The 144,179-nt window shown below is 40.5% G+C and overlaps 2 protein-coding genes across 6 annotated transcripts in view; one reads left to right on the forward strand and one right to left on the reverse strand.

Moving 5' to 3' along the window:
- The first annotated feature begins 13,013 nt into the window (after positions 1-13,013).
- Positions 13,014-115,431, forward strand: RBM33 (RNA binding motif protein 33). 5 transcript variants are annotated; one of them, XM_053967297.1, is made up of 19 exons: positions 13,014-13,102; positions 24,500-24,578; positions 29,591-29,639; positions 31,484-31,560; positions 34,076-34,376; positions 35,464-35,574; positions 42,210-42,381; positions 47,222-47,427; positions 49,227-49,530; positions 54,728-54,786; positions 70,684-70,843; positions 71,752-72,083; positions 72,558-72,800; positions 73,599-73,886; positions 81,247-81,882; positions 95,478-95,681; positions 97,081-97,269; positions 108,347-108,435; positions 108,634-115,431. In XM_053967297.1, the coding sequence occupies exons 1-19, from the start codon at positions 13,075-13,077 to the stop codon at positions 108,680-108,682; spliced, it is 3,576 nt and encodes a 1,191-aa protein (XP_053823272.1). In that variant the 5' UTR covers positions 13,014-13,074; the 3' UTR covers positions 108,683-115,431. The 5 variants fall into 5 exon arrangements, with proteins under 5 accessions (XP_053823272.1, XP_053823279.1, XP_053823287.1 ...); XM_053967304.1 differs by having other exon boundaries at positions 95,481-95,681; XM_053967312.1 differs by having other exon boundaries at positions 49,374-49,530.
- Positions 115,432-140,215: 24,784 nt separating this feature from the next.
- The window catches only part of SHH (sonic hedgehog signaling molecule), a 10,023-nt gene continuing 6,059 nt past the window's right edge, over positions 140,216-144,179 (reverse strand). The window contains exon 3 of the mRNA XM_053967338.1: positions 140,216-140,980. Within this exon, the coding sequence (XP_053823313.1) occupies positions 140,274-140,980 (707 nt within the window). The 3' untranslated portion in view covers positions 140,216-140,273. The remainder of the gene's footprint in view (positions 140,981-144,179) is intronic.

Consider the following 144,179-nt stretch of genomic DNA (forward strand, 5'->3'; position numbering starts at 1 on the left):
AGCCTTTGTGTTCAGCCAAGACTACTTGGGAAATGATTAGTATTACTGCAGTTGTACTGAGTAGACAGGGTTATTAATTAAGACATACTGGTTTGCTCTGGCGCACTCTATCCTCAGCAGAAGATCTGTCAAGTTATTGTGGTTTGTACAAAAGTTTTTTCCACATTTCTCATTTATTTTAGAAAACATTTCTCATGTTTTCTAAAATAAAAACAACTCGATGTCTTCATGCTTTCAAATTTCTCAGGGCTCTATTCACTGAAAGCAATGTCAAAAATCCTACCCATCACAATCCTAATAGACTCAATTTAAAAATATATTTGCTACAATTTAAAAGTATATTTCTGTTCTCTCAGTAAATAACCCCATCATTTGTTTTATGGGCCTTTGAGTCTGGGAACAACTGCCAGCAGTCTGTGTTCTGTGGAACAACAATCTTCTGGAGATTTGTGTTTGATTCGCCACAGAAATGAAATCTAACCTCCTAAGGGGGGAACAATGACCCAATAGTCCTGTATGAGGCTGAGAATTAGGGCAGAGGAATTCAGTTTTGCCATAACATCAAATTTCTTGTGTGATCTTGGACAACATCCTTGTGAAGGTCCATGCTGCTCTGCCTGGGAAGCAGCGTGACTGTGATGAATTGGTGTATCTGGAGCTGCACGTCACTGCTCTATTCCTGCCTCCTGAGCCAGGTCCAAACAAGCCATGCTGGTATCCCTGCACTGGTCTGCATTGTACCCCTGGGAGTATCTGTGGTCACAGACCCAAGAAGTCTAGAAAATAAGCTTTGATTCCTGTCACATTAGCCTTCAGCAATTTCTGACGTAGCTCATATGTCTCTATAGACCCTTAATTCTCCTGTGGCATTTTATTCTTAATTTTAAAATGGTAATAATAGTGGTGAGTGGTGAGGAGAGCCTGGCCACCCTCTTCTGGGGGTAACAAGAGTTCAGTGAGCTGGACCATTCATCCTGGGGATCAGAGGGTGACCTCTGATGTCGTCTCTTTACTGACACAGGTGTAGCCATTCTCTTAATAGAAGGACTAATTTGCTTTTTAAATAATGGTCCTGTGGCGAGTAGTGTGACCTGAGATTGTGCTGACTGAATAAATGGCCTGTGAATATGTCATAATAACACAGTATTGATGTCTAACAGAAGGAAATCTGTATTTTCTCTAAACCAAACTGCAAAGAAATATAAGCAAATTTGACCCGGACTTCAATAAAAGGCAATGCACATTATATTTCTTCTGTTTCTTGAGCTAATTTTGCTAGTAGCTGCTCAAAGTAGAACTGCATACTGATTCCTAATCTTCCTCAAGTTCTGACCAAGTGATGCTCTTATGAGATCTTTGTGTTTCTTTCTCCTGTTCAGATTAGGATTTGCCTTCTCCTAGCTTTTGTGAGTGTCCTTACCTCAAAGAACTCACAGACTAAACACACAAAGCAATAAAAACAATATCTTGAAAATATAATGAGGACAGTAATGAGGATCATAAAGGAACAGAGGGGCAACTTTGGGAAGTGAAATGGCCACTGTCACAGCACACCAACTCCACAGAAAGCAAGTTGCACGGTTTATGTCCTATGGTAGGCACAGCCACCTGAGCATTGCATGAAGGTGCTCTGAGATAAGCACAGCAACTCTTTACCCCTGACACACTCAACACACAGTCCAAAGTTGCAGACTGCACTGGTACCAGCCTCTATTTGCAACTCCTGTTAAAACTGGCCTTTCTTAAAAAGTATTCCACCTGGAAATTTCAGAGATAATACTTTGTCTGAAAAAAATCATCAAATGCCTTTTGGAGATGGGTTTTTCATTCTTCCCTCAAAGTTAAGAAGAATATTTCAGTCTCAATGAAAATTTCAAAAGGTTTAATTGATATTCTTATCTTTTTTTCTGACAAGTAGACACTACTTGATTCAGTCCAAATCCCTGTGTCCAGCAAAGCCTGAATTATCATTAGCAACCTGATATGACTATCTATTGTTTAAGTTCTGACGTGCTTAGCTGGATATACATTTTCTTCTTTTTACAGCTTTTCTAGTTCCTCACCTTTTTTATTTTCAACTCTCCTTACTCCACAAGTCCTTCAACTCCTTTTCCTTCATTCAGGTTCTCTGTAAGAGACTTCTCATGGCCTGCACTAGGAGGACATACACAAAAGTGATACACTTTCAGCTTCTCTGAGTCTGCTTCTGAGCCTGGAAGTTCCCTCTGCAATCCAGGTCATCCCTCAATGTGAAAGCTTTAGCCTAGATTGATGCTGTCAAATACTCCATGGAAAATCCTATGACTATTCCAATTAAGATGGGTAGTCTTCATACACCATCTAGCAGATGGAGCAAGACTTGATCTTTGAATTTACCAAAAGGCCCTTGGCAAACATTAGGGGATTGTCTGTGCTGAGGTAAACACTTCTACTTCAGTGGATTTGAGGTCAAGCTGTCAAAGCAAAGCAACCATGTGGAGCCCACTACAGAGCTTCCTACAGTGAGCAGTTTGCTGGTTTCTTCAGGAGTCTACCTGATGAGATGTTGGTGTAAAGATTTGTGCACACACACACACACACACACACACACACACAAACACACACACAGTGCTTTGAAATAATGAAAGCATTTTAAATTCCTTTGGATGGTAATATTATGAAGAGTACACAACATACATGTGGAGGATGGGAAGGGAATAAAAGCAGAGGAAGGTGTCATGTCTTGAGGAAGGTCATGGAATAGGTTGGTAGCAAGACTCAGAACACAAAGCAGGTGTTCTGGCTGGGGTTTTTGTTACAAGAAAAGACTGCTTCCTTTCTGATAGGGATTCCTCATCTTAGCATAATGCTGCAATAACTGCTGCAGGGATCCCACAAACACAAGCAGCAGCCAACTACCTTTTCCAGAACATAAACTCTAAGAAATCTTGGTAGGTATCAAATGATCTCTTCTCCAGAATTCAACACCAGCATATGGTTGTGACACATGTAACATCATGGCATTGTATCAGCAATACCTGGCAATGCCCTTTGAAAAAAAAAATCTCTTGCATTTGATGGCACATTCAGATGCACACAACTTAAAAACAGTAATAACAAAGGCAACAGCTATAGAGTCACCCCTGGTGGACTGGCCATTTCTACCAGAACTGTTTTACCTGTAGGCAATGTTTTTCCTTCAGTTCTTGTTTAAAGATTAAAGGACTTTTTCTTCCTTATTTTCTCACATGATACAAGGTATTCTAATTACTTTTAGATGATGATTGTAATGTTAACAATATATAATTTACAAAATTTATGTTCATATTGACGCCAAAATAAAACCTGAGTTTGCACCACAGTACTGTGGTTTTATTATACTGTAAGTACAGTTTCAAACATAATAGGATTTATTCATAGCATATTTACTCTGCTGAAGTGAGCATAAATATGTAAATATCTAAGACTTAAACTGGGAATTGCCTACTGCTGCTTTCAAGTCATGCAGCACTCTCTGCACTCTAAAAATACAGGCTGACAGCAGAAATGGCAGAACTGTACTTCCAAGGAAAGTATTAGAGATGGATCAACCTTGCATATCATTACCTTACCCCTGACTTCTAACACAGAATGACAGTGGACACACAGTTGTAGCTTTCACACTACTTTAATGGAACAACTACAGAGAGAGAGAGAGCACACATTGCTGACTGGGGCAGCTCCTGCTGGAGTGTGATTTCAAGGAAGAAATATCCCTTTTTATAAGATACCATTCAAATGTACTAAGCAAAATAATTTTCATTTTTAAATACATGTAAGTGAAGGGCTGTTGAATTTGTTCCCACGTTGTCAGGGAAGAAGAGAACAACAGAAATGCCCGTGGGCAACACTCAGACAAAATCTTTTTCTGAGTGAAATAAACATGAAGTGTGTGGTGGGAAAGTTATTCTGCTGAAGCCAGTGGATGAATCTTCATTGGCTTCTCTGGAGTATGAGGCAGCAAAAACCTGTTTAAAAGACTTGCAGGCATGAGAGGTTACACCAATGTGAAGAAACTCCATATGGGGTATATTAAAGTGAAGGGACCCTACTTATAGCTTTCTCAGAAGCAGAAAGCTCAATCAGTTCTCAAAGTTGCAAATAAATAAGTAAAAAGACACAGTAAAATTGCTCATGGGGCAATTACTGGGGGATAGTTGGTGCAATAGAGAATAATACCAGCTTTGCAGCTGGAATTTCAGATCTAAGTAAATACCTGAGTGATCGTCTTTAGCTGTGTACATATTTTAATTCACACCTTTCCACTCACTTATTGCCTCTGTGCCAGATAGTTTTTAAGAATGGTAATCAATTGCCCATAAAAGGTGTCATATTGTCAACAATGGAAATGAAATCCCCTGGTTCCTGAACAAACAGGCTCTAAGCAGCACTGCAAACTTCTGCTCACCGCTGAGGCAATTTGCCTCTCGTGTAACCTGGAGGGTATCTCTCATTATAATTGCTACTCGGTCCTGGCTTGAATTGCTCCAAGCTCTTCTAATACAATCTGATCCCTTCAGACTCTGCTTTACTGCCCTTGCTCAAGCATGAAGAATTCAAGCTGGAACAGGTGCAGAGCAGGATGATTAACAATCTGGGGAACAGGGGGTCTTTCACAAGCAGAGCTGCCAACGCTATCAATTTATGTGGTAGACAACTGCTTTGGGCAGTAACCTACTGAATTTCCAGTATGTGGCAGCTTAGGTTCTTGGATGCCTGGAAATTCAGGAGAATTTCACAGAGCGTACACAAAGCAACTTGAGGTGGAACGAACAGTGAGTCTGATACGTCCCTGGTCCCAGAAGGGGCACAGAGTCAATTGGTGGTTGTCACTTCTGGACCAGCAAGGACAGAATGGCCCAAGGAGGGTACTGTGGTAAAGGCTGACTGATGTCTGGGCTTACATGAGGATGGGAATAAAAAACACTGGGAAGGAAGAAATGTCACTACGCTAAAAGATAGCATCAGCAGGGAAGAAAAAACAAGTATGGACTGGCCAGGGATCCAGTCATACTGTAAACTGGAAGATGCCAGGTAATTATGAGTGTACGGATGTTGCACAACAGCCTTCCTCCAAGGGAGGGGGAGGCAATAGCCCAGCTACTCCCAAAAAGAGCTTGAGCCTTTATGAAACGATTCTATTAAAAAGTGCCTGTAACATTAGGGATTAAATCAGCTAAATCCAAAGATCCTGTCCTGTTTTCAACCATGCAGTAGCCCTTATGTGTGCCTTTCTCATAAAAAACATATGCTCCTCTCTCCTTTCTCTGGAATTTACTCTGTTTTTCTCTACTGAGCATTAGCAGTAGTACTATTTTGTGTTTTCCAGGGTGTTAATCTCATTCTAAGTGCCAGTTCTTTGCATTAGCTTTAATTTCTTTATATGTTTTCTGCTTACATATCCTTACATCACATAGGTAAAGGACTAGGCATCATTTAGCTTAGCTGACAACACAGTCATTAGAAGAACTGTCTTTAAATTATTTTTCCTCCATTTTTGTGTATTGTGAAATCCCATTTTTTCCTAAACTTCACAACATAATCACAATTACAACTCTCTGAAATTGTCAATGAATTAATCTTTTTTATGGCCATGGGATCATGAAGTCACTGGAAAAATCAGAGGCTAAATTTCTACTTCATCTGAGAGCTGGTATATTGTGAATAAAAATGACATAAATCCTATTAATTTCACACAGTGAAGGTGACTGGTAACATTCCTCCCTACTACAACCTCCCTCACAAAAATCCATCTGAATCTTTAATACTAAGTCATGAAGAAAAAACAACCTAGAACTTAAAAAAATAAGGTCTTTCAATTAAAGATTTAAAAGCAGAAGGCACCTTATGTACCTTTTTCTTATCTTTCAGATAAAGACCTCTTGGGTAAGCTTGGTAAATCCTTATCTGCTAGATAAAGGGCCGCTATGATGGGCCTTATCGCTTAATTAAATCCCAGTACTATGTACAATGAAGTCAATAATTTGTTATACAAGATAGCACTTCAACCTGTGCATTGGATAATGCATCTCTATAGGTTCCCTGTACCTCAGCCCACTGTAAGGGCTCATGTTCCATAACGTGTTCCTGGGCTGCCAGGAATTCATTACAAAAAAAGGTACTCAGCTTAACGTGTATAGGCTGTGCTAAATAAATCTGTTGGATCAACTAGATAATTAAAGTTCCCAAATCAAACTGATTTGATACGTAAGCCCTAATTCTATCATTCTTCCTTGTAAGGAATTTAGCTGAATGTAAAAAAAATGTGGATTTTGGACCAAATAAAATACTGGTTCTGCTAATGACTGTATTGGAAAAATAGTATAACCAAAGTTAATGTTAGAAGGTGTTGCAAAACCTGTGGATCAAATGTAGCTACTGAAAAAAACACATGATAAGGTCAAAATCCTGAGCATCCTTGTGTTCATTAAGGCTCACATCACTTGTTACATTTGAATCCACACATATCAGGATGAAAAGAGAAACTGATCAATAACAGCTATAGCAACCATCACCACATATCATACTGCCAAGGTCTTCCTGAATGTAAACCCAGGTCAAATGATTGTTTTCTACACAAACATACTTGCATAAAGCAGTCTATTAGTCATAATGCTTCATTTCACTAATTGGCTTATTAGTAATGTGCTATAGTGATCTGTTCCTGAGTCTGTTTGGCAACAACACTTTTGTACATATGGAAAACCCATAAAATCAGGTGCATTGTATCTCCGAGTCTTTGAAGCTACCCATTATAGCCTAAACCCATTACCCATTAGGCCCAGCAAACACAGAAATGGCTTGGCTCTGTAGCAATGCACTGAAGCTCTCCAAGCCAGGAGTCCTTCTCTGGTAAATGTGGAAAACGTTGGACTTGAGATCCACTGCGGCACTAATCTTGCTCAGTATTATAAAAATAGAGACTCTGGCTGGGATTTATTTCCCTTCACTTTGACCAAGAGAGGTCTCCCACAGCTAAGAGGCACCATTCAGCCCATCTAATGTAACTCAGTGAAGGAGGTTACACAACGAGCTTATCTCTGACCTTTATACAACCAGAGGCACAGAACATTTATCCTGCCCTTAGAAAGAAGCCCTGAGGAGCATCTGATCATGGAGCGGTATCAGTGATACAAAGTAAGATGTCTGCCCATGAAGGATGGGACATTAAAATTGTCAGGTGCTCAGTAAGGTCCAGATGAGGATGTGGTTCATGCTGAAGATGCTGAGAGCTTTGGAGTGCGTTATCTTTACTAATTTATGCCAATGATGTGCTCAGACCTGCACTCTCAACGTTAAACAGAGACAGGTCCTAGCCACTGGGATAAACCATAAACCGACTCTAGATTATGCAACTCCAAATCACCCCCCATTAGGATTATTCTGTAAATTTAGCATCTCCACACATTTACAGGGTTCCTTGCTATCACATTCTGCTTTCATAAAGCTGAGCGTGCAAAAACTGCTTCCAGGAACCGCTGGTATTGACGCCAGGCTAAATATGCTCTAAGTTGCTGGAGCTGTGTGCAGGAGTTCCTGGATTTCACAGCTGGCTACTTCTAGCAAATTGTACTCCTTTCTGTGCATAGTCCCAGAGGATTTACCCATAAATGCATAGACCTAGTTCTTGCATGTCTGGCAAACTCTTCTTGTATGCTTGCCAAGTTTTAAAGGGCAAGGAATCAACAGCTGATAATTTATGCCAGGAACCTACAATGATCCAAACTCACCCCTCGTGTAATTCTGGTAAAGACAGCAGAGTTCCAGGGGAGAAGTTGTTGGCTTAGCAAAGCAAATTTTCACTGACATTTGAGGAATACACAGTATCAATTAAAGCAGAGCTAATTATTGCTGCTATTATTTGCATTGCAGTAGTTCCCAGAGGCTTTTAACGGGATTATAGCCTTCTGGCACGAGGAGTTCTTAGGAACATGAGCTCGTATCTGGAAGTTCATACACAAGTGCTGACATTTGGTACCTGTGCACAATGTTCAGTGGGGCTCCACAGAGCACCGTGCTTTGCTCACAGGTATGGGTCACAGGAATCTGAGCCACAGGAGTTCCTTGTGATGCCCTGAGGTTTGCCTAGAGCCATCACATGTCCTTCTGCTCTTTTACAGCCTGGCCTGTGTCCAGAGAAAGCAAGCTCTTCCCAAAGCTCTGCATTTGGGCAAGGCCAACAGTGCTGTACATTGGCTCCTTGTCAGGAAATCTTGGGAAACACTCCTTTATTTATTTTGATATGTTTATCATGGGGTACCACTCCCTTTACCTAAGAATGAGGGATCTTAGACATTATCCACTACATTGAGTCATTCTTGAAAGGAAGAGCTGCCTTACATTTGTCAACTTCACTCTGATTCATGTGCTCTCCTTGACACCAGATGGGATCCTGGTGAAATGAAGCAAAGTTTAGTAGGATTTCCAGCATCCAGACTGAAAAAAAATTAGAAATAAAACACTATGAAACATTTAACACTTGGATTTCCTTGGTGTTTCTTGATTTCTTTTCATTAGATTCCTAAAATATATTGCAAACACTGGGGTCCAGAGCACTACCCAGGCTTCTGAGTGCTGCTCTCTATTCAGAACCCAAAGCACAGCCCAAACCTCCCTGCAGCCAGTTGGAGCTGTTAAAAATGCATATATTTTACATGACAACAAGGTATGTGTTCTGTTGAGATTTTGATCTTTGGTGGTTGACCAGCTTTCTAGGGACTCCACACGTGACACAACAATAACACACTTGAGATGTTGCTTGCTCAGGCCATTTCTCAGCTCACAAGCTCTCCTGTCCTCCACCCTTGCAGCTGCTTAAGGGGTCCTAGGGTCACATTGCTCTGAAGAAATTACAGTTGAAATAAGATGCATCAAGTGGATTGCAGACTACAAGGCAGATAAGCTGCAACAAGGGGATAACTATGCAACAAGAATGCAGAAGGAAACAGAAAGAAAAATTACAGTGAAACCAAAATTGGATACACATGAACGCTGCCCACAGCCCTGAAACTATACTTAGTCATGGGACTGTAACACACTCAGAAATGTTTCTGTTCAAGGTTTATCACCAGTGTTTTTCATATACTTTGTTATAAACCTCACACTGCTCTCTTTCCTTCAGTACATTTATTAGTTTTTAAGACTTTGAAATTTCCTAATCTGCCTCTGCCCTTCCAGGGGATTGGCTCAAAGGGAAAGCACCTTTCATCTGTGTCTCTCTTTCAAGAGGTACTGCTGCCTCCTATGATTGCTGGCACTGCCAACAGGTCATAGATCAGGCCCAGTGACACCTACAAAAGAGCAAATTTGTTTTTGCACCTCTCATTTGTACACTTTAAATCCAGAATTTCCTGTCAGGTGTGACAGGACATTTGCTGCATCACAGGATGTTGCTGAAATAACCCAGGAACTGTTAAGTGTCTGGTTTGGAGGACTTCACCCAAAGACAGGTTTAACTTTGGATGGAAGATGTCAGGTGTCACTGAGAGGTTCAGCACAAGGAGGTTATGAGCCAAACCCAGACTGGATCGCCCATCTGGGCCAGCCTGCCATGCTGTGAAAACTCAGTCTGGTTTAGCCAGACTAGAAAGCAAGCTCACAAAGAGGTAACTGTGGTTCAAAAGTAAGTAAAAAGTATATTTCGTCTATGGAATTAGGAAGCAACACTGTTCTAAACACCCTTATATTAATTCCAAGTGTTTAGTAGAATTAAACTTGGAAGGTTGCTGTACTGGATTTCTGACTGACTTTAACCATTCTAGAGTGCAAAAATAAATAATGATTTAAGTATAAAAAAGATTTTTAAAAAGATTATGTCTGCTCCAGAAATAAGTTACAAATTATTTTGAAAAGAAAATGTTAACATCCAAACCCACTGGAAATAAAACTGATAATGACTATTACTGTAGAAATAGGTTAATGTAGAGAAGTGAGGACACAACAATTTTTACTGAAAGGTTTAAAAGAAGAAATCTGAGGCAGGAAATGCAGCATGTGAATCAGGGTGAAGTTGACAACCTGCTCCAGTAATGCAGTGAATGCACAACCAGGATTATTGGATCTTGAGTTCTTTCTCTGTCGTATCCTTAATCCCTTTGCAGGACAATCTGTTGCATTCCTGACTGCAACAAGATTTGCTTGGAAGATACACAGGCAAATATGTTATTCATGCAGAACTTCTAGAAGTATTTTTTTAAACTGATGATGATTAGTTCACCTAAAATATTTTTAACTCATGGGTTCCAGAAGCTCTATGTTAACTTACCGAGAAGACAGGAGGACATTTGCATTTTATAGCATGGCGTAGGTAGTACAGAGTAAAAGTTGGAGCTTTTTATACAAAATGCAGAGCATGTATAGCTCCTGGAATTTGAAAATTCATAGGAAGTTCTGAGTGAAGGTGAGTAGAGTCACCATACCTGTCTCTGTCATTATTATTTAGGTCCCTGTTTCACACCTGCTGAAGTTTGGACACCTGGGAATGGCCACTTTTTTTGTACCAGAGCTGTGCAAAGTGGCTAAAGTGTTTGTATATTAACAAAATAATAGTTAAGTGTCCTGTTATTCCTCTTTAACATTGAACTGGTCTGTGAAGAAGATGGTAAATTGGTTTCTGTTTGGACTCTCAGTCAAAAAAATTGCTATTAAAATGAGCAAAAATATAGAGCATAAATTATCCATAAAATGCACTCCTCTACATATCTGAATTCCACAAAGCTGACCGTTGTGAACACTGTTTATATTTTAAAATTTCCCAGCATCAAACAAAAGGGATACAGAGAATTTTGACAAGAGAGTTGTGATTTGTAAAAGGCTGCAGCTGAGCCTGGCTGAGTCTTGCCCCACACAGCCTTTAAAGGGTCCAGGAAACTCCTTCCCTTGCCAGGAAACCTTTTTGTATTGCAAACCAGCTTCAGGAAAGAAAGATCAATACCAAGAAGCAATTGGTGAACTCCTGGCCCCCCACTGCAATCCTCATGGGTTTTTACCATTGGTGGTAGTTGCATTCACTTATCACCCCCATGTCAGGCAATCAGAGCTGGACTGATGGACTAGACATTAAATTGTCAGCAAGCATCACCTACCGATGGCCTGTTTCCCACATTAAAGGCAGAATTTGGCTGTGAGTTTGTAGGAATACATAAAGAATAAACCTCTGGCTGAATGGTTGTGAAGAAAACCTGAAAAATGAGATCAAATGCAATGTAGAGACAAATCTGCAGGGAGCACAGAACAAAGTGACATGAGAACTTCCCTATTCTCATAGCGAGGGTTTAATCAGATAACGCTGATAATTTAAATACTAACATTGTTAATTATTTCCATGAGGACTTGTCCACCTGGGAAAGTTTTGCCGTTTACTTGAACTAGTCTTGTTATAGTAGGCTCCATTAAATTGTTTTAGGTCAGATTTGGTTTCCTTACAAGTAGCATAACCTAGAAGTTTGTTTTATATCATGGCATAATTTTATATTGCATTTAACTTGGCCTGTGCAAAAGTCTGGATTTCCCTGTTAAAACTTGGAGAAGTCAGGAAGGAAGGTTGGAAGGGAAACTTTTTGGTAATTACTTTTCTGATCAGTGATCCAAACTGATATACTCAGCAGTCACACTGTGTCCTTTTAAAATGAGAGGGGAGCAAGTAGCCAAGCAGCCAGGAGGGCAGTGCTTGGAGTGCCAGCAGGAAGGGATTCGCAGCCTGCAGTGAACTAAACTGAGCGTGTTGTAACTCTGAACCTGTAAAGGGAGAACTCGGGTGAGGTTTGAGTGGGGAAGCAAGAACCACATGATCTGAACTTCTTCACTTCAATTAATACATGGGTTAACTTCCCTGCATGCTCAAGCCTTGAAAGATGGGGACCACAGATCTCCCTAACACACCCTGACCCATCCCCTTCACGGTGTATTTAATTAATTAACTCGTGAGCATTTTTGTCACCCAACAGGCAGCTGAACTCGGTGGTCCAAGCCGGACCTGTGACTCCTGGAGCCTCAATACAGCCCATGTGTGCAGCTCTGGGACCTCCATTCAGGAAGGACATGGGACCCGCTGGAGCCGCAGAAAGGAAACGGAGCTGGTGCAGGGTCTGGAGCACGGGACTGACGAGGAGCAGCTGAGGGAGCTGGGGGTGTTCAGCCTGGAGAAAAGGAGACTCAGGGTGACCTTATCACTCTTCACAACCACCTGAAAGGAGTGGTCAACGGAGAGTCGATCTCATTTCTAAAGCAATCTGCGATAGGCCAAGAGGAAATAGTCTTGAGGTGCACCAGGGGAGGTTTAGGTTGGACAAAATGAACGATTAGAGATTGGAATGGGCTGCCCAGGGTGGTGGAGGAGTCACGGCTCCTGGAAGCGTTTAAAGAAAGACTGGACGCAGCACTCAGTGCCGCGGTGCAATTGGTATGCTGGTGTTCCGTCACGGGTTGGCCTCGATGATCTCAGGGGTCTTTCCCAAGCCAACTGAGACCGGGATTCACTGTGAGCCGCGCATTTCAGCGGTGCTACGAGGAGTCACCCACGTCCGCAAGAGACATGTACAGACCCCCATGAGGGAGCCCCTCCCTTCCACTCCCCCTGTTTGTCGAGGCCAGGGGAACCTGCACCAGCTCGGCCGCCCCGCACGCAGCTGGCACAGCGAGCGCTGCCCGTGCCCCGCCCCGGCCGCCATTCCGCCCTCACGCCGCCCCCGCGCACGCGCCCCGCCCGCCCCGCCGCCGCGCACGCGCGCCGCCCTCCCGCCCCGCGCACGCGCGGGGGGCGCCGGAGTGACCAACCAGCGGCGCGCGCCGCCCGCCCGCCCCCGCGGCGGAGGAGGGACCGAGGTCCGCCGCCGTCCCAGGATGCAGCGCGGCGGCGACAGCGGTGGCGGCCGCCATGTTGTGCTAGTTTGTTGTTCTCCGGCGGCGGGAGCGGGGCCCGCCGGGCGCTGAATCCGAGCCCTTCCCGGCCCGTTGCCCGCGTCCTTCGCCGCGGCACCGGCACCCGCCGCTCCGGCGGGCGGCACCGCGGCGCTGCCGCGACCCGCCGCCGCAGCCGCCTGGGCCGGGCGAAGAGCCATGGCTGCCGCGCTGGGAGGAGGCGCAGGTGGGTGCTCGGGGGCCGCGCCCGGGGGAGCGGGGCCGGCTCGGGCGGCGCGCCCGGCGGGGTGCGGGCACCGCGGGCTCCTGCGGGGCCTGCCCGGGGCGGAGGCGCCTCCGCTGCCGCGGGCCGGGCCGGGGGCGGCGCGTCCCGCGAGGTCGGGGCTCTGGGGCGCGGATCGGGGGCAGCAGGAGCTGCCCCGGCGCCGCAGATTCCCGGGAGCGCCGCTCCGGTCCTGGGCGTCGGCGTCGTGCGGCGATGGGAGCTGCTGTGGCCGCTCGGCGGGGCAGGGCCCGGAGGGACAGCGGCCTCGCCGCGGGTGCGGGGCCTTCGGGGAACGTGAGTGGGTTTTATTGAAAGATATTCACAGAATCACAGGATCAGTTAGGTTGGAAAACATCTCTGAGACTATCCAGTCCAGCCTATGACCAATACCACCGTATCAACTAAACCATGGTACGAAGTGCCACGTCCAGCCTTTCTTTAAACACCTCTAGGGATGGCAGGTATTTTTTCACACAGTTTTTACAGGTACAGGTGTGTGGCTTGAGTAACACGTCTTTAATCTGCGGTGTAGTTATAATTTATTTCATAGACTATGCAGAAGTGGAATATCTCACTTGAGGAGTGTAAAATGAAGTCAGTGTTTGACTCCAAGACTCTCAGGTGTTTGTTCCACTGTGCGTGACTACAGACACCTCTACGCGCAGCATTTTAATAGACAGCCATGTGGTTCTGATTAAACAAACCTTAAAATGAGAATATTTAGTTGGGTGATTAAAAGAAAGTCTTTCAGGGGTTTTCCGGAGTCTTCGGGAGAGATACAGTTAACAGGATTTGTGTGTTTCTGTGCTTGGTTTCATCAGGAGTAGCAGTTTTTGATAAAGACTGAGCGGAGTGGTCAGTTGACCCACTTGTCCTTGTCTGTACAAAAGTTTTTGGTGATTTAGTCTCTGTAAGTTGTTGTCGAGGAGGAGAGGGGTGATTGGTTCAGTGCTCACTCAGCTGAGGGGTCTGACTGTGCTCCATGTTGGTTTGATGGGTAACAAGGCACATAAACATAATTACGTTTTTATGGGAAGTCTTGCCATACATAAAGGTAAATGTTACGAAGAAATTCCCAAATTTAGGACTTGAGTTTGGGAATAAGGCTAGGAAGGACAGCACTACTAGTAAAACAGCAAATAGTTTAATACCTTGAGCATTGTTACAGCAGTGTTAAATATACTGCAATATTGGAGTTACTTTGAAAAATCTTTGTGTTAATTTCTGTGGTTCAGATCTGTGGTTCCACTTGTGATGTGGAAGTAAGGTTGCCATTCATGTACTAAGTGGAAGTTTTTGTGGTATTATGAGGATGGAGTAATTTAAAGAAAGCTTCACTTTTGAAGCATTTTGATTCTCATATTTTAACCTGCTTCAAGTTGAATGAACGTGCTTTCATGTACAAGGGCATGTGCTGCAGCACATAACCTTCAACAAAGTGGTGAAACTGCTGTTTCAAGGCTGATTTTTGTTGCTGTTCTGTAGTTCCATTTGTGTCCAAGGGTGAATTGGGACCCCTTTGTTTTAAGTGGGCACAAGCAGTTGTTTGTTCAGTGTTCACACTGTGCTCATCAATAAATGGTGGCCACTTAAATCTGATCCCTCCCCCATATAGACAATGTTTGTTTAGTCTTGGTGCAACACTTGCTGAATGGAGGAACCCACAGGTCACACACTTATGTCCACGTGACTGCTCAGGGAACATTCCTGGTTGAGGATGTTCAATACACTTTTAAAACCCAGTCAAAAAAACCTAGAACTTACAGAAATGGAATATGCAACTGTTTTTGGAAAGGGACTGCTATCTAAAGTCAGTAGTGATAGCATGCGAAAGGAGCTCTGAACAAAGTGGCTTTGATTATTTAAAGTTTTAACTGTAGAAACTGATGTTTTGGATTTAGTTTTTGAATTTTTGGGGTGAGTAAAAGACTTTAAAATATGGACATAACAGCACCCCACTGTTTTCTAAAAAAAAAAAAAAAAGCTAATGATTGGTAAAATAGTACAAAATAGGTATTAGGAATATAAATTAGTGTTAGTTTGATGACGTAGCATAACAGCTGATAAAATTAAATAGTTTTGGCTTTGAGGATGCAGATTAAAGTTTAAGTCCTCTGTAAGTGTATGTTACAGAACTGAGAATGAAATGTGGAATGTCTGCATTGGCTGAACATTTAAATGTATTTGATGGAAGGAAGGTGATGTGTCTGTTGGACAGCATGTGTGCACTCATCAGTCATTTATAATCTTTAAAGCTTTGGGGGAATACAGGTGTGATTCTTTAGAATAAAGCATTCACATGTACTTTTGTGACCAGATGTTGATGCAGCAAAGCTTTCTAAGGATGAAGGTTAAGGCTCTTTTGGTGTTGGGTTTCACAAACTAGAAAGTTTTGAAGTGATGGTCTGTGAGGTCTCTGGAAATAATTCACAATTGCGTAATAGTTTGCAAATTCTTTAGCTAATCAGCCTGATTCAACATGCTTGAAGTTCTAGAATGGCTGCATGTTGAAACATGAAAAGTCGAGGTGAGTGTGCTAGTGATGAGGGACCTTGAGGGCTCATAGTTGTTCACTGATAAGGCAGTGGTTCTCAAACTTCATTCCAATTTTGCATACAAAAACAGAACCAGAGGAAATACTGAATATTGAGTAACATAATGTTAAAGCATGAGTACAAAGAGGATGGAGGCTTTCTCTTCACAAGGATCCATGCAGAACAGGCAAGGGACAATGGCTACAGATTGCACCAGGAGAGGTTTCACTTGCTACAAGAATTACTCTTTTAACAGGGAGAATAATCAGTCACTGGAAAAATTGCCTCAGGGACATGATGGAACCTTTGTTACTGGAGACTTTCAGGATGTGTTTGGACAGGGTGCATGATAAAATATCTCATCTAGGCTCCCTTTTTCATGGGAAGCCAGGTGGTGTTGGAGGGTCCCTTCAAACCTGGACTGTTACATGATTTAATGATCATATAAGGTAACAACCATTTTGTATAGATGCTGAAATTTTTTCTTGATATTTACTGCAGTCACTGTGCAGCTAGATATTAGTCTCATTTAGGGAGAGATGGTTACAGGTTAAACAACAAACCATGTTCAAAACAAAGCAAGGAGAATATTTTCATTGTCTGCCATACTGCAGTAAGGGCAAATTATTGTAAATTTTCTTTTCAGATTAGTTTACTTCTGATGAACATCAGTGGCCTAGAAGACTTTGGGTGGAGATGTCCTGGGGTTGTGAGGCATGACATGGGATGGAGTGGGGGAGGAGTTGGAGAGGCTCCCATTGACAGATATGTCCCTTCCTGCTGGAAGTCCTGCACTGAGAGTAGCAGAATGGGTGTTTCTTTACCTCTGAGGCTGTCAGCAGCTTCATTTCATTTGAGCATGTATGAGGTTTGCTGTTGCATTCTCAGCAATGTCAGGGCTTTAAAAGCCTCTTGTGAAGCAGATGACAAAAAGTGGAGCAAAGCTGATCCTGCTAGCGCAGCATGTGTGGTGCATTCTGTGTGGTGTGGATCACTGTCCAAGGATGCAGTAGAAATTGTCCAGTGTGACAAATTCAGTTGAACTTGTTGTGCTTTGGGCTATTCAGCAGTGGCCTCCAGGGACCAGAAAATAGATTCTGCATTTGTGTCTAGGTGATGCACACATGAAAACTTCTCCAAGTCTTAGGTGATCTATGAAGTTTACAGTTCATGAAATAATATGCTCAGGGGTGTACCAAGAACTAGTGCCCTTGTGTTGTACTTAGTATTGTACTAAGAACTAGTGCCAAAAAACAATGGTACTGCATTGTGCTTGAGGTAGGGAGATGTCCTTTAAACACAGCAATTTTTAATCTCTCTGCTTTTTTGACATGGTTTCACTCTTCTGAATGTCTTCTCTTTTCGGGTCATCTGAAATAAACATAGCCTTGGTATCAGTTGTTTTTACAAAAGCCAGGCCAAACTATTTTATATCAAATACTAAACCTCAGATTTTTAGATCCCATAGAGTTTGTTGTCAGAATAATTTAAGGTGATGGTTGTCACAGACTTGACCAAAAAACCTCCAAGTAAGTTTTGTGATTCATCCTGTGTTATGTTGTGCTGTGATGCAGCCTCAGTTTTAAGTATAACTTTTGGTTGCTGTGAAAGATGCTGGAGAATTTCTGGAGAGTTGCAGTTTCTCATCAGTGTCCAAATCCATTTGGGAACCAAGCTCATGTGGATTTCATGTAAACTCTTGGCCTTCCTTCTCTGTTCAGCATTTGTAAAACAAGGACTGTGGCACTTCCATTTTCCAAAGCAGATATATTTTCTAGTTCAGCCAGACTTTGGATGTCAATACTTTTTGCTTGAAAGTAGTTTGGGTTTTTTTTGTGACTTGGTGGGTTTGGGTTTATATGTAGTTTATTAATTAAAAAAGAAAAGGAAGAAGAGGCCCTGTTTATTTCAAGCATTGATTAGAAAATTTCAGTTCCAGACAGCATATCATAATTAGTTCTGATCTTGCATACTGCTAGTGACTTGCTTTGCATACAAACGCTAAAAAAAAAGTTGGTTATAAGAAGATAAAAATACTTTCTTTCCTGTAAAACTTACTCTTTTTTTTTTTTTTTTTCTTTATTTCTTTGAGGAAGCTAAACTTCATCTATAGGAATAATTTGGAAACAAAACATGAAATACACTAATTGAGGAATGTGTTAGGCAATTGTTAGCTTGTTATACTTAGTCACCAAGTACTCAAGGCTTCTATGAGTAATTGTTTACCAATATCAAGGCTGCCTGGTATCTGTTCCTGAACAGATAAACTAAACTGTTTGTGTGGTGTATTTGTGCATAATGTGTTAGTAAGACCGAACGTGATTTCTGTGATGGTATAGAAAGGTTGATTTTTTTTTTTTTTCTTTTTTTGTAATAAGTGGGACTAGATTTGTAGTGGGCTTCATGAAGTGTTTGGTTTGTGGCACAGACTTGGATTCAGAAATTCCTGTTGACCTCATGGGTTTTTTTCTGCTGGATGCTGTCAGGATTTGTTACCAGAAGTTTTTGTTAAACTGAGTACAGTTACATTGCCAGCCTGTGCTACAGGCACAGACATTGCTCATGAAACCTGTTATTTTGTGTTGCATAGCAAGAGATACCAAAATTCAGTTCACTGTTCAGCTGTTTCTACATGGTGTACTCAGGTGCTGAAAATCAAGTTTTTACAATTCCTGTGTGTTGTGCAACCTTTAACAATGAAATATGAAGAAAAATATTTTGTAGAAATATGCTATTACATAAAGACAATCTGCTAAAAAGTTTTTAATCTGGAGTCTTGCTCTTGAAATGCTGCCAAGTTGTCATGTTTAGTGTTTTGAATAGGATAGAGCAAGATGGGCTTGTTATGTTCAGTATTATTTGAAGAACAGAGAAATGGTGTTTTTTCATGTGGTAAATGACCTTTCCGCCTCTAATTTTCTGTTATTTTCTTTTTTTTTTTCTTTTTTTTTTTTTCCTTTTACTAGCTCCCTTACCTATCACAGAATGCTACTGGGTTTATTTTTATTTTGCTCGACAGCAGTGAGTTTTAGTGACTTCATTGAAAGACCTGTTGGGTAAAGAGTACATAGGACTTTTTTATCCATTGACCTATAGGATCATTGTGGCATCTCCATGATAAGGAGAAGTCTTCAGTGTCATTTCAGTGCCTAAAGCTACAATAATAAGCTTTGTGTTCATGAAGGTGTGATGCTGAAGCAAACCAGAACACAGAATTTTGAAGTGTTCAGGTTTATGAGACAGCACCTGGTTAGTGTTCCAGAAAGCTTTCAGGTGTAGGTCTGGGAGGACTAAAAATGCAGTTGTCAAATGTTTTCCTTACTCCAGAAGTCTTGGCCATGGCACTGCAGTAAAATACTCCGTCGTAGCAACAGTTGCTATGTGTGACTACCTTTTTAGGCTGTTAGTACCATTTTAAGATGTTAAGAGCTCTGCAGTGTTCTGCTGATTCACTTCCTACGCTTGTAAGACTTAACTGTGCAGCTTAAGACTTCCATTTTACACAAAAAAATTAGTGAGGATTTTATTGGAGGGGTATCCACAGAGTTAGAAACTGCCATTAGCACAGCCAGAGAATAAATGAGGGTTGCATTTTGTGGATTTCTGGTGTGGATGATCTGTTCTCATAGAACAGGAAAAAATATATTTGGCCATATATCATAGAACCAGAACATAAGCTGTATGGAACGATTTGCATCACTGCTGGTGCAGCACCAGGGTAAATATCATAAATATCAATAAAATAGGAACCTTTCAGTGTGAGGCCCAAGTATGTTTGTGTTTACTTCATAGCTGGCCAGAGCCTTGCATGGCAGGTTGGTCTGCCAAATCAGCCAGCATTAGTCCTTCTCTGCAGCATCCTGAAACTTCCTTGCCCCTTGGATCACGGTGATTTTCTTAGAACTGCAGTAGGAAGAGCCAAGTGATGGATTGGTTTGGGTTTTCCCTCTATAACCAGCCTCTTCTGCTTCCTTATTCAATTAATGCTTTTTTTTGGTGTTTGATAGGTCTCCTTTGGTTTGCTGTGGATTTATTTTGTTTTCCTTACTAGTTTTGCCTGGAAATTAGAGGGGTCTTAATGTGTTTAGAGATCACCTATCAGCATGTTCCAGTTGGTACCCAGCTGATGCACAAACATGGTCTTGGTGAGCTTTGCCATGGGCACCTGGAATTGGGAGGAAGAGCTGTGGCCAGCGCCTGGTGGGTCTTAGCACCATTTGCTGTGTACGGCTGCACCGAGACTGCTGGAAGAGATACAGAACTTCTTCCCTGCCATAGACATTTTAATGCTTTAAAAGCTGATGTTCATGGATTTCTACCATCCATTTTTTTTCCTACTATCTTCCACACAGTAATACTGAGAATTATTGAAAAAAAAAAAACCAAAACAACTGGCTGTTGCTCTCAGTGGTTGTGAACTCTGCTGGTGCTGAGTGGTTTTATTTCTGTACAAGTTAATGTTTTACAGGCATTTAACCACCTGTGACACAAACATTGACTTACAGGTTTCTCAAGGAGAAGCAGCTATAAATGTTACATTGATTATTATTTACTGGTATTTTATGATGTTATTGCCTAGACAGGTCGAAGAAAAATAAGAGTCTGTGTGGTTTCAGAAATGGAGAGAAAATGATGCCTCGTGAGGACTGTTAGGTATCACATCACATTGCAGGTGCAAGGCCTGAGTTCATTTCAGAGCTGCTGTGTCACTAATAAAGCTGGCACAGAATGCTGTTTGTAGGTGTGTGACCGTTGTGACCTCCTTTTCTAAAGGAAAACTACAACCTACTCTGGGCTCTGACAGTCCTTAATGTCAAAATGGCATAATTTGTAATGCTCATTGTCAGTGTCAGCTGAAACAGAACAAATAAGCATAAAAAAGAAAAGCTGTCTCCTTCTGTTCCAAAGATCTTTATATTATGTGTGTTGAGATGGAGAGAGAAGAGATGAGAACAGGGAGCTGAAGGGGAAGTGTGGAGCACTTCTTGCAAGGTGTGGTCACTACAGGCAAATGGACCAGTCATTTTTGAGGATTTTGTGTGCATCCTGCTAGAGGGCACTTGGGCAAAGAGCTTTGCTGGATGTGATTCAGCTCTGAATTTTGGTAGAAGTTGCTCATAAATAAGAAATAAGATGTGAGAAATTTGGAGGGGTTGGAAGAGCTGGAGCGTGGGGGTTTCATGATGTTGGCTGAGTGGTGAGAGTTCAGGTCCACACTTGTCAGGTTCAGAAACTTGCCAGGAACTTGGACTGTCCTTTGCTATAATTCCTTCACGAGCAGCAGTAATAGGTTAAAACATTTTTATGGCTGTGAAACTTGAAACACCTGGGTTGGAAAAGTCAACCCTGAGTTGTATCAAAAAGTGCTTCACTGTGCTGTGGAGAGAAGGGTTTGGTGTGTAATTTTGTGTTGTCTAGATTTAAACCTGGCTGATGTGAAGGTCCATCTCTGGAAGGATTGTGTGCTAAGAGCTCAGATCTTCAAGTGCTCTTGGTTTATAATGCAGCTCTAGTGCTACAGGGGTGCCTGGCATGAAAAAATATATCTTGCAAGCAGGCATAGCTTAAAAAGAATTTACTGTTTTCCTGATGGTGGTCATTGTGGTCATTGTCTTGAGCTGTGTTAGGCAATATGTGGACACTTGTTATTTGGGTTGTTGCCAAACCAATTATTTTACCTTAAAAAATTATCTTTGGTGGTGGTTACATCAAGTCAGTGGATTACTGTAATCCAGCTGTAAGAATAGTGTCAGTGTAGGATATTTGTGCCCTTAAAATGTCAGTGCACTAAGACAGGCACTGCAGCATGGTTTTGAGTGACCACAGAGAGAGCAATGTGGCTTTTTTTTTTCCCCAGAGACCACAGAATTAGTTAATTTAGTGTTCAAGAGAAAGATGGGAAATACTTGTGTATTTGTTTGGTTTTCCTCTGTGAGTAAAATAGGAATTGGAATAGGAGGTTGCAATACATAGATGTTTGAGCAGAGAAATGTTAAACAACTGTTTTCAATGGTTTTAGCTTATGTAAATCAGTTAAATATAAAAGATTAATTAAAATATAGACATACCTGTTGATAGTAAAGGAGAAAGCCTCATCAAGGAGAATTATTTCTAGCTACTGTTTCAAAATAAGAGTTGCCACACTTGCATCATAATTCATACCGAGCGAGCACTCTTTCTTTCATAGCTATTTATGATTTAAATTTCTGGTTTCAATGTTCTTAATATAGTGATGTTGCAAGATCTGGATTTTCTCTTTTTAATGTTTTTACATTCTTTTAAACTTCCATCAGTCACTAACACTGATATTTTGATAAAATGAAGTGAGAAGTGACTAGGTTTGTCATTGCATATGGGAAATATTCACTTAAGGATACTGGGCTGAGTGTAAAGAGCTGAAGACAGATTTGGTTTTGGAGGTTTATTAAAGAAACCAACCAAACAAAACCCCCAGTTGAATAAAACAGTTGTTCCTTGACAGTGTACTTGGTCAAGGAGTTGAATGCAAATAGACTCAGGGGAGTGAGTGGATTTATGGCATGTCAGTGATCCCAATTCAGAGTGTCAGACTGCAAGGGTTGGATTGCTTGACCTCCTGTATTTTGCAGGTCATTAAACTGCAGCAGCTTTCCCTCTGTGTTGAGCATAACTTTTGTCTACTTGTTGAATTCTTACCAAAATTGTTAAAATGTGTGAAAAGAGAGTGAATCCAGGTGTACATTCTCTGTTGGGCTGTAGTGAGAGAAGGGGAGAGTGGAAGTTGAGTGTATATGAGGGTATGTGCTTCCAGTTTCCATGTGACAAAACATGATGTCTGAACAGAGCAAATGACCTTTGCATATTCTCACAGAAATGGAAGTTTTTATATTTTTAAGTAGCAAAATTGTCATTTGCAAACTAAGCTATGCAAGAGGAAGTGGTGGGCTAAATTAGGGTATTTGTTGAGAGAAATGTGGAGCAGCAGTTGTTTCTTGGAAGGCAAGGGCATGTTTAGGTACAGAGTGTAATCTTCAGTGACTTCTGGTGGTTTTACTGCCCCAGTTGAGATGACTGATGGTTTTTCCACCTGACTTCTGTGTTGTGTTGCTGCTGCTGACCTGCCCTGTGCTGTCCGGACGCTGACTCCTATTTTCCAAGTGCCTTTGCAGGCTCAGTGTTATTGGATGAGTTTGTGGCCTCCAAGACAAGCAAAGATTGGCAGATGATGCCGAATCACCTCCACTGCACCTCAGTTTCATGCATTTCTGGGGAGCTGCTGTTCCTGGAATGACCTTCACTGGCACATTTTGCCAGTGATTTAGCTCGTGCTCTGTTTCCCTCTGGTGATCCTTGTTGCAACAGTGAGAAAAGGCAAAGCTGTGTGCATTCTGGGTTTTTTTATTGTTGAAGCATGGAGATGTCACTTGATAGTGACTGACCATGAGCCAGAAGTGTGCCCAGGTGGCCAAGAAGGCCATTTTGGTTTTATGTGTGTGGCCAGCAAGGCAAAAGCTGTGATCTTCCCTTTTTGCTTGATACTGGTGAGGACACACCTCAAATCCAGTGTTCGGTTTTGGGCCTCTCACTACAAGAAAGACACTGAGGTGCTGGAGTGTGTCCAGAGAAAGGCAGGGAAGTTGGTGCAGGGTCTGGAGAACAGGTCTGGCAAGGAGCAGCTGAGGGAGCTGGGGGTCAGCCTGGAGAAAAGGAGGCTCAGGAGGACCTTATCTCTCTGAGAGGACCACCTAAGAGGAGACTGTAGCTAGGTGGGTCTGTCTCTTCCCTCAGGTAACAAGGGACAGGGTGAGAGGAAATTGCCTCAGGTTATGCCAAGGGAGGTTTAGATTACATATTTGAAAGGATTATAAAGCTTTGGAACAGGCTGCTTCCTAGGGAAGTGAAGTCATCATTCCTGAAAGGTTCAAAAAACACGTGGATATGGCACTGAGGACATGGTTTAATGGTGAACATGGTGGTGGAGCTGGTTGATGGTTGAACTTGGCAATCTTACAGGTCTTTTCAAATCTTAATGATTCTATAATTCTATGCTGGTATTCATCTATTTTCTTCATGTTAATTGAAAAGTAGAAAAAGGTATTTTTGCATCTTCTAAACAACATGCACACCCCACACCCACCAAGAAAATCCCATCTGTGTGGTTGCTGTGGCAAACTCTCATTTTGAATCAAAGGTTTAAAGAAATTGAAGGAGTTAAGAGTTTAGCTAGATTTAGTTAGGAGGATAAAAACAATTTATAATGATCAAGAGTATACCAAGAAGAGTAGAAATAATGTGAAATAGTTAATTATTAGCAGATAGAGTAGTTAAGACTAAGATATAAATCACTTACTTGTTTTACTGTGTTTGAAGAAGCAGGAAAAATACTTGGAGCTATTGTGAAAATGAAGAAACTGTGACCTGCACCTGGGCCCTGAAACTTGAGCTGTGGCCAAGGGGTCCAAAGCCTGCCAACAAGGCAGAAGTGGAAGGTCACTGTGATCTCAGAAGACCACAGACCCATTTCAAAGCCCACTGACTTAATTCAGTCAAGAGACTGCGCAGGCGTAAAAAGAACTTTGGACTCATTTTAATACATTTTAATACAAAGTGGGGGTATGCATTTATATAGGTGTATTGGGTAATTATATGAATATGTAAGACTTTTGTGAATAAATGGAGAGCCAGAGCTCTGTGAATTTTGCACATCTTTGGGAGGATACTCCCAAAGTGTACCCGGTGCTGTCAATGAACACATCATTTTGTAACTTTTAGCTAGTTGGAGACTTCTGTTCTGTGCTTCAATTTCAGTAAGAATTATTTAACGTAGTCACGTTTTTTTTTACAGATGATGACTTTGATCAGTTTGATAAGCCTGGTGCAGAAAGGTCTTGGAGAAGAAGAGCTGGAGATGAAGACTGGGACAGGTAGGTAGAATATTTTCATGTTCAGTTTCTGTATAGTGAATTGCATTGTTCTGTTTTCCCATTCTGGTATTTTGTACTGTAACATTTAGAGCAGTGCACATTTAGATTCTAATGAAGATGTTTGTTGTTTTGTATGTGTCAGCCAGTGCTAGATTGTGCCAAACATGTACTTGCCTTGAGAAATATAGAGCATTGTGAAGAGATGCCATTTAAAATTGGATAAATACAAAGTATTTGTGGTGTGTAATTTTGCAATTAATGTTTTGGCTTTGCTTTTAAATATTTAGTAGACCTAAGTGGTTTAAATAGAATTTGCTAGTATTTGAATTTGCTAGTACTTGAATTTGCTCAACTTAATTTTTAATTTTTTTCCTTGATGTTTAAATTCCTATACTCAAAGTTCTACTTCAGTTTTAAGTGGGGGAAGAGGAGGAGAGCTTAGGCATGGGCTTCTTCAACATGACTGTTCTAAAGATAGAGAAGTGTGTGTGCTCTGGGTTATTCTAGGGGAGAATGTGTGTTCTTTTATGAGACAGGAATCAAGCTGCCAGCTACACTGGTCTACTCTTTTTGGGAGAAAACATTTCACTTATTTCTGTTATTTTTCTATGATTCCGTTGTAGTAATAGACTTGTTCAGACTTTTCCAGTGGTTTTCACTCTAAAAGGGAGGAAAAAAAAAATTCCAAGTAGATTTCTGTCCTCTCTAATAATCACTCAAGTGATTGTAGTAAACACATTTTACTGTAAGTAGTTTTCCACTGAGCTGAGCCCTTGGAGTAAATCAACTGCTCTAAATTTATTGCCATTCCAGAGGCATGAGTTTCATCTGCCTTGGTTTTCTGCTAGGTTGTGTGGGCAGTTTTCATTGCTGCAGCAGGCGAGTGTGTGAGTGAAGAATTTGGGCAGTAGCTCTGGTACATCCAGGGTGTTCTGCTGTTTGCTGATGAGCAGTGTCTGCTCTCTGTCAGGCCAGTTCAGCTGTTAGAGGGTTGGATGCTGAGGTGCACCAAGGAGCTGCTCTGGTCTGAGAGTGTAATTAAAATAATTTGCTCAGGTTGGGTCTCTCCTGTGCTGCCTCCCATCCCCAGGATTGGCTATTCAGAAACCTTAAAATCAGTGTCCCACGCAAAATGTTTTGTATTAGAATATTTTCTGATCTTTTGGCCTTTGTTGCATAAATGGGTGGGCTCTTAGCTGTTGACTGGTCACATTTGGGTGTAGCTGCCCTACTCTTCACTTGATAAGGTTTGAAAGAGTCAAATAGCTGTTGCATCAAAAGTTGGAAGCTTTTACCCAGAGGTAAACTGCTTGTGCAAAGCTGGTTTTAATAGGGCTTGACAGTAGTTTTAGAGTATTTTCACAAAGCTGAGACTTTGAAGTATACAAGGACTTAGTTTTAGAAAAAAACCTTTTAATTTATGTGTTTATTATTAGCTGTATTTAGTTAAAGAGAGATGATAAAAAATTCAGTAGTGAAATTGTGAGGGAGGTGTTTTTAGGTGCAGAGCAGAAGATTCTAGAGTTTTATCTTGCTGATCATTTCAGAAGTTTTATTTTACAACTGTATCTAATAAAATACTATTTGCATGTGTTGGAATATTTTTTTGGTTAATATTATTCTCTTCAAATTGCAAAGCTCTCTTTGTAAATGTTGAGTTCTGTGGGTGTCTTGGCAATTACAAATGCTGTACTGGATATGTTGCCTAATGCAATTGCTTGGGGGTTTTACCTACTGGCCTAATTCCGTGTAGGACATAGTTTCTCAAAGATGGAAAAAAGGCTGGATGAACACAGTAATCTTGGTGTTTTAATCCTTCATGTGTTGTTTTCAGCTGAAGCATCATTTGGGAGGGGGAGATGAAGGAGTTCTGATAGTCACACATCCTCATCAGCCATCAGCTCCTACTGTGTTATTTGACTGAGTCTCATCCCCCAGTCATTTAAATAATTAAAATAAATTATAAAATTTTGAATATAGAAGTAATATATTTATTGGTAGTATGTTTATTTTATATATAGTGTTGCATTTTCAGATCTATCCTTTCTCAAACCCTGGAGGGTGTTAACTGAGAGCTGGAAGGCCCCAGTTATTTGGGAGTACAAATGTAGCATTGTTCTTGGAGAATTTTCCCCATTTTTTCCAAGTTCTTTTCCTGAAATACTTGTGTCCTTGCTACTGCTCATGTTTAATGAGGCATGCTTATGAAATTGGAGGCTTAAAAGGGCCAGTCTGATGTCTTTATCTCGTTAATTTGTACATTTATCTCATTAAGTAGCCCAAGGCTTGAGTTTGGGAAAAACCTGTGTTTCTGGTGCTCTCCTTCAAGATGACAGGGCAGATTAAGTAGCTGATTTTTGTTGAAATTCACTTATTCAGACCCTTCTTTGAGATTACTGATTTTTCTATGCTGACTGAAAAATTTCCATTTTTTATTGTCTGCTTTTTTTTTTTTTTTGTTATTTCTTTCCTACTTGAATAGGCTAAATTTATTCAGTGAGGAAAATCTGTGGGTATCGGGAGTTGAGGAAAGGGAGGAAAATCTGTCTCTTTCTTGTGAGAACAGCAAACCCAAAATTATCTTTACCAAAAATTTCCTAGTATTGTGGTTTTGGAAGGACTTTCGGGTCTTGATGATAGCAAGGGTGAGATGCTTTTGGAACTATCATTGGTGTGTACTTTTATTCCAGTTTATTTTATGTGGATTTGTGTGATATCAAATGGCAATAATTCATTTTTGTCTATTTCTCTCTGCTAGCCTGAGATCTGTTAGTGTCTGGAGGTTTTCTGTGTGTTTTCTTGGTGGTTCTTTTCTTTGTTTGCTTTGTTCTTTAATAGTCAGATTTAGTCCTTTTGGTCCCTCTTTTTTTTTTTTTTTTTCTAGACAGCTTCAGATTTGGCTACTTAGAAAGGAGCTTGAGATAGTTCCACTTTACTGTGCAGTTTTTCACTTTAACTTTGTTTACTCAAAAAGTTACTCATGGTCATTCTTCTTCTAATTTATCAATGAAAATACTGAATGACATTCAGTATTTTAATAGGTTTTGAAGGGCACCCCGTGAATGTTTTGCTTCTCATACAAACTTCATCTGTATCCTGGTGTTAATTTTTTTGACTGTCAAGCAATAGGACAGAGTTTCTGAAAATCTAGACTATGTTTGCAGTTAATTCTAGAGATCAAATGTTGTTTTTTTCTAAATAGTCACATCAAGGATGCTTTTTAGTAATGTAAATAGGCCTAGGTATGTTTAGATAATTAATTAAATCTTTCACTTCCTTTTGCATTCCTTTCCCTAATCTAAATTTTTTGCTACCTGAACTTGGTTTTTATCTTTGAATGCTGCTGTAACATATTCTCTTGCCATCTCTTGGAATTTCTCTAGTGCAGTTTTATTAAAAGCTGTCAATTGTGGGCCATAGTGCTGGAAATATTTTCAAACATTTTGGTGCATTTGTCAGACTACTGGCAGTTGAAAAGATTAGTGATTTTTTTTTTTTTTAAGAGACAAAATTGAAGTAGGAAATTCTTCTGCAACCATTTCTGTTACATAGAGGTTCCTATCTCTGAAAGAAAAGGCTGAAATTCTAGTCAGTTTGCTCTTTGGAATGTGTGATATGTCTTATCTCCCAGTTCTTGTTTAATATTACATTGAGCACAAAACAGTTGCTATTTGTTAATGTTCAGCCATTCCTGGAACTATTTGTGATCAGTAACAGTGGATAAATTCTGTATACTGATGATAATGTCCTACTTAGGGCTTATTTGGTGTATCATTTGTTCTTTCCTAGACCACAAGATTTTTACAACTCTCACTACCCCTTCCCTCCTGTGTTATCTGTACAGTAATTGGCTCTGAAAGAGATTGATCCAGCTGCAAAACTAACTGATTTACGTTTTGGGATTATCTCCCCATTTTCAAGTATTTGCCACGTAGTCCTAAGGAACTGTTACACAAATTCCTTTTCAGTTCATATAGGCCACTCTCACTTGGGATGATTTGATTTTTATGTGCTACCTAAGGCCATGGTGATTTTTGTGTCTCTTTGGTTTTTTAAGATGTGCAGGTAGAAATAGTGTTCTCTTAAAGTGCAGCTCATATTTCAAATCACTGGCTTCTCATTTTAGTATTGATACTCATATTCTAATAGATGTTTTTGTTAGTAACAAGTGATTATTATTGAAGGAGAATCTGGTCATCCATGTCACTAGATAGTTCTTTCACTGAAGGAGGAATGAAATTAAGCAGTTTTTCTGAAGTTTAGCTCACCTTGAATGTAGTTCCTTGCACTGAATTGTATTTATGGGGCAGTTGCACTGTGATGGCAGAAGTGCTGTAAGCCAATATTTCTGTGCTTCCTGAATTCTTGTGCGTGCACAAATATAAAACTGATGAAACATGCATTTAATTTTGTCACCCTACAAATGTGTGTTTGACCTTATCCTCAACTTGAGGAGGAGGGAATAAAGTATTTATGAAAGATCAAGGCCTAAGCCTGGCCTTTAGGACAGATCCAGGCTCCCAAGCCAGCTGGCTTCCCAGCCTCCCAGCTCCTTGCTGAGGTGCAGCTCGGGCCACATGGGGACCTGTACACTGAGTCTTGCCCACAGGACATTCCTGTCTCACGTCCTCCCTGGGGAGCTGGAAATCAGCAATTTGGAGTTTGGACAATGTGTCCAAGTGGCCTTGGAGTGAAGGATCTAGAATGGCTGTGTTTTGTCTGGCTGTGCCTGTGCTTGGATAGGTTCCTCTGCTGTGTTTAGTTGAGGAGATATGGAAGGGAGAGCATATGGAAATTAAATGACTGTGCAATAGCAGACTTATTTAATATGTATGATTTGTTGTTTCACTGAAAAGTAAAATCTTTTATTCCCTGAATGCTTTGCTATAATAGGCTTTGTGCTGGCTTGGCAACAGTTCTCCTTGAGGCAGTTTTTTAAGGTATATGCCCTGTAAGGTTTGTGGGTTTGTTTTGTTAAGTTCAGCTTTTTAAAATTTATTACTGTTTTACAGTGAACTTGATGATGACTTGCTTGGAGAGGATTTGCTAACTGGAAAAAAGGTAAGAGATGTGCATTAGGTGAATTGTTGCAGATATTAAATGTGAATGTTGTTCAGCTTAAGACAGTTCAGGTGTTTGGTTTTACCTCATGTATTTTACAGTCACCTCCCCAAAGCCTGACAGCCACAGGTACCTGAGGTCTACCTTACTGCCAGAGCATTCTGCACCCAGGGCTTTGTTTCCTTTTGTGAAATACCTCCAAGTGTGGCTTTTTAAAATAAAACTTAGAGAAATTTTTTTTTTTGACCCAGTTAGGTCTCCTGAATGCTAATTAGCATGATTGAAAATGTAATCCAAGTGCCAGTTTCCTGGCTATTAAAAATCACTTGTTAAAATACCAGCAGTATTTACCAGAGAGGAAATAAAAAAGCAGTCATTGTTGTCTTTGAATGTTCACACTCATTGTGAACTTTCCTGCTACCTTGCTGTCTGATGAGTATGCAGAGGATTTCCCCTTTAAAGTGAGGGGAAACATATGGCAACAGCTAAAACTGGGGAACATAAACAAGTTTTCTCCATGTCTGCTATAGACTCTTTCTGCTGGTACCTATTTCCAGAATTGAACTCAGTGAAAAGAGCTGAATGTATCTTTGGATTTGCCAGATATCAGTAAGAGAAGACTGGACTTCTGTTTGAGAAATCAAATTGACTGGTCATCTCTTGCTATATTTTATCTTCTAAATGAACTAATTTTGAAAGTAGTTTTTGAAGTTCCAGTTGGAGATGCATAGGTTAAGAAACTCAGCTCTATCAATAGTTGTTTTATTTGTTATAGTTTTTTATAATCATCCTATAAGTGTTGGAAGTTAGCTTCTTGAAATTACAGTATCTGTAAGCATTTCCTATTAAAGATAGGAAGTTCCTTATTCTCATGTGCTGGTTTAAAGAGAATAAAATTCCAGGAGGATAATGATTGCCAATGCTTGTTACACAGTTACCAAAACCAGAAGCAGTTAACATTGAATAGAGGTGATAAAGCTATTTACCTATCTTTAGAAATGATATATGTGAATACTAACCAATACTTGATTCTCCAGTGTATTATGGTTATTTGTGCTTTTTCTATTATTGTTTTTGATTTGCCATGTTACAGGGCAGTATCTGTGGGTATGGACTCATGTGATGGTGTAATAATGGATTTCTCAGAAAGTTTTCCCTGGGTTATTTAGGCTGAACTTCTACATAATCCCATCCCATCCCAGTACTTTTAGATTTTTAGATAAATCTATCTTTGTGTAACCCTCTGGCCCTATTACTTTAGGGGTTGGAAATGTTGCTCAGCAGAACTGCAGTTATCTCTCCCTAGGGGGTAATTACTTAAAAAAAAAAAAAAAAAAAAAAAAAAACCACAAACAGCTGAAAGTTGCTTAATTTGACAGACAAATTAGGAGGTAACACAGTATTTTCTTATGTTTTTTTCTTCTTTTACAAAGTAGTCATGATTTTTCAGTTTTCTTTATCATATCCTTTCCTCTAGTCACCTATCTCTTCCCTCTAGAAGTTGCAATTCATGCATTTTTCTTGACTTGCCTAATGCATCAAGGTCACAAGGCTGTGTACCAGAGCTAACCTTCCTTCCTGGTCTGTCTTAATTGAGTTGTCATCTTTGGCCACATTTGAGAATGGATCAGTGAAAAAGAAATTTGAGTTCTGGAAATTTCCATAAGATTGTTGAAGATGTATTTTAAAATTTGGGATCTTGTGTTGTGTGCTTTTTCTCATTGAATTAGGTAATTTCTTTAAGGATATGGTCTTACTTTTCTTCATGAAAAATATTTGGTGTTCAGTCCTTTGTTAAAAGTTTGTTTCTTTTGTGTTTATGATTGACTTTTTTTGAAACCTAGAATCAGTCAGACTTGTCAGATGAAGAGCTGAATGATGATCTCCTGCAAAGTGACAATGAAGAGGAACAAGAATTTCGGTATTTCTTTTTTGAATCTTGTTTTGAATAGCTCAAAGCTATGAATGACTCCTATTACTGATAACTAATAACTTTTAAACTAAATTAAAGTTATTGGTATATACTTAAAATAGTTTTGCTTTTTACCTAGCCAGCTACTTAGTGATGTATATATAATGTACTCAGTACCATTCTTAACATTTCAGTAAAATTATTTCTTGTTTATTTTGATCTAATAAATTTATTCAAATCTCTGAAAAGCTTATAAAAAGAATTTGTGTCATCTGCTGTGCATACAGAATTCATTATAAGCACTTACAGAGCTTTCTTTACTGCTTCTGTATTGCTGACTGTGGTAAGCTTCCTTCTCCTGATGCCAGATGATATTTTGCCTTTTCCTTTATACACCATTTATATTGCTTTTATGTATCATCAGTATTCTTAGCATGCATACTTGTAATTCCTTAAGTCTGATAATTTAGCATAGTCTTAATATTCTGTTAGGCCAGGAGACCAAACATCCTAAAGACCTTATAGTAGGAGGCTGGAAAACCCTGTGCTATCTTGAGACACCAAGGTCCTCTCTAGAATCCATCCTGTAAAGTGGAGATTTGGCCTCTGCAGGGGGGAATTCCTTGGGGTGGGAGGATATCACACTATTCATTCAAGCCTCTAATTGGGGCATCTTTGTTAGATATGCTAATTTGTAAGGTCTATACATTGTGTATGGGATCTGTCATGTGGTGTGTGCATTTTGGTACATTCCACTTTGGTGAAATGGTGCACCGTAAGGATCCTTATTAAATACCAAGGTAAAAACCCTTTATCATCCCTTAACCGTGTCTGGCTCTTAATTTTTAGGACCAAGGGAAAGGCATCACTCATATACAGTCCTTTTCTGCTGTCTTTCCTTTAAAAATCTATCTTACCTCCTGAGACTCGGAGAAGGGGAATTTGTGACTTAAATATTTGTGTACAATTACATAGCAGAAAATTTTGAATAGGCTGGAGCAGATATTTCTATGGGAGTTTACTGAGAATCCTGCCCTGTGAATACCCTGTGGTAATACAGTTCCTGAGCTGAATTATGGGCATTACAAGTCAAAATGAGTGTATTCTTGTTTTTACTTTTCAAGCTGGACTGAAGTAGGAGAGAAGATGCTTGTAATGCCTAAGTGATGCAGTACTATTGCTGCTTTTACTGGCCTGTTTTTCCAGCTTTCCCTTACTGCATGCTGTGCAGGACTTGTCATCTGAAGGGCTATGAATGGATGTATGTGTATAACATACGCAGGTCTATCTCCATCTCTGAGATCTCCTGTATTAGCTGTAACTAGGATAAGGACTCCTGTCCTTATGTTGGACCGATGAGGATGTGATAAAATGCTCCACCATCAATCTCTTCTTTGGTTGCCATTTTCCTCCCTGCAGGAGTGAGGGTGAGATTGTTCCCTTAAAGAAGGGGAACCCCAGTTAGAATTCTTGGCTGTTTTTTTTGCTGTATGTCCTCCTTGAGACCCCTGGGTAGCAGGGTTGGCTGTGCGACCAAACACAGTGGTGATAAAATATCTCAAATGTGATAATGTTGCTCAGTGGAAGCAGGTTTCTGAAGACAAGTTTTGCATTTTTAGCAGCTTTCTTGCCAGAGAGAGCCTTTCCCTTCCTCTTATGTTTCAAGTCAACCTCGTGTTTCTGTAGTTGGGAGGATAATGATAATCCTGCATAATGTCTTCACTTTCGTGTTAAATCTTCTCTCTCTTAGAGATGCAAATAGCTCAAAGCTGCCTGGATCTTGGTCCCCCAAACTTAGGAAAATGGGGAATAATAGGAATGTTATTAAAAAAAAAAATCCTTCTGTTCCTTATACACAGAGCTCTCAAATCAAGAACTAGTCTGCTGTTGGTTAGTTGCTTTTCTGTGTTGATGGCACTGGCTTTTGTAAACAGTAAACCCTGAGCTTTGCTTTGCTTGCCTGCAGATTATAAACTTGCCAGTTTTTGTATTGATTGTTTTTTTTTTTCAGTGTCTGTGCTAGTTAAGAATGTCTTAATCATTTACATTACAGTTCTTGACTGTTTTATATTCAGTAGAACATTAAATCTATCATAAAAATGCAAGTTTGAATTCAAGATAATCAAGAATGAACAATGTTAATACATTTAGTAAAAAGTATTTTACTAGTGTATTCTGAAAGATTTGGAAAACAGATGCAGTTATACTTATTTTGTGTTTGGTTTTTTGTTAGTCTTGGAATTAAAATTGAATCTGGTCTGCTTTGGTTACCAAGTAGGACTTCTGCCAGTTTGACCTCCTAAACCATCTGGTTGGTTTGATTCCCCTGGTCAAATAGCCTGCAGCTGGTGATAAGCTACATTTTAGTATGCATTATGAGAACATGGCATGGAGTCAAATAGTGTATGGGGTATAATTCTATCCACCAACTTGGAGATTTTATGTTTGTTGGCTTTGTTTTGCTGAATCTTTGTGAGTAGTTGCCAGTTAGACTTCAGCCTCTGAATTTCCCCCTATCCCACAGCTCTCCAGGTGTCACAGTGAGCCTCAATGCCACATCGGGCATCCTGACATCGTACGAACTCTCCAAGTCCATCAACGATCCCTCACTGGAACATGAATCTGAGTATGACCAAGGGGAAGATGAAATTGGTTATGACAAATCTGAAGCACCTGAAGAATATGCCTCAGAGTATGCAGAGGAAGGACATTATGAAGGCAATGATCCTGAACTGACAGAAGACCAAATAGAATATGGAGAAGAGCCTGGAGAAGAAGATGAAGTGCTAGACCTTGAAATCAATGAACCCCTAGATGAATTTCCAGTGAGTTTCCTTCTATTGTATCTTCAAAGATAACATTGCTTCACGTGCATAGGGTTTTAGACTGATTTCAAATCTGTTTACCTCCCTGGGGAGGAGGGGAAATTAGACCTATTATCACTGTCTGCCAGTTTCTTTATCTAGGCTGTGACAAAGTTTGTGTTGACAGCTTGTTTGGCGGTAGGTAATGCTCCTTTGTCATGCTGGAAAGCAGTTGAGAATCATGACCTTGAGGGTTGTATCCTTAAGGAAGAAAACAGCTTTGTGTGGTGGAGATACACTGCCAATTGTTAGAAGTACTTAATGCAAAAGCTTTTATCCAGGCTTTAGACAAGATCTGATAAAGTCCTTCCAAGGTGAAAAGATTATTGACCTGCTAAAGACATCTTTAAGGTGCTAATATCCCAAAGTGATTGATGTCCTGCTTGTTCATCCTTTTTGTAACTGAGAGCTGTCTAAACCTGAATAAAGAGATTGGAGGTTAGCTCAGAAAATGTCACCTGCATAATTCAATATAATTTAGGCAGCATATTAGAGAACATGAACTGACTTTAATTGTTAATGAAATGATTTAATCTTAATTAAAACTGTATGTGATCAGTGAGGTGTTTGAAAATACAAGCAAACTTAAGCAAGATTTTACTTTTGTTTTATCTTCATAATTTTTCAGAGTTGAACCCACTCATATGTAAGCACTTGCAGAATGCTTTAAGAATGTTTATATTTGATGGGATGAAATCTGATGTTAATGAATATGTGCTATGGCCAGAAAGTCCTGCAGTGTTTGCCTCATGAATTTGTCATCAGTGGATGCAGATGTATAGAAGTAGTTGGGGCAAACAGTATTAAATGTATCTTTATGATGACATTGCTGGGATATGAATGGAAACTGTTTTGGGTTTGATAATATTGAAATCATTGTCTAGTTAAAAGCCCTGCTAATTTTGCGGTATGTGTGCCATATCACTTATAGTTGACTATTCCCAGAGATGCAATACTTCTCTTCTACTCTGGAAGCTGCAGCAATGCAGTCAGACCCCACCTATTCAGCCTGCCTTGTGTTTTTTCACCTTCCTGTTTACTGCTTTAGGATGAAGATTATATGCAATCATATAATGAGCAAGCAATGGAAGAACAAGAAGAGTATGCAGCTGATGAGGAGTTGGAAGAATCCCAGACAATGGCTAATGAATCAGAAGAGGTATGTAATGAATTTAATGGAAACTTAAAATAAATAGTTCTGTTACAATTTGATTTTGTAGACTTGTACATACTGCTGGGTAAGAATTGATGCAGCTTTGCCAGTGTTGAATTATTGGTGGTAGTACTTTGTGTATAAAATGAATTGTGATAGCATCTATATTGTCAAATACATCAGCTCCACTCTCCTCCTTGGGATTAGAATCATAAGGGAAAGCCCAAAATGTGCATATTTAGTCTTGGCTTCAACATTAGAAACTTCAGGGGCCCATTTGGGTAGGAGATGACAGGAATACTGCACAGTCTGTTAAGTCTCCAGGAGCTGAGCTGCTTCCCTTCCCAGATGGATCATTGGTGCTGTTGGGATGTATATACAGTTCTGGGGTATCCCCCTTTGAGGGAGGGGAGTGTAAGCATGGAAGGTTTGGTATTGTAGACAGACAAAGAGGTGGTTGTTTTGAAAGCTGAGACTGAAATTCCTGTGAGATTTATCTTCTTCAGTGAGGAAAATGGAGAGTTCCTTCATTTGCAATGAGAAATCTTATGCTAAAGTCTGCCAAGTATGCATTCACTAATTATAGCTTGGTAGTGATGCCTAAAGGTTTTTTAGCTTTTTTATATGTTTTTCATATAACTGTAGCCTTGTAGATTTTTAATACATATTTGTGTAGCTTCTAGTATTTTTCCTGCCCTCTCTCATGGTTAAACAAACCTTTACTATACATTCTTGAAGTTCTGTTTAGTCTTATTCTTAAGAAGATAATTCCTGACAAGGGCATCTTATGTTCTACCAGAACCTAAGAGACATAACAAGAAAAAAGGGAAAGAAGCCCCTGGATTAACTGACCTAGGGTTGGGTTACTGATTTCCTATTGGATGTACTGGCTAGATAAACTAATTAATTAACCTTATAAAAATTACAGAAATCCTGTATCATGCATGTGCAATACCAAATTTTGTGCACCTGCAAGCTTTCATAAAAGAATTGTTTTTTTATCTTGCCACTTCAACTCTGTTGCAAGGTTTTCCCTTTTGTTATTAGGCAAGAGTATCACAACTGTTTTTAATTTGCAGCAAGTTTTTGATGTAAGATTTTTTCCTTTCCCCACCAGGAATGTGCTTTAATATTACTTTTATTCCAGTTCTTAATTAAATAGGATTGAATGGATTACCTGCTGAGAAGTGTAGTCAGAGTGTATTTCCTCTTTGGAGCTTTAACTCATCAGGAAATTAATTCCTCAAAGACACATCAGTATTACTGTAAGAAGTTCTCACAACTGGGTGTGCTGTGATGCTCCAGTTGTATCAAACCTATCTTAGTAAAACAACATTGTTTGGTAGGTGGAGATCTGCATTGAAAGGGACCACCTGCATCCTTCAGCCTCCTCTGTTGCAAGTGTAACATCTTGCACCAAATACACTTTTATCTCATTAATGTCTTACTTCCCAGGTGTTAAATTTACCCTTCATCAAAAGAACTGTGAAATCCTTGAACACTTTTTATTCCTTCACTGGATTGATGATACACATTTTTGTTTTGGTGTTTTGGAGGTGAGCTGATGCATTTTTGGTGTCTGCAGCTGCAGTCTGAGATGATGGACACAATGCACATCATGTAAAGTTAAATACATAGCTGTGGCTCACTGCTAAACTTACTGCTGTAAAAAAGCACAGCTTCATTTTGGGAGTATGAACTCCACAGTGAGAATTCTCTAATAATCACATTGTCTAAATTTGTCTAATTCAGAATTAAATTTGTCTCATTCAAAAGGTACTATCGATGCAAGTTTTTAATTGGTTTTATAAATGGAACATTTATGGAATTTGTTCATCATAGAAGGTGAATGTTTTGGCCATACCTTCAGTTACTCTACATTTTGGCTTTATTCTGATGGCTTGTATATTGTCACAGGTTTCTTTTTTCCAAAAGAGTACCATCTTTTTGTTCCTTTCTTATTTTGTATGGATCTTACTTCCATTTGGCAGTAGGCTCACAGTTGCACTCTCCAAAGAAGAATACCACCATGGGAGAGAAACTTTGTAGAGTATTCACTTCTGTTTGTTGCCTGGTTAGGCACCTGCCTCCAGCTCTGAAGAGTTTTGTTCTTCATTCAAGTGTTATTTAACAGCACTTTTCCTTAAATGTCATAATATTCAGTGCTTGTAAACAGGGGTAAGGGTTGGTATTCTCCTGCAACACAACAGTGGAACTGTAATGGATGTGGTACAAAGAAAGAGCATTATTATCTCTTGGTTGAAATTTGGCATCTGAATAACAGAGAAGGATGTTGGGTGGTGTTTTATTTTAAACAGTTACCACATTAAAACCAGCTAAAGCCTCTTATTATATTACATGAAGAAATAAGAAATCTTTTTGTAAACCAAGCGAAAAGCTGACTGGCTGGGGAATTGGAACATGATGGGGGAAACAAGTGAGTAAGAGAGGCGAGACCATTGTTACAAGTGACACTCAGGTGGGAGAAGTGGGGAATAGGCAGATAAAGTTTGTTTTTGGAGCAGTGCTTTAAATTGTAGAACTTGGATTTTAAATAAGCAACACTCTGTATGGCTTCCTTGAAAAATGTAGCAGTACTTAGAAAATATTTTTGCCTTCCTATGGTACAAAGCAAAACCCAACACCCAGAAGTTTCAGCAGCAAATAGGTGTGGTAGAGCAGCCACATGACGTATCATGTCTTAAATATTTTAGAGGAAAAATATCACTAAATACCTCTGTGAAATGTTTGTAAGAATTAAACCTCATGAAATTAGAATTTATGATGTCTTTGTTTTATACTGGAAGTAATCTGTGAAGTCAATGGTAGGGGATTTATCATTGCATAATTTAAACTGTGTCTTGGGTTATGCTGATAAGATATGAGGAGTACTTTAATCAAGAAAGTATTTCATGAAGAAATGCTGCATACTGCTTTTCTTTGATAGAATAAAGGCTTGGGAAAAAAAAGGCCAATATGTCTGTCTGATTTGTCCCATCTGTGTTTAGCCAAAACTTCTGCACTTCAGTTCTCTTGTTCAAAGTTGAGAACACGACCTGCCAGCCTGGAGGAAAGTGGTGAAAAGAGTGCAAATCAAAACAGCCAATTTTTAAACATATTTTAAGGCATTTAGATTTGTTTTTTGGTTCCATTCTTCATCTGTGCCATTGAGGTGCCCTTGGAATAGGTACAATATCCTCTTATTTGCCCTGTTATTTCTTGATCCCCTGGGATTGAACAATTGCAGCTTCTTTATGCTAACCTGTAGTAGATGCCTCCACTTCCTTTTTTTACTGCTTGTTAGTAAAAGTTCTTTGTTTCACCTTAATTTAGTTGGTTTTGCACATCTTACAAATCTCTGGCACAAAGCTCTCCTGAACACTTTGGGAGGATCCCATGTTTGGGAGGATCATGTTGTCAGTGTTTCTGCAGCATCCCTTGTGCTGTGTCTGTTCCCATTCCTGCAGCTGCCTGTAAGCAAGGCAGGAGCACTCACCCCTTCTCCATAGCAGATCATAACCCGTTGTGAGGAGTCCTGCTCAGTGCCTGGGATTTTAGGGCATAATTATTTAATGAGGATTGCAGAAACCCCTGACCTTGTGGCAGAAAAAAGGTCATTCTGTTTCTTTGTAAGGGTCAGCAAAGCTCTTTGGTAGTTTTGTGGCAGGTGTCATAGTGGAAAATGTAAAGCTCCCTTTGAGAAGCCTGGGCTGGTGAATCCAGTCCAGTGACCTCAAGTGGCCATTCAAAGACTGTTAATATATGTGCAGAGATATTCATGATTAGCAGGTATTAAAGCCAATCCTGTAAATAATAATATGTCTTAATTCTGTGTCTGCAGTTGGGTCTTTCTGAAATACAGAATCCATTCATGCTGTAACCTTGGCAAAACAGCTTCTTCTGTGAGGCTGGAAAAGATCGTGTCGGAATCTTGCATTTTATAACTGCAGAACAAACTGCAGGGGAAAGGTGTGTGCTCCTACCCTGCTCAGCCAACCTTTCCTGGAGCTGTATGGAAAGAGCATATGGGTGGCTCTCAGACATGTTTATGTCTCCATTGCATAAATCCCTCAATAAAAGGTGTATCGGGTTTGTTCATGGGTCAGTTACCATTCTCCAGCACTGCCTTGCCTTGGTGCCTGCTTTTTCATTGGCTCCTTTGATATTTATTTTGTCTTTGATATTTAATGCTTGTATGGCTGTTGCTGGCTATGCTGATGAATAAAGTGAGTCAGACCAAGACTTCAGAATTGGTATAAGTGGATAAGAGTAGAATAATGCTAGTCTAGAAAAGTTAGGATTTTTTTTATTGTTCTGTATGTAGGTAAGTAGTTGTCTGATAGTCTGTTAGAAATTGAGATGTTTTCTTTTTAGAATATTTTTTTTTTCCCAGAATGAGTAATTGTCAAAATGCAACAGTTTCAAGTTTTTTTTTAATAGCATTTCATTAAAACATAGCAGAAGTTTTCAGGACAATGTAGATTTCATTACCCTTTCTAGTTCTGATTCTGAAGTTTGAGCTACACATAGAGCCTTGCACGATTAAGTTTAGCACTCAGAGATGAGATTACATGACTGAGACCAGTCTTTGATTAATAAAAACCAGAATTTCAATGTAGCTTTTAAGGGCTGTGGATGTAGAAAGTGGATGTGTCTGGGATTTGTGCTTTAGAATAGGTAAAGTAGGAGGCTCAGTGTAGTGTGAGAATGTCTTGTGAAACAGCTGCTGCAGTTCTGACTTCCAAATCCTGATCCTGAAGGAAAAGTTTCTAAAAAGAAGCAGTGAGACAGTAAAATTATAGGGTTTATGATATTTATAAAAATAAGATTTGATAGAGATATTTGTACTCCTTGCTCTTTTGGGAGTCCCTCTTTTCAAAGTAAAATGCCAGCCCTGTCTTTCTCTCAGTGTTGTTTGTTTTCATTAAACCATGTTAGCATCTCTTTCCTTGCTAAAATCCCTCCTCTGTTCCACAAGTATCAACTGCTTGCCCTCAAAGGTATTTTGATTATATGTGGATATGTTAATTAGACCAGTTGTGCTCAGTTGGGTTTGCTTTTGAGGTTTGGATTTCTTTCAGTCTTGTTGAAGGTGTTTTTTTTGTCCTGCTTTCCCTGTTTTTTTTAACCTGCTTTTTTTTAATATGATAAAGTTGTTACACCAAAATAAATATATTTGTAACATGAAAGCCTTAAAGCCTTTTGTAAAATTTGACTGTTATTTTAGCTGTATCTTAAAGAAGTTTTGTGAGGTCAGGAAATGGGAGTGCTTAAAAGTTTGTCTGGAATGGATAAAACACAACTTGGGATCAGTAGCCCATTAATGCCCTGTAATTAAGTATACAGATCATTTATTCACCAGACCAAAACTGGAGTAGTGCTGAGCTTGAGTTCATAAGGTTTGCTGTCTTTTTTAAAGCAGAAACTGTTTTGCCAGGTCACCCTGTCTCTTGCTTCACACTTTTTCTTTTCTTGGTTATGGATGAAGTTAGGCTGCTGGATAGGGAAATTAGCAATCTCTTGCACAGTTATGCCATTAATTCTTTCTTTATTTGTGATTTAATATCTGTCCACCTGACTGTCACACTTGCTGTGCCTTTCTCATATAAATTTCTTCACTGATCTGGTTAATTAGAAGATTAAACCAGTTTTGCATATTACATTTTTTAACTGTCCTCAAACAGCATAAAATTTATGATGTATTTAGTGGCTTTGCATAGAATTAAAATGCATATGCATTTTAATTTAACAGACTCTAAGAAATGGACAAGTTGGATTGTACAAGAAATAATGAAATACACAACCAAAAATTTTTATGGAGAATAACAGGATATTAGAACTCTTCTTATTTTCAGCTGTAGAAATCCAGTATAACTTGTGTAACACTGGACATTTTCATCAGGCCTACATGGGAAAAGGAATTTTTTTTTTGTTTCTATTAATTTGAAGGAGAGGGATCCATTTTCATTTGGAACACTGTTTTATTTAAATAAATATTCTCTGTTTTACAGAGAACTGGAAAGTAAATTCCAGAAGCATTCCAATAGCATCCAGAATACAAATTCAGTATTTTCAAATTTATCCAATCCTATTCTTAGTCTCCCCATCAATTACTGAATTGAAACTGAGAAGTATTTGAGGAACAAAGTAAAGGCATACATACCTAGAGGAATGGGATTGAGATACAAGGCTATCTTTGTTGGTTGGTTGGGTTTTTTTAACAGCATGGTACTGACAGTTGTTAAATGATTAAAAGAAAATTAGGATTTTACTGTTCCTATAATTTGAATCTGGTAGTAACCAAAGTTTGCATCATAGTCAATTCAGTGATAAAAATCTGTGTGCAGAAGTACCTGCTAATCAGATGGAGGGAGGTTCTAACTAGTGTTTCAATATCTCCTTAAATATTACAGCAAATTTATTTTCCAAATCTATTTTACTTTATTATTTATTATGTAGTACATATATTTTTATTTAAAAAATCACCAGCTCTTAAACGTTCACTGAATTATATATGAGCACAATGTATAATAGCAGCAAAATTTGTAGAAAGGGGCTTTTAAAGAAAGCTTTGCTTTTCATACTGTTTACATGAGACTTGGATTTTTGAGGCTTCATGTCCTCTGGTTTTTGTGCTTTAGGCAGCTATTGGGTCTCTGGAACTTCAAGAAGAAACAAAAGAAGAGTCTGATGAAGAGGAGGATGATGATGAAGAGTCTGGACGATTACGTTTCAAAACCGAACGGAAAGAAGGAACGATCATCAGGCTCTCAGATGTGACAAGAGAAAGGAGAAACATTCCAGAAACACTGGGTGAGGTTTTGTGGCAATGGAATGTTTTGCAGAGCTGTAATGAATGATAGTAAAAAGTAAAGGTGTTTTAGCTGGGGTACATTGCAAATATGTTTGCAATTATAAGACCTTATTTCTACAAGCCACAAACAGACTGTATCTTGTTTGTACAAAATCAATATTTGTACAATACAAAAGGTATAGGCTTGACAAAACAGAATATTTTAAAAACAAGAGTGCACTGGAATAACCACATTTCTGCACATAATTGCAAGGTAAAGGACAATTGCATTTTTTTTCAGGTACCTGTGGATTTATTCTTTAGTTTAATATAAAACCAAGACCAGCCAATAAGGAGAAAACCTGTAGTGGAGCTTGACTATTAAATGAACAGTGATTTGAATTAGACTTTTAAATGTAATTCTAAGTGATCTGAGATACAAGGAAAAGATAAGTGCACATGTGGATGATTCTACAAAGAGGTTTTTAAACTAATGTTTGGCAAAAACACAGTATTACTGTTATGAAATGATTGCTAGTCACACTAGTTTTTCTTAATAATTTGTTGATAGAGGCCAGATAACTGACCATGTGGTAGAAGGTTAAACCACAAAAAATTCTGTTTGCATATAAATAATCTGCTTCCTTTTAAGATTATAGAGCAAATTTTTGCAGCTGCTATGGTTTAAAAATGAAATTTCATTGCAGACCTACATCTCCTTACTCTAAAATATGAACATAGTTCAGAAAACACTTAAAGAGGAATTAACATTTCAGTTGAAGTTACAAACGTAATTTCCATCCTGTCACATTTTGGTGACCTTTTGTGACAGCTTGTCTCTATTGGAAGAGTGCATTCTTACTTACTGATTAAAGATGTCATTTGAAACCATTTTATTACCAGCAATAGTGAAATTAATCTTGACACTTAGAGACACTAGAAAAATAATTGCTGATTCACTGCATTAACTGTGTGTGTGAGAACTGTACAGTCAAGATGAGACCAAGTGTGTGCTGGTAAAAAAGATGTAAAAATACAGTGTTCTCAGTAATGTGGCTAAGATCTTTCCTAAACATTTCTTCATCCAAGATAATGTAAAGAATGGATTTTCAAAGTTCAGAAGAGGGGTATTGTAGGACAGCTCTGCAATTGATTTCTAGCAATATCAAGTTTGTCAACTTTGATAAGAAGTACATATCGTCTTTCAGTGCCTGTAGGTGAAGCCTTCTCAGAGTGGGAATTATCATTATTCTCTGGACATAGTTACCTGTTAAGGAATGTGAAGAGGAAAAATATCTTTGGTATTACCAAACTAAAGTATTCCCTTTCTATCTTGTCAAAAATACACAACCCAACCCCTGAGACTTAGACACAGCCAATTGCGAAGTGCTAGCAAAGGTCAGTTGGATGTGGCAGTACTTCTTGTTATGCCCTGCTTAGTTGGCTTGTGTTCACTGTGATGCCTCATGTCTGAGATTTCAGGCAGGGCTGGGAACTTAAAGTCAGTGTTTAAATTTGTCCAGCTGCTCTGTATCCAGAAGCACGGAATATAATCGGTTTGCAGATCTTGATGATGAGGAGAAATGACAACACACTGCAAATATATGAAAATGAATATGTTTGTAGTTGTGCACTAGTTCTTAGCCAGGAAGAAGCTGTATTCATGTGAATTCCTGGCTGTGCTTTGGAAGAGCCCAGGGAAGGAAAGAGAATCTCTTCTTACTCTGCTCATCACCTCTTTTCTTGAGCAGTCTGAGGTTGCTTTCAGGGAAGCAAGGACTGTTTCTGTTGCTTCCCTCCTTGCAAAACCATCTCCCATGCCTTCTCCTCTGCTTGATCTCTGTGTGTGGGACACAGTGCTCTCAAATTCAATATGCAGCCCCCCTCATAATAGAGCTTACTATATTTTGCTGTGTGGTGATGTGTAGCTACATGGAGCACTTGAGGTGCTCATGGCATCAGTCTTAACGTTAGCAAGAAGGCTCTGAACCTGCATTTATGTGTCTAAACAAAATTCTTCACAGGTAGGACAGTTGCCCTCAGCGGCATGTTGTAGAGGAAGTATACTTGATGTTGATGTAATCTTCTTAATTTTAAAATCCAATGGTTATATTGTACTTCTGTGGTCATAGATGTAGTATGAATGTGAATTTATGTGTGGTTTTGTTTGGGATTTTTTTCCAAAGTTGGCCCCTACTCTGGCTGAAAAACTGAGTGTGTGGACTGTGCCTTTAAGGACATGGCCTTAAAAATTTGAGACAATTTGTGTAAGATGAGGAGGAAAACAATTTATGTATTTTAAAGAGAGTGATTCTGCACATCCAAGATTGACAGACTTGACTTTGCATGGATGCTGTCATCCCTTCCCCAAGCTTAATCAGCACAGTGCTCTGAAGCAATTTTTTTTGGAGCAGCCCATTCTTTCTTCCAGAGTTGTTTTTATTCAGTGCCCTTCAATGTGTGCTGAAGAGGCTGAGAGACTTGGCCATAGTCTTGCTTTCTAGGAAGCCTAGCTCTATTCCCAGGTTCATTAAAAATTACTTTCCTCACATATGGAAGAAATAGAACCTTGCTTTTTATCTTGCTTGATCATCAGTGGTAGGTACTTGTTGCAATGACCAAACTTTATTTTCCAGACTACAGCCCTGCTGCATTCAGGGTTGTAGTGTGGAAGATGTCAGAAAAATTGCCCTGCCTGTCCTATTCCAGGGAAAACAAAACAACTGTCCAAGCAACAGAATTCTCAGGATGCCCTGCAGAACTTGGATAATTTCTGGATAAGGGACAGAGAGTTACTCTCTTGCAACATAGTGGCACTATTTTCCCCCATGGATATATGGGAAGTAGGGGTCTGTGTTTCAGGCAGGTCAGGTCAAAGCCCACATTGGTCTTTCCATGTTTGTGGGTTTCTAGAGAAGCACAACTTGCTTCAGGTGTGGAGAGGAAGAAGACTTGAAATCAGAGCTCAGTTTTTTCCCACCTAACCAGCTTTTTTGATCCCTGGCAGCCAAAGATGGCTATGGCAGTTGTTTTACTTGCATCTAATGCTTTTGATTGCTTTGGGCAAGAGTACATTTCTCTTAGTTTTTGTCAGAAATGCACATTTTATACCTAAGACTTGAGGGACTGTGGTTCCTGCCCTCATTCTAAGCATTCTGTAAGATATTCCTGATAAAGCCTGATTGTCTTGGGCTCTGCTGTGCAGGTGCCTTGAGGGCAAAGGTAGCATTTCATGAGAGTATTTGTTAAGACTTTATGCCATTCAGTGGTGTCAGAGTGGAGAGAAAAGGAAGTAGAGAAACTTGTCTCATCACCAATGTGCAAAAATGAATTAGGAAACTTGGGCTTTTAGAAGTCTGTCATGTTTGCTGTGTTCTTACAGGCCATCAGCAAGTTCAAAAGTTTTAAAAACTGGAAAGCTCCTGCTTTGTGGATGTGCTGAATACTTCTGAAAACTGGGACATGCAAATTTACAGTCTTTGCAGCTCAGTCATGCAGGTAGTTTTTGTAGGCAAGTAAGAACAACTGCCGCAGAGGGAATGCTCTGTGCTCACCCTTTTCTGCCCTTCTGTCAATCCTCCACTTCAAAGACTAATAGAGATTACTTATGAAGATGTAAGATGGTGTTGGTTTAAGTAGCTTTTGCCTTTAGACTCACAAATTGTAAGAGTTTTCTAATTGATTTAGTTATGTATTCTTGGGAGAGGTTGTCTTGTGGTGTGGAGACATAGTAGGAATGCTTCCTGCCAGATATTAATTACTTTAATTCTGATATTCAGATAATAGGGCCACTGTGTGTAGTATTGTCAAGTAAAAATACCATGTTAATTCAAAATATGCTTTTATTTGTCAGGAGTGTGTTTGTTTTTAGTAGTTTAATTTTGGCTTGTTAGAGGCAGAAATCAATATTAGGGGTAACAAAGGATCTGATTAGCACATGGCAAAGGTTCAGCTGCATGTTTGAGATAAAATTTATTACCCTTTGTAAGTGATTGAATCATGTTGAGTGGTTCTGCTTTTATTTTCTTGGTGTGTTTCCTGAAGTCTGTTGTAGACCTTTTCTGTATTTTAATACGATTTCATTACCTGGGCCTATTACCGCATCATTTCTTACTTAATGTTGTCAGCATTGTCCAAGGCTTCAAGCAAATTTGTCATCTTTGCCAAGTACCACGTGGTCTCTGGTGCTTACCTGTGATGTGAGTTGGGTGGGTGTTATCAGCAGCCATGTGTTTGACTTGAGCTGAGCACAGATTTTAATGTGTGCTCTCTATTCAGTGGAATTACCACTTGTGAAGTACAGCTGGTTTGTAAACCACATACGATAAAACAAAAATTAAGTAGCTACATACTAGAAACACGTCAGCAAGCAGAATGTCCTTCTTTGGAATAGGCCAATTTGCAGAAGAGTCTGGTGCATAAAATCTGTTTATATGGAACACTCAACAGATCCTTTACTGTAAAGTTTACTGCAGATTTGTTGTCTTGCCTGACATCTGCAGATAAGTGAGATGTTAAAGATAACAAAACTTTGAGAGGAGCCACAGCCTCCTCTTAGAGCAGAAGGCAGACTTCAGTACCACCTTCAAAAAGAAAACAATCAAACCTTTTTTGTTCATTTTTGTTTCATTTATCTGCTGCTTTTTGCCTGTGCAAAAGACACAAGTGTCTGTGCTTTTTCCTTTTTAAAATGTCTTTAACGAAATGTTAACATGCCACCTAAAGGAGATCAAAGTGCCTGCAAATTTTATGTTAGTCGCAGGGATTCTTCTGTAGTTCTGGCAGTGTTTTATTTGTCATTGTGTTTTCCACCTTTTCAGCACAAAGCTAAAATAATTTTCCCCATTTTTCTCTCAACAGAGCTTTCTGCAGAAGCCCAAGCAGCATTACGTGAATTTGAAGAGAGGGAAAGGCAGCTTAAGCAGGGGCGATATGGCTCCAGGAGAGGAGGGAGAAGAGGAGGCTCAGTTATGTGCCACGGAATGGGAGAACAAAGGAGAGACAATAATGATAGGGGAAGAATGAAGGATCACAGGCCTGCACTGCTGCCAAACCAACCATCAATGGTACCTTTCAATCCTTAGTATTCTTTGAGCATCCTTGCAGGAAGTGCATTTTAAATCATGAACCTTTGCAAAGGTGGAATACATATTCCGGTGTAGACCTTCTGCTCTTTCAGGGCACTGTCAGGCAGTATGGGCTTTGTGTGACGTGCTGATTGTAAAGTATGTGCTTAGTCCTGTTACTGGCTTCACCTTGAGCAATCTCAAGACCTCCAAATGAAAAGTGCATTTTGACTGATGAATCACAGTCAGACTTACTTGCTGGTTTGCATGAAGATGGAGGAAAAACTGAATTCCTCTGAGAAGTGTACATGCAACATGGAAACATGTTCAGTTCCCTGTTATTTATAATAATGTAGTTTAAAAAATATGATTCTCTAAAACACTTCTGTGGTTCTGTCAAGGTAATATTTTTGCTGATACCTCTTCAAAAAATCTATTTGCATATAAGCTATGCTACTATGGAGGTAAATAAAACCCTAGGACAGTAATCAGCACTTCACTACTAGATAAGTTATTATTTTGGGATTTCAAATGAAATTTGTCTTTGTTCCTGCTTTCTATTTCTCTGCTGTGCTTTGTATCACAATAATAAGACTTTTTCCATCAAAAAAAAAACGGTACCAAAACCATGTCCAGCAAGTGGTCAAGAGGTCAACACTTATTTTTGTTCACGGTTATGAAATATACTGGAAGCTGAGATTGTAGAACAAAGTCTTTGTATATCTTTGCAGGACAAGGTCATCTGTGTTAAACAAAGGTGATTTTTTCCAACAGCAGTAAGTAGGTGCTGGTCATTGGCAGGAGTCGGTGGATATCTCAGTGCTTCAGAGCCCTGCAGTAGTAAATTTCATGCTTTTTTTAAGGAGTGAAGGTTGAATAATTTTTTTTCTGTCTTGCTGCAGTCATTGCAAGATATTTTGATTTTAAATGTAAATATTTTTTGCTCATCACAGTGTCTTCTTGTGCATACTGTGTAGCTGTTTTGCTTTATGTATAGGCTGCTGAAAGAAACAAGAAACAGTCTGTCACACCTTTGTTGTTAAAAGGTTGCCTCTTTGGGTCTCTTCTTGCACTGCCACTTGGAAGTTAGTGGTCTAGGACTGAGATCTAGTAACCATGACTTGAGAGGCAGAAGAATGTCTCTGAAAAGAGACAGTAATTTTTTTTTTATTAGCACTGATTTTGGCCATTTGCTTTTGAGAGTTGAGCAGCAAGAGACTTTCTGCTGTGTTCGAAAGGATACCTTTGAAAGGTATCTTCAAATGAGCTTTTTCTTCAAGCAGTATGGATAGGTGTGCTGCACTGATATTGGAGAGTATTTGAATTTGTGCTGCACTGATATCTGAATTTGTATTTTGGCTTTTGTTGATGGTGCTAGGTCTGTTGTCTCAGTCTGTTGTATACATGTGTCAAAAGGTAGCGGATTTCTTTTGGTAGTAGGACTCAAATTTCTAGTGATCTTCACATAAACCTTATTGCAGTTAATAACACTGCCATACGGAGAACCTGACTATATATGAAACTAGTCAGTTTCACTGTTAAAAATGAGTGAATGTGTCTGCATTCCCTGTGCTTCTTTGCTCTTTGCTGTCTTCTCCTTCATATGAATGTTTTTGATTGCTCCTTTGCTTTCCTGTGCTGATGGTTTTTAGTGGTTCCAGTTGATTATAGGGAAAGGAAGTTTCTCTGTTCATAATTGGCCTTAATTGTTCTCCAGAGATGTCTTGGTTTTGTGCTCATTTATGTCAGGATATTTTAACTTTAAAGCCTAGTGACTCTGTTCTTTTGTCTGACTTTAGACTCACTCACAGAGGTTAATTCCAACACACCAGCAACCTGTTATGAGTCTGTTCCAGCAGCAACAGCAGCAGCAGCAGCAACAACAGCAACAGCAGCAGCAACAACAGCAGCAGCAGCAACAGTTACAATCTCTGCTTCCTTTACAGCATCAGCATCATTCTTCTCCTCCTCCAGGGCTACATATGCCCCCTCAGATAGAAACACCTCGAATAATGATGACTCCCCCTCCAGTGACACCTCAGCAACCGAAGAACATACACATAAACCCACATTTCAAGGGGACAGTAGTGACGCCTGTACAAGGTGAGCTTTCTGAACACCTTTCCAGCCATGCAAGCATGACTCATCTCATTCTTTGCCAAAGATGGAACAATTTGTTTGTTTATCACTTCATGGAAATGTGCTTCAGGCTGCTGGGTTTTTTTCTTGAAGCTTGAAACAAATGTTTTGCCTGAAGTAAGACATAATGTTGTTGGACTGTGGCCAACTGAGCAAGCAAAGCCTTTTCAGCTTTTATAATGTTTGCTATTCTAATGTAAAGCCTGAGAAGAGCAGTAAAAAATGGAAACTGAAGAGAGACTGTGCTTTTCAAAAAACAGTAAATACCAGTTTTCAAAACTAGGAAAGTACTGCAGTTTGTAAACTTCCCAGGACTATCTACCTGTTTTGGTGAGAGGATACTGAGGCACTCCTTGCAACGTAATTGCTCTGTGAAAGATACCAGTTACTGTCCTTTCTTGACAAGATACATGCCCTCAATTCTCCTTTCACAGAATCACATCTGTAATTGTTTTGATTTGCAAATATGTTTTTTCTCTAAGTTAACACAAACATTTGGGCTGCATTTCTTAGGGTAGCTCTCAGGAAATCTGTTCATGTTACTGCTTATTTAGGAAGTGTTTTATCCCAAAGAGGGTTAAAAAAAGAGACACCTGCATAGCTCTGATTTCTCATTATGTTGGGACAAGACAGACTAAAGAAAAACATAAATATTTATACATATTTAATATTTTCTGTATTTTTCCCCCCTTCACATCAGCAGAACTCCAAGCTAGTGCTGTCTTTGCTTCATTGATTTGACCAATGAAAACCAGGAATTTGGCAGGGTAGAATATTGCCAGTGTATGGAGGGAGGTCTGTTGTGCTTCTCACAGATGGCTTTGTAGTGGCTGTGTCAGAGAGCTTATTTTGCTTTTCCCTGTGGTGCTTCCCACAAAATTGTGCATCAGGACAGATTATCTGGAAACTCTCCAAAAGAACCTTTTACTTCTGGATTTGTATCTTCTGTGCATTTTTCTAGCACTACCAAAGTAAGTTACTGTTTAATAAGAAGCAAAAATTGCTTTTAGACTATTCTAGATGTCTTTTCTCTATCCCTGTAAAACAGTACCAGATCTTTTCTATCTAGGTAAGCAAATGTGATCATAATACTGGGAATGGCTACTGAGGGTTTGTGCTTTTGCCTAATGTCAGAAGTATCCCAGTGTATTTTCTTCCTTCTGTCTAAAGAGGGTTTTTTTCACATTACTGGCAGCTTCAGGCTCTTCTCAGCTTTACCACTGTCTGTGGCACTGTAGCTGTTGCAGGTCTCTTGCTTGATCTTGTTCACAGTCTGTTTTTCAGTCTTCATGCACATCCTCATTTCCAGAAAGTTGTGTACCTCCTGCAGGTTGGGAGATCTTCAGTATTGGATTTGTAAAGCGGAGGGTGTTCGTGGGTGTTTTTAGATCTTACATCTGCTGACTTTATGTGCACATTCATTTCTTGACTTGTAAAAGTTCAGGTGTTCTCTTACACTGAGCAGCCCTGGAGAGTGAGTGATTGATTGTTGAATGATGTTAAAACCTGCATTCAGCAAGGACATTCTTTGCTCTGTGTATCAATGGCAGCTGCTTCATATGAAATCCCTTTGTGCCATTCATTTTGCTGAAAGAGTCCTTGGCAAGACTGCTGAATTTTTCTGCTAATAGGTGTGCAGCATACTATTAAATATGATCTTTTAAGTCGTTGTAGGAGTTTCATCTTCTTGATTAGAGAGCATATATTGGAAGCTGAGTTTCCTGCAGTGACTGAGAGTAATGGCCATCTCAGTCTTAATCTGTAGCAGTACAGTTATGTTACATGAAAGTAAACACTTGCACACATAAGGCAAGTGTGAAAATGTGTTGGAAATTAGGAGTTTTCTGTAGATACATGAGCATATTTCTAACATCTTCAATGGTATTTGCATATTAAGGTGAATTTTAAAGCAGTCACTGCAGGCAAATGGTAGATAGAAATTCCAGTGTAGGAAGTGCTGTTCCAAACTTCCTCTTAAAAACTCTTCCTTTAATCCATCTACTTGAAGCCCCAGTAGGCAGAGACTGATGGTTAGCAGCAAAAGTATGTGTTTCATTTGCAGCATCATTTCTTTCAGGGTAACAGGCAATATAAAAGATCAGATTGACTTCGTGTTCTTGATAATGTCCTACTCCTTCTTGGCTGAACATATTTCCAGATACATGAGGGGCTTTATGCATTGGAGAATACAGTCAGATAGGTGCAAAGTTTATTGGGATTCTCTTGTTGAAAATGTGATGCCTGGAAGCTAAAAATGCCATGTCTGGAAGTGCATGATATGCACACTTAGGTTCTGGTAATTTTAATGGTGTGCTGTCATGTTTTAGTGTAGACTGGCATTTTTTCCTCTCTAATTTTATGGCAGGATAAAGCTCACACATTTCTAATTGTCAGCACCAGGGACACTCTTCCTAACTGCAGATCATAGAAATACGCTTTTTAAACATCTTTTTGGTTTGAGTTAGTCTTGAAATGCATCGACTGTATCAGTATTCTCTAAAATAGAGTCAAACCTCCTGTAAATTGTTACAAAATTTTTATGTGAATAAAATACCCTGTATAAGAGCTCTTAGTAGACAGCTACTTCAGCCTGAAAAGGAGTAGAAATACTGTTGAAGAATCCTATCATAGGCTTATTCCTTTGATGTTTCAAAGGCAAATCTCTTTACAGTGGTCACCATCTCCCTGTCCAGCCTTGAATCCTGATTTGGAAAAACCAGTTACTTTCAAGTCAATTTTGTTTCAAATGGATTGGTACTTTTTTTAGTCTTTGAGGTTTTATAAATGATTAAGGACTTGGTCTGTCAAACCCCTAAAAGATGTGTCTCTGTGGATACCTGCTGCAGGTACTGTGCAGTTGGTGTTCATCTGTGCCTTCTGTGGCATTTGAATCCCATATCTTTTAGTTTGTCTCATTGTTTTACCTTTTGTTTATGTCCTATTCTGCAAATTAGTTTTTGAGTTGTAGGTAGTAATTTTTGCTGAATGTGTGTCCAAACTTGAGTATGATCAATTTATTAGTGCTGGAGAACTGTACATAGATGTCCTGTGAAGTACTGATTTAACCTGTGATAATAGGTGTTGCCTTTTTTCCCCTTAAGTGTTTATACCACAAGTAACTATTTCAGGGATACTGTGGCACTGCCAAAATTGACATGAACTAATGAGCAGTTTATGGCAGCTCACTATGCCATTCACCTTTTGAAAACTGTTTGATGTCTTGGGAAAAATCGTGTTGTAATTCTCCTGAATAATCAGTGTGGGAATTACTTCTTCATCTTTTCAAGTATAGCATTGGAATTTATAGCAAGAAGCAATTTAATCTTCTTAAAATAGTGTCTTACAACATGCTGTGTATTATTTTTGAAATAACATACTTTTCACACCTATGGAATATTTGGCATCAAGAAAATGAGGACTTGAGACTTCTTTGCTACTTAAGTAAGTGTCCAAGGATTGAAACGGCACAGAGTTTGAACTACTAACTTTCATGAGTATTAAATTAATTTGTTTAAAATATTTAAATATATGAATTTATATGCTACTTCTGGAGGCAGGATACTGAAATAGACTCTAGTTCAGTTGACATTTCTCTACATTTCCCACCTTATGTTTTTTTTTCTCAGTGCCTCTTTGGCCCTTAATACCTGAACTATTTTAGGACTAGGTCTGTCAAGAGCATCTTACCATTTTTTTTTCTGTGTGGCCATGGCTGTTTGATACCAACAGATGTTCATTAGAAGCCAGGATGAAACTATTCCAGTCATTTTCTGGTGTAATGTGATACAAAGCTTGCACACAGTCCTCCTGTGCTGAAAGACTGCTGCAATTAGTTTACCCCATCAGTCTCTGAACCAGCAAACCACAAGTACTTAATGAAAGTGGATAGAAGCCAGACATGGACATGAACTGAAAAATAACCACAAATGCATTAGTTCTTGTGCCTTGGTTACCAAGGGAAAAGGGATTTTTGAGGCATCTTAGCCAACTTCTGTGTTGGGAAATGCACCCAACTTCTCTCTCAAACTAAAAGCGTTTCTTAATATCTTTCCTGCTCTGAAGTGTAACACAGTAGCTGTCTGCAAAGTCAGTGTTTAACCCTCCTGGAAAATGTTTCCCTATCACTTTCAGAATTGCTAAAAACAAACTGGAGAAGAATCCTACTAAAAGCTTTTAGTAAATGAGCAAACACATTGGGTGGTTGGAAATGCTTTATTTAACTTCTCTAGGCCTTTCGTTTAACATGGAAGTGTTTGTATTTTAACTACTTACACAACTGTGAGAGGAGATAAAAAGTGCTCTGGAAAATAGGAAAGCTGTCATTACACTTTGTGTTTGAGATTGGAACATAGGTTCAGTTCCCAAGGTAATCCAGCTGTAGCACTTTGTGCATTTTGCCATAACATTAAGTGAATGTTTTGGGAAACAGCTTTTTGTGACTAGCATTTCAAAGTGCAGTTGTAAGGAGAGATCATCCATGTTAATCCCCCTGAAATACTAGTTTTAGAGGTTATTTTTTTTTTCAGGAAAAGGTCTCCTGATTCTTCTTGGTATCTCTATGCAGTCACTGTCTTTCATCTCAGATCAGCAGTTCTGTGATTACAGTTGCACACACCACTGTGGTGGCAAGGCCAGACAGACTAAGTAGTTTTTGTGTGCTGTTAATTGCAGATGCCTGCCTCATTTTACCCTCATGAGCAGTGATTTTTACCAGTTAGTGTCTCTCATGTCCATGCTCCTTGTGGTAGCTTGGTGGTGAGACTGGGAGATGCCTAGGAAATGTTGAGTGGTGTGAAGTTGAGAAGGCAAATTAATCATGTATCCTTCCATTTGAAACATGAAATTATTGTTAGTGTCTCTGTCAGCTTTGTCTAAGGGATGTCTTTGAATAACCATTCTAGTTTTCCTTCCTGCAACAAGGAGCAATTTAATTCTGGAAAAAGCAGAACTAAATTATGTAAATTAAATAGGAGAATCCTAATTGCCCTGTTGCATGTTGTAGGGGAGGGAACGGTTGGTTAAAGTTAATTGTAGGAACTGTGACATGTGAGGGTAAAAGTAGCAGATTTTAATCATGGCTTTTTATTGCAACTGCTTTTGGAAATAACTACAACAACTGTTAGGTAAAACAAATGGTGTTAAAAGGTGCTTCTTGTTTCAGTGCCCTTGCTGCCAGTTCCTGCCCAGCCAAGACCTGCTGTAGGACCCCAGAGATTTCCTGTGAGTAGCAGCTGTTTCTTCTTCTCTGATATGGATAAGCATACATTTGCAAGGAAATATTAATATAGCAAATAAAAGCTGTTCTAGTGAAATATAATTTTAAGGATTTGTAAATATTGACAATACACTCTGCAGTTGAAAATGTTTGTTAAAAGCTTAAGGTCAATGGATTTTTGAGAGTAGAATTAATTCTGTTTAACTGTAAAATTGTTGAACCAGTCTCTCCAGTGGGAAAGGCATGAATGCATCTTGTCTTAAGGAATATGGGCTTCATTTTATTACTCAACTCTTTCTGTATAAATAGAATCCTTATTTTATTTGATATAATAAAAGGCTATTTGAAATAATCCCTAAGCTTAAAAAGCAGTAATATGTATTTATTGTAAAATGCAGCATTTTTATCATTACTAAAGGTATTTCAACACACTCATGTTTTTTATATAAAAAACAGAACTGGCATTGCCTGACCTTGCTTTCTTTTATGTTTCTAATTTTGAAAACAAACAAGGCACTTAGCTGCTTCACTAGGCTAATTTCACTTCATAATTTTTTTAAACTCTATGAATGGAAAGAGTATATGCTTCTAGAACTTTACTCATAATTTCAGTTTTGTTGTACTAAATTTCTAGTTGAAATAGTTAGCAGGGTATCAGAATAAACAAAAGACCTAGGTTGCAATATTACCTAAAGTATTTTCAAGTAAAAACCTATATATTATACTTCCCAAATATATAATACACAGAAAAAATATGTTCATATGTGCAGTGCTGAAGGAGGAAAATAGATGTCTGAACATCTGTATAGTATCTCTGGCATAGAAATCAGATATGCTGGAAAGAAGCAGATTTCAGAAACCTGCTGTGACTTTTGATTGCCCAGTGTAGACCTGGTTGTTTTTAGTGCAGAATATTTTTCATACAGGACTTACGGCTGAGGAAATGTGATATCTGTATTTTGCAGAGAAACAGTCTTGATATTGTTGCATTTCTTCCGTGAAGTCTTAAAAAATTAAGTTGTAAACCCACAGTTTCATTAAGTAAATTCATGTTATATCTTCAAGAAGATATTTTGAGGGTTTTTTTTTAATTAAAAATATTGTGGTTTTCAGAGGAAATAGTTTTCTTCAACAGTCTTTAGTATTATGGGGAGACCTTATTTGCATTTTGAAAGTAGTTTTGTTATTTTTTATGAAAACAAGTGTCTTGCATTTGTTTTTCTTTGATACTAAGTTGATTTGCTAGTAAATACAATTTGGGATCGAAAAGAAATTGAGGATAAGGAGTATCTGTAAAGGCATTGTAATTGGCATCTTTGAAGCGTGTTTACATCAGCATAGAAAAATTGGAAATAAATTTTTTTTAAAAATTGAGTGTGAAATTAGATTTTAGTTCTGTTCACTTTTGGGGCTGCAAGTTGAGAAGTATTGCAAACCTAACTAATCTATATGCAGCAATTTTTAAAAGGGAATAAAGTAAACCGAACATTTTTCAGTCGGACTCTTGTTCCTTTAGCCTGCAGGAAAAACTTGACTGCTTGCTGTCTTTTTATTTATACAAGCAGTGCACCAGAAAAGAGTCAGTATAATTAAATTTTCATAAGGAGGAGGAGGAGGGCTGACTTAACTACGAAGGTCTGGCACTGTCGTTTGGTTGCCCTGACTGGTTTTTTCCTACTTCAGCAGTAACGTGCTGCATGACCCTGAGAAAGTTGCTTCATCTTTCCATGGCTCGCTGAGTTATAAAGTGGACTTCCCCTATGAAGTACTTTATAAATTTTGCATGGGTTATCAGCCATATTAGGATTAGGAATTAAGTGTCACTGTGTACATATCTCATGTTTGTTTTATTAAATGTAGTATGTTAGCTCTTGAGCTGAAGACAAATTTACTTTCTGGCTAACGTTTTATCTTGCAGAACTACCTTTTTTGCTGTTACATGTCAGATGCCTTTGTGCTATTATAATTCACTTGTTTATGTATAAATGTTGACTTAAAGCAATGCAGCAGTGGTTAGACAATTTTGACAAGCCATTTGGAATAGATCAAAGACTTACTCCAGACTATGTACAGTTCATTCAGCCTTTTCTTCATTGTATAAAGAATCTCTGGATATGTAATAACTTGAATTTGCTCTTGTTTTTAGGATTGCATAATCAAAGGATAATAGTTAACTGATTTTTCTGATTGCTTTGCTGCTAAAAGATAGTGGGGTTAGAATTAAATATTTGCAGTCTGCTTTCCTCTTGAACTTTGAACTGGATGGTTTCTTTTGATTGAATGTGACAAAGGTGGAAACACGAAGAGTAATTAAATTCTTGCAAGAAGAGACAAGAAGTGGGCAATGCCATACAAAAGGAAAAATTTGTTTCTGAATTTCTATCTTATCTAGGAGAGAAACCTCTCTGTGCAGAGAGCCTGTGTGCTCCAAATATGGGAAGAACTTCAATCAGAGCTAATCAGTTGCCAGTTATAAATCTATTGGAAACCAGGTGTTGTTAATTTAGGGCTGATGAAATGACTTTGTAACCATGTAATGGTTAATTCTTACAACCTTGTGCAGAAGGATGTAATTGAAGAGTTGAACAAAGTTGTAATGAGCATGTTAACATATGGTGTGAGACCTAAATTATAGGAAATAACATAGTGCTATGTCAGGCTAGTGTTGATCGGGACTGAACCTGCTTAGAGTGGGGGCTGATTAAATTCCCTTAATCTTGAATCTCAATTCTAGTATTTCAAGGTAGAGCTCATTGTTCAGTTACTTCTATCTTAAAACTTAACTCCTGGAATGTTTAGGGAGGGAGTACTGGAAAAGATGCAAGGGAATGAATCTGTGTTGTGTACACACAGTTACTTTACTTCCAGTGATCTTGAATCAAGCAATCAAGTTCTTTTACCTGTTAATCTGTAAGCATTTGAGGTGACTTGGTGTGAATGGTGTTTGAGAGCCATATGCAGCTGATAAGAACTGAATAAATGGTGAGGTGTGTCATAGCTGAGAAACATGGTGCACTTGTGGGATCTGGAACTTAAGGATGTGAATTCTGTTTGTCTGAATTGTACAGTACTCGTGGCTGTAGTTCCTAGTAATCCAGTTTACAAGCATGGCTTGAATTAACCTGGACCTGTGCAAGTGCCAAATACATCTTTTCTTTAAACAGTTTAAGGAATAGATTAAATAACCTCTTTGGCAGAGTACTTCTGAAGGTCTGACTTTATCATCTGCCTTTGCTTTAAAGTGGTTAAGAGGCCTTTTCCAGAGTTCCTGTCCCGATGTCACAATTGGTGACAACAGTCTACTTTGCAGAATGATCCATTTACAGGAAGGTCACAGACGACTTTATTCACAGACTGCTCATATGGCTCTTCTGAACTTTTCATGTGTTTTCTGACCAATTTACTAATTCTTGTGGATGCCCCAGTGCAGGGAAAGGAGCTGGAGGGTATTATATTACACAAGAGGGACTACTGTGATTTCTGTCCTTCATCCAGTGTTTGTTATTTGGGCTAATTTCTCTTTCAATTCCTATGTTGTGTGAAGAAAGATGGGATAAAACAAGGGAAGAGGAGATTAAATAGAAAATGGAAGAGGTATTTCAAAACACTTTCTCTTATATAAGGGCTGCTGCTAACTGACTATTACAGAGGCCAGAGCATTAGTGAGCGTGAAGCTGGAAGTTAAGGGGTGAAGAAATCTGGACCATCAGCTTACCTGAGTCCACCAGCACATTCCATGTCTGAAGTATTTCAGTGATATTTTCTTCAGCCTGAAGAAAAATGTATAGAAGCTTTTGGCTTCAAACATCATTCATTTAACTTATGAACACCAGAATAATAGTACTACATGAGACACGTGTGCAGTATTTTTTGGACATACAAAAGTGAAAGAAGTGTTCTCATGCCCACTTTGGCATGGAATGTGGCAGAGGGAGGGTGTCAGTGTTCTTCAGCCAGAAATCATGAGGTATCTCTAGCATCCAGATTTGTGGCTGGAGTGTGGGGCATTTGGAGAGAAGAGGAAGCTGGGGGGAACCTGCCTCCCACTGCTAAAGGCAGAAGAGAGGGATTCCTCAGGTCTGAAGCCATTCCCCCTCTGTCTGTGACCTGGATCCTCCTCTGCAGCTGCTGCAGAGAGAGCAGAGCCTGTTAATGGAGCTGTGTGCCTTTGGCCAGGAAAGCTTTCAGGACCTTGGGATAAATTCTCATTCAGCTGTTGTCCTTAGGCTGTCACCCTGGGTGTGGTGTGAGCCAGGCAGGTGCCCAGCCCACAGACATGTGTGGTCAACTTGAGTTTCAGAGCTGAAGTTGGGAACAGTCTGAAGTGGCACCAGTGTTTACCTGACTAATTTGTGCCAGGAAGGCTTTGCTGTTTTTTAATGCACAAAGCTTTTCTCTTTTGATAGAGCACCTTAGTACCCTGGGTGGGTGTCTTTCAGATAACTGTAGGATTCATGTCTGAAGAAGCTGAATTGTAAAACATAAATAATGATTTATTTAGTATTTTTAAGACTTTATCCTCAGGCCCTTGTGAATAGCCTATGTTATATGTCTTCTTTATTCCCAGGGGGATTTGACATTATTTGTTTTTGGAACTTAGAACTTATTTTTAAAATAATCTTTATCTCAAAGAATACATTTTTTTTCCTTAAACAGCAAAAACCTTAGTAAACTTTCTTCATGTTCTCATTCAACATGCTTCCACTTGATCTCCAGCACATCAGGTGGTGTCTCAAATGTATGCTGTGAAGGGCAGTTGATTAGCTTGGATTAATTTTTTCCATAATTTCTGGAATCAGTAGTTTGATTTCTGAGTTTTCAAGTGTTGTTTGTGTTCCAGACACTGTTTTTAAATACTTCTTTATGATTTAATCTGTGAGAGGTTTTTAAACAAGTGACTTCTCAAAACAGAAGTTGCTGTTCTTCATGGTCAGTTTGAAACATTTATTTTAAAAAAGCAATATATTAGTGCTATACAAATTAATTATAAAAGGTACATTAGAATATAGCTTACTTATTTTTTCCCGGGTGATCCTTGGACTAACATGGATCACCCATCATCATTTTAGCAAACATGGGTTGGCTTAATGGTGTTACAGTGGGCCTGGGTCTGTGGCTGCACCACCTCTTACAGGATCTAGAGGCAGAAATTTGCAGTGCTTTTGGAAACAAAACTCCTTGCAAAAGTGTTTGCTGTGTGTTGTGGGAAATGTAAATAGGGAGGAAATTTCTCCCCATTGTTTCAAATTTAATCATGAGTTGCTACATGTAAGGGTTTTTTAGCAATTGGTACTCATAATCCACATAGTAAGGACAAATTATAAAGAGTCCTGCATCTGACCACAGCCAGTCATTTTAAACTGATGTTTAGTAACCTGTACATGTTTGCAACAGTACGTATGACAAACGTAGGAAACAAACTGTTAATGGAAATAAAAAGCCACTTGTGAAAATGATTCTCTTACTTCTTCACAATTATTTTGCTTTAGCTATGGCTTCACTATAATGAGTAACAGTAAATGAAATTTTCCCTCTATGGCTGTGTAGTAGTGGCAGATCACAGGTAGTGTAGAAAGCATTTTGTTTCCATTTAACAGAATACATGGTATCAGGTGGTGTTGATTGACGTTTCTTGGATACTGCTTTACACAGCATTTCATGCAAATCATGTTTGAATGAGACTGCTGCATCAAATTACATTTTTTCAGATTATAGCCCTTGCAGATGTGAGACAGAGCTTGTTCAGCAGCTAGCAAAAGGCTTTGGTTTTTTAACAGGTACTGTTTTCACAACTTGACTGCAAAGGTCTGTAATTACAGCACTTAAGATAGTGAAGGAATGATGGGCACTTTCTCTTATCAGATCTATAAGTAGTAGCAAGCAAATGCAGCATGAGATCGCTCCAGCTGTCAAGTATTGTCAGGCTGCCATAGAGGGAATGCAGTTTAAAATGCAGGTGACATAATACCCAACATCCTCCATTTGCTAGTGGGCTTCTGATTAATCACGATTACCATACATTATCATACCATCAAATTTAATCATATCAATGAATTCCCATCTGCAGGAGGAGCAGCAGCAGCTAAACATTATGGTAACAGCTATTAAATAAGAGAGAAATAGCTGGTTTCTAAATGCAGTAACCCTTTAACTTGTCATGTTGGCTCCTGTGTGCACATGCTCTGTAGACAGTAAAATGGAGTAGAAAACTTGTGCTTTTATATTTTACTGTCATTTATCTTTCTGTAAGGTGATTGCTGTTTAGCACAGCTAAGGAGAACCAGTATTGTAGATTTTTTTTTTTCTCTGTGTTAATGATGGTAGATTTTCTTCAATCTCAGCTTTAGTACCTGCTAAACACAGAATCACAGAATGGCTGAGTTTGACAGGGACCTCTGGAGGTCACCTGGTCCATCCCTCTGCTCAAGCAGGGCCACCTGAATCCAGTTGCCCAGGAACACGTGTGGATGGCCCTTGAATATCTCCAAGGATGGTGCAAGTGCTCAGGCAGCCTTACAGTAAAAAAAATTTGTTTATATAGCTATGTAGGTTGTACTTTGATTTTTGTGTATTTCTGTGAATGAAATGTGAAGCTTTAAAAAAAACTTCTGTAAGCAAAGCACAAACTTTAATCAATACAAAGAAGGGAAAAGTATTATGCTTTATATATGTGCTTTTTTGCTGTTCATTAAGCACTGTTAAAGAGTTACTTTGCAGAAATCAAGACTTGTAAAGAAATCCAATTAAAATATGCAGTCTGCTGAGTACAATACTGTATGAGTAATCTAGAGCTTAAACACTGAATAGAGAATGTATCTATTATAATATTAGAGAGTATTAGGTGATAGTGTAGTTAAGCTATTTCACTGAGATGAGAAAATGTCTTTTAAAAGATAACTCAGTACATTTGTGTCATCACAATATGAAAAAGAGTAAATCTGTAAACTGGTATTTGTTCATCTTCTGTGCCTTCAGTTCTTGCTAATTCCTTAGGCTGTTAAAGGGAAAATGCTTCATTTTATTATAAAGCAGTAAGTTACTACTGTTACAATAAAATAAGGCAATTCAGAGAGATGTTATGGGTTGACTGTAGGATACCCAAAAATGATTAAAATGTTCAGGCCTTTTTATGCAATGCATGAATAGTACTTGGAGGCATATTGGGAACTCTGAGTATGTAAAGTTCTCACATCAATGTGTTTGTAAGGTCAGAGATGTGCAGAACATCTCAAAATGAGATCTCCTAACAGAACTAAAGACCATCAATCCCGTAATTTGATTATTAAGTAATCAGATCCTTTTCAAAGTCCAGGTTAGCAGCAATTCTCATTTTTCTTTTCTATAAAGCTGGCTGCTTCTTGACTTTTTTGTAGCAACCTGACCATTTCTTGTTAAAGAGAGAAGCATCATCCCCAGGTCACATTGAGGTGCTCAGATTTTAAATAAATTGTAAATGCAACTTCAAGCTTGGAATATAGAAATCTTGAGTTGGATATTCATGATCCAGTTTAGTTGTAGCCTCAAGTTGTTTCTAATTGTTAGTGACTTGCAGGCCACCAAGATACACGTAAACACCGTGATAATATTTCCATGGAGTAGTTTCTGTAAAGTCCAAGGGAAAGATCTTATCTCATTAGTTCCTACAAGAGGAGGGGTTCCTAATTTTTTACACATCCATAAAACTGTTAGCTTTCAGCACAAAAACTATGCAGAAGGATTTTACTGTCTTTTACTAAATGATTATGAAATCCTCATCTTTCAAGGGAGAGTTCATTGTTCGAAATGACATTAATGTCTCTTACACTCTTTCCCCAATTTCTTTGTGTTGTACTTAACCTTAAAAGCTAGAAGGCACCAAACAAAAATGATCATGCGCTCTTCCAACACCCCACTCCTGCAGAGGATTGGAAACTTAAGTGAAATTGAATCTTCCAGATGAATTAATTTAAGAATTCAGTGTTAAAGAACTTCCTTAGGTTTGTGGTTTGAGAGATTTGGGTTTACTCTTCCCTTCGGTCTGTGCAAGTTGCAACAGCTTGTCTGTCACACTATTTCTCATTATGGCCTGTCTCTGCTGGAGGCACTCACTCTTCCTTCATCCATACCAAATAGATGGATGGGAGTGTGGTTTTTTTGCACATCAGCACTTTAAATTAGGAATTTAAATCTAAAGTTGGGATCTTGTTACCAGTACATTTTCTATGTCTGTATTTCATTAAGGACTCTCTGAAGCAGAAGTTCTCCTGTGGAGAAGTGGTTGCTTATGGGCCCCTCTGCTTTGTTGCTTCTTTTAGAAACACACTGAAGTTGGGAATGTTTTTGTCTCCATGTGCAACATGAATCTGTTCCTGCTGGATGTATTGCAGGGATGCCCTGAAACTTGCTGAAAAGGGACACTTTTAGTATACAATAATTCTAAATTTTAGCTTTAGTCTCCTGAACTGTTAGGGATTGTCAGTCTGCTGGGAATACCCATCCCTGTCTGCGTTGCCTGTTACTTATTTTAGCTATTTGATCACGAGTTGGTTTAAATAACGGGATTCCATGCCTTTCTCTCCTTGCTTGTACTGGTTTACCATGTTGGCCGAATTCTACTTTGAAACCCTAAACAGGGAAGTAGGGCATTGGTGATTTCTCCTACAGATTATGTGGACTTCTGCCTAAGCCTCCCAACACTCTTTCTTATCTCTTGGAGTTGTGTAGTGTCAGAGAGGAGCTTGTCCCAGTTGTGTAGTACATTTTAATATTAAAAATTACTTTCAGCTCAGTTGAGAATATCAACCCATTCTCTCTGACTCAGTCTGCCTGCAGTGCCAGGATCTGTGCAGTCCACAGACTTGAGCAAATGCTTGGCTATCTCCATACGTTTTCCCCTCAGAAAATATATTCAAGTAACTTTGAAAAGACTCATATATAGGTAAGATAAAACTGTTGTCTGGACTTTTTGGGCACTCTGAACTTCTTTGTCCATGACTGGTATGAATTCAAGGTGTGTCTTTAATATTAGGTGATCTTATCCAAAATCTTTTGAGAAAACCATGGTGCTTGCTAGGCTTTAGTTCACCTTGATGGACTTACATAATTGTCATAGACATAAGAAGAACAATACTGAATCATTGAAACTATATTCAAAAAGTATCAAAATTAATTTTATAATAAAAAATTTCCATGAGTCATTCCTTTCTGTATGCTGTGCAAACTAAAAGAAAGTACTGTGAAACTTGAAGACCCATATTTCTTGGAAGATACGGATACATATTTCTACTTGGAAATTTTTGAAACATATCCAAGATATATGAGCAGGGTTTCCTACACAAGAGGATGAAAAGTCAGTTTCTTGCACAGAAGGTAGGCAGTTTAGGAAAGCTTTTCGAAAAGTCTGGGAGCTGCTGAAATAAGAGGATTAACATCTTGTGACAGATGGCTATAGTTTTAATTGTCATAGCTTATAGTGGTCATTATTCTTTGCATTTAAACCATATAAGAAGAATTAACTGAGTGGCCCTGCTTAACTGTCAGTGGGGTTCTCCTAGCTCTTTGCATTTTAAGTGAGATTAATAAATGAAAACATGTTGTACAGGCAGGGTGTATTTTATTGAAAGATTCATGACGTTTCAATGACATTGTTAAGGTATTTAATTAGTCTCATGAAGAAAGTGGAGTGACCCTTTTAGAGAAGCTGATAAATCATATAATAGCTGTTAGATCCTCTTTATTCCTTGCTTTATAAGATTAACTTTGTGCTAAGCAATTTATGCTAAGTTTTCCCTTTTATTGGTAACCAAAGTTATCTGTGCTTCATGAATAGATTATTGGAGATAACATCATGTAATTAACAAGAGATGCAGAAAAGTAAAAGTACAATTTGTGTAAGAATTGTATGAGAGAAAATGTTAATTTCTTAACTAGGAAGGATATTTAAAGGGATAAAAGGAAGGCAAAATAGTGCAGTTCTTTGAAAGGATTAAAGTAACCTTATCTCGTGTTCTTTCAGAAGGTGGGATTGCATGAGTGTGTGAAAGTCATGTTCAATGAGCTATTCACAACTCTAATGAATTGTAGACACAAGCTGGCATTGCCTTTTTTTTCTTCCAAAAGTGATTGATGAGGTGTAGGTTATGCCTTAGCTATACTGAATAATTGAAAGTAGTAAAAGGGGAAATTATACAACCTGCAGTTATTCAGAACTGTATAAAAATGTCAGTCTGAAGTGCAGTAAATTATGGTGTGTGTGGGAGGAAGAGTAGGTATGTTTTTTGGTAAGAGTAAACATCAGAAAATCAAAGATTTAGGACAAAATACCTGTCAGTAGCACTTCACTTGTGGTGTTATCTTCTCCTTTGAACTATTTCTGAAATGTCTGTGTTAGTATTCTCTTAAGAAATCTACACAGAATCCTATTTCCAATGTAATTTCCTTCTAGACCTCAGGTCTTGTATTCTTATGTACCACCTTTTTTTCTTCTTGAATTTTCAAAATAAAATTGCACAAGGATAAATTAAATTATGGAGTTCAGAGCTTTCCTTAAAAACAGGAAAAGATACAGACATCTGCTGGGTCATTCCTATGGACATTTGGTAGCTGTCATGGTAACCATTTCTGTATGAGTGTGAACCAGCCTTGTGGGATCTCACTGGGAAGGCACATAAATTTTTGTCCTTTCCCTCAGTGTTAGAGTTGGCCCCAGTGTTGCACTCAGATGTAGAACCTTGGAGCCGTGGCTGATCACATGAATTTTCCATTTTCTTTTGTTAGGTTGGAACCTGTTAGCTTAAAAATAAGTGTTCTGAACACTGAGTAAGGAAGTTTCCTGAAAGATTTAATAATGGTGAAGTAATAGTTAAAATGTTAAAATAGTTAAAATGTTTTTTGCAGGGACTCTTAGCTGATGTGTGTACTGAATAGTTGGGTGTAATCTGAAACTGTCCGGATAGCAAAACCATGAAAAATGGGAGTAACTACTGTGCATATAAAGATTTATTATGCATCTATGTTACAGTATGCTTATTTTATCAGAAATAGACCATTATGAAACCTGGCTTTTGCACCTGCTCTTCATTAATTTTTGAAGTTAAATAGCTCTGAGTTGTCTTTTCCACCAAATACCAGGGGGCACTTGGGGGTTATTAGCAACAAATACTTGCTGAATGTAGAGTTTAACATTAATGGTAAAATAATCCACTACTAAAATTGTAGTTTAACTACTGTTAAACACAAAAAAAACCAAACAAACAAAAAAAAAAAAACCCACAAAAAAAAAAAAAAACCACCAAAAAAACAAGCCCACCCTCAAAAGCTTTAAGCAATGGAGAACTGTTATATTAATTTGTACTGGTTTTAGGACAGTTAGAATTTGACATAAGTAAAAGCTGAAGTGGTAATATTGTTGTGTTTCTATGGAATTGGAAAAAAGTAGTTCATTTCAGAATAATAGACAAAGACCTCATAATTAGAAAAATACCCACCATAGCTTATGTGTTTTCTTTTAAAAAAGAGTTAATGTGTGTCTGGAAGTAGTTGAACGTTAGAGTTTTAGTTTCACATGTAGTGTGTGATGTGAATCAGTTGCACAACTGAATTCCTGTTGGAATTATCCTGGGAGCTTTTTCAGAAGAAAAATCTCAGCAATGTAAGATATGAAAATACAAGCTTCCCCCTCCCTGTTTATACTGTTATTTAGGGCAGAAGTTTTTATCTTTAGGGATATAGAAGCAAAGCTGGTTTAGGAAAGAAGTGGAGGTCAGTCTGTCATGATTGTAAGAAAGGAAAAAATCAACCTAATTTTTTTTTTTAGAAGCAAACATTAGTAATTCGTTTTTCAGCAAATAACAAATGTCTTTGCAATTAATTTTGCATGATTGGCCTTTGGTTATCAGCCAAGAAATGTGATCAGTCATAATTTAGTAGTTTTTCAAAATGTCAGACACAAAGATAAAATTTGCTCAGCAATCAAATAAGTAGATATTTGTTAGTGAATCCAGAATCTTAAAAAGTGGAAAAAAATCCCACAGTTCTTCACTACTAGGGACAGAAAAAAGAGAGGCCAATAGGAAGAATTCCAAACTTCAGATATTTCCTTCTTGTTCTTTCTTGGACTGTTTTAAGAGTTATTTTGAGCCAAACTTGTGTTGTAGCATGTACTTAAATGACATACACTGCTAACTAGAGAAAAAAATTCTTAATGTATCTTAGTGAGCATTTGTTGGGATTTTTTGACACCAGATTTTGGATAACAGCTGGATACCTGTTATTTTGTGTTAACTCAGTGCAGATATTTAGAGGACATTAAATGTTTTGCTTCTTAAGATGGATGGACACCTTTGGTACTGAAGATCACAGGGAACTTGAAATCAGCATTACTCTTATTTTTAACAGTAAAATGTCTTACTGGTTATTGGTTCATGGTTTTTTGGGTTTGGTTTTTTTTTTCAAATAAACTATAATTTTTTAAGTGTGAGCTTTCTTAGACTTAAAATTACCTTGTATTACTCAGTTCTAAACCTTACCTAAAGCTTATGTCATAAAGGTTTGTTTCTTTATGATGGCAAATATAGCTGTTCTCAGTGTGTGTAATACTAACAGACTTTGGTGGCCTAAACTAAGATGTTGTGCTGGTTGCTGGTCTCATTTTGAATCCTTTTGGTTGAAATTTTCCAAATACACTTTCATTCCAAAGGCGAAAAGGTGGAAAAATATTTTGTGCCCAAGTGAGTTATTTAGAAATGTTTTATTATTGCTCAGTTTCCAAGGAAGAAAATTGAGTTTGGCTGCACTGAGGATGTTTCATTACATAAGGGCTGTGTGAAATTCAACAGGACTTTCCATGCATTTGCAATTCAGGGCTGCCTTGGGAGGAGACAAATCTGGGCATAATAATGAAGGGTACAGGTTGGCAGGTTGGTACAAAGAATTGTTCATTTAAAATAAATATACTGGATTTTTTTCAACCTGTGCCTGCTGCTTCCCTGGCAGGCAAAAGAGGGGAGATGGCCTGGTGTAAGTGTACAGGCAAGAAAATTAGGGGCTGAGTTGGGCAAGTAGGAGCTCTTGACCAGCTGCCACAACACAAGACCACCAGCTTGGAGTCTGGAAGCTGGGAAGCTGGGGCCATGCTGGGATTAGGAACCAGTGGCCAGAGTGAAAGACATGATGGGGATGAGAGAATGTATCTGAAGGAGTGAGCAGGACCAGGAGAACAAAAAGGCAAATTGGGCAATTTGGCCAGGAATTAATACTGAAGGAGATGCTTGAGACCAGGTTACAAATGTGGTTGAGAAGCAGAGATGCTGCTTAGTTTGTAACCTAAGCCTGTTGCCTTTCAGCCTAGCACTAAAACTGAAGTCTGGGAGTGAGAGGAGAGACTGATAAGGATCTGTTACCTAAACCAGGGCAGAATACATCGAGTTTGGAAGAAGCAGGTAGAGGAGACCATGATCTGCCCTGCCATTTGGTGCTTGGAACCAAGCCCAGACAGATCATTGCTGCTGCCAGTTCTTCAGCTCGGGTGGCAGATATGTGACACTTAAGATTTATTAGCCCAGGTTTCAGTAAGTTTCCACGTAATTTGTTTTTTGCTGGCTATTTTACAAATGACTAAGATATGTGTAGGCGTATGTCTAGGGAAAACTATGAGGAACTTGAGAACTTGTGAGTCAAGCGCTCTGAAAATGGGGAAAAAAGGTTGTCAAGACGATGCTCTATCCCGAGATGCAAGATGAGCACGTGGACTATGTGCTGTAAATCAGATGCAGGGTTAAAACCATCTTGTGTGCAAGTGCTCTGTTGAACTGGGTTCTCCCATGCTCCTGTTGCAATGGCCTTATGCATTATCCACTGGTAAAGTAATAACTAAATAGCTAAAAATGAGTTGGTCAGCTGGGTGCCTCCCTCAAGGACGTGCAGCATGTGGAAGGGCTGTGTATTCCCTGGGATTGCTGTAAGAGCAATACTTTGAGAAATAGGCTTTTGTCACCAGAGCTTCTGAGATGAGGGAATGCATCTAACCTTTTTTGGAAAGTAGCTCTGGCAACTCCTATGTGCAGTGCTGCTGGAGGTGTACTTTGGGAGTGAAGGGTCAGAGTCCTCAAGGTTTGTGTTCAGTTGATCTTTTGGCAGGCAGCCAGTGCTGTCCTGCTCAACACGAGGGAAGGGCAAAGCAGTTCAACATCCTTCTTCAGCTGAACCTGAAAAGGGTTTTATGGAACAAATAAATGTCACTTTTTTTCCATCCCAAACAGCTCCATCTTGCTCCAGCTGCTGTTGTTTGCAGACAGACTGTGAAATTCAAAGGCAGTAGTCAGTTCCAAGGTGGCAGGAATATTGTGTGTTGTGACTGTTCATTTGCAGAAGTGTAGAGCTCCTCCTACAAACAGTGTGTATGTTATGAGGACTGTCATGCTTGAGTGTAATATAATGTCTTTTCACTAAATGAAATACCCACAGGAGACTGGCTGACTGGAAGCACTGGCAAGGGGATATAGACCCTTTAATCTCTAGGAATGATAATGTATTTACAGTTGATGGCTGTATAAGGACATAAAATAAGTAGTCATAAGTAGTCTTGGTCCCAAATAAGAGGTCTTGATATCTCACATATCCCCATTCAGGTGTTTCAGGAAGATTTAATAATGATCTAATAATTTAATAATGGATCTGATCCTTGATGCTTCTCATCTACTTATTTGGGCCTTGCCAATCCCAGTTGTATTGTGCTGCTAGAAGTCTGTAAAGCAGCTCTGTCTTGTGCTGCTTTGATTTTGAGTATGCTCCAGGGCCATTCTTGCTGTGTGAGAAATTCTTATCCTAAAATTCCAGTCTTTGTACAGTACAAATATGATAGGGTGAGACTGTGCATACCCTTGGTGAGGGCAACACAAGTGATAAAAGATAAGCTACTGCAGCTTAGTTGTTTGGTCCTTTCCTGATGACAATGCTTCAGTCTAGCAGGGAACTTTTGGTCTGGAATCTGTTTTGAAAAGCTTGTGTTCAGCAATGCAAGTTTTAAGCTTCAAGGTGAGCATCACATGTAGACAGAACTGATCCCAACCACTGATTTCAGAATCTTTATAGAAAGCAAGGTTGTTCACAGATTATTTTCATTACTTACTTGATTTACTCACACAATAAGGAAATGGTTGAAAATATAATTTATGTGAAGCAAAGCTTACTCTGTATTATCAGAGGTTGCCAATGTATTTTGTCAACTTTTGATATAAAAAAAATTCTAGTGTGAATTATTCAATTAAATGTGTCTTCTGCAGAGTTCTGGTTTTGTATTAACATACTGCTTCCTGCAATATGCAAAGGCATTAAAAAAAGAAAAATATCCAGTGCCTTACTGGAAGAAAGAAAATGTTGTGCTCTTTCTTAAAATGGTTCAGATGCTAAACTGTGAATAACCAGAAATGTTACTCTCCTCTTAATTCTTTTAGAAAGATGACTTCTTTAATTTTCTGGATGTCATAAATTGTCCTTCCTCCCCCTTTTTTTTTTTAAGTAAAGCTGCTCCTTTCTGTAGCTTACATTGTGCTAAATTGACAATGAAGAATGGTATGGTTTATGAAGATAAATGTCAGGAATGTCTTCTAAAGTAGACATACAGATTTTTTTGGATTAATGGGAAAGAAGGTCAATAATTGCATGGATTTCAATAAGCTTGAGAAGAAATGGCATTCCTGTGGTGCTAGTGATTATTAAAACATTGTGAATTCATTTCAAGATACTGTACTTGGGTTTAATATATCTTCCATTGTGAAGGAATGACTCAGTAAAGGCTGTTGGTTTGTACAGGTGATAGGAGATAATTCATATAGTAATTGTATTTTTGAGAGAAAAAAGTTATAGCAGACAATACATAAATTTCTATATGGTAGCCTTAATTTTAATTCTGCCTCATTAAATAGGGCCCTCCAGACTTCCAGCAGCATACACCTGGACCAGTTCCTACCAACTTCTCCCAAGCCCCGAGGCTGCCAATCCAGGACCAGTGGAGAGGGCCACCCCCACCACCTCCACCACTCCCTCCTCCACCTCCTCAGGACAGAGATCCTTTCTTCTTAGCAGGTGAGCATTTTCAATCCCATTAACAATTAACAGCCACCTATCGTAAAGTGACTGCACTGTGACTGTGTATCCCACAATATGAGGTGTTCAGAAGAACCTGAAGGCTGGAAGATCCCATCTGATGTAGTCAGGCTGGTACATACCAGAAATTCTGGTTGTCTAGTATATTTTTGCTTCTTTTGATGTGGATTTTTACTTTTTAAAAATGTCTTCACCTGTAACTGCCTTGAATCTGGATATTTATATAGACACAAAATTAATGCCTAAGTGATTGTTGCAATGAAGTTGCTGCACTTTGTTATAATTTGGATAACAAGTACTCTCCATACACTTGAGTTTCTTCTTGTAACTCTTTAAACTGCCTGGATTGTGTGTGTAGTGTAAGAAATTTCTTAAGGTTAGATAAAATGATACAGCCTAGCAAAGAAAACAGAAGGTAAGTGCGTGTTTATACCACATATATGTAATGTGTGTATATATATAATTTTGTAAATATTTTACACATGTACAGTATGTAAAAATGTGCTAAATACTGGTCAGCAAATGGTGTCAATGCTTTGAGTTCTTAAACTATAATCACTGGAATCCTTCATTGATTTTATTAAAGTAGAATTTCCAAAAGGTATTGCTCATTCCAGCAGAGTACCAGTTATGCTGGACTTTCAAGGATCAATTCCTTTTATACACAAGTGACAGGAACAAGAGTAACAATACCTTGAGGGTAGCTCTTATAATTAAAACATCCCACAGAGTTTTGCATTCTGCAAATTTCAGGTTACTTTCCAAAACAGACTATAGCTCTATGTTTCTGAAATATGTTTATTTCAGAATAAGGACGGTTCAGAATATTTATTATTTATTTCAGAATAAGGACGGTTGTAATTGAATCAATTCTCTCATTCCCGCAGATCCGAGGTTCCCAGGTCATCCCTTGTTTGAGCAGCGCAGCCCCCCACCGCCACCGCCTCCCCCGCTGCTTAACAGCGCCCATCCCGTTCCCACGCAGAGCCCGATGCCGTTCAGCCCGCCCGGGCCCGCCTTTAACCAGCAGGGACAGCAGCCGGTGTACCCCCGGGAGCGGCCGGTGCGGCCCAGCATGCAGCCGCAGGGCCCGGTGGGGATCCTGCACTTCAACCAGCCGGGCTCTGCCGCCCCGCGGCCCTTCATCCCCCCGCGGCAGCAGTTCCTGCAGGCGCCCGGACAGCCCTTCCTGTCCCCGCACACGCAGCCCAGCATGCAGGTACAGGGCTGGGGGAGTAACGCAGCCGAAGCATTGCGGGTCCGAGGGGATGGCCCCGCAGCGCCATCACGGCTGTGCCGGGAGAGCGCTGGACCTTCCCCGCTGCCGTGCCCCGGCCTCGCTCGGGGCAGCGCGGGGCGGCAGCGCCCTCTGCCGGCAGCGGGCTCCGCCCGGGCGCGGCAGCAGCGGGGCAGGGAGCGGGGCAGCGCTCTGGGGATGTGCAATAGAAAACCGGGTAGAGGACAGGAACCCTTGAATTCATCTTTTTTTGTTTTTTTTTTAATTCAGCTGTTGCCTTACACAGGTTTAAGAGTAGAATGACCATACACTGCTTTGGTTGGTCTGTTCTTTCCTCTGTATGATTTTAGTGTAACCTGGTTCATAGCTGCTTAAAGTTCTACAGACTTGAGAGGCTGGAGCTGCTTTTCTGGAGTTTATTACCTTGAAACTAAAATACTTTTTTTTCATGTGAAGGGTCCCATGCATCCTCCATTACAGCCTCAGCCACAACCTCAACCTCATCAGCAGCATCACCAGCAGCAACAGCAGCACCATCACCAGCAGCAGCAGCAGCATCACCATCTCCAAGGGCCTCCACAGCCCCTGATGCCCATGAACCAGCCACAGTTCAGGCCTCACATGCAAGCCACACAGCAGCAGCCAAATAACAACAGGATGCAGTGTCAGCCACGACAGGGTCCAATGAAGCCAAGGCATGTAAGTACCACATACATCCGTGTCCTGCATGAGTAGCAGGCATGTAAGCACAGGTTTCAAAACTCACCAGTGTGGGTTTTCAGTTCTATTTATTCCCTTCCTGCTCTTTCCCCTCCTTTTACCATTTCTTGCTCATTTTCTGCCTTGATAATTTTATAATCCACATTAGAAAATACCATGTATATCTTTCTTTTCTTCTCTGGTCTTCAGTGTTCTTTTTGATTTGGGTCCAATAGGAGATGTTTCAGTTGCTCAAGAACTAGCATTGAAGGGGTTGTGAAAGATAGGTTTGCTTTATAAGGCTTTACAACTGCTGGTGGTCTGTGGTTGTGCGAGAGCCCAGTTCTGTGCCACTCTTTTGATTTGAAGGCCTCTCTGTACCACTGCTGATCAGTTTTCTGGTTCAGATAATGCCTCTCCTGTCTTGAGAGTTTTCTCCAATGCAGCCTATTCTGCTGCTTTGTAGGTTGGGTAGGACAACAGCCTGGAGCAGTGCTCAAGACAATATAACTATAGTTTAGCATAATTGCTTTGATTAGGAAAGGAAATAACACAGTGAATCCAGTTTTTGAGAATAGTGTTAAACAAGTAAGATTAAATTTTGCTTTTAATTAGAAAAAAAGGTTATTAAAATGTTCTCATTTCTGTTTGGTTTTTTTTTTCTGACATTAAAAATATTGTGCCTCTTCATAAAGCTTGTTTTCCCAAACTGAACTAAATCAGGAAAATGTGAAACCAAAATCACTTCAGCCTGGTTTGTGGTGGAAGTCAGCAATTCTTTTCCTTTCTTCTTTTCAGAGTACCCCATCACAGAATATTGTCAAGCGTTCCAATCAGCAGCTGCAGTCGGCTGCCCCCAGGAACAGCAACTTGCGCGAGCTGCCGATAGCCCCATCCCACGCCATGGACATGAGCAACAGCCGGCGCAGCTCCACCCCAGCTGCTCAGGTCAAACCCATCACCAGCACCATGTCTGCCACCAAGTCTGGCACTGCTGGTGGCAACTCCCAGGGAAGGCCTGAGATGAAAGCTAAAGCAATCACTCCAGTGGGCCAGGCAAAGCCAGAAGGAAAATCTGAACCAGAGGTAAGGGATTTTTTTTTTTTTTTGGTCAAACAAAAGACCAAAAACCAAACAACAAGAAACAAAACTCCCACCTTTAAAAAACTTTTCTCGTCTGATTGATTAACTGAAAGCACACTTAATGTATTATCCATCAAATATTTTTTGGTGCCACTAGAGGCCTCCCTTCTGAATTGCACTTTTCTCTTTTATTGCAACAGCAGAAATAGTCTCCATTGACATAAAAAGGTTTGGAAGGTTGGCAAGGCTGTGATGAATTTGTTTTGCAGGAGGAGTTGTCATTTCTACTAGGAAAAGGCAGAATTTGAGTAAAGGTGATCAGTCATACAAGTCTCTAAAATACTTACTTTGCCCATTTTTATCTTTGGAAATTATAATTTCAGGTGATCATATTCTTCTAAGTGTGAAAGCCTCTTCTCTGTTGTTTTGTATGATGCTGTGTGGCTTAAAGGAAAAAAGAAGGCTATTTGGAGAGCTGTCTTCCTCATGCTGTTTTCCTTTAGGCTGTTCAGTCTCTACTAGGCCTTGAGCATTCATGCAGGAGATCATAGCTATGTTGTCCTTGGAGCTTCTTGCTCTTGCTCTTGCAAAAGAAAATCTCTTTTTTTATGAAACCTTTTCATGTAAGGGAAAAGAGGAGATGCTTTTAAGTTTTCCATTTTGGTGAAAGTCGTGCTGTTTGCTCTGCTGGTATTCTGCACAATTGAAAAAATCAAACGCCAGTGTTTTCAGCTCCACTGGATCGTGTCGTGTGAAGAGATGACCATTTCCCTGCACAGATCTCCTGGAAGCTAGAGAAGACTCTCCATGAGCTCTGTTACTTTGAGAAAGTGGGTGGGATTGGACTGATGGTGCTCTTTATGTCCTGAGCATGATGGCTAAATGCACCCTGTGTGCTTTGTCAGGCTATTCTGTGAAGAACTGTAAATCTTCATGGTTATAGTTAACTATGAATCTTGTCTCAAGGACCAGGTTTTCTTCAACAACCATTGAAAGCTTTAATTGTGATAATGCTGTCTTCCTTTTAAGCTGCTCATGATTAGCTTTTCATCTTGTTCTTGAATTAGGGATGGTCATAACTAATTTCCATAAATGAGGCACAAAAGAAACCTAAAGCCATCAGTGTTTGACCTCTTGTGCACTTGCATTTCAATGGAAATGAAAAAAATTCCTTTTTTTAGCTTTTGATTTTCACCTTTTTTGGAAAAAATATTTAAGTAATCTCTTTCCCCTCGATTCAGTCTCTTGGAATAATCTCAGTCACAGAAAATGCATAATCCAGTGCCTCATAGAGAAGCCTTTCCTTTCAGGCCATTAGTAAGGTAAGTCTTGAAAAATCAGCCACAGGCCTCCCTAGCTAAATCTTGAAGTAATTCTGTAGTCATATGAAAATTAAGGCATTGGTTCCAAAGTATCTCTGGCACTATTTAGAAAAAGTTGAAAATTTTAAAAAATTATTTTAATTAAATAGAAAACTAAACAAACAACCCCAAAGCAGTCATCTTGTTGTCTCCATTTTACATTTTAAACATACTCTAGTCTGTGGTTATCAGACCAACTAATCTTACCAGTGTGAGTTCTTGGTGTATAACAAATAAAACTTTCTTTTTATTTCTCTCAGTCAAAACTGTCATTGAAAAAATTATGATACCTATTTTATGCAAGTTTTTGCAAAGCAGGATAAAATACCAGAGTTGTCTTGGAACAAATGAAGTCTCCTAGTAAAGCCCTTGTGGTTATATTTGGCAGGCATTAGGAGAACCTTGTCCTTGCAAAGCACACCTGGAACAGAGCCTGGTGCTGCAAGCAGTGTAGTAGCTGTTGTCCCATTTCTGCTGTGCCACTGCAGTGCTCTTGTTCACTGCTGCTGCTTATTGTCACTCTTACAGATGTGAATGCTGCACTAAAAATGCTCATTTGCAAGCATTTAATTGTTTTCTTCACTGTTTTTTGTAATGTAGGTTATTACATATCTCTCCTTAGGCAGATTATAATGTTTTACAGTCTTTTTTGTATGTTTTTCTTGTTATTAGCTGACTTCATCCTGTTCTTTTGCTTTCGATGACGATGAGAAAGAGTTAAGTTCTGTCACCTTTTCTAGCTGTGTGGTACATAACTGAATTGGGCAGGTTATTTTCCAAGTGTCTTCAACTGGAAAATTAAGACTTTTCTTTGCATCTTTCTTCCTAAAGAGTCAGTGGCTGTATTTATGAGTGGCCTATCATTCAGGGAGCACCAAAAAAATAGCAATATTGGCTATTAGAGGTTTTGCTCACCCTAAATATAGATATTTGAAAGGTTTGCAATGTGAGTGAATAGAAGATTAAAAACTGTATGTTAATGGAATGCTTGTGTTCCTGTTCCTGTGAGGCTGCAAAATACTGACCTTAAATGCCTGTTCAGAATAGCTTTTACTCTCCAGGATTTAAATTGTATATCCTTAGCATTTTGTCATTGTAATAGGAAAGTCTGGTTGATCTGGGCCTAATTCTGCTCCTGTTGAAGTCAGTTTAGGATTACAGGAATTAAGGCAGAATTAAGCATTTTTGAGTTTAAAGAAGAGGGAGAATGGAGAAAGGTGATGTGTCTTTAGGAGAAATGGATATTGGAGCTCAGAACAGGAGGGAAATCAGTAGAGCACCGCATAGTCATTGTTGTATTGATGTTAGTACTTACACTGGGGATAATGTCCTTGATGTACTGAAAGAAAACCTTTGTATTCTGTTCTTCCAAATCCAGTAAATTGTGAATTTTGTTGGATTTTACATTGCTGTCTTTTCTAACAAGGCTTGCAATATGGAAAAGAGTTGCTGCACTAAATTACTAGATCAAATGTATCTGAATATTTTCATCTTTTTAGTTATGAACTACCTGAAAAATGGTAGCATTTTCTCCTGTTTAAATAACTTGTCTTCCAAATTTTTGTAATGGTGCCTCCTGTCTTGTGCTTAGAAGAGTCTCATCACAGTTTTTGTTTCCAGTTGGAAATTAGCAAGAGGGCAGTGTGCTCTTTGGAGTAACTTGTAACCTTGTTCTTCACTGTCTCCCTGTTTGTCCAAGATGTACATCACATCTGCTTTGTAGGGTGTCTCACACCTTCCTCGGGCTCAGGAGCTGATGTTACCAGCAATGTGAAATGTACAGTGTGTATACATAGGTAGCCTTTAATTCAGATATTTTGTAGTTTTGAACACAGGCAGCCAAATGATGCAATTTGGATCTGGCTGTGCCTTTTGCAAACAATTGACATGAATTTTTAGACAAATTATTCTGGCTTCTTATGTTTTTATGTTATAGCTTAAAAAAATAAAGACAAGCCTGCTGAATAGATTTGTGTTTATGCCACAGATCAAACCATTTTGACTGCTCTGTTCTTGCACCCATTTTGCTGAGACACATAAATGATCCTGGTTGCATGATTCCTTTTTTGTTCCTTGGGAGCCAACCAGAACATTGTCTGGTTCTTATGACTCAGCATTTAGTTCTATTAATTGGCAATTAATCCTGCAGACTTCTGGAAAGGTGTGGGTTTATTTCTTTTTAATTCACTACATGAAAAGCAAGATACTGGCAGTAGACTTAAATTTCAGTAGAAAGTTTAATAATTTGATTTAGAGTGTGTCCTTGGTGTCTTTTCCTAAGTCAAGAGTACCATTCTAGGTTCCCCAGAAGAAGGATGTGAAACTGCTGCTTCTCTTGCTGGTGCTCTTCACGTAGATTCAGGAAAGCAGCCTGTAATGTTTTCTTTTGGTGCTTTCCATCAAAACTGCCTTGGATCTTGAGGGAGAAGAAAAACCTGCAGCTAAGGCTCAGTCTGCCTTCAAACCTCAGTGAAATGCATTGTGTTATAGCTGTTCAAAGATGGATGAAAATTTCCCTTAAAAAAAGAAAACAAACTCAAAACCTGGCAGAAACAAGCCACCCCTACAAAACCAAGTGCATGTCTGACCTTTTGTACTTTGCAGCCTCCTGTAAAAGGAGGAGCCATATACATGTGCAGTGTACCTTTTCTTCATGTTGGGGAGTTTTCTACCCAAAGCACGTGAAGCTTAATAGTTTATCCAGGGAAAAGCCTGCTCCACGTTTTTCTGCTTTTTCACCTACAGATAATGTTGCTTCCAGACATGGGATGTGAAAATTACAGTGGTTTGAACTTCAAAGGATCTGTACTTTCTCCCACTTGATTCTGTAGGCAAAATGCTTGCTTTCCTTGCCTTTTTCTTTTTTTCCTTGGCAGTGCTGTTGTTTGTTGGAGAAATCTATACTGGGCTTATTAAACTAATGGGATGGAAGTCATTAGCAATAGGCATAGTGTCCTGTGTTCATCTTGACCCTGTCTTGCCAGTTCCTGTGCTGAATGTCCTTATTACATACTGTTGGTCACTGATATGTACTATACATCACATACATACCCTCACTCTCTAGGATGGTGTATATAAGGTGCTCTAAGTGCTGAGGAGAAGGGGATTTAACTGCCCCTGTTTTCATCCTGATAAGGAGTTTGCTGTCCTTCTCAATCTGTTGGGCCATTGTACAACTAAGTTGAGTTAAAGCTGACTTCTAATGGAGATACTTTGTTAATCATCACAGGGTCTTTATATTATCTTCCTCTAGCTGTGGGGGCATTTTGTTTAGAATTTAACAGTAGTAGTACCTTGCTTTTTAAGGATTTAGGTCTACCTCTATTCTGTTAACAGACTGATCTGCAGTTGTCATATAACCTCGGGGCTCTTGATGATTTTAACTTTTAAGAAGGGATTGACTTCCAAGGATCATTACTAATTTCCTGAGTTTAGTTCAGAAAGGAAAGTTTCAGATTATATTTGAGATCAAGTTGCCTGAATATTCTACTAAGCATTCTTTGAACTGCATAGAAAAACAGAGTTCACGTCTAGTTTATATCAGTCATCTTTGTGTTTAATTCTGGGATAGTTGGAATCAGTGTATCTGTCCAAGGGCTGTTGCAGGGATGTATTAGTCAGAGTCCCTTGGGATGTTCATTCCTTGTCTGCTGGCAGGACTCATTTGTGTGCTGCAAAGCACACATCTCTGTGCTGCTGTGTGCAACCTTTGAGTTGGTGTTCTGAGCCTGCCACATTGCGATCTCTGTCTCCCAAGGTCTTCAGAACTTATTAGGTGATAAAATGAGCAGGCAAATCCCTCTTAATAAAGGGCACTGGTAGAAGTGGTGGTCTCCTTAAGACTCATGCTGCAATGTTCCAACTGAGCATAAGGGAAAAAAAAAATTACAGGACTGCCTCCACAAGTAAACTTGGTATTGGCTCATGGCATCCATCAGCTTTGTTTAGATACATTGTAGAATATTATGTTCTAAACCAAAGCAGGTGAATAAACGAATTCATTAAGTTAAGTGAAACAAGTTTTCCCTCTGAACAATTGTAGTAATTGGGATACTTAGTTTCTCTGAAAATGACTGAACATTTTATTAATTGCATCAGGATCTGCATAACAGCACATCCTCCTCCTAGCTGGAGCTTACACGTTTCTCATCCTTTGCAAACTATTTTTAAGGGTCTTAATCTTTCCCTGTATTTCATAAGGATAAAATTCTATTTTTTTGCTACAATCCAGCATCTCCAGTAGTCAATACAAGATGAAATATCTGGGTTTCCTCCTGTAGAAGTATGTTTCTGTACCATCTATCAACACAAATCTCTAATTTAGTTGTCACAGTGATTATTAATCACTACCATCATGTTCCACAAAGTATAAAGATAAGAACTTCAGGGTGGATGTAGCATTCTCATGTAAAGAACTGTTAGAACTGTGTTAGACCTCATCCCTGAACTACAACCCATACTTAAAAAATAAATGCAAATTTTAAAAATGCAAATTGGTTACTCTTATTTAGCTATTGTTTTGGCTTCTAATTAGACTGCTAATTAGATGCTTGTAATTGGACTTTTAATTTGGGACAATGAGCTGATTTTAGTAACTGTGAGAATAATCCCTGTCAATACTTGCTCAGGGAAGAAGCAGCTACAGCTGAAGGAAACAAGCATTCAGGATTTGTGCATCTGGGTGCTGTGAGTGCAGCTCTGACCCTGCTGGGCTTTCACATCCATGAACCAACATTATGGCTGAATCTGTTTTGGTGGGTTTTTTCTTGGGTTGGGGAGGATTCTAGGGTGCACTAGGATTGAAAGCACTTGAATATTAAAAAGACCCCAAGCCTTCAAGTCACACATTTGGGTCACATATATTCAAAAAATGGCAGTTGTGTCAAAAACAGTTTGCACCCAGTTGCTGCAAGACATATGAAGATTCATCACAGATTCCCAGTTTTTGAGAAATATTTTAGCACTCTTTATGAATTAATTTACCAGCATACAAAGTATGGTTACTTGGAGAGGCTGTTGTTAGGAGTGATTGCTGCATCTTGAGTAGAATGTTGTGCTCATTACCATTTGTAAGCATTTTCTATAAGTCTAACTTAAATATTTAAAATGGTTAAAAAGAGAGAATATAATAAAGAAGTATGCTTCCAAATTCTGAAAAATATATGTGATTTTATTGCAAGAGCCATTTGATTTCTTTTCCAGGATGATGAGAATCTGCATTTCCTTGACTCTTGTCCATTTTTATACAGCTTTTCATAAGAACCCGTTCTTCCAGAGTTGAAGACTCTTTAGGAAGGTTATTTGATGGTGTGTAGTACTTTCAGAGAGGCCCAGGGCTGGAATATTAAAGGCATTCTCTATATACCATTAATATTCCAACACTGCATTTGGCAACATTTTGATTCTGAAGAGAGTGCATGAGTTCAAGGTCAGAGAGATTGACTTGTGCTGTTCATTATAACCAATTATTGTGTGACAAATGAGTTTGAGATCAGGCTTAAAATTCTGTGAGAAAAATCAATAGTTCTAATCAGGGCCTTTCAGGTCATTTACCACCCTACCTTTTGTTACTTTGTCAGAAAAGAGCAAGATAAAACCTATGTGACAGTGGGTTGCCTCTGTATTGTTACCTTCTATTTGAAACATATTTTGATATCTTGAATTATATTAATAGTTTAATTGGTTTTGGAAACTTTTAAATTAATTCCAATTTGTAAAACTTTTTTTATTATTTTATTATTATTATTCTGATCAGATTTCTCAAGTGGTATTAAAGCTTTTCTGTCTAGGAAGTAGTATATCTAAGTTCTAAACCAGATTTGAGCTGTTTGTCTGTAATGAATAGCAAATAAACCTTAGCAGCAGATGCACTTCGCCAATAGCTTTGCTTTGGTATCAGGGAAAATATAAAAAGCTCTACATCTGAAACAATTTTGTGTTGTTTTGACCGAGCTGGGCATCTGTTTAGAATTTTATAAATTCATTTGTTTTTTCCTTTGTAGTACCCAGACGAAGATGAAGAAACTCGGTTGTATCGTTTGAAGATAGAAGAGCAGAAGCGCCTGAGAGAGGAGATCCTGAAGCAGAAGGAGCTGAGACGGCAGCAGCAGGCTGGGGCCAGGAAGAGAGAGTTGCTGGAGAGACTTGCACAGCAGCAGCAGCAGCAGCCTTGCTCCCAGCAGTCCTACGTGCAGCACGAGGAGGACTCCTCCGAGTTCCCCACCAACGGCAGCCCCTACATACCCCACTCCGGCTTGCAGACCAGGCACAACGTGAAAAACAGACTCCTTGTTAGGAAGCAAGACGCGGTAGTTGCAAACATCCACCCCAAACCCACAGATTTCCCCCAGGGCGCAGGGGACGGCCAGTACCAAGGACAGCAGATGAAGCCAGTGAAGCAGCTGAGGCAAACTAGAACAATTCCTGCGAGTCAGCCTCAGGCACCCCAGAAAGTGTTACAGAGCAAACCTGCTGCAGCAGCGCTGCCCACGGCACAGGCGGCTCGAGTGGCCTCGGTCCCCGCCAGGCCCCAGGAGCAGAAGCCGGGGGTGAAAAGGACTGTGATGCAGCGGACAAACAGTGCTAGTGATGGGCCCCATGTCGGCAGCAAAGTCAGGGTGATTAAGTTGTCAGGAGGGGTAAGTTTACAAGGCTCATCTCATCTCTGTGTCTCCTCGTGGTTTGTTTCTATGTGTTTGACTCTGTGTAATCCCGAAATAAAAAATGGGCCTGAGCTGGTGAGGGAAGTAACAGGTTTAGCATACCTAATAGTCTATATATTATATTTTCAGAAATGTAATTTATTAGCGGTTATTAAACACTTAGTGTTTCCTGTAATGCTTTACTGCCAGGCAGTTACCAGTGAAATAATATTGAAATACTCCTTTCTTTTAAGTTGTAACTTGGAGTCTGAAATCTGAAAGACTGCTCAGTTGAGCTCCTTTTGCTTAAGGGTGATAGGTCTGATAATTGCTCAGAGGAAATGAATTTAGGTGACTGTATTTAATTAAGGTTTAGTTAAAAAGGACCTGCTTATTTGGTAAGTGAGGCCACCTAATTTAGTTGTGTGCAGTTTTTGGTCTTAGTATGGTTTCTACTCAGTGGAAGATGGTTTTATTTTCTTAGGAAGCATGTTATGAAATTAATTAAAGCAGTGTGTTGGAGGGGGGGGTGTTTTCTGTTACAGGCTGAGTTTAAAATGTTACCATTTCACTTCTGCATCTAAATGAGATTTCCTTATCTCTTGATGAGGGGTCTTTTATCTGCAGTGTGTCCCTTGAGCACTGGTGTGGAAGACTCACAATGATGGTCTTGAGGACAGTGTGCCTATTGAAAATCTGGGGTTTTGGTGAGAAAGTCACTCGACCAAATTTCTTCTGTCTTAATGAAAAGACAAGTTAATTTGTTAGGGCTCTAAAGAAACTAAGATGAGGGGACATAGAGATCATGTTGTCAGTGTTTGAAGTCTGTCCTTGGGTTTATGCTGAGGAGGAAAGAATGATGTAAGGTAGCAGCACATTGAAGGTGTTTTTTCTGGAAGAATGCTTTTAATTTATTTGAGAATTTTATAGGGAAAACACAACAGTGTGTAACAGGGACTGAAGAAGGCCTTGGAGGCTAGGCTTTACTCTGTAGTAATGTGGAGGATGTTGAAATGCCGAAGTTGTAACTACTTTTTATGAACGTTTTTCTACAGTTCATAAAACCTAATTGCACTCAGAACTGTGAATTGCATAATGACTGTATGGTCTTTCCAAATATTAACGTACAGGGCATTATTGACTACATAGACATCCTGCACATCAGGTTGTTGTCAGTTCTAATTCCTCAGACATGGTAACTTAAGTACAGAAGAATAAAGTACAGGAAACTGTACTTTAGAAAGAAATTAATTCTGTTGAGCTAAAAATATTTATATATAAAAAGTATGTCTGCAGGAATCCCAGTGGCCTGCAAGAGGTATGACAGGTTTGTGATTCATGTATAATTGAATAAAGCAGTCATGCACAGCTTCTTTTATTATGTGATGAAACAAAACAATGCCAGTCACAACTGTATACAGCTCCTCCTAACAAATAGTTATCAGTGCCCACAGCAGCATTCACAATGAAATTGTTTTTATCACAGTGCTCTGTTTCAGAAGACCATTAATGATTAGTTTCAGATAAGTGTCATGGTAAGCAAGAGCAATTAGCTTAATTAAATGCATGTGTAGCTCCTCTTTAATTGTGTACAGAAGCAGATTTACTCTCTCCTCCTTAACTTTCAGATACTGAGGTTTCAGCAAGGTGAAGCAGGTTCTTTATGTGTAGCTTTTGTCACTGTTTTCATGTTGCCGTGGACTTTTTAAGTTTCCTTCCAGCTGTGGGAGAGTGAAAGCAAGCATTGCAATTAGCTGTTAACACTGATCAAGATAGTTGATGAATTTTTAATCAGTTATTGACAAGCTGAATCTGTGATTTTGTTTGACCATACAAGGAAGAAAATATAAATGGAGCAGCAGGGCAGACAATCTTCTAGTCCATTTTTGACAGAATTTAAAAGAAGAATTAAAAGGTGCTTGGGCTCCAAATACTACCACGATTGGAGATCATACATAGTTTCCACTGCTTTAGTCCTGCCACATGCTTATTTTGTTTTCACTACCTCTGCCTGAGCACTAAATATAAAGCAAAAGCCAAATCTCATTTTCCCTAGCCATTCTCCTTAGCATGTAATAGTGCTTCCTCTTACTCCTTGCCTTTGGCCAAAGTGTTGCTGGTATCTCTTACCTATATGCACTGGCTTGGTCCTGCAGCTAAGCATCCCTGCCCTTGCTCTCTATCTAATTCCTTGTACTCTTCTCCTTTCCTGGGCTCTTTTGTGCAGAGATGTTTTGAATACATTTGTACAAGTGGGATGGCTCATGATCAGACAGAATGCAGGTTCCCTCTTGAAGCTTACTGGGTTCAAGGCCTGGCAAGTCTCTCCTGTTGCTCAGCACTGCTGGGGAGCTCTCAGCTGAAGGAGCTGCTCCAGCCCAGAGCTGTACTAACTCTCTCTAGACCAGAACCTGGTCCCAAGGACTGTGATTAATTCAGTAGGGCCATCTGTAGAACCAGGATTCGGTGGTTTGGTGTTGCTGCTGCTGTTTTTTGTGTAACATTTAAGCAGTGTGGTGTGTTGGTGAGAACTGTGGAGTACAGATATTGTCAGAGGAGAATGGCTTCTTTTCCTGAGGGCAGTGTCTTTATCAGACTGAGCTTTTGTCTGTTTGTGTGGCTGAGCACAGCAGTGCTACTGAAGATCTCTGACCTGCAGGTAGAAATATCCCTTGGGTCCTTAGAAAACAAAATGGTCTTTAATATGTTTCCACAATATTATTTTGTGAGAAGATTTTGCTTTTGGAATTTTAAGAATTACCATGTAAATTCCAAGAATATTTTAACTTGTTCAGTTTTCCTAATACATAATATGCCTTAATTTATGACTTCTTGTTCTTCAGGAAAATGAAAGTAGAAAATGATTCAGCATTTCCAGTGTGTCAGACTAAGTCTGTGTATCAAGGTGACACATTAGGTACTGTCAGTAATGATTTTGTCTGTTGATGCTTTTTTATTTTTTAAATAAATCCCACCCTTCACCTCCCCCCCAATACTTTGCCCATCCCTTTCTAATATACATACAATTTATGCAGGAATGGCAGTAAAGTGAATAGTTTTCCATTTTAATTACTCCTTTAAATGTTATGTTCCTGGAAAATTAGGCAGTGTTTAGCACATGGACTTAGATTTTTTTTTTTTTGTTGCTGATTTGGTTTTGGATTGGGTTTTTTGGGGGGGAAGGGGAGTGGGTTTTAGGGGTTTTTGGTAGGGTTTTTTTTTTTTGTTGTTGCTTTGTTTTTGGTTTTGTTCCTGGTTTTATTTTTTCCAAGGAGGCAATATATTTTATGAGTCCAGTGTGCTTTGTTTTTGTGGCATTTCCTCAGAGCTGTCCTTTTCAGATACAAGAGCTCAGTGTATTCACTGAGTAGTCATACTTGTAAATTTGACTAATAAAGCATCTGAGACTTGCTGGGCTTGCTGAGGAGCCTGAAGTCAATCCTAAAGTTACTTGTAAGTATAAAGTCAGTGAGAGTGTAGGAAAGAAACACCCTAATCAATCACTTGAAAATATGATCATAAAAATATAGAAAATAAGGGTGAAAAGACTGTTGAACTAATTTGTCTTGAAAGGGCACGTGAACTATGAACAAGCTACATCAGGGAAGGTATAGGTTGGATATTAGGAAAAAAATTTTCACCAAAAGAATAATAAAGTACTGGAATAGTCTTCCCAGGGCGGTGGTTGAATCACCACCTCTGGATGTGTTTAAAAAAAGACTGGACATGGCACTTGGTGTTATAGTCTAGTTGAAGTGTTAGGGCATAGGTTGGACTTGATGATCTTAGGGGTCTCTTCCAACCTCATTATTCTGTGTTTCTGTGATTCTGTGAACTCTGTAGTATTCCTGACAGATGTGTCCAGCCTTTTTCCGAGATCTCATTATTGCAGATTTCCCAGGTCATCTATTCCAGTGTCAAATGTGTATATTTAGGAGAATTTTCTGAGTGACCAAATCACATTTTCTTGCTATAATTTTGAATTTCTGACTATTTGTATTATAGTTGAAGAGAGATGGGGAAGAATTTCTTTCTCCTTTTAAAGATATCTTAACTGTTTCTGAGCTCTAATATCTTTCATTCTCTCTTGATGAGTCATGTTTTTTAACACCTTGGCTGTTTGTGGTGCTGTTTGGGCTCTCTGTCATCAATCTGTCTGTTAAGAGTTCTAGTACCAAATGTAATTTAATTCCTTAAGTCAATATATTCAGAGTTGTTTTAATCCTGGAAGAACAGGTTTGTACCAGCTATAATCTTAGATAAAGATCACGTGAAATACATGCTGAACATGTTTTCTGTTTAGTTGGAGGTTCTGTGGTAAATTACAATATCTTACAATATCTGTATTATTGTCATCTTATGTTGTTGTTGGATGATTTCTCTCTTAGCCAGAAAATGTCCTGCCATGCTCAGAGAGCTGTGTGTCTGTCCCAAAGGCCTGAAAATGCGGGTTCTTATGCTGCACCAAGAGCACACCAATCTTTGTCTCTGTGGAAGGCTGCACAATGAGGGTTTTTTCATAAATACATATATAGATAAAAATACATTAAAATCTTGGTGTTCCCTATTGCATTACAAGCAGTATCTTGTAAGTGATCCTAATTCCTGAAAACCTGAAATGCTTCATATGAAAAGCTTGAAAAAAGAGCTGACAAGTCCTTCTGTTTGAAAAGCCTGTCACAAAAAAATGTCCTTGGATTGCAAAAACAAGATGGAAATGGAAGATAGACAACTTCAGTCGTATTTCAAGCAACTGGGAAGTCTGAGATGAATATGAAGTTCTAAATATGGAAAATAATTCTGATTGAGATGATTCTTGTTTGATAATGTAACCTTATCAACCAACTTTGCTTAATGTTTGTACTTGTTTCTACTTGCATGTATGTGTTCAAGTTTAATTAAAAATATTTGACTTGAAAGCTCTTAAGCGCCTTTCATCTAAATATGTCAGGAATTGCAAACACTAAGAATTGTGGCATTTGTGTGGGAAGTTCATGAAGCCCTTTCCCCAACCCTTGACAAAAGAACTCCTTCCCTGTACGGTCATAACTTTTTAAGAAATGGGAGAATGATTTGGTGTTTATTTGTATCCCACAGTTTGAAGGAGGCATGGATAGTGCCCACCTGGGAGTGGGCTGGGGGAGCTGCAGGAGCCAATCTGAGTGCCCAGGTACCATGGCAAAATGAGCAAGACCTCTGAAGCAGCATTAATGTCAGTGCTGTTGAAGAAGGACTCTGCCTGCCATAGCCTGCAAGATTTCACTCTGAAAATGTTTCACAAGTGGACATTAATTTCTTGATTGTATGAAACTGTTGATATGTGTCCAGAGGAAGCCACAAAGTTGGTAAGGGGACTGCAGGGACTGGAGCACCTCCCCTCTGAAGACAGGCTGAGAAGGTTGGGGCTGTTCTGCCTGGAGAAGAGAAGGCTCCAAGGAGACTTTACAAAACCTTCCCAAAGGGGCTTACAAGAGAGCTGAAGAGGGACAGTTACAAGGGCATGGAGTGATAAGGACAAGGGGAATGACTTCACACTGAAGCATGGTTGATTTATATTGTATATTAGGAAGAAATTTTTTCCTGTGAGCATGGTGAGGAACTGGAACAGGGTCCCCAGAGAAGCTGTGGATGCCCCATCCTGGAAGCTTTGAAGGCCAGATTGGGCAGGGCTTTGAGCAGCCTGGTCTAGTGGTGGGTGTCCCTGCCCATGGCAGGAGCATTTGAAAATGGGTAATAAACTGTGTCCTCACAGACCTCCAGTGAAGATGGTCCCTGTAGAGACAGAGTCTCTTATTTCATGAATTGGGGTCAGGAGGTGGGCTGTGCTGTACTCTTTAGGACATATTTGATTACTGGGAGAAGGAAATAGAGGGACATGTGTGGGCACACTTAGAAAGTGAGAATTAAGGTAACAGCCAAACCAGACACAGATAATATGTTTTATGAGCTTCTCATAAAATGTGTGAAAGGGGGAAGAGATATTTACCTAAATTGAATCTGACTTTGCTATGGATAACATGGATCTAAAGTATTTTCTGCTGAAGACTGCAGAACAGGTTTCTCATTTTCCTCAGGAGACTTTTAAATTGCATGTTGAAGAAGAGTGCAGCTTGCCCCTGAGCACCCAGAAAGCAGAGCATTTGTTGCTTGTCACTCTTGTTAAGTCTCAAAGGAGAGTTTCTCTTCCATGGTAAATGTTACAGTGTGGAATTCCTGTGTGTAGGATCTTGGTGTTACAGAGTATCTTGGAGCCCAGTTTCCTGCTAAAGATAGCTGTGACACCACTAAAGTGCTTTACAAAGAGAAAGTCAGATTTCATATGAAAATGCAGTCTCTTAACTTGGGAGGCAAGCTTGCAGAGTTGTAGAGTTTAATATTTTGAGAAGTCACATCCCTCTGCTGAGAAGTTGGACCACTTGGAATAGGCCTTTAGTGCAGAGGTTTAGCTCTTGAGTCGGGAGTGTTTGGGGTAGGAGGGAGTGGGGGTTGTCTTTATTAAGACTTAGCAGGAGCTTCAGGCAGGAGACGAGGGATTTGATTTGCCAGTAGTTTTAAGCTTCAAGGAACATGAACTAGAAAGTAGAAAGGCCAGACATGGCACAAGAAGCGAAGCTCTAGTTGTACAGGTTTCTGCTATCCAGTACTGGCCTTCTGTGCCATAGCTGGTGTCCAGCTGGGAAGTGCTCCTCTTGGAGCTTTGGGCCATCACAAGTTTTGTATCGCTGATATTTTCCAGCAGGAGCTTTTTCTCTTGGTCTTTCTCTGCATGTCCAGTCTCTCCTAAAATTCCCTTTTCAAAAACCTCTCAGATTGGCGGCTGAAAAGTGAACCAGGAAATTTTGCTTAAAACATTGTTTATCTACATTATATATCTGCAGAGGATACATAAAACTGAAGGTATTTCTGAGAGTATTAGACATGTCCATTCCAGAACCTTAATTTTGCTCTAAGTTTGACATGCAGTTTTTATTATTTTTTTCATAATGAGCGGGTAGGTGGTTTAAAAACCATGTAGTTGTGATTCAACACTGATTCAACATGATTCAAGCTGTGCTTTTGTCACTCCCAATGAAACTTCATGCAGCATGGATATGGCTGAGACTCTCTTTGGCCAGTTCTTCTCCATGCCTTAGTTCTCCTTTCAGGAGGATGAGGAGATCCTTCAGTTAAGAATTGTGTTAGTACATGGGATTAAATGGAATTAGCTGCTTTTCCTGCAAGGTGTTTTCTTCTTCCTGTTCGGGCTTTTCATACACCATTAGGCACAGAAGATGCTCATCGCATCATGGCTCACTGAAGCAGTGTAGCAGTGTCTTTTTATCACAGGAAGGGAACTATTTCTGCATTATATTTATTTATTGCTTAGTCTGGGTGCTCTTGCTTGGGTCAGGTTTGGCCTATACAAAAATTTTAGGCTGGGAAAAATAACTGAATCACTGACCAGCATCAGAAGTGTCTTTTTTTCTCTGGTGTGAACTGGGAATGATGTGGCTCTTTCATTACTTTTGTAGTCTGATGTAGCTCATTGCTGTGTGTACTTTGAGTCAAAACTAGCTCATTAATATGTCTTAAACCAGTTGTTAATGATGAGCTGTCTATTGATAGAGTGGCATTTTCTAGCCTGGTGGGAGAGCAGTTTTCTTAACTACTGCTATTCTTAAAAAAAAAAAAAAAAATCCTTTTAAAGGTCCTAGAATGCCTGGAAAAAAAAAGGTCTCCAGGTGTCTCTCATTGGCATTTGACAGATTGAAAACAGATCGTCAACTGTTCAGAAGCAGTGCTTGGTCATGTCACTTGGTTGTGGGATATTTGGCAAGTGATTAGGCTTCCTATTCCCAGGTCCCCAGTCTGTCAGCCAGCTGTATCAAAGTGGTAAAGCATTTGGAGCACCAGTCAAAGAGAAATAGCTCATTATTAGGGGTTTGCTTCTAATACCTGTTCCTGATAATTATAGTGAAAAAGTACTCCTATATATTAGATGAAAGTCACTGTTGTTCTGTGTGGGTTTTGCCTTGCATTTCTTTCTCTTTGTTATGTGGGAATCACAGCTGTCTTTGTAGATGTCTGTTTTACTACAGTCAGTTGCAGTATCAGTAAAATACAGGTTTACCTATGCAAACCTATATAGCTCAGGAATAGTCATTTCTCTTGTCCTGCAAGTAAAGATGAATTTAATAACCAAAAGGATGTTTTCCTCCCCCAACTACTGTGATACTTTAAAGGTACTAATTTCTAGAAATATTGACTTAAACTGGTAGCAGATGAGGGGTTTCTCCTTTCTTACAAGAAATCAATCACAGTACTGTTTTGGACTGAGATTTCCCTACAAGATTTAAGTCTTCATCGTGCTACAGAGAATTTGAGTTGTAATGCACCTCAGAAAAGCTGACAACATTTTGCTTCTCTGTGTTATTTTTACTCAAATAACCAGAGTTTATTTATTCCCTTATCCAGCATGCGCATCCCTTTGCTATTGGATGATTTTGAATTAGCTTTACAAAGATTACATGGATAGACACAGCATTGTGGTAGTTAATAGAAACCTGTGCAGTGAGGTCTGTGGGCTGCAAGATCACTAACAGTGCCAATGACAGTGAAGTATGGCCTTATCGAAAGGAGAATTCATAAGAGGCTGCCCTGGGACACTGCACCACTGTCCTTCTGTGTATCCTGACAATGTTATCTGTCCTCTCAGTGCGGAGTATCAAATGTCTGTCACGAGTACAGAAATTAATTTAATGTCACCTGAAGACATGCAATTAATCTTTTAGAGGTTTTCATAATACCTTTACAGAAAGAGTTGCCAGTTTGGCGGATTTGGATTTTGGGGTTTAGCAGAAGATAAGGAAAATTAATTTTTCATCAGGGTTAATACAAGCTAGCAGGGCCACAAAGGCTGAGAAAAATGGTTTGGGAATTTGTCAAGTGTTGTCACTCTAGAATAATGCTGCTTAACGTCTGATAGGTGTAATCAAGAGTTGAGATTTCTATAGAGGGGGATTAATCAATTTGCTCACTACAGAATGCAAGTTGGTGATACCATTCCTTCATGGGGTTTAAGAATGAAAATAAGATTTGATCTGTCAAATTGCAAGCAGCTCTGACAGTATCAATAGGCATTTTTATCAGTACATTTTAAAGCATTTGTTATAAATAAATTTGTCCTGCTAATGTTGGTGGCAAATAAACTTCATCTTCATCATAAAACTGTCATAATGATATGACAGAGGCTCCAGCTTGCTAAATTCAAGCAGTCCTTCATAGAATTCTGCTTTTAGAATTTGTGATCTCATATTTGACAGAATTCTTTCTAAGTTGCTCAAAACACAACACTGACTATATATGGATCTGTATAGTGAGAGGCTGATGAAAAACAGCCTTGATAGATATCAGTGAAATGGTTCTAAAAGTTATGGCCATTGAATGGCATAATTTCTTTTTGTTAGTCTAGTTTCAGGTCAAACTGTAGATTCTTCCAGAGCAGAGGTTTGAAAAACATTCACCATGTAAATCAAATCCTTTTACCTCAATCTTTTGACCATTGTTTATATACACACAGTATTTGAGATTAACTTGTTTTGGCACTGCTCACAATCTTTCAGTATTTGAAATTTGAAAGATACTTTTTATACTTTCCCCTGAACAGAACTGCAACTTAAAAAAAAAAATTCATTATTCCAGCTTTAATTGAGTAATAGAAACATTTCTTCTTCTTTTAAGAGAACCATTTCCTGGCCAGATCTTAGGAAGGCAGACCCTTTGTGAAACTTGGAAATTTGGAGCTCAAAACTCTGGATGGTTTATAATCTATAAATTAAGGCGTAGACAATAAGAGGAAAACATTCTTCCTTCATTGATTTGCAGACAAAGAATGAATTTTTTTTTCTACTCAGGACTTTAGAGGAAATTTGAAGTATAAAGTATCAGAGCTTGTATCAATCAGTCCCAGGTCTCTGTGGTTGACTAAGGCTTTCTACACAGGCTCAGTGTTTAGTACATCAAATTGTGTGAGACAGGTCATAATGATGCATAGATGCATCTCTGAAAAATTTAGTGCAGCTCTGTACATTGTGAAATACTCTAGGAAAGAAAATGTATTTTGACATGAGAAGGCTTAAAACTTTAATACCTCCCCCTGTTGCATATTTAAATCTGGGTAAGGCAGCGATGTAATCTGATGAAAAATAGCAATACAGAAATTGTCTTTAGGTAAAGCAAAAATTGATTTAAGATGAGCTAGACCTGAGACATTTTCAGTAGAAGAGATGTTAGCAATTTAGCTTCTGTGATTTAGATGTCATTTGGGGTAGCTACTGCAGTACAGCTTTAGTGGACTTACCTGCTTGCCTGTAATTTGCTGTGTGTTTTGGTGCCAGCTTGTTGTACATACAGCTCATGAGGGAGCATCAGGAGTCAGCATATGTACAAGTCATCTGTGCAACTGTATGTCCTTTCCTCCAAAATGTCAGTGTACTCCTATGAGCATGTGACCTGTCCATAACGTTCTGAGGTTTTGTAGCTTTAAGTCCAGAAGTTAAAAAGCTCTTTTCAGGTGTTTTGCTTGACTTGGTTCATTGTTATACCGGGAAAAGCCACTTGTTTTCTTGCATAGAAGTTTAAAGAATGATGCTGGTGGTGAGAGTACTTCAACACTACATGGTACTAACACAGGTTGTTCATTTTGGCTTGGACAATGTTTGTCCTTGCAATGTCGTGTCTTTAACCAGTGAAAAAGGAATTTACTGCTGAAATGCTTCTTCTGGGTCATTTTGCTTGTTGGCACATGTCACTTAACAGTTACATTTGGTTTTTAATTCTTAATAAAACCACCAGGTTTTTATCTTCAGCTGAAGCCAGACTGCCTGGAACAGGAACTAGTGTCTTGCTGACTTGTTCAGCTCTGTTGGGCCTGGGGCACCATGTCTGACTCACGGACCTCTCTGGAGAAGCAGTGCTGCAGTTTTGTCTCTGCTTCCCCTCTTTGAGTTGTCTCAAAACCAGTAAATGTTCAGAGTAGTAATGTAAAAGAAGGGGTTGATCCAGTTGCTTTTCCGTAACTTCTTTTTGCAGGATCAAGCAAAACTTGTTCCATTGCCATTCTTTATTGTTTTCTGTAGGTTTTCTTATTTGTGAAATGGATCAATTAATTTTAAAAGTCCAGAGCTTTCCACCTTTTCAGACTTGCAGAAGCATCTTGGTAGCAGCAAAGGCCAATGGTGGCATTTGAGACCCCAGCAGGGAACAAACCCCATCAGACTTTTCATCAGTGCAAACCAATGTGGTGTGCTAATGCCTTTGACTCTGTTGCAGTCCTCTGTTCAGTTTATACAGTTTTATTTGGTGATAATTGAGCTTGGTAGTTAAATATTGGGTGGTTGTTGGCCATCCTAGACTTTTATGTGAAATGATTTTTTGCTTTTGAAGTTTCAGTAATGAGCATGTTGGATGTGTTTTATACCTGAGGGCTTTGCTCTCAGATGCTCTTCCGATGTGCTGGGATCGTTTTTTGGTTTGGAAAGAAATGGTTGCAGATATTTGTGATTCTCACAGCAGGCATTTAGCAGAGATTAGATTTTAACTCCCAGTTACTGCATTTAAATTCCTCCTAGAATTTTTTTGTTCCTTTTAGTTTCATAATCTTCCAGCTGCTGTAGGGTTGAATAAAAGAAATTATCTGATCAAGGCATAGAGCTTATGGTGATGTTGATATCAGAACTAATATTAAAACAAGGATTTAATGCTGGTAAGGTTTTGTGCATATGTTTGGGTCTTTCAGGAATGCTTTTGCTTTTGTATTTTTGAATACAAATTGAAGAGAAACCAAAGGGAAAGCTTTGTAATTTCTCGCTAATTGCTACTCTCAAAGGTTTGAATACAAAACTTTAAATGAAGACTTGGTGCCATTCAGTTCAGCAGAGAAAACAACCTGTTTGTGATTAGAGGTGGACAAGACAGATGTACATTTCTGTTGCTTTCTTGTTTTGGACACTGTGGACAAATGCTATGATGAGCATTAGAATTTTTTTCCCTGAGACAGATTGTGCTTTTGAGTTGTAGTGCAAGGAGGTTTGAAGCTCATTTGTCTGGGATTTAAGTACTTGAGTTCTTGAGAAGTTGTAGCCTGCATATACTTTATAATGCAGAGGCCTTGATTTAGAGGTGTAAATTCTGAGCTACTGAACTTGCAAGCCTACATACCACAGACTGTTTCTTAGCTGAGGCTTACTAACCAGTCCTAACTTGGTATTTCTTTTGCTTTTCTTTAATGGAGAGAGGTACTAATTTATATTCGCAATTAAAATTATCTTTCTATTAGACCATGAGTCTGTTCCTTCTGCACCCTTGTGTTTTGTCTCCTTATCCACAAAAAATGTGCCAGTTAATATGAAACCCTCTGGTTTGTGATGTGTTACAGATGCAAAATGAATTTTGGCTTGTGAATATTTAAGGGAAGGGGAAAAGAAAACCCTGTGTAAATAAAGGTGCTTCCATAATATTTTACTTTTTTCCCTTAAACAAGCATTCTATTTGAGGGCTTCTGTGAGGTTACCAGAAGTTTTTTAGGGAGTTAGTCAAAGCCTTCCCTCTGCAGATGAAATGTTCACTAGTATTTGATGTCTAAGGTTGAAATCCTGTCAATGGATAGGTGCTGCTGTTGAAACCATGCTATAATACAATGCACGCCATGGAGGCAGAAGTACCTGATCTTCTGTCAGACTCTGCTGGTTCATGCTCCATGGAATTTTCAGTGATTGTTCTAATCTGGACAGGCAGACACAAATTCAAGAATCACCTGTTTCAAGGGAAAAAAACCAAACTGTTGGGTAGAGGCAGTGGAAGGGAGTAATTTCAGTGCTTTAAGCTCATGGTTTTACTGTGCCAGATTGCACCAAGAGATGTTATGGCAAGAGTTATCTTGGATGAGAGAGACACTGAGATGGTGTTCCACTGTGTTCATGATTACAAATCTATAATAAGAGCTTCGTAAGGCAAACAAAAAAACACCTTGAGGAACTGTTCCAAGTACAGACAGTGTCTGAGGAAAGGGACTGCTTAAAAAGCTGCTGGTGTAGAAGTTGGCAGAATGAGTATGCACTTCAAAATAAATATCAATTTTTAACTAAAGGGAGGTTGGAGGTTTAAAGATGAGCAGAGCATTTTCCTGATTCTTCCAGCCTCCACCATTCTTTGCTCCTCCTTCTGAAATGTGTATGTCTCTCATTATATTTAAAAAAAAAAAGTAATAAAAATATAACACACACCATAGTTCACATGTAACCTGGAAGGAAGAATGATTTGGAAAGAGAAGTGAAAACATCTTGTTGCTTTGTATATGAAAAGACATGATTGACCATTGTAATTATAATAAAGCCTGAACAAAGTAAACTGTTCTTCAGATAGCACGGATTTATTTTAGGCTGAAGTGCAATTTCCAGGCTGAGCTTTTGCACGTGCCTGTCACAGCCACCAGTTTGCTTTAGCAGGCAAAGCCCTGGACACTCTCTGAATGAGCTGGAATGTGGCAGGAGTCTGCTCAGGGCAAAGGTGTGCAGTGCCTGGACACTGAGCCGCTGTTGTGTTGTTGATTTCAGCAGGGGGGAGAGGATGCTGGCTTTTTTCACCCAGAGGGCCAACCCCAGCGGCCTCAACAACCCCCGGAGCCGAAACAGCAGCCAGTGCGGAAGGTCACATTGACAAAGGGAGTGCAGCAGCACCAACAGCAGCAGCAGGCACAGATCCATTCACCAGCTCCTCAAGGAGTCAAAAACATCCAGGGAATCCATCAACCTAAAAAGGTGATTTTTAGATGCGTATTGCTGCTAGAAGTTTCACTGTCTAGCTGTGTTGCTCTATTAATAACCAGCATTCTGTTTGTCAGTTGCTAATGCAGGGCTGCATGACCCAGGAGATGCATAATTGCATATAAAGCTTTTAATCTAGAGAGACTTGTTTGTACCCAGCACAGACTGGCAGTGCCTCTAGGTTGCTTCATCTGCTGATGTTCTGGCCAGCTCAGCACTCCCTGGGGAAGTGCACGTGTCCTGAGACAGCTACTGGAGGAGATGGTAACCAATGTGGTTTCTGGCTTTAAAACCAAGTGGGTTTTTTGAAGTTGTGCTTAAGATTTTATTTTGGCTGTTTCCTGCATATGTAGGAGCACACAGTAGCGGTTTCAGGATGCTCTTTGCTGGATCCCCAAAGCTGGTATCACTCAAAACCGTTGGCGATCTTGTAACTTGATTTTTGCACTGATAGGAGGCAGGGAAGTGTCAGGGTGGCAGCGGTGTGTGCCTTCTCTGCATTTGCAAGCTGGCACACTCCTTGAAAGTAGCTGGCATTTTGGCTTTTAAGTTAGTTCTTAGTTTTGAACTGTTGGCCATAATCTCCCTGCTTCATACAAGGGTAAAGTTTTGTTGCTGATGTTGAAGGGTATGAAAAGTTATTACCCATCATAGGCCTTCCAAGTAGGAATCAAGAAACTGTTGAATGTTGACTCAGTGTTAAGTGTTAACTCTGTTTAATGTTTGTTACTCTGTTTCATTGTTATTTTTCTACTCTCTGACTGTTCAACATTTAATTTGCAAGAATTAAATCCATGCATTTCCTGCTCCAGAGTACAGGGGAGAGGAACTTTAAAAAAAGTTATTTTAAAGTTATTTAGCCTTATGCAGATAAAACTCCATTCTGGTAACAGATCAAGAATTGGTAGCAGTAGAGATTGAAGGTGCTTGGAACACTTTGCTGATCTTGTGAGTATATCAAATTTAACTATAGGTTAAGAATGGAAGAAGGAGAGGGATCACCTGTTGGGCTTTTTTGTCCATACTCAAAATGTGGGAGCTGAACACATGCTGCTGGTGTGATGACTGTTGAAAACTAGGTTATATGTTTTTGTCTGACATCCTCCACTGCTTGATTGATCAATCTGTGCTAGAGCTAAGGCTTCTAGGATGAATATAGTATATATAACTCAATATATAACTTGTTATCTTGCGAAAAGGTTTGCATAAGCAGTGGATGAATATGTTAGAAAGTGGCCTTTCAAATTGGCAAACAGCAACAAGCTGTTTTAAATCGCTGTGTACTTTAATGAAGTCTTCAAGTAAATAGCCAACTTTTATATCCTCTGTCAAGTGCAGCAAGCAGAGTCAGTGGGTAAGTAAATCAAAATACTGTTACTTTTGTTGTTGGCAGGTCATTATGCACGGCAGAGGCAGAGGAGTAGCAGGCCAGATGGGCCGAGGACGCTTGATGCCAAATAAACAGAACCTGCGAGTGGTGGAGTGCAAACCTCAGCCCTGTATTGTGTCAGTTGAAGGGCTTTCTTCATCAACTACTGATGTCCAACTGAAAAACCTGCTGATGTCAGTGGGACCCATTCAGGTAGGTCAACCTTGGTTTATCATTTTTGTGCCAAAAGGCTTTCATTCCAGAGAGCTCAATTAATTCCCTGACACTAAATACAATGCGTGTTTATTGGTAATTTATGTTTGAAGGCACCCCCACCCACAGAAGCTACACCTGGTAGCAAAGACAACCACGTGATGATATTGCAGCACAGGAGGCGCAGTAGGATTTTGCTAACCATCACATTCCTGCTGCAAAATTCTCCTTAATTTTGGAGTTCCTGTGCTATCTCTGTTATTTTTGTGGGCAAAACAAGCCTGTCCATTCTGTGAGGTTGTTAAAGCCAGATGGTCATATCAGAGCAAATGTATTTTGGGTGCTGTCCTTGTTTATTGTTGACTTGCACCTACTCTCCTTTTTGACATTTACCTTTTCCTGTCACTGCAGTCCTGGGGCACAAGCACGTAATGGCCCGCTGGACATTTTATATTGTGTAGCATCCTCTACTTTTTCAGAGGAAAACACAGTCTTCTTTGGAGGATTTTATTGATCCTTAATTTTTGAGAAGGTTCTCTTCGGTAGGGGCCTGTGGGCAAGGTTATGACATGCACACACTGTTTTATCTGCTGGGCAGCTTCTGTTCACAAACTGCCTCCTGGAACTGATGTGTCAGTTAAATGACTTGAGGAAAGCAGGAGGTTTTCAAAGCAGTGAAAAGCTTACGAGGCCCTGTCTGACTTATTGTTACTGCATTTAAAAATACGAGTCAATGAATAATGAAAAATACAGGTGAGAAATTTTTTTCCTTTTGACAGGAACAACATTTTCAGACAAATGCAATGCATGAATTGGAGGTGTTCTGTGAGACTTCTTTATTACTAGGATCATCTCTCTGTTGCAAAACAGACTGCTCTCCTAAAAATGAACACTCTGCCTCACTTGTTCCTAATTTAGTGAATGGAATAATGCTGAATTATTTACGTCATCAATTCAGAGAGGTTTAATTTGTTTGGGAAAGCAAAACTACCCTCACAAAATACTTTGTGCCTTTGTGTTCTGTAGTACTCTAGGAAATTATTAATGCAGTTCCAAAGTACATTTGTTCAGTGTTTACTTGCTAAATCTTGCATGAGGATATTAGAAGGAGATTAATAGAAACCCTGCAAGAAAATCTCACAATTGAGAGAAGTTATTGAGAATGTGCTAAAAAATTTATTTAGTACTTGCTGTTTCCTAGCAGACTCCAAACACTGGTCTCTCAAACCAATGTCACAGACCTTTAGAAGCATGTACTTACAGGAGAAAAAACAATGACTAATTTTCTAGTGGGATTTGATGCATATCTGTGCCCTCCAGAACTTGTATTCTTGCAGCAACATCAACTGTACCTTTGGAAATTATGCTTTCTGAATCATCATCCATTTTCCTTACAAGAAATCTAGAAGTAGTACTTGAACAAGATGCTTGAATTTAGCTAGTGATGCAGAATGCTCTTGTGCTACTTTTGCACTTGAATTTCAAGTCTGACTTGTAGAAAGCTAGAAATTTCCTGGCTTGTTTAAGACTAAATGATGTTTCACAAGTGTGAATGGTGAGATATGCAGGAAAAAAGTGATGCTTTTGTAGGAAGAATATGAGACTGGTTCCACCACCTGTAATACTTAAGGTTTTTGATTTTGTTTTTTAATGATACCCTGAGAAGTGTTAATGCACCAAATGAGGAACATGCAATAACAGCTTTAAGTGACTTGGAGGACAAGAATGGAAAACAGAATGTTTGAAAATCTACATTGTTGCTGTCAACAGCAATTAGTTTTATACAGGTGGTGCTAGATTTTCAGAGAGGTCAATATCCTGAAGTACAAAAGTGGATTTTCTCCTGGCTGTAAATTATTTTTTTAACTCTTATTTGTGCTTAGCGCTGCACGAAATCCCCTGCAGCTGGGAGGGTCAGGAGGCTCTGATAGCAAAGGGAGACTCAATTATTTCCTCATTCTTCCTTTGTGTTTCATGTAAGGGATTTTGCAGGGAGGAGTGCTGAAGTGAGCTGCTGAAGAGAGCCCAGTAGTGGCTGCTTTCCATGCAGGCTTTGGGGGTTCCTGTGTGAGGACAGTGTGTGTGGCATGGACCACAGCAAACACTTCTTGGGTACTGCAGAGCTCTGGTCCTCTAAGATTAAGTGTTGCAGCTTGATGGACTGAAGTAAGAGGGATTTGGGGAGATGGCAGTTGTGAGAAAATAGCAAGGTGTGAAATCCTAGCTTCTTTTGAAATTAGGCCAAGATGCCCAGGTTTTTACCTGGTTTCTGGTGGAGCTGAAGAAATAATAAGAGGGAAAGAAGAGTCAGTTCTATCTGAATCAGTCTTTAAAATGTAGAATAACCTGTCTTCAGCTGTTGACTATATTCACCAAAATTTTGCTTAAGGAACTGAACTCTTTTGAGATCAAGATTTTTCATTTTATTTGTCTCCAGGGGAAATAAGTTTGTTGAACTCATGCTTATTTTTTGCAATTCTAAAGGAAATTTAAATCTGAATCAAAACTTAGGGAGTTCTCTTCATGCCTAGTGTCTTGAAATGATACATATCCAACCCCCAATGCCTGGTTAAAGGTAAGGATTCACAAACTGTGGGACACAGCCCTCTGATGTTAAGCAAGCAGCTTGCTTTAAAGCAGCATGCAGACACAGCTCAGAAATCCAAGTATCTCGTGTATCAATTTCTGCTGCAGTCAGGGTTTGAATGCGGGAGTGGCTGAGACAGAGCTCCCAGAGAGGAGAAAGAAATCCAAGGATCTCCTTGCTCTTTTACAAGAAGGACAGACCACAAGCACTTTTCCTGTCTGGTAGAGGACCTCTGCTTAATCTTCACCTTCCATGCTGGGGCATCTGTAAAGCAACTGATCCCACACCAGCTCTTGGTTCCAAATATCCTGAATTTGTTTCAGTGTGATCATCCTGTGTGTCTTTCCTCAGAAAGTGAATCTTTGCTGGCATAACAGTTTTAAATTGTGGGAGAAGTCTATAGTCTGTCAATGGAGTTAACAGGGAGGAAGAGATTACTTTGCTTTTCTGGGTCCAAAAGCCTTGGGGTTTTATTTTTAGCTTTTTCTTGTCAGTATCATTCTCGAGGTTCTCCTTGCACAAACCTTGGGAAGGGAAGTTAAAAACTTCGCTCAATTTATGATGTTCAATGCTCCCAGCTTTGCCATTGAGGTGTCTGTGAGTCACAGTTTGGGAATAACTGGGCATGCTTAAGACAGGATGGGGGAAACTTAGAGTTGAAGTTGGAAATATGGCATTTTTCCGTTCCTGTACCCTAGAAATGGAGAAAATGATCTTTTCCCATGTATAACCTTTGAAATAACTTCTGTTGCCTAATCACTGAAAACTCTTTAATTCTCATCCCTGCTTCACTAGAGGGGCTCTGTTATTAACATAGGGAAAAAATACCATTAAGATTCTCAAGACATTGAATATAAGAAAATCTTTGGGGCTCCAGGAGCATGCCCTTTGTTATAGCTGCCTTTTACAACTCAAGCATGATGAAATCAGCAGAAGTGCTTCCTACCAGCATACACTTTGCTGTCTGGAGAGGATGAGCTTTCAGAAGCAAATAATGTACCTGCAGTGGAATTTCATTGCTGATCCTAAAATAATTATGTGTTATAAATAAAATTATGTATTCCAAAGTGTTGGAAAGTACAGGAGATTTCTGTGCACATCACCAAACTAAAGCCTCCTGAGGATGGTGGTGGAGCAGTGACATTCAATGCACATCCATCCAGAACCACTTGGTAAAGTAGATTACTAATAAGTTGCAAAGGTCATGAGAAACAGCACTTGTATTTTTTTTTTTTTTTGCTCTTGAATCCAGGCTCAATGCTTATACTGTCTAAAGAGATTTGTGTTCAGCTGGTTATTGCCACCCTCAGATGAACTGAGTTTTTTTGGGATGGTGGCAGGTAGAATAGACTGTTTTCTAGATCTCCAGATAATTTGAGTACTGAGGGAATTGTTCTATGGAGGTATTCTATCATCATCATCATCTTTAATCATGTTTTCTTACATCAAATTGATGCAAACAGAAAACATCAGTACAAAAACGCAGTATTTGTGAAGATTTATGGTCAGTTCTGATGCTTAAAAATAGAGAAAGTGGGAAGATACACTGTTGTATATCAGAGGTGAGGAGAATGTTGGGATTGCAGGTGTACTTTGAGTAGTTCTACAAATAAGGGGTTTGCTCTGCTAACACTGTCATTTCTGGTCTGGTCTGGAAAAGCAGTTCCAAAGCTGATGTGCCTGGCTTTGCTTTCTTGGAGTGACAGTGCTACCTAGTGCTCAGCTGATGCAAAGGCAGCCTCAGCAACCCCCTGCCCTGACTGCGTGCCCGGCTGCTGGATTTATCTGAGGCCACAGAGGCATCGGTGGAATTGCCATAGATGCACACACCCAGAACATGGGTGCCCCTGCAGGGCAGCAGGGAGGTTCTCCTCTGACATAAGCTGCTCAGGCTGACAGGAGGACCACTGTGGTCTTTCTACTTGTGAAAGCAATTTCAGCTGTGGCAGAAGCTGTGGGAGAAGATATGGCCAGTCCTGCTGCATCCTTGGGGCTGGGGGAAAAGAAGAGCAGCTCCATCATGAGCCTGTCCAGTTCAGCCTTGCTGTAGAGCTGTGTGGGGAGTGCCAGATGCCCAGCTCAGGGACAGAACAGCCTTTCCCCTCATGACACCTTGCATATGGAACAAGAAAGCTCAGTACTTTTAAGGGCAAATAATAGGAAGTCAAAGGTGTCAGAAAAGTAGAAAGGAGGAACAGAAGGTGGAAGAGAGCTTGCAACAGCTGAGGGTGAAATAAATACATTCTGTGCCTGCTGGTAGTGGCTGGGAAGTGTCACTGCCAGGAAAGATGCTTCAGGTATCAGGAGACTGTGAGGACAATAAAAACATGTCTGCATTTATTGATGGGAGGGAAGAAAAAATAGAATCTGGTCATTCTGCTCAGAAAGTGCCTGCTGTGCTGCTGTTTGACTTGTTGCAGAACAGCTTGGATCACACACTAGAGATGATGTTGGTTGGGGAAGTTTGCTTTCTTTCTGCATAGACCTGTTTTTTAGCAGCTTTATATGAACTGCCATCCCTAATCCCAAACCCACTGGTGAACTGAACATGTGGTCTGCTGGGAAGTACATTTACTTCAGTGAGAGAAATGAAGTAAAGGAAGAAACTTTCATTTCCCGTGTGTCTCTCTTAGTTGAAATGAGTGCTTGCTCCAGTCTCATTCCTGCCTGCTTGGTTTCCATCTCCCAGTGCTCTGTTACTCTCTGTGTAACCTCTGAGAGCTTTGGTGTCAGAGGTGTTTGCATTCTGCAAACAGTCTCTTGCTCTGTACTTGAGAATGTCCAGCTGTTTGTCTCAAGGCCCTTGGTTTTGCAGTGAAGCTTTACTAGAGGTTAATGTGCTGCTATGATCATAGTGGCTATTTCAGTATTGTACAAGTGCAGATTTACTTACAGAGCTTGGACAGAGGAGAAATTTAAGAGCAGTGTAAATCTTCAGGCCTAAGGAAATATATTCAGAGGGAATGGTCCCTTTATGATATTCATGCTTTAGTAGTAGTAGTTCAGTTGCAGAAGAAGACAGAGCTGCTGATTATTTTTTAAGTTTTTGAGTTAAGTAGTATGTTTTAAAACAGCTTGTAAGCAAACTCTCAATCAAAAGTATGATTATGAAATACTGGGTTTCTTGAATTTTCCATTCAGCCTAAGATCTGCATCTTCCCATGGCAGTTCCTAAGCAGAAAAAGAAGACAGTCAAGATCAGTATGAGCTTTGTGCTTCCTAAATCCCTTCCATGTAAAATACTCTTCCTCACTCTAAACTAGCTTTTTTTTTTTTTTTTTTTTATGCTAGAAATATGTCAGAATGTAATCTCTGTTCTCCAGAGTGACACAGGAACATGCTCAGAATACCTGTGACCTCAGGCTGCTATCAGGAAGTGCTGCATGGTAGATCTGTACAGCCAAATCTCTGAAGTAACCAGTCATTTGAAATCCCTTGGAAGTTATTGTGTGTATTGTCAATCCTTTCCACCTGAGTGGGTCCCAGAAGAGGTTTTCATCCTCTGGTGAACATCTGACTAGGTCAGCTTAAAGAGAAGATGTGAATGAAGTTGTTTTCTCGGGGCTGTGACATTTGGGAGGATTGTGGTATTTCAGTTTAGGCTCATGATAGGAGATTCTGGTGTTGCCCAGTGTGGCAATGGGGAAGTCTCCTATGGAGGAAGAGTGAGGGCCCTCCCAGTAAATAAAGTGATGCTCACTAGAACCAGCTGGTCTCCAGCAGCAGTGCTGCATCCTCCCCTGCCTCCCATCACTGGCCTTTCAAAGTCTGTAGGTCACAGAATAATACCACACTCTGATCAAATTCCTATTGAGGTGTTGTGCTTTGGGAAACACAGAACCATGTGTTTTGTCATTACAGTGGAGATCATCAGAGCAAGGATTGCTGTAGGAAAATTTGTTCTTTGAAAAGGAGAGAGCAGCTGTCATTAGTTGGGTGTGGTGCTGCCTCAGGTCTGAGAACAACACACTGAATTACTTTTTGAGAAATATCTACTGGATTTGCATGGCTGTGATTTTGTAGTGGGGGAGCTACAGGGGTGGCTTCTGTGAGAAGCTGCCTGAAGGTTCCCCTGTGTCCCATTGAGCCAATGCCAACCAGCTCCAGGATGGACCCACCACCAGCCAATGCTGAGGCCATCAGCAGTGGTGTTTGTGCCTCTGTGTTTTCAAATAATAATGTGTTTTCAAAAAGGGAGAGAGGCTATTGAATGTTATCACTGAAAAAAAAAAAAAACAGCTGCCAAATTATTCAAAATTTTTTCAGAAGTTTAAATGTGTTAAACTAGCAAGGTAACATGATTAAGATTTGCAAAATGAATTAATTTTTAGATGTATTTTCCTAGCAAGTTTGTTTGGAATCAACAAAAGCAGAAGCTGATGGAGTAAGTCTTTGAGATAATGCCTTGAATATTTTGAGACAATAAAATACCACAGGGTACACAAGGAATGTTTTCTTCTGACTACAGCTGTTAACATCATCCAAATGTAGGATCAGTTCTAAACTGCAAATCACCCCAAATTCGAAAAGACAGAAATAATCCAGTAGAATGAGTATGCAGTAATTTCACTTCAGGTTTCTGCTGAAGTGGAACTCTTAATTTCTATGCCCAGCCAATAGCCTGTCTGCTCAGGGATGGGATGGCAGCAGCTCAGGCCCTGCACCTATGGTAAATGTGTTGTGTGCCGTATCATCAATGTTCTTAAAACATAAAGCTCAAGGCTTAAATAGTTAAGTTGAGTAAGAAGGTATTGTCCCAAAATCAGAACATAAATAAATCTGTGTTAGCTGGATGCATGATGCTCACACATGCAAATCATGACAGATGAGGATTTGTTTGAAAACTCAGCAAAGATGGTGGCATTTTGGACCTGGACACATCTTCAGAGTAAGTTAGCTTAGTAATTGTCTCTTGTTGCAACAGAACCAGATGGGATTTTTTAATCTATACCCAGAGAAAGTGTATATACCTCATATACCTTAAAAAACATGAAGTGATTATGCATTATTTTTGCTGACATATTCTGAGCGTAGCAGAGGCTGAGAATTTGAATTAAACCCATTTAAATTAATTTTTTCTCAGGCAGTTTCCAACTGGAGCAGTATTGTTTGTGAAACATTAGTTTATCGTTTGTTTTGCAGTCCTTAATTCTTGGTCTTAAATCTAGGCATGTGTAAGTGCAGCAGTTGAGAAGATGCTGCCTTACCCCAGGCTGGGTGATGTGTTATGTTTAGGCAGTTCAGTGAAGGATCAGATGGGTTGGTTTTTTGTTTCCATAGTTGTACTACTGATCAGTGAAATTAAATCTGATAAAGATGCTTTTCAGTAAACTTACCCAAGAACTGATGCCTTGTTGCCAAAGTAGTTGAGTATTAAAATGTAGTTTTTTGATTGCTTTTGGGTTCTTTATTGCTTTGGAAAATAAAGCAGTAATAGTGTAAGAGCACAGTACCCAAACTAGTCAGTCAACAAGCTTATTAATTCTTAAGAAAGTATAAATAAGTTTTCTATAATAATATTTAGATGCTGTGCCTAATTTTGTTAATAAGTCTGCCTTACACCAGACTGTCTTCATTTAGTCAATTTTTTACATGCTAATTACTGAGAAACTTGTTAATAATTCATCATCATGCTTGTATAAACTGCAAAATCAAATTTTACTTTTGCACCTCTCAAGAATATTAATGCAGTAATATCTCGGTTCTTGTGGGAAAAGTCACCAAAAGCAGCTTCTCTTCTTCAGCTGATCACAACAGGGGTCTGGAGCATAAAGCATTGGGAGAATCTGCTGTGGTAGTGGAGTGAGACCTCACTTTGTGGGGAGGGTCAGTTGGCAGCAGGACATGCAGGGTGCAGCTGGAAGGATGCTTCCCTAGGATCTTGTACAGCTCCTCTTGTTGAACTGTTCACTGAAATATTCATCCTTTTGGTGATCCAAACAGGTTTTTCTCTTATTAAAAGTGTTGACTTCATTGAACAGAACAGATTTTTTGTTTGTTTTAGTTGTAATTCAGAGATACTCTTAAAGTTTGTTCTTCCCAAATCTTACTTAAGGGCTGTGTTTAAATTTTAGTCTTCAAAGCATAGTCCTCAGTGATAAGACTTACTTAGTTCATGGTTCTTTCTTTTTTAGCAAGCAAAGTGGTGTCAAGAAAACATGTGTTAAGATCTAGTTCTACAAATCATAAAAAAGTGAGATCAGTAAGGGAGGAGAACACAAACTTCAGCATCTCTGTCACTTATTCCTGCAGATAAACCTGCAGGTGAATTGAACTTTATCCAGGGTCTTTCACCGCTGCTTTTTGCAGCATGACTGCATTCTTGTTGGTAAAATGGGCTTAACTGTGTCAAGAGCATTCTGATTTAAAAAGAAATAAAGATCATCCACTGAGTGGGTTTTTTTAAAGCTAAATGCTATTTCTACCAGCTTAGAAATTGAGAAGTTGCAGTGACTTAGCTTTAGCTATACCTTTTCATCATAACAACTTTCCAAAAACTATAAAATGCAAATTAACTTACTGATGCTTATCAGATTTGCTGAATCCTTTAACTTTCACTCAGCTTTCACTTTGAAATCACAGGCTGGTGGAAATACTAAACATCTGTGATTTTCCTGGAGAGAGGAAAGTTTCCTGTCAGTTAGAAGAAGGTGCAAAATAAATTGCTTCAAAATCACAGATAGATAAGTTACAAAAGTGGCAAAGCTGAATTGTCAGACTTAGATACAAAGAAACATGACTTATCAGGTGCCATGGCTCTTGTTAAATACACATTTACCAAGAGAGTCTTATGTGTTCAAAAAAGAGGTAGATAATTTTAATAGCAAATTTCATCTAGACATATGACATCTTGCTTAAAATGCTCCATTAGATTGAATGAACAGGGAACAGATTAGTGGGATTAAAAATTCTTTCACTAAGAGATACCAAAGTGTATCAAGCTCAAAATGTATTGAGTGGGGTTGTGTGTTGTTTCCCAAGGAATCATTGCTTTCTCCAAAGATCTGTGGTGCTTTTTTAACAGACTAGATGGTGATACAGAATTTTTGAAGGCAAAGTTTAAAATCCTGAAGACTGACCATGAGAGGGCTGGAATCTTCCAAGTGCTGAGTTCCAGGCAAAATGCAGGAGCAAAGAATTATGTTTATACTTATCCATCAGGAGGTCATAATCTAGAAAAGTTTTAAGGTGTCCATATACATGCATTTGTCTGTGTGTGTGTGTGTGTATGTATATATATATATATAAATTTCAGTATAAAACTGTATTGCCTTTATGTAGAAACTCCGAAAAGTAGAATGTTAATAATTCTTTATTCTGCATCCAAAGCTGTAAGAATAACTGGAAACTGAATCAGAGCAATTCTGTCTTTAATGTGCTGCAGCATAGGCTATTAAACATCCAGAACTTTCTGTGAGATGTTGGAATCACTGTGGTACTGTGAAATTTTGTTTGAAGCCTTCAGATCTGTTTTAACCTCATTACTCTGGAATCTCTGGCCTGTGTTCACAGGCAGCAGGATTTCAGGATCATATTTCCATCCTGAGTATTCTGTGATGCTGAATACTTGCTGAATGTTCTCCCTGATTGTTGAGTGTGTAGCTATTTAATGTGTAAAGCTTCATCTTCTTGAATTTCTCAAGTGCCTTTTGGAAAATTATTCTAACATAACTGAAGGGCTAACGCAAAGCATAAACTTTAATCTTCATAAGTGTGATAACACCTCTTAACCAAGGCCACAGGACTGCTCTCTGGAATCAGCAAGCAGGGAATAAGGACATGAGTTCTCCAGAGTCCTGGCTGAGGTGTGCTGTAGTTTTGGAGAGCTCAGTACTATGTAGGGGGTTTGTCATAGCTAAAGCTTTGTGAACTGCTGCTCTCATGGTATGGGAGGCACGTGCCAGATGGACTTGTCTGAGGAGATGTGTGTTGTGTGGAGGACCCATCTCAGTGGGGTTTTGTGGTGGTGTCTGCCAAAAGCTGGCCACTTGTTTTATAAAAACAGTGTGAAGATGTGCAGTTGAGAGAACTTACCACTTTTTTTCTGTTTCTGCCCTTCTTAACCTGTGGAAAGCCCTGATCCCTTAATGTACCTCAGGTAAATGACTCCAGGTGCTTGTGTGGGCAGCTGAGCTCTGACCAGTTGAATGCTTCTTAAGTGGTGGGAGTTTGGCTGTGGGGTTTGGCTCATCTGTGTGGATTGAATTGAAGAGTTGTCACCTTTGCTTAACAAGTGATAGTCTGGGTTTTCCAGGTGGGACACTTGCTTAAAGCACCAACTCAAACACCATCAGCTGGGACCCTGACTGCAGTCTCAGAAGTCTGTTTCTGGTCTAATTTTTTATTGCACGCAAATAAGAGAACAGAATTATGTTTCTGAATAAAGAAATACAGCAAAATTTCAGTTGATTTCATGCAAAATAAGGGACTATTGTGAAGTGGATCTTGAAGTGAATATTAAAAATATGTTTTGGCTTTTTGTCTCTGCAGAGTTTACAGATGCTTCCTCAGCAACGGAAAGCCATAGCAAAATTCAAGGAGCCAGCACATGCTTTAGCATTTCAACAGAAATTCCACAGGTAAATAATTAAGCATTGCTGCCGCCGTGGTTCCTTCCCTCCTTTCAGAAGATAAAATCAGTCTCCTCTGGCTCGCTGTTTCTCTAATCCAATCAAGCATCTGATTAGTTGATTAGTGACCTTCGTAGAAGCTCCATGCCCAAATCAGTCTGAGCACCACGTTTAACTTTCTTTTAACTTTCTTTTAACTTTTAACAGGCACATGATAGATCTGTCCCACATCAACGTGGCGCTGATTGTGGAGTGATGTCTGCTGAGAGAAGCCCCTGCACCAGCCTCAGTGTACTGTGGAGCTACAGACTCAGAGAGGAAAATCCATCGGGTTGGGAGCCCTGTCAGCTCAGTCTGTAACTGCTCTGTTGAACTACAGAAATCACCAAGGTGACCTCCAGGAGAGGTGAATTCGAGAGGATCTGCAAAGGTGGAATTTCTGTTCAGTTTCTTCACATTCTGTTGTAACCACATGGAATTATAGAGGTTTTTTTTTTCAAAATGCTTTTGATGCATGTAGACATTGTTCTTCAGGATCCTACTGTGTGACCGCAGTGACTTGAGAGAGAACGGTTACAGCGAAAGATTTGAAAAACTTTCAAAGAATAGCAAAGAATATTTGATAATGGTTGCTCTTATCTTCAGTGCAAGGTATTTGAATGAAAACTCATTTTTCTAAACAAATTAGTTGCATTGTATACTTGAGAGCACAGAAGGTATTCTTGCATAGATTTGAACATGGTCTGCTTTGCTGAATAGCAGTTTGCTGAGAAGCTTTGGAGGTGACACTGGAAAATTGTAGTTTTGATCTTTGTAAATAAGTCTGTGCATTTTTCTATTCCAATATAGACTTCCATTTTCTCTTTCCAACTCCACTTATTCCATAATATCCTGTGTAGGAGGAATAACACTGCTGTATTTTCCCTTGGTTTTTAAAAACAAGGATCTTCGCCCTTCAGTAGCATCGTGGGGTAGTGAACTCTGAGTTGTAATTAGGTTGTTTTAAATAACTCTGCCAGATGCAAGGAAAAAGAAGTATTTGGTGGGTCACTTCAAAAATGTTATGCAGGAAGAGTGGTGCATTCCTGATAGTTCTTCTGGGTTAGTGTTTCATGGTTGCCTCATGCTTTATTTCCATCAGGTTTTTTTCTTTGAGATTTATTTTGTCATTAATGCTGAACCATAAGAAACACCTAACTGAAGGGACTTGTTTTGATGTGGGGTTCCTGATACATAAAGGACTATAAGGACATTGTGAATCTCCTGATGAACATGTCAGTTCCCAAAAATGCCATGCAAACATTAAGGAGCTTATATTTTATTCAAAGTAAAATTCGTAATATTTCCTTTTGGTTAGAACCATCCAGACGGGGTTGCCAAAGTAACAAGTTTTTTAGTTACTTCTGAATAAACTTATTAAAATGTCATCTTTATATTGGATTCCAGTTTTTATGAACATTTCCTTAGTTTTTGGACCATGATGTTTTGCTTCATGCTTTATTTTAGGAATACTCTTAAGCACTCCACCTACTTTTTGAAGGAAGGGACTTGCAGAAATGTAGGTTTGTTACCTGAGTGACTGCAGAAAAACACTGTGGGTATGAAATACAAGATCTGCAAATGAGGTCCAAAATAGGCATGCCAAGCTGGAAGGCACGAGCTAAGCAAATTTAAAGTACCTTTTTTTAATAGTATCTTTTTTGTGGGGGGGGATGATTTAGTGGCACAGATACCTAATTGGCTTTCTTCCACTTTTGGCCCAGATTTTCAATTAAGTAAAAGTTACCAAAAATAATAAGGGAATAAGTACTGTCAAAAGTCTTCTAGGTAGACCTGTTCTCTGTTCATTGAAATAATATAAAATAACATGGTACTTTGGAAATATTCTTTAAGTCCATTTGAAACTTAGTGACAAGACACAGTAACAGAATGAGAATCTTCTCATGGAGGTGAGGTTTACACCCACCTGTATAATTCATGCATAATGTTTAATGACAGCCACAGTTGCTGTACATGAAGTGCTGTTAGGGCTTCAGGGTAGAGCCAAGCCCAGGGCAGAGCATGAGCTGCAGGTAGGAAGTGCTCAGTGGGACCAACCCCAAAGGTCTGCAGAGTGATCAGCCCCAGGCTGTTTGACTCCTCACACCATTAGCTCTGGGACCCCTATGCTGCCTCCTCAGGTTATGAAATAACTGCTGCTCTTTAAAACAAGGCATTAAACAGTTGCTCATCCCACTGTTAGGGAGCAGCTTCTCTGCAGTGAGCAGGACAAGGAGACATCTCAGAGTGGAGTTATAGTAGTGCGTGCCTGGAAATCTGGGATAGATGCAAACGCCAGACAGGCCAGCAGCTGAGTTCAGCAGTAGGAACATCTGCAGTTGATCAGCTGTCCTGTCAGAAGCAAACATTATTGGGGTTAGAGGGTTTCTTGGAGCCTAAGAATATGGGTTTGATTCAAAAGTCAAAGAAGTTTGTAGAAACGCTCCTGCTTTGGGTTTTGAATCCATCCCAAAGAGCTTGAGGTTCAGCCAACTTAAGTTTTAAAAATTTTTATTCAGTTGGGTTTTTAAACTTCTATTTTTTTTGAGACAAATGTGTGGCTTTGGAATAAAGACACGAAATGGCCTCATATCTATTTAAATGAAGGAGTGACGTGAGCAATGCCTGTTTAATGAGTAGATGCATCCTCTTTAACAGCAGTTGCAGGAGATTTATGCTTGTGCATAGACAGGGTATGGGTGGATTGCTGGGGATTAATTCAGCAACTTACTGCAGTATCTGAGTACCTTCCTACATGTAAACCTACCATATGTATGTATGTCTATATTTGTTTTATTATACACATACATACATACTCACACCCTGTGTTGTCACCATATCTCTCTAATATCCTAAAAAACTCAGTAGCAAAACTAGCAATTAGGTGAGTCATTTTTTAAAATGTTTTGTGTTCTCTTACTTCTCAAATCCTAACTTAAAGTGGATCTCTTGGCATTGATTGGTTTGGATGATACAGCTCCTTTAGATCCATTTGTTGTCTCCTCCCAAAAAAACCCAAAGGAAATAGAGGTAAAGCTAGACAGACGTGTTCTTGATGTGTTCTCTTCCAGCACAGAGTTAAATCTGAGCATTTTAAGTGAACTTTCTTGGAAGATCTGTTGCAACCATTATCTTGTTCTTTCTTTGTAGTGAATTCACAATACGATGCATAATGGAAAAAAAAGAGAAGGCATTTATTGTAGTATGTAAATATTGAACTTTTAAAATTAAAATGCTACTCAAAGCGCTTACAGTCAACCACATCTTAGCTATTTGTTAGTTTTTTGTGTTGTCTTATCTAAATTTAAATGGATATGGTTCCATAAATGTTGATGTGTTTTTGTGTATATCTTCAAATTTTTATAAAGATGCTAGTAAGTCAATACATATATCCTGATCTGTGTATTATTTGTTCAGTTTTTATTAGCATAATTTTATAATTATTTAAATAGGCAACTCTAGCAGGTGGTTATATGAAGTCTATAGAAGTCAGCTTTTTTTTTTTTTCCAAATTATTTCATTTCCATCTTGTACCACTGGAAAATTCACTTTATAACTATTCATATTTTGCCTTGACTAAAATATTGAAGTACCCATATGATCTGTGGTATTTTAGTTGAATGTTCTACTTTTTTTTTTTTTTTTTTAATTAAAAAAAAACCCTTAAAACAACTCTGTCCGTAAACTTCTGAGGGGAAACACTGTCAGACCAAGGCACAGGGTCTCTCTGGGTTTGTTCCATTGTGCTGTTTGCAGGGACAAATCGAGTCTGTGGTGTAATACTGTCCTCAAAAGTTGGGGCTGTTTTGGTTTCACAGTTTGGGTTTCACATGTAGGCCAGGTTGGTGGCACGCTGGTGCATCACAGTGTTATCAGTGCCACACCTTATCAGAGCCACACCAGCCTGTGGTGTGGTGCTGGGGACACTCAGGGTCCCTGCTGCAGGCAGGGGGACAAGGACAGGTCTGTAGTGTTTCCACAGCCAGAGGGATGCTGTCCTCAGCCCACACATATCCCCAGTGTGACTTTGGGAAGGAGGAGTGGATGCAGGCACTCCCTCTGCATGGTATCCTTGGATATCTAGTTTATTCCCCACCCTGTTTAAATCTGAAGATTTGCTTCAGGTTTCTGAATTTCTGTAAAGAAGTCCTTTTAGCCTTTAAAATGCCAAGCAGACTGAGCATTTCAATTCACTTATGTTAGGTTTCCACTGCAAGGACACAGATGGCCTTCAGTAAAACTGAAGATTATTTAAGAATAACCTTGCAGGTCTTAAAAGTTTGTTGTTTTTTTTTTTGTTTGTTTTTAACGTCAGCTACTGGGGATAAGAAAAAACCTTTTACTTGGTGATATATTTTTTTTTTTTTTAAACATAGTATCCTTCATCTGTGTAGGTTAAAATGATGCAGTTTCCCTGGAAGCTGCTGCAGGCACTTGCTGCCGTTTGCACTCATTAACTGCGTGGCTGTGTGTGTGTGTGGGGGTGTCACCCTTGTAGCTGGGGTGAGAGGGGGGTGGGAGTCTCTGGGGTTTCTTCTTTTGAGAATTTTTTTGGCCTGGTTTTGTTTTTTTTTTTTTTTTTTTCTTTTTTTCTTTTTTTTTTTTTTTTTTTTTTTTTTTTTTTTTTTTGTCTGCTTGGGAGATACCCTGGATTTGTCCTCTGGCATAGTATTGCGCTTTTCCTGTCCTTTGTGTAGTACTGTGTCTGTGATGCCAGTCGAGGTACTTGAGGGTAGAAAACTGTTGTCACCTGTTCACTGTCAAAAAGGCATTTTTTGTTCAGAGAGACATAAACCTTTTATTAATGCATTTTTTTGTGCTTTTGTTTTCGTTTCTTTTTTTAGCATCGTGATAGGTGAGAAATTAAATGTAAAGGAAACAAATCCTGAACAGATTGCAGAAAGTTAGCTGTATTATAAAGGTCATTTAGGGTAACATAGAGCTTTTGTTTCAATGTTACCTTAAATCATGCCTTGTCCTCTAATTAATTCATAAACATAATACTTGAAAGTATTTTATTTTAAATTAGTATCAAATCCTAAGGATTTTCTGTAAGGTTTTTTTGTAACCTGATTTTTAAACATGGAGATAACTTACTGTCCACATGAGCACAGGGGCTTGTGTACAAAACCAGATTCATATTGGATCCTTGCGTATGCCAACTTCTGGTATCATATGGTTGGGAAGGATCATTTTGTTCTTTATAATGCTGCTTTTGGCAGGGTTGGGTTTTTTAATTTCAAACAAACAAACAAACTCCCTTTTCTACTTCTCTGCTTATTTTGGTGGAAAGTGTGGTCCTTATTGCACTAAAGAAAACCTCGAGGGGAAGTTAATCTCACAGGGTCTTTAGGTGCCTGTGTTGCTCTCTGCTTTCTTGGTTGGATGCACTGATTTTTCTAACTGGAAATGGGCTTTATAGATACACTTTTTCAACAGGTTACACTGCTTTTATTTTATGTAACAGCACTTGTGTTCAGTGGTTTTTACCATCTAAACTTCAAACAGTATTGCAGATTAAAAATACTTTTGTAAAAGAACCTGTGTACAGTTAAATGTAGCTGTATTGCAATGTTGTGTGTAGTCACATGGAAGATCACAGTTTCAAACACTGCTTTATTGATGTTGTGTTTGTTCAGGATTTTCTTTGTGTGTATCTAATGGATTTTAATATGCATGGTATTTTTTTCCTAGTGTCTGTCAGGCTGAGCTTGGAACTTTGCAGTTTTATCTCTGTTTTGAGAATAACAAAACTATTTCTTTGCAGGTTTTCTTTTTCAGATGATGAAACTTCTTTCAGCAGTTTAACTTCTAATTAATAGACATTTTTTTCTTACAGATCCAGCAGAGACCAGATACTAATACTTATTTATTCACAGCTGACTTTCTGTACCATTGCATATAATTTTATTTATAAAGGAGCCCCTGGATTAAGTTAACTTTCTCTTTTCCTGTGGTACCCTTTGCCTCTCTGTTATGCTTTTTCTCATTTTCATCTCATTTGCCCCCATTTTTCCATTTCCATTTCTGTCCTTGTTATGTTCCTGCCCTTCTCACTCCCTGTTCATCTCTCTGATTTTTTTACTGAGTGTATTGCATTCAATCTTTTGCTCTGTTTTCTGTTCTTCCAGCTCTTTTGAGGGTATTTGAACCCAAGATGTCCTGCCCTGAAATCCCCCCTACCATACTTTCCTTTGCAGACTCTGGTGCTTGAAGTTGAGGTTGCTTTGATACAGGTATCACCCCTTAGGCCATGCTGCCCATCCCGAGCATTGGAGAAGCACCACTTAACACTCTTGCTTTGCAGTTTTACCCATGCTGGGGAAGGTAGACATTTCCTTTACATGCTTGAGCATTTAGCCAGGCTGAACAGGATTAACAACTGTTTTATCCTTTTCACTTTTTCAGGAGCTCTGTTCTTGAATTCAGTGATAGTAATAGCACTTTTTGTTATTGCCACGTAGAAATACCAACACTGTCGACACGATTCTACCTCCTATTACTATTACTGAATGTGATCCTTCCTAACCTGTAAAGTCCTAAGCAGTGTATATAAATATATATATATATACACATATATATCTGTATCTGGGTGTTTTGAGAATCATTTCAAATGTACTGCTCTAATCTGGATTGCAGAGTTTGTTTATTAGCAGTTCAGGATATAAATTCAGCAGCCGACTGTATCATGCTGACTGCACTGGGAGTGCGTCTGCCTCATGTTTTCTACAGCATCATCTGCACAAGGTGTGCACTGCTGATTGCTTGAGTGTAATACTGGACTATACCAAATCCTCCACGTGCATAAGAGATCTTTGTCGTACCTGTTTGAGTGAGTGTAAAAATGGAAACACAAAGATGATCTCGTGTACAAGTTTTTTACATGTATTTCCATGTTTGAAATGTGAACATGTAAATATATTTATTGTACCTAAAATATGTCAATAAAACCCGATTTTTATAATTTCCTGCGTTGTTGCTTGATGTACAACTTCAGACTTGTCAAAAAAGGCTTCACACACTGGATTATTTTACAATTTTTATTATGGTATCATCTCTGGGCTTATTTTTACATCAGCAGCATAGGGCAGGGTTCTTCACCAGCTGTGTAAAGGTGCCCCAGATGGAACAAAAGTGGCTGAGGGTAAAAGGAACTTGTGCTTGTGTGGCTAGTTCAAAGGGTCTGGAAAATAAGAGGGGTGTCTTTTTAAAGAGATAACATACATACAGGAGGAAAGCTTGTGAGTGTTAAAGATTTTCTGGTGCTTTTTAGCCATACTGACATGTCTAAAGAAAGAGCTCTACTTTCAAATATTACTTATCTTAATTCATGCCATAAAGAGGAGCTCTTGGCAAGCTCAGTTTGGTAGCCATCAGTTACTTCCTGAACACAATTATATCAACATAAATGGAGGCTAATTCCACTGTTCTACTGTAGATCAAGGAAAGAGGTCAGAATCAGCTGTCTTGCACTTCATAGGGATTTTTAGTAGTCTGTTAACATTGTTCACAAAGTTAAATGTAAAAATCCTGGCATCACTGGAAGTGGCAGCTGTGATGCAGTGTATACATTTCCAGGGAAGCATTTCTAGCTTGTCACACAATCACTGGGGTGGATCTCAAGAGAACCTCGTTATGTGGGGCAGACTAACGACACCCCAAGTGGTTTGTTCTGCTGGTAGCCTGAAGGAGGGCACACCAACACAGTGACCTCAGAAGGCTCATCAGGGTTAAAAAATTGCCTCTGAGTGATTTAAATAGGGAGCCATCTTTGTGAGCAAAGTTACAACTTAGTTTTCAACCTGTGATTTTGTCATGTATTAACAATAGGAGCACACTGTAAATATCCGACTGCATCATCGCCTCTTCCACATCTCCTCCTTTGGACAAAGTACATCACCTCTTACACATCTCCTCCAAACCAAAGTAAACCTCACCAAAATCCCTCAAACCCCAAACTTAATGAGTCCTATCTCCTCACTTCCTTGAACCACCTTTCCCTGCCCCTAGCAGTCTGTGGTCTTGGGGCAGGAATTTATGTTTTAGTGAAGTTGAAGCACCACTGAGCCTTGACTCCAGTCCACTCCTGCCCTAACCTGAATGGATTGAACATTGCACAGCTCCCTTTTCAAGAGGGCAGGTGAAGATTGGGCATAGAAGTCTGTTGATCTTCAGAAGTTAAATGTTCTGCTGAGGAATTTGTGATTTTGTAAGATTGTAGGATTCATGCAGGGATGTGCTTTGAGAGCTGGAAGGCTGACAGCCAGGGAGAGAGGGATGAAATCAATGTGGCTAAGAAGTGGTTACTGAGGGGATGAAAAGGGAGTGACCAAGGGAGGTGCAAACAAACCTTTAAAATCAAATCTTGAAATGCCTAGTTGTGTGCTTCAAAAATTGGTCTTGATTGACCTTAATTAATTTGTAATGATTTGGGCAGGACAAGTTGGAGCGTGCTCACCAAGCGTGCTGGGAGACAGATGAGGGAGGGCTCAGCTGAGGAGGAGGATCAGAGTATCTTAGAGGAATTGGATGAGCTAGAGAATTAGAATCATAGAGGTGAGATTCGATTTAATCTTGCAAAGTGCAAAGCTATGCACTATGGCATTAATAAATAAGGATTTTTGCTGTAAGAGTCACTGGGAAAAGAGGAAGAGCAGTGAATTAATTGCAGATACCTGATCTATAGATGGGGTGATCTATGAGGAAAAAGACTGCTGCCTTTTTAGGCTGGATGCATCAGGCACTTCCAGAATTGAGTTATTAGCATGTGTATGTGTGGTATGAAGATTTAGTGCTGGACTTCAAAAATTGTAACCAAATCAACCACCTCCCCACTGCCATAAGTGGTAACACCCTGTGAATATTTATTTTGGGAAGATTTTTTTAAATGGTTCATCTATCAAAGATTTCCTCTGCTTTTGCTCTACACATTCAGCCTTTCAAAGACCAGGGCTGAAGCTACAGAAAACATCCTTAGCTGGGTTCAATGAGAATTGACTGGTCACACGGTGCCACTGCTCCTTGGTTTCAGATGTCAATTCTGGTAACTGCTGAATATGCATTAAATATTTTCACCCATCTGTGCTGTTCTGAAAAGATCCCAGGGGAATGTGTGCCTTCAACTGGTGAAAAAATAAAGATGCTGACCAGGAAAATTGTTCTGTGGCGATGCTGTTGGCATTAGGAATGCTGTGGAGAGAAAATGGGAATTAAGCATTTCTATTTCTTCTGATTCTAGTCCTGTATGCCACTGATTGTTACCTAATTAACAATCTTTTCATTCAATTACTGAGGAGAGGATTCTCCTTTCATAAAAAGGATTTTAAGACAGCATGAGGATGGACTGCATAGGCCCACAGCCTTTTCCAATCCTGTTTTCTAGGGTCTCAAACAAATTAGGCTGTGCCTTCTGTAACTGTGGTGTTCCTGTACAGTCTTTACATGCAGCGAAGCCAGTAAGAGCAGAGGGAGGGGTGTTTGGGAGACTTTCCTATGTTTATCTGTGCAGTGAGTCAGGTGCCTTCCACAGCCTTCATCACCATGGATCCCACTGCAGGACTTGAGAAATGGGGAAATGGCTAAAAGCTTCGAAGAAAAAAAGGAGAAGGCAACTCTTTCACTTGTTTTGATAAGATTCAAAAGCTATTCAGGGGTTTGGGATGCCTGGCTGCTCCTTCAGCCCTCAGTCAATTCTTCATCACTTTGTATAATTTGCTTATTTAAAAATATTATTATTGCTATCATTGTTAACATTATTATTGAAACTGGCACTTCTGCAAACAGTAGCTGGATGCAAAATCTGAATCGTGGGGATTGGATACAGTCTGAGAACCCTGGCATTGTAAATATGTCCTTTTCTGTTTCTAGCCTGGACTTCTGTGTGGCAAAACCAGTCCTGGCAGCCAAATCCCAATTAACTGATGAGAAGATAATTTCTCTGTATATTTTCCATCTTAAATACTGCCACAAAAGGGTCTCTCTGCAAAGTGATACCCACAGTTCCTCCTGCTTTAAACCTTTCAGACTGTTTAAAGGTGCTGGCTTATTGCAGAGGGCTTGTGCTCCTTAATTTAAGTCAGGAAAATTCAGGGATTGCATCAAAACAGGGAAGATGTGGTTGTTTGCAAGTCTTCCCTGTGCTACTGTTAATCAGCCCTATCCAGAGGAAGGATGCACACTGCTTTTAATGGGGGTGAGGGGCAGGAGGAATGTAATCATCCCTCATCAGCCAGACCCTCAATCACTGCACTTGAAACAGCTGGGGGTACGTAACCTCATCTTCATTTGAAAATTTTAGTACCTTTTCTCTTAGCTGCCTCCATTTTATGCCCTTTTTTTTTCCCCTCATAAATTTTTATGATTTTTTTTTTTTAAGAAGAATTTATGGGTGAAATGGCAGAGACCGTGTGAAATGTGGAAGAGCTAAAAGGCTATCAGGGTGGTAAATGAGGCTAAATGGTTCTCTGCCACCAGCTGTGTGGAGTTCAGTGATTGAGTCTAACTGACAAGAAATAATTACCCCCTCTCAGGGAGGTGAAATGGGTCCTCACACTGTGAATGCTGCTGATGAAGGGGCTGTCCCGGAGCAGGCAGGATCCTTTCCGACAGTTTTTGTGCCACATCTTGGCAGCTTGAACCCCGTGCCAACATCCTGCACCAAGGTTTTCTTGCACAGGGTGATGTCCTTCCGTGACTCAGCACATCCCTCCTGCCCTTCTGCTCCCGGGGAGGCTCAAAATCCTGACGCAACTTCTTGCATAAATGAGCCCAGAGCAAAGATATTCCCTGCATTATTGATTAAAACTGGCAAGTGTCTCTTAGCCTGTTTTATTTCAAAGCAAGAGCCCTCGTGTTTCTTATTGCAGAGATGTGCATTAAGATCTAAAAGCACCTGGCTTTTTTTCTTCTTGTCCAATCAATTGCAAGGAACAAATATGATGAGTGCATTTGTTTGAAAGCTGGAGAGGGGGAAAGGAAAAGGAAAGGGAAAGGGAAAGGGAAAGGGAAAGGGAAAGGGAAAGGGAAAGGGAAAGGGCTTGTAGTGCTCCAGTCTTAAACCTGCATCCTCACAGATTGTGCTGGAGCCTTAAAAACAACACACGCACAAATCAAACCCTAAATATTTTGAGTATGCAAGAAACACATATGAAGTCAAACACAAAAGCATGATGGCAATGGCTTGAATGTATTTCCCTGGCTCTGTTAGCTCTGTCACTGATTTGATGACAAGGCAAACACTGGATACGTTGAAAATGATGTATCTGAAATCTAATTAATTGTTATTGTGCAAGAGCCCCTCCAGGGCTGTGCTGTGCTGCCTGAGGGAAACAGGTACCATCTCAGGGCAGCTCGGGAGGGTGGGAGGAGGCTCTGTTGGCAGCTTGACAGGACTCTGTCCCCGTCACTGCCATCCCTCGCCCGTGTCTGTAGAAGATGAAGACTGTGGTCACCAGATGGCTGCCGTGAGCCACCGTGGTGCAATCAGGGCTTTGTGGAGCCTCAGCAGTGAGGGAGCAGCTCAGTGAGGCTCGGCATCACTCTCTGTTTCATTGCTCCTCTTTTTTGTGGCTGTTTCTGGAGAGACTCTGCATTTTGAGGTGAGAATTTAACCCGTGAAGTGCTCGAGGTCCTGCGGGTTGTGACAGTGAGTGCACGGTGTCACCAGTGTGGCCTCCTCCAGCTAAGGGGTGCTGCCTACTTGGCTTCTCCCCCTCGGTTTGGCCTCAGAGGAGATGGGGTGGGCACACAAGGCAGCGTGTAAGAGATTGCTGAGCCCCAGAGGCAGCATCCTCTGAGCATCTCATACCTGGCAGCATCCTTGCTTTCCCCTCCTCTCAAGGTGCTTAAATGAAGCAGGTGATTTACTGAGCACAGAAGTACTTGTCTTATCAAAATAGTATCAATAAATACCCCAAAAAGCCTAAAAATACCCTAAAAGAACCCAAAAGTCCCGCAAGCAAACCCAGCCAACCCATCAAACTAAAAGACCCAAGCAGGAAAGGCCTGTGTCTTCCCACCCATCATCAGTTCCTCACAAGCTCCTGGTCACCAGCGTGGCCCAGCAGCTCCCCCAGCTTCGTGTGTCTGCTAAAACATGAACCCTGAGGACAGGACTTTCCCCGTGTGAACCCGCAGTGATGGTGCCTGGTGACTGTATCATTCCTTAAATGCCTTTCAGTAGGCATTGCCTCCTCAGTATAGTCTTTCCCATAATTTTTCCAGGAACTGATGTTGAACTAAGAGTCTGTAGTTCCCTGAATCTTCCCTCATACGCCTTTTTCATACTGAGTAGCTCCCATCAGGAGGGACCCTCCCCAGACTTCCAGGACTTTTGGTAGGGGAAGGGTCCTGCCATAACATCTGGCAGCTCCTTCAGAACTCCAGGATGAATCCCACCAGGTCCCATGGACTTGGGAGCATTCAGTTGCTGCAGCTGATCCTTTACCATGGAGGAGACAAACCAGAGCCTGGATCTCCATCCACAGGAGCTGGGCAGGAGGGTGAGGGAGGCTTCAGGTGAAGGTCATGCTCACTCCAAGGATCAGGAAGAGACCTGAGGGATGGTGAGGAGGCCTTACAGGCCATGGGGTCAAGGTACTGAAGGCAAGCATTTTTGAAACATCAAAAACATCAAAGCAAATGAAAAAAATGCTGGCACATTCTAGCCAAATCTCCTGGGTTTTATTTAAAAGTGCAGAGAGGGCAACACAATGGATGGCAACCTTCTCCATGAAGGTGGTGTTTATTCACAAGATATTTGGGGTTGCTTCCTGAGTGGAAGTGTGAAGTTACCCATGACAAGATACAGAATCACAGAATAATGAGGTTGGAAGAGACCCCTAAGATCATCAAGTCCAACCTATGCCCTAACACCTCAACTAGACTATAGCACCAAGTGCCATGTCCAGTCTTTTTTTAAACACATCCAGAGGTGGTGATTCAACCACCTCCCTGGGAAGACAATTCCAGTACTTTATTATTCTTTCAGTGAAAATAATATCCAATTATTCTAATAATATCCTAATATCCAACCTGTACCTTCCCTGACATAGCTGGAGACTGTGTCCTCTTGTTCTGTCAGCTACTGCCTGGTGAAAGAGACCGACCCCACCTCTCTACAGCCTCCCTTCAGGAAGTTGTAGAGACAATAAGGTCACCTCTAAGCCTCCTCTTCTCCAGGTTAAACAACCCCAGCTCCTTCAAACGTTCCTCACAGGGTTTGTGTTCCAACCCCTCACCAGCCTTGTTGCCTCCTCTGGACGCGCTCCAGCCCCTCAATATCCTTCCTAAACTGAGGGGCCCAGAACTGGACGCAGCACTCAAGATGCAGCCTCACCAGTGTCAAGTACAGGAGAAGAATTAATGCCAAGTGTAACAAAAGTCCTCAGATTTTTTTTTTTAGGTTTCTTTATGTTGGTGAGTGAATCTTGAGGAGGATGGGCCAGTGTGACAGACAGTGAATGATTGTTGCCAGCTCTGTGATATTTTTGGCCCTGGTTACAAGAACTCATGCTGGGCATGAAGGTACAAGGGCTTTTCTTTTTTCTCAGCCTCATAAAATTAAGTAAGTCTGGTATACATCCTTCAGCCACACCTTTGCCCATCCCAAGGCCAGTAATCCATGATGCAATTCCCTGAGAAATTCTTCCCCAGGACCTCCCAGTCTCCTCCCTAACCCTGTACCCGAACTGCTGCCTCTTCCAGCACAGCCACTGGGATGGGGGAGCCTTGTCCCACCTCAGAAGGGAACCCTCCATCCCAGGAAGAGCCTGTGCCTTTCTCTAATCCCTTGTATGGGTTAGAGATCCATTTGTAGGGCTAATCTCCCCCTTCCTCCCCCTGTCTCTGCAGTAAGATTTGGTGTTGGAGGGACATGGACCCACATGGGGTTGGCACAAGCCATACTGGGCCATGGGGGAGGAGTGATGCTGGACGAGGTGTTGGTCATGCTGGGGTTTTGGCTGCTCCTGCCAAGCCCAGAAGTGCCAGGAGAGGTGCCTGGTGTGCTGGGAGGTGTGCAGTGGTGGATGAGCTGCCCAGCTTCCCAGGGGAGCAGAGAGTAAGGAGAGCAAGATCATGTTTCCTACAGGAATATGGTCCTTGTGCCATGATTTGAAACACCCTGAGGAAATCAAAGAAACACCCCCAAAGAACACCTTGTTGCAGTTTTACATCAGAATTGTTTACACCAAATGTCCCAGAATAGTTTCAGAGAACCAGTTTTAACATGTGATTTTGGAAAGGACGTGAAAAAAATCTTACATCAGACTGAGCCAGAGACGTAACCAGACTGAAACCCATTTACAGGAACTAATTACCAGTGGTTTGGGTAGGGTTTTTTGGGTTTTTTGTTTTTGTTTTTTTTTTTTGTTTGTTTGTTTGTTTTGGTTTGGGTGTTTTTTTGTTTTGTTTTGGTTTTTTTTTTTTTTGTTGGGTTGGTTTTTTGGCTTTTTTTTTTTTTTTTTCCCTCTGGCATCCCCAGCAGTCTTTATACAGGAGCATAATGAACATAAAGGAAACAAGCAGCTCTGGAAAAGCAGCCTGCTACAGTCTGGGCTGCTGGGAAGGGCACTCCTTGCAGGACACAGCTCCTGCCACACCCATGTTCCATGCCAGCCTTCCTCCTCGTGGTAAATCAAATGTCATAGAACCACAGAATGGCTTAGGTTGGAAAAGACCCCTAAGGTGCCGAGTCCAGGTGTTAACCCAGCACTGCCAAGCCCACCACTAAACCATGTCCCCAAGTGCCACATCTACATGTCTTATAAATACCTCCAGGGATGGGGACTTCACCACTGCCATGGGCAGCCTGTTCCAGTGCTTGGCAGCCCTCTCTCTGAAGCAATTCTTTCCTAAAATCCAATATAAACCTCCCCTGTCAGAACTGGAGGCCACTTTGCCTTGTCCTGCCACTTGTTCCTTGGGAGAAGACTGACTCCCACCTGGCTGTGACCTCCTTTCAGGTGGCTGTAGAGAGTGATAAGGTCTCTCCAGAGCCTCCTTTCCTCCAGATTCAGGAGATCAGGTAGAAAACAATAGTTCAACTCAAGTTTGTTGCTCAGTTGCAGCGTTTGAAGGATGCCAGGGTCCTGTGTGGCAGAGCAGAAGATTAATGCAGGGAGAGGTGGGAGAAACAGGAGGAGACTGGTGCCACTGAAATGTCTTTACCTGCAGTCAGAGGGCAGCAAAACCATAACACACCACAAGCTGGGTCCACTGAGACTGATTCTTCTTCATATTTCACAGAACAAAAATTACCAGGCCCTTGTGCCATGTGAGACATTTTAGGAGCAATGTTGTCAGCTGATGCTGAGTGAAGTCCTGACTGTCACACTAACCTGGAAAAGGGGATTTGGACCATAGTGGGAAAGAGGGGCAGTACCTGCAGTGTGGTCTCCATACTGCTGGCTGCTCTCTAAATGAGCTTCATTATACACATAATTAAAGGAAGAAGGTTGAATGCTACTTAGCCATGTTTTAGGGGCATTAATTTCAAGATTAAGGGCACCTGGAGATTAAATGAATTAACTCACAACCGAATCAGGTTAATTGTCAGTTTCTTTACCTGGAATGAAGCTGAAAATGGAAGGTTTTAGTTCAATAATAACTGTGGATATATTAAAGAGCAGATTATTGAACCAAAGGAAACTTGCTACGGGAAATAGCGAATTGGCCACCAAGCTGGACAAGGGAAAAGCTGGGTGTGGGCTTCAAGTTTGGCCAGGCAAAAGTCCCTTCATCATACTGGGAAGAAACTGGGCTCTGGCTGAGCTGTGCACTCTGTTTGTCCATGCAGGAACCACCCAAAATTGGACCTGACATCAGGGGCTGCCCTGTGCACCCTTCTGTGGTGGGGTGATGCTCCTGGGCAGGAGCAGAGCTGGCCTGAGGCTGGCCTCAGCAGCCCACACTGGCTGAGGTCACAGCTTCACTTCCTGCCCACATCACATCAGCTCTGACTGCAGTCACCAAAAATACCATCAGCCATAAGTGAGCGTTCCCAGGCACCTCACCTGGACATCCCATCCAGGTGTGCACATCTGTCCTGGAGCTCTTTTCTGCCAAACCTCTGTCCTCTGCGCTGATTTACCAGAGCTTGGGTTGGGATGGGTATTTCAGTGTCACCCTGACCTCTGCCCATCTCCTGACTGCTGCTCCAACACCCAAAGGGCAGGCTGGTCAGCCCTGGAAGCCTCTCCTGACATGTAAGTGCAAGCTAAACACTGCTTTAAGTAACAAGTAATTAGCTGTAGAGATACGTGTGAAACCTGTTGAAATTCCTGGAGAGACGTGATGTGTTGCTGAATGTTTGTTTTTCCATGGGTGGTGTGACATTTTCCAGTGTAAATGTACATAAAGGATGAGCAACCTTCAGCAGAGGGCCCGTCTCTAATCCTTCCTCTTTCAGAGTACACAACCCCCTGACTTTCTTCCTATATCTCCATCATCATCTGACTCACTTGAATTCTAAGCAAAACAATTCAACTTCAAAACCCCTTTTTCCTTGTGCCTATGTGCTTCTTCCCAAAGCTTTCCCCCCAGCTCTGGTGGAAATGCCTCACCTGATACCTCTTAACATCATGCTGGATTTTTGCACAGGCATGCTACATTCCTGATGGTTTCGTGGATGTGGTTAATGCCTGAGGGACTCTGTTCTCCCTTCTTGCCTTCCATTTATAACAGGAATAACTGTTTTTACTCATCTCTGATTATCATTTTCTCATAATTTCTATTATTTGGTCAAGGTTGTCTCAGGCTTCCTGGTGAGTATTTTGGTCACATTTATTGACTGTGTCAGCTTTCCTCTTGTCACCCACCATCACACACTCCTAAATTTCTGCCAGGACATTAGAGTAGATAAGTGAAACAATCAATGTGTGAGGAAATCCATTTGTCTCTTCCTTCCATTTTCACAGTGAGCTCTTCACAGCCCCTCATTGCCAAGCCTTCAGCCTGTACATGAGCCCTGCTTGTTTCCATCCTCTTGGGCTGAGGTAGCACATTCTAATGTAACATCATTGCAAATTCACCTTAGATCAATTGTTCTCTCTAAAAGTAAAATAAAATCGCTGACTTTACCAAAGAACCCTTCTATATTAACTAACCCAGTCTGGTACTATAAATCCCATTCTCTCAATCTCTCAATCTTGGCTCTCAATCTTTGGCTCTCAATCTGTGATCCTTTTTTTCATCTAAAACCTGGTCTGTTTTTTTGTGCAATACCAGGGTCAAGATATTTGACTTGTGCTTGCTTGGGCACTCTCCTCCCTATCACAAATTAGTTTCTACTTTCACGGTTGCCCTGCCAACCCAACTGATTTGATGGACCTGTGTAACATCAGCCTCTCTGGATGTGTCATCTCAAGTGCTGGTTCCCATCTGCTCTTGGGGGGAGAGCAGCAAGGATTCTTGGTTAAGGGCTTAAAGGCACAAATTGAATTTCTGTGGTGGATCCAGTAATTTTCCATATGCATCCATGAGCCATTTCTCTCTTCCTCCCATGTCCAGTATCAGCATTTTCCTGGAAACCACAGCAAAGTGCTTTTCCAGCTGTACTTCAGTTATCTTTGACTTGCTCCTCTCTGCAGGATGAATGAAGCTATCCCTGCACACCTCCATCTTTACCTGGACATTTCAACAATCTTTAGGTTATTCCTATGCAAAGTCAAGCTGCAAAACCTGGTTTATAGTAATTTTCCTTGTGAACCTCCAGAAAGATTGGCTTCTTTGCTACTCAGAGGCTTGCTAGCTGTCTCCAGGAGTGGAGTCTGCCTGCAGTTATGTGTCAGGGTCTGCCTTGTGCAAGGGTGCCTGAAGAGGACTGGAAATGAATTTTCAACACTTTACAGCTATCACAAAATCGGCTAAACCACAGACACAGCCCAGGAAGATACAGAGAGAAGAGCCACTAGTCTCAACGCCTTCAAAGCGTGCTGTGCTTTCAGGCATTGTCCTTTCCATTAGTGTTAGGTTTTGTTGGTAAACACTTTTTTTTTTTTTTTTTTTTTTTGCTTTTGGTTCCAAAATGTGCCTGGCAGCTTGTGCAGCCCCACCAGGACCAGGTGGGGTCTACCTCTTGTGTAGTTATAGTATTTTGACTCACTGCCCTCTGGCATGAGGGAAGTCTGGAGGTTGGCTCCATTTGGAAACCCTGCAGGAGATGCTGGGGAGGAGCTGAAGGGGCTCCTCAGTCCCAGTGCTTTCCCCTCCTCTCTCTTGCTTCTTCCTTGACATTTCTAAGTCCACTCTTGGGTACCAAGGCAGAAAACCCAAATCTCCACAGATGGTTGTGAGGAATCTACAGGAGCACATTGTGCAGCACTGGTTTCTCCAGGCTGTTTGGGCAGTCTCTGTTCCTGCACCCCACCATTGCTTCCAGTCCCAATGAATTCAGCAAGATATTTCCTAAGGAACAGATTGTCAAGCTCCTTCCCTTAGGAAAACTTTCCTTCAGGTAGTAGTGAACCTTTTATAAAATATGCAACACCACTGTGTTTCTCCTTCTTCAAGCAAGTGCCCATGGAGGACTGGGGCAAGACTCTCTTGTGGACAGGCTGAGCTGGGTGGGCTGGTACCCAGCTGGCTGATTTACACTTTTCTATGGTTTCCAGCATCAAAGAGTTTAAATGTTCCACTCTGCTACTTTTGAATCATCTCCTGATCCCAATTTCAACTGTGCAAACTTTACCATGACATAAATACAAGAGCAAGTTTTATTTTAATTTCCTTATTTCTTTTTTTTTTTTTTTTTAACATTTCAGGTTCACATGTTTAATATTTTTGCTGCAGACAATGAAGGCCGAAAGATAACCTGAAAAAACCAACACAATCTGGAATTGACATGCAAACACATTCTCACAGAGTCAAATTTAAAAATGCCTCTGAGGATATTCAAAACAAACAAAAGTTTAGTAAAAATACTCTAAATGGTCAACCTATTATGCAGTGTTGTTATGTGAGAAGTTCTGTCATCAAGACAATATTTCAGCAGCTTTAGACAGATGAGATTTCTAAAGGGGATTTCTAATTTGTATTTGTTTTTAATTTGGAGTTTGGATCACAGCAGCAGCAACAATTTGTTTTATTTTGTATTTATGGCTGCACATGTTTAAAATAGTAAATCTGCACTGACCTATTAGACCACAAAAGTGAAACTAGCTTCTGTATTCTCATTCCTTAGCTGGAAAAATAAACCCACCACATGCATCTGTAAAATAAATTATATTTTTACAGCTTTCAGGGTTGGTAACCAAGGGCTATGCAAGTATTTGGATTATCACAGTCCTGGCTTTAAAAAATAGGAAATGGTTCTTTACCAGAAAGTGATTCTTTCAAGACGAAATGCATTTTTCTAGCTGCTGCCTTTCATTAAAATTATATCATTTAATCCAAAATGAAAATGAAATTTATAAGGAGCTTAATAAAATGTGCATGTTTCTTTGTGAAAGAAATTAACTGATGCACAGAAGGATTCTGTTTTGGTTTAACACCAATAAAGATGCCTCAGCCTAAAAGATAATTCAGAGTCAGCACCAGATCATCCAGTGCTGAGCCCCCTGCTTTTTCTCATCCACCTGTTTTTATTGGTTTTGTTGCTCACAACAAATAAAAATGTTTCCCTTCAGTCTCTAAGCCTTAAAAGCAAACAGAGATTGAGCCATATTTGACTTCACAGGGAAATGTGGATGGGACCTGTTGCCTGGCCCCCAGTCATGGCTCTATAGAAGGTTTACCCAGGCAGAGCAGAGCCTGGGCTGGGACTGTCTGGTGGCTGGATGCATTATTGGAAGACAAATAGGTTCTCTCTGGCTGATTTCTAGCCCTGGACAAACACAGGCATCATTTTACTCCTTCGAGTTGCTTCATGCCACAGGATGGAGGAGGCTGAATTCAGAAGATGCTCCTGAGCAGTGGCAGGTGAAATCATACACTGTCAATAACAGCCCAACACTCAGGTCCAACCTTGCATTTTGGGGGTAGAAAGCAGAGGTTTTTAGGAATACAGCCTGGTTTTACACCGTGGACACCCCAGAGAGGCAGGAGGGTCCTCAGCATCCCTGACAGGGCTGGTGGAGCAGGCAGAGGGTCAGGCTGAGACAACGAGTCGGGCAACTCCCATTGCAGAACTCCTCATTTCCACGTGAAGTCCTTCTGAAGTGTGTCTGAGGAATGTCCCAAATAGTACTGGCTGGTGGGAGTGGAAGATGATGACAAATCCAGGGGGAAAAAAGGATCTTTATTGCAAGTGGGCGATCAGCCTGGCACTGACCACAGCAAGGGAGCTCGTTCCATTGCAGTGGCTGTGGCACAGACTCCATGAAAATTACAGGGAATGCAAAATCAGCCCTGGAAATTATTAAATAACACTTTGCTCTCAGCATGGCCATCGTGGAGAGCTGACAGCAGGGAGAGAGGGCAAGGCAGAAGTAGTGTTCCTGTCCTTCTTCCTGCAGATGTCAAACCTCATGGTCTTTAAGGGATGTAGAGATAGGGCAGGAAAGAATCAGAGGTCAGAGATTAATTCTTCGAAGCATGAATGAAACCAAAGCAGCTGGGTGGGTTTTTTCCTGGTAGGAATAGGGTCCTGGTTCTCACCCACCCCTGATTCAGAGACTGACACATCTAACCTATGAAAGACTTGTTTTTTAAATATCTACATTCTGAGTCCCAGCAGAGCTCAGCATCTCCTGAGCATCTCCTTTGTGCCCATCCCAATCTCCTGTGCCAGAGGAATCAATGATTTTTTCTGCCTTCCCCAACCCTGAAATATCCCTGGGGAATACTGGGACAGAGCACACAGCCGTCTTGCCGCTGACAGATCTTCTCCTGCATGGTCTCTGAATGATGACATCCCATTTCTAACCCCCTTTGGTATTGATTTTCATGGTAAACCGACATAATTTGGCTGATACACAATTTTCATTTCCCCCACCACTGATGAATTGTAACATCCTCTCTCTCTATGCTCTTAAAAAAAAAAAAAAAAAAAAAAAAAAAAAAAAAAAAAAAACACTTAATAGTCTGGGAGAGGAAAGATGACCTTGCAGAGGTGATAATCTCTCTGGTTGAACCTGGGGATGGGTATGGCTTAGCCCCACAGCAACACTCCACACTCCCTACACAACTGGTAATAATTTTGTGATCAGCCTGTGACTGTTCCAAAAAATAGGAACAAATGAGTTAAATCACAAATCTAGTGCACTTCCTATCCTGTCTATTCCCAAAGAACAGCACGTCAGCAGTGCCAGAATACACATGGATGATAAGTTACTAATAAATTCATTGTGTTGCTGATTTTTAACAGACTGATAAAAACACTCCTTTTAACAATGCACAGCTTGCATGAAAAGAAACGGTAGAGATTGGGAAAATATTCTACGCTAGAATTGTAAGAATTGCTATTGTAAAGGCTGTTAATTGCCGTAATTTTGCATTAATCAGGTATTGATTGCATTTTTACCAGCTGAGAGAGCAGCACACATCCCCTCTCACCCCCTGAGCTCAGCGCAGGCAGCTGCCAAGCTGCACGGTTAACAGGGAATCACTAGAGGTCACTTTGATTCCACCTAATGCAACAAAGCCTGAAAGGTCTGGGGATTTGTTTCTGCCTTTTTTTTGTTGTTGTTGTTGTTGTGAGACACTTTTTGAAAGCAGACTCTTTTTGCACATGTAGATAAGACTTGTTAATAGAAGCTCCTTGGGCTGAATTTTATTCTGGTGTAAAGAGTGAAACTTTGAAGAAGTTTATAAAGCTGCGTCTATATTCATCAAGAGGAAATTTGGCCATGAGTTTCTATTTTAATATGAAACATCTTCTACTGGATTTGATATTCCTGATAGCAGATGTCATTATTTAACTCTCAATAAATAGTTCTGTCCTGTCAAGATCCATATAAATAGGAAAAAAATAGCTCCGATGTATAATCTACAAGAAGATATTCCAATTTTCCTGCACACCAATTTTCCAGTTACACCCAAATGAGGAGAAACATTTAGGTGTATTTAATTCCTTGCTTCAGTTGATAAACAAAGTACAGACATTTCCTTGTTAAGAGAAAAACCACCCCTAAGAAGGAACACCTTGTGATCAGGCAAAACACTTCCCAGGTGCAAGGAGCAATTCCAAGAGGAGTCCAAACTTGGCCTTTTTTTTACATTTGTAAGGAAAAGATTTGGTCCCTCCTTGGGGACCTATAGGATGAAATCTGACTTTTCTTTCATTCTGAACATTTGAGACACTTTGGTCCTGCCCTGCAAGCTTCTTTTGTCAGAGGTTCACAAGAGCCTGAGCCCCAGGTGAGGAATCCATGGCACATCTCCCTCAGGAATGGCATCACTGCTGTCCAGATGTCTCCATGCTGAGTCCCTGATGGGGCAGGGGCTGCACAGAGACATGCCCCCTGCCCTGATGAGTGGCAGCATCCTGCCTGTTTCTACAGGCAGTTGGTTTAATTCTGTTTTGGGAAAGGCATGAACACTTGACATGCCCAGAATCTTGGTGTTGCTTAGGTCTTTCTTGCTGCACATAGGTCAGCTTGGGCTGCAACCAGCAGATCCCACAAAGCTACAGCTTTTCTTCTGCACCTGGTATTATTCAGCACCTGCTGGAAGGCACCAGAGCACCTGAGGCATCTGCATCACCCCATGCTCTGGGGGGTACCAGCTGCATCCCTTCCACGGTGGCACCACCAGCTCAGCACCACGCTGCTCAGCGCTGACAAAAGCCAGAGCTGACTTGGAATTAAAATGTTTCAGAAGGGCTTGGCCCAATATCCTGTGCTCAGAGCAGAGGGTATCTGTACTTGTGCTTGGGAGCCAAGGAGCCAAGGACAACACCTGTGATGCTGCATGTCACAAAGAGACCGGGGCACTTGCTTGTGAACCCGTTCACATCCACACACCGCTAAGGCAAGCCCCAGTGACTCCTGGTGTGCCCATGGGTGACTCCTGGTGTGCCCATGGGTGACTCAGGAACAGAGGGTGGGAGAGCTGTGGCTGTTCTGTGTCTGATGCCCAGGACAGCTCCTGGTGGCAGTGCTGTGTCGCTCAGCCTGAGCGCCAGTGCACAGACCCGGCTGTGTCGTGCCCACAGCCAGGCCCTGGTGACTTCTCCTGCCCTTTCCATGAGCTGCCCAAAAACTGGGCTTTGGAAGGTGGGATGTTCCCAAGATCCCCAAAAGTCCCAAGCAAGAAGCCTACGTTGGGTCAGTGTCAGGGCAAGCTTCCATCCATGCCTCCTTGCCTTGGGGAGCAGATGGTTTGGGTCTCCTGCTCTCTCTCCTGGAAGCACATCACTTCTTCCTTTCCCCATCTCACACATTAAAGGAAATTTCTTTCCAGGGACAGCTCTCCATGGTGCTCCCTCAGCCCCCCACAGCTTTTTATCCCCACGGCACTGCATGTCCCACTCTAGATCACATTGAGCAATGTGATTAGCACCCCTCCCATGAGCATCTATCTTCTCCCTTCCTTCCCCCGGGGGAAAACCAAGTGGGAATAGTTTTAATTAACTAGGCTGAATGTGCACGGTGTTTATACCTACGCAGGCAAGGCTGAACAAGTGTGCCTTGCTCTTGGAAAGAGAGGCACTGGGTTTGTGGCCTCTCTGAAGTTCTAATCCCTCAGTGGAGAACCAGCTCCAGAGAAAGCCCTGGGTTTGGACTACACTGGGCTTAGCCCAGCACGGAACAGAGAGAGGGGTGAATGTCTGGGCCCAGAGCTTGGTCACTCTGCAGAGCTAAGTCTATATGCACCCCACACCAGGAGCACTGGATGAGACAAAGATGGGCCCAGTGTAGCCTGGGCCTTCATGGGGAGCCTCTGCAGAAGGCTGACATGACATTTTAGGCAGAATTCAGAAGGAAGGTTAGAACACCTACATTCAGACATATTTGCAGCTGTCTCTGTGAGCTCTTGGTGTCTCAGCTCACTCGTTAGTCCATAGAGATCTTTCTTGTCCAGCCAGAGCCCTCCAGCCAGCAGGGATCTCCTCTCCATGGAGGCACAGGGAGACACAATCAAAAGCCAAAATAATTTCTTAGCCTTGATCTGGCTAAGGCCTTGTGGGTCCTCCCTGTGATGCATGTCTGTAATGCAGAGTTTAGCATCATGCAAAAAGCCATCTGTCCTCTTTTCCAAAGGTATTTATAATGGACTTAAAAATCTGGCAGGAAGCATGCTTATTTTATATATAAGGATGCCTAATACTGGCAGCTGTGAGACATCTAAAAATTAAATTAATTTTTTACTAATGTATAAATTAAGAGGGCTTTCAAATAGTCTGACTATTTGTCAGTAAAGGTTTTGGATAGTCCCTGCATTTCACCATGGGCCCACAGAGGAGATCCCTCAGAGTGGCACATGGGCAGTATCTGATGTCTGATTTACTGTGTTTCTCATCATGTTGACCCCACAGAATGTGGAAAAGTATCCTCAGAGATATTTTTCTGCCCATTTCTGGTAAAGCCAGGGGGACAACAAACTACTTGCTCAAAATCAGAAGAAACCCCATCAAAGGGACAAGGACCAAACCTGGTTCACTCAAAGCCCAGCATTGTTCTGGCAACTTGTTTGTCTGCAATAAGGAATTTTTTTTAATGTTTTCCCCTTCCTACACCTATTTATAGTTTCAGTTCATAACCAGTGGTTAATATTTTCAAAGTAGTCAAGCATGTGGTCACTCACACAGAAGATGTGGCTGATTCTGCTGTGCTGCCTAAGAAGTGTTGCCCATGAAATTCAGGATCTTTCTGTGGGGATCAGTGGGGAGCTGTTCGCAGAGGGCAGGAAAGATGCCCTGCTGCCCTGGGAAGACACTCTTGCTGAGTCTACTACACTCTGCAAGGCTCTGGGTGAGTTTGCAAATCTGCTACCTTCTCTTGAAGATGCTCCATGTTGGATTTTCATGGATATATTTATTTTTTACTGATTTTAACCCACCCTTTTCAGAGTGCAGCTGAAAGTTCCTGAATACATGGATTGAAACTTATTGCACTCTGGATCAAAGACTGGCATTTCGTGCCTCCTCCTGCACTGTTGTGCAGTGACAAAGTTCCTGGTGACTTAAGTGGGAGAGAGGCTGTGTCCTGGGAGACAAAACTTAATTGAGTGCAATACCACAGGGCACGCAAAGTAGGACAACACAGTCTGACCTCATTTTGCCCATACATAACCCTGCTGACATCAGGGGGAGCTGCACATATGCAGTCAGGAGGTGAAATGTGCCCACTCTTGGCTGCTCTAGGAAATTCTTCCTCGCCTGATAAATTCTGTTATTTGATGGTGCAATATGAGAGTGATGGATACACCAGGTAAAGCTGAGCAAACACAGCTCAGCTCCCTGCCTGTTTGAAGCTGTGGAAAGGTTTCTTTTGACGCTGGTGGTTGTTGGATTGAGCCCACAGTACACAGTGATTCATAATCATTTTCCTCAATGAAAGCAACCAGGTTGGTTTGTTGTTATTTGTGGGATCACATATGCATTATTTGCAAATATTTGAATGGCAGTTGGACTTTCTGATGCCTGTGAACCCCATAGCTTCCATTGGTGTTAGCACAAAATGGTTATTCACACAAATACCCTGCCAGAACAGACTTGTTTGATACTGTACATTTATTACACTCCTGTTTCCAGAAAAACTTTGCTGAGTAGAAAGGGCATCATTTGGCAAAGCCAACAAAGCTTACACCCAACCAGTGACTATTCCAAGAGAATTGTTCATGAGCAATCCTGAGACTAATATTTATTTGCAGTCATGACTATCTAATAATTAAAACCAGTTTTTACTGCTGTAGAAAACAGGATGGGGCTGACTTACAAGGAAGAGGTGAGCTGGGTGAGTGAGGTTTCAGCTCTCTGCTGAGGGCAGGCTGCAGGAGCAGCAGCAGCAGAGCTTGGCAGAGCTCTGAATGTCCCAGATTCTGAGTCTGGGGTTTCTTAAAACTAATCTTGTTTTAACTCTTTGGTCTCCTTCCTCCCAGGATAAATGCAAGAAGACTATAAAGGAAGATTCTTGGTAGATGGGATGCAAGGCTGCTGTGGTTAGGAAAAATGTTAGCTTATTTAACAATACCAGTTACTCAGAGGGATGGAGCCCCTCCATCCTTGCAGACCTGTGGGACCTGACAGAGGGTGGCCTCCAGCAGATTGTTCTAAGCAGGTCCAGTATGGGGTGAGGTGAGACTTGGGACCACCAGAGGCTGCTTACAGCCTAAAAAAAAAGCCCATGAAATGCTTTAATGCTCCAAACTAGCCAAAACCTGATCTGTACCCTGCTTGTAAATAAGTTTCCTCCACCCAGTGAAAGCCAACGACAGGTCTGTGACACAGTGTCTGTCTGTTGTGAGACCAAAAGGAAGTTGCTGTAATTGCACACAGATGTATCATCCATTCCCTTGCAGGGAATGCCATCAAAAGTCTCAAAACTTGGAATGATGCAGCATTCCCAAGTATGGTTTCCCTGTGAGCACATCCCCTTTCCAAGGGAGACATCCTGATGTCACAGAGGTCTGGTCCAGGCAAGCTCTGCCCCAGAGATGGGCTGAGGAAGAAGGGGTCCCTGTGCCATTCCCAGAGTCCAGGAGCTGGGCAGAGCTGCATGAAGCACACGGTGTTCTCAGAGCATCCCTGCTCCCCTGTGCACATCCAACCCCTCCTGCCAGATGTGAATTTGGTGGCCAAGGACCCCTCCACAGTCACGCCACACAGAGCATCCCTTGTCACCTCTCCTCCTCAGTAATAGAAACAGACATTTGTTCACACCAAACTGAGCAAATCTAATATTTATTTCACATTTAGGTCACAGGACATCAAAACAAATATTTTTACCCCAAATAGATTTCCTGACCTTGTGGTTTCATTCCTGATTTGCAGTAGTATTTGTCCAAAGAGATGTCTTGCTCTCACTTAAAAATGAAAGGAAAAGAAGTTATATAGGGTCCTGCTCTCAGCTTTAAGATGCACGATTGCCTGTGCACCCAAATCAACTCTGAATGCCACTCTTGGAACATGCCACTCACTGGAACCAGAACAAGATCATTAAACTCATATTTCCTGGATTTATTCACTCCTTTTCATCCGTGAAAACCAAAATTATTTAAATACGTAAGTCTAAGCATCCCAAATGCAAAGCATTAAAAATTATATTTAACAATCTTGGCCCAAACAGTGGCTGTGGGGCCCCTATCAAATCTGAGACAATCCCATTGCTTGTAAAGATTCTTTATTTTAAAGATGATTTTTTTTCCCTTTCAGCCCGCGTAGGCCAAGGATCACATTAACACTGCTCTTTTGAAAGCTCTGAAGGGCTCTGTACACAGAAAATTGACCTTTTTTTTCAGTTAAGTTTGAACTAGTTTTAAGGCAGAAACTGCTGAACAGAGAATTTCAAAAGCTTAAGAAATCTAGTGGTCCCTTATGGCTTGCAGTAATGAGTAAGATAAAATGCTCTTTCTGGTTTCCTTCCCCCTGTAATTGAAATGGATGCTGTACTGGGGCTGCAAAACTGCTGCCCAATTATCGCCCAGCCCCGCTGATTTACATCTCCTGCTCAGCCTCAGCATGGTGAGAAATGCTCAGGAGGGCCAGTGCAAACATTTATATCCTAGTGGGATGTGCTGAGCTCCTAATATCAGAATAATAATATTATATATGTATACATATATGTGCATATATGTTCAAAGATCCAGCTAGGCAAACTTTCCCATGTGAGGGCACAAAGAGCTGCTGGCTGAGGCACAGCACAGCTACCTGGCTGGGAAACACCTGGTTTACCCCAGTTCTTGCTTGGATTTTTATTGCTCTGTGGATGTGATCCTCTTTTCCTGGCACATCCAAGCTTCCCTTTGGAGGGTTTGCCTGGTGTCTGAGCACCAGGGCACTGCTTGAGCTATTGGTCAAGCAAACACAAACTTGTCCCAGTCTCATTAGGGTCATTTCTCACATTGGCTTGGGTGGGGGAGGTGGAGAGGACAAGCAGATGCTGGTGGACTGCCCTTCAGGGCAACTCTGCTGCCCCTCAGAACCCTTCCAAATGAGTTGGCTTCGCAGAGCCACGCAATATTTCACAGGTAAATGATAGACTGTCTACTTGGTTGTAGGTGGGAGGACAAGGAGGTTGTGGCCACCGCATGAAGCCACACCAGCACAATTCCTGGTGGGTCTGAATAGTTCAACACCAAATCCCACAGGATCCCCGCTCTGGGTTTCAATGTCATCAGGGTGAAATCCTCAGAGAGTGTGCAATAGGAATGCCATCACATATCAGACATTTCAGGAAATCTCTGTAATTTCTTTAATTATTCAGACAACAGAGCACAAGGATAATAGCTTCAAGTACATTCTTATACATTATTTTGACAGTAATAGATATGTATTTAGTCATAAACTATTCTGTAGCCACCACTATGTGTACATTTTATACAAACTATTGCCATACTCGGATCCTGAAAATGGACAGTGACATCTCCTAGATGTTTTGCACAAGGTTATGACAGTACATCCTTCATACCAGAGCTGTGGCTATGGGTTGGATTGGCCCATCTAAGGAAGCACTTCTAACACACCACAGAGGGGTGATCCTGATGAGAGGTGCCAGATGGAGAGATGGAATTCAGACACGATGAGAGGAAGACATTAAGCTGCTTGGAATAAGTGCGAGGAAGAACATGGCACAGCATTTCTCTGCTCAGTGAAACAGGCTGATCCTGGTGTAAGAGCATCTAAGCTTCTCTCACACCACAAAGCTCTGAGCTTATCTCGGCCTTTGGGTGAAGATTAAATAAGGCAATGTCTGGTGTGGTCCCATCCAGGCATGTGCCCTGCCCTGACACAAGTGTGGGCTCTGGTCTGATGGCTCTTCAACATCTCAGTTGCAATTTAGATTGAAGCCCTCCAACCAGTGGCTTTAAGTTTGATCATTGACATCCCTAAACACCTCCACCACCTGACCTCTGGAGAAGGCACCTTCCAACATGGTCATTTCCTTGAGTGTAGAGGCCTTAAAAAATGGCAACCACTTCTCAGAGACAGTAAAGAGAGCTCAGACACCCAGATGCTGCCAAACTAAGGCCAGACTCTTAGAGCAGAGACTCATTTGTTCCACGAGCATATCCTCACATGCCCCAAATCATCTGGGTTTGCAGCCCTCAGCGCACCCCAAAGACAGGGAGGTGGCAGAGTCCAAGATGGGGTGTGCAGCAGGTCCTCAGCACCCACCAGGCAGTCCACAGTCCCCCATGATGCCTCTTGTTGGGTAGGCATGAGGGTGGCTTGGTTCCTCTCCTGGTGCTGCAGCACACTGTGGTCACTCCAAAGTCTCATCACCCTGGCCATGTCCAAGCTTTGGAGGTTGTAAATGGGGCTGGACTAGAGCTTGACAGGAAGGAGAAACCACATCCATTTCTCGGGGCTTCACACAGTAGTGCTCGTGCATGGAACTCAGCCACCAGCTCCTCACAGCGCTCCAGAAGCTCCTGGGATTTCAGCGTGGAAGAGCATCTCTCTGTAGATGGCCCCAGTCAGGGACATTCTGGGAGAATGTGGAGCTGACATCCATCCCAGCAGAGAACATGGCTGTGTCTCTGGAGCAAAAGGCCAGGTGAATGAACATCCTGGAATGGCAAGCAATGGAAACCAAAGAAAAGGTGAGAAGACATTCAAGGCAAGCTCCCTTCTGGCACGGTCCCATCGCAGATGCGCACACACAGGCACACACAATGTTTTGCAAAATTTTTAAAGGGATCCTGGAAACCCTCCATGGAGGAGCACACGGTGCAGCAGAACCTCACTGATCAGCACCTGTCAAGGATGATCCCCTCGGGGTGGGTTGGGGCTGGGACCAGGCAGGGGATGAAGCACTGTCCCCAGTGCACTCAGCTCCTAAAACACATCTCCAGCACATTCACCCATGGGTGGCTCGGGACAGACTCCTGCATTACAGCTAAGGAATGTCTCTCAGGATAAATGAGCAAATCTTTATCCTTTTGTTTGTTTTGCAAAGGGTGTTTTGCTCTGTTCTCAGTGGCCACAAGCTCTGTGCTGTTACTCAAAGCGGCCAGTGAAATCTGGTGGCTGTCTCCTTCTTCCAGCACCAGCCACATGAATCCCTCTAACTCACCAAAGTCAATGTCTCTCCCTCAGATTTCCATCTTCTGGGCACCCAAATTGAAGCCCACCAAAATCCCGCGGTTGTCACAAGGTGAAGGCAGCTGCCTGCCTCCGTATTAATGCGCTTCAAAGGGAAAACTTGATTTAGCACCCTCAGAAATCAATGTTAAGAGGCATCCACAGTCTCCATTCCAGACTGGGAAGTGGACGTGGAGTCGGGGCTGGAGCTGGAAGAGAGGAGCATCACCTGAGCAGGGATGGGGAGCCAGGGCTCTGGCAAAGGGAAACCCGTCTGCCGGTCGCTCGTGCAAATAAGTGAGGTTCTACCGTCAGTACAAGAGATTCCAGGTTATGCACAGATGTGATGGATTCGTTTCCTTAATTAAAGTACCAAAATTAAATGTTATAAGCAACACATCTAAATAAAATAACGGGCACTCATTTAGGCATCATGTTTCCTAAACCAATAAGCAAAAAGGAAAAAAAAAATGGGATGCACCAGGAACTCTTAGTTATTATATACTAACCAAACTGTGCATGGCACATTTTATTTCTATAAAACTATTAAAACTATTACAAAATATTCAAAAATACATTTTAGTAAATTTACAGCAGTTATTTCTCAATTTATTAATGCAAAACATCCTTTTCCCCCCTCTGTACAAACTACCATCTCCATCGTCACAGAATTGCCGCCATGTGCGCTTTTTTAAAAATATTATTTTCTAATAAACTTTTTCTGAAGTTAAAAATAACAAAGTTTCTTACGGTTTTTGCAAATAAAAAGTTTGTGTAACAGTCTTGACTTCCATGAACTTCCATGAACGTGGCCAAATGATGTTTTTACAAAGCAAAACATGGAAAACAATACAGGAAATGATGTTACATTTGAAACTATTTAAATTAAAATAATATATTCTCATATTTTACACTATTTCAAAAAACGAAATGTGATTCAGTTAAGTATTGATCTCTCAAAAAAATCTAATTTACAATTCTGTGTATAAAAATATAATTTACGGACCCCCATGAAGTTTGTCTTTTTTATGTGTGTTTGTTTGTTTGTTTGCTTGTTTTTTAGACTTGCTGAAATGAAGGAGCAATGTAATGGAGAGATGGGAAAGTACAGAATTTTGCTTTCTGAAAGTCAGGACACACGTGACATGTAGAAAAATAGACTCTGCGCAGTTTTGCTTGGCCTCACAAAATAATTTTTTCCCCTGTGAGTACAGTTCACATGATAATAAATTATCAAAGAAACTATTTAAGGCTCTTGAAGGTCCGGTTCATATCATTTAAAACATCTATTCAAAATACCAAAGAAATAAATATCCAGGAGAGGAGGAAAAAAAAAAAAAACAAAAACCAACAAACAAAACAAAAGAACAAATAAAAATATATATATATTTATAAACTAAACAGAACAGAACTTCCAGGGGTCTTTGTTTCCCTTTAAGTCTACTTTGGACTGTCCTACTTAATTATTATTATTATTTTATTATTATTATTTTTAAGTCTTAATCCGTGCTCTCTTTTAAAAATATGTATTTTTTTCTTTTTTTTTTCTTTTAGTTTTTTCTTTTCTTTTTTTTTTCCTTTTTTTTTTTTTTTTTCTCCTTTCTCTCTCTCTCTCTCTCTCTCCCTTCGTGTCTCTGTCTCTCCGTTGGAGCCTGGCGGGCGGTCGGGATGGCGCGGGGTCCCCTCAGCTGGATGACACCATCATGCCCAGCGGGTGCAGAGAGTCACTATCCAGCACCCAGCTGCCGATGCGGTAGAGGAGCCGAGAGTACCAGTGGATGCCGGGGGCCGTGGGGTCTCCCATCGGGGACCCCGCCGCGGAGGGACAGAGGGCGGCCAGCACGGCCTGGAGCAGGCGGAAGGGAGCGAAGGCCCAGTGCGCCCAGCTGTGCTCCTCGATGACGGCGTAGCACGAGGCCAGCACGCGGTCAATGAGGATGGTGCCCTGGGCGGTGAGCGGCGCGTAGGCGCCCGACGCCTCCTCCCGCAGCGACACGCGGTGCACGGCCGCCGGCAGCAGCTGCTGCCCGCCCTCGCCCAGCACGAAGACGCGCTGGCCCGGCCGCACGCGGCTGGCGAACAGCGCCCGGCTGCTGGCGGTCCCCGCCTGAGACTGGTTCTGCTGGGGTGCCACGAAGAGGAGGTGGGCGGCCGTCAGCAGCAGCCGGGCCCGGGGCTGCCGGGTCTCGATGACGTAGAAGAGCTTGTGGGAGCCGTCCTCGCGGTCGAGGAAGGTGAGGAAGTCACTGTAGAGCAGACGGCCCTCCGTGTCGGCCACCAGCACCCTGTCTCCAGGCCTCAGGTCCTTCACCAGCTTGGTCCCACCTTTCTCCAGGTGCACCGTGGCCGAGCCAGGGAAGCAACCCCCAGATTTGGCCGCCACTGAGTTTTCTGTGCAAGGAGAGAGGCACAGCAGGGTTAGAAGAGACACATGCCGGGCTGGGACACGGGGGCATGCAGCAATTTATCACTTCCTCAGCCACCCCAACCCACCAAGAAAGCTCAGGACACAGCCAGACACCCCTCTGAAATTCCTCCACCCTCTTCTATGAACACGCCCCATTTGCACTCAGTGGGCCCATTGAGAATCCCCTTCCTGCCAGATTTGAGCCAGTACAAAATTTCCTCTGGATTAGGAGTTACAGGAGTGATTTGTCTCATAAAGGAAATGAGCCAAAATATTTCCACTGAGAAAACTGATCCAGAACAAAATCTCTTCTGGAAGAAGTTCCCATTTGGCTACTGTTTACCCTGCACTGACACCTGATGCTAGATAACTTGCAGACTTTCAAAGCCGAGTGGTTTTGCTGGCATAAAGTATCTTCTGTAAGCAAGTGCCTGTGCTCTCAATGCTCAGGGTCCTCACTCAGCTCTTACTCAAAGAGCACATCTAGGGCAGTAAACAGCAGAAAACAGGAGCAGACTTTGCCCCAGGGTGCACACAAATTTTGCCACTGCAAGGCAGCAACCCAAATTTCCCAAATCCCCCTGCACAGTGCTGCACAAGCCCCCATGCTGCCTCCAGCCTTCCTGATGTAGCTACTGGACACATCCCACACTCAGGCAGCACCCCTGCCTGGCATCTCCAGCACTCTGCTTCAATCTCTCAAAAAAGAAAGAGACCTCTCCTTCCCCCCTAGAAGAAGCATGCTCTTTTCTATCTCAGAGTGTGTGGTCCCAGCGCAGCCCAACACCTGTGCCAGGCCCAAGCAAAAGCCTCCTCCACCTTCTCCAGCTCTCTTGGGAATTACTCAGTTTAGAGCAGCTGTTGCTGCTTTCCTGTGCTACTGAGAGGAACAATCTCAGACTTAAAGAAAGCAAAAGTAGCAATAAGACTCTGTCTCTCTTGCAAATCACTTTTTGGAAGCTCAGCCACCTGTGGGGTGGTGGGAAAAAAGTCTGCTGAGCTCCAGGCTGATCTCGGTCTTAACAGAGGGACTTGCAGTGTTCCTAACCACTCTGTTTTTTTAAATATTGGGTTATAGGTTGCAAGTGTCTACAGCTGTTGAGATTCTCCATCCCTCCCTTGCCTTTCCCTGCTTTCTCTCAGTTACTTCCTATACCAGTTAAAAGACCTGGTGATTTAGCTCCTAAAGATGGACAGATTTTATATTTTGCCTCTGTGACTGCTACTGAAATTCCTATGATTTAAACAAATCCTTGGAGTGTCTCCTAATGACTTTCTCAGGAAGGACAGGAAGAGTGAAAATTAGACCGTTATTGATTTGCTAATGACTTTATCACTTCTCCTTCAGAAATGAAGCAGCAAGATCTCCAAGGCCTCCCTCTTCAGGGAGGACATGGCAACAAACAAGCTATGTGCTTTATGTGGAGGCCTCTGCTAGTAAACTACACCTTCCTACAAGCTGGCAGTAAAGGTCTGGCTAGAGCTTTGTTTGCATATTCAGGGACTTGATGAATAGATGTAGTAGTGTAGCAGCTCTACAAACATGCCAGTGAATTGGCAGAGGTGTGAAAATCTGCTTCTTTGAGCAGTGCTTGTTTGGGTTCTCTAATTAAAATCCAATAAAGGATCAGCATTGTCATTCTGATTCATGTAATAAATGCAGACACTCTTGGAAGAGAGGACACTTCCATTTTTTTCCCAGCTTCTTCCCCCCCTTTTCTCCCCCTCCCTATTTGTTCAGGTGCAGAAACCCTATGTGCCAATTCACACACATACTCTCCAAAAAACCCAGGACCTTCCAAGCACTATTTGCACAGCAGAGCCACTTTTCCAAGGCACTCAAGATCTGTATTTGAATTTTAAATGTAGAAGCTTGCTCTAAATACTTGCTGTAGCGCATTATCAATGTCCCTTTTACCACCCCTGCCTCTCCCTCCTCTGTTCTGGTGACAATAATTCAAGCCTTGGGGGAACTCTTCTTTGCATTCCAGTCTCCTGGATCATACTTTTTGCAAACAGAGATCTAGATAAAGAATCTTCCTGCTGGCATTATGGGATTTAATCTTCTCATGAGATGCTCTGTCATGAAATGAGGTTTGGACAGTTTAAGATCAGGCTGAGAGAGCGGAATTCAAGCCTGCTCCCTTCAGCCTGCCTCATACAGTCACACGACCCTGCCTGACACCCTCCAAATATTGCCCCCGAGTCCTTGTGTGCCGAATCTCAATGAGCAGCTTGGGGTGGCTCCTCTCCTGTGAAACACCCCTGGGGTGGATTAGGAGGTGCTCCTGGGCTAAGGTCACCGGGCGCCACAATCGGACACCTTGTGCTACAAAGCCCATCTTGGCTATTGAAAGGGGTGTTTCAGATCTCCACGCAGCTGACAGCTTTGCAGGGCCTCTTTTCGGCTAGAAAGGACCCAGGAGCTGAACAAAAGCAGTAGCAGGCTCTCAGGACAAAGCCCACATGGGGCCAGGAGAGGTGCTCAGCCTCTGGGGAGCTCTGAGCTGGAGTGGAGGACATGAACCCCTCCTGCAGGTGGGCACGACAGGGCAGGGCTGGTTTCCCTGCCATGGGGCTGCTGGGTTCAAAGCAAACGGCTATATTTAAAGAAAACCCATTGTTTTCTTTTGCAGCCAAGTGTCTCCTGACACATCCAGCAGGTTGCTGAGCTAGAGTATGCTCTTAAAAAGAGCTTTCGATGTCATACAGCTGGATGGATGGATGGAGGTGGTGGAGCTGGGGGCTGTCACTCGCTGACAGATTTGCCCCACCAAAAAACGTGTCAAGTGTCAAGAAAAGAAACTCTGCGAGTCGGGGATTTCTTGCGAGCTGTTCCCGGGTTGAGACAGCGTGTGGCGTTGTAAGCACAGGGGAGGGGAGGAAAAAAATGTATGTGTATGTGTATCCCTATCTGGGAATTTCCTAGCGGCTACCGCTGAAGGAGGCTGGGGACCACGTTACTTATTTATTTTCCTGGCCGGCTCCCACTTGGAGATTAGCACTCGCGAGTAAGGCGTGCAGCCAGAGAGGCGGCTGGAGACGGCCACGAGTGTTTGTGTTGAACATGCTCCTTGGATGGGGAAAGCATCAGACCCCACGGGGGGAGGAGAAGGGTGTGTGGCTGCGACGCAGCTCTCGTGGGAAGGCTGGCCAAGCAAATCACCCAAATAAAAGTGCTGT

This window comes from Vidua chalybeata, chromosome 1, assembly GCF_026979565.1.
Source record: "Vidua chalybeata isolate OUT-0048 chromosome 1, bVidCha1 merged haplotype, whole genome shotgun sequence".
In the NCBI taxonomy this organism is placed as follows: domain Eukaryota; kingdom Metazoa; phylum Chordata; class Aves; order Passeriformes; family Viduidae; genus Vidua; species Vidua chalybeata.

Coding starts and splice junctions, on each gene's coding strand:
- RBM33 (XM_053967297.1), top strand. CDS start 13,075: ATGGCTGCCGCGCTGGGAGGAGGCGCAG. Junction 54,787..70,683: donor TAGGACCCCAGAGATTTCCT/GTGAGTAGCAGC, acceptor CTCATTAAATAG/GGCCCTCCAGACTTCCAGCA. Junction 81,883..95,477: donor TGATTAAGTTGTCAGGAGGG/GTAAGTTTACAA, acceptor TGTTGATTTCAG/CAGGGGGGAGAGGATGCTGG.